The following is a 123,416-nucleotide window of genomic DNA, read 5'->3' as shown; positions in this document are numbered from 1 at the left end:
TGATCCACTGTAGTCAGTGGTCCGATCACAGTTCGGCTCATGATTCGGCTGAGAGGAATGACAGCTTTAGCAACCTTCTTTTGTGAAGTCATAATAAGAAGCACATATGCACACACTATGGCATTACTACAGACTGCGCGATGCGCAGAGAAGACAACAAAGGCAACGTTACTTAGAAACACTTACGCACTTTACTCTTGATGACAGCTCAAGTTCGGTAATCTTCGTATCAATGCTAACGGTGATCGGCAGTAACATCAACAGCGCCCTCTACACTACCGGGACTATGCCCCTTTAATGATACCCGTTTATCTCCCATTCTGTACTTTTGTTGTAGATGCCTACAAGTAGAGATGGGCTATAGAGGGTGACATTTTCAGAACATGCTCATCACACCTTAGTTTGATGACTTTTTGCCTACTGACACCATTTTTGAAAAAAAGAACGAAAAAAATGCAAAATCCGGGGTGCCCCGGCCGAAATCGTAAAAAATCCAAGATGGCCGCCGTTTCAGCTTTAAAAAGACATTTTTAGCCATAACTCGGCTATTTTTTGGTCTATTGTGATGGTTTTGGTGTCTAACCCCATGTTTTAGGGGTCAAGGAAATGTATTATCATGATAATTTTAGTGTAAAACCTAAGCTTCTACATGAAACTAACCTTTTCCCCATATTTAGGGTTAAATTTCCTTCTCCTTTACCCCTACCCCAACCGCCATTTTTTTGCACTTTTTTCTGTATTTTTTTCAAGTCATGTTAACTACCATACTCTAAATAACAAGTTCTAGCAATCTGTTTGTTTTTTTTTTTACTACCGAAAATACAGCAAGAAATATACAAAATAACCTACGGTATACATGTATGTGTCATGCCAATACTGGTATGTGGCTGGTGCATTCAGAATGCATGGTACATTTCTTGTAACTATGGAACCAGTATTGTACTGTATCTACTTTATAGTGTCCTAAGACCTTTAACAATATAAATAGATATAATAATAAATATTCCTTCTCCTTTACCCCTACCCCAACCGCTGTTTTTTGCACTTTTTCCGTATTTTTTTTCAAGTCATATTAACTACCATGCTTTTAATAACAAGTTCTAGCTATCAATGTGGTGTTTTCTTGCAACAATACAGCAAGAAATATACAAATAACTTACATTATACATGGTTTACATAATAATATATGTGTCATGCACTACAGGTCTGAATACCAAATGTTTATCAGCACTACAAAGCAGATACAGTATAAGCACTGGCTTCTGTTACAATGTACCATACATCCTGAATGCACAAGCCACACTATACCGATATGTGCATGACACATATGTAAACCATGTATAATGTAAGTTATTTGTTATTATTTATTATTATGTTTATTTATTTATATTGTTAAAGGTCTTACGACCAAAATGTTAATGGACACTATAAAGCAGATACAGTACAATACTGGTTCCACACTTACCGTGCATTCTGAATGCACCAGCCACATACCAGTTTTGGCATGACACATACATGTATACCGTAAGTTATTTGTATATCATTTCTTGCTGTATTGTTGGTAGAAAAAAAAAAACAGATTGCTAGAAATTGTTATCAAAAGTATGGTAGTTAACATGACTTGAAAAAAATGCGGAAAAAAAGGCAAAAAAATGGCGGTTGGGGTAGGGGTAAAGGAGAAGGAAATTTAACCCTAAATATGGGGAAAAGGTTAGTTTCATGTAGAAGCTTAGGTTTTACACTAAAATTATCATGATAATACATTTCCTTGACCCCTAAAACATGGGGTTAGACACCAAAACCATCACAATAGACCAAAAAATAGCCGAGTTATGGCTAAAAATGTCTTTTTAAAGCTGAAACGGCGGCCATCTTGGATTTTTTACGATTTCGGCCGGGGCACCCCGGATTTTGCATTTTTTTCGTTCTTTTTTTCAAAAATGGTGTCAGTAGGCAAAAAGTCATCAAACTAAGGTGTGATGAGCATGTTCTGAAAATATGACCTAAAATTGACCCTCTATAGCCCACCTCTACTACAAGTCATTCAAACTAAACATTTTTCTCTCCATTCAATTCTTATTTCTGCAGTTCAAATAAAGTGGTGCACAACATCAAGGGCATTGAAGGCAAAGTGACTCAGGTGAGAATCAGAGTAATTTGACCTTTTCTTGTCAATTCATGGATTTAAAGGCTGACAGTTAACAATATCGTGTACATGTATGTGCACCATTTATTGTCAGCTCTTAGTAGGTCACGGGGGTTCATACGGTATGTGGTCAAAGCTCACAGGGAACAATAATTTAGTGTCAATTTTTGACTACCAGTTCCCATACCTGGTGCGAAGTTTGCTCGGCTGAATCCTGAGCATTGTGTGTTCATCTTGATTGTGTACAATTGCACTTGGCTCATAATCCCTATAACAAATTGTGTATGGCTTTATGCATAGCAAACAGTAAGGGCATTGAAGAGAAAGTGACTCGGGCGAGAATCAGGGTGATTTGACCCTTCTTAGTCAGTTTGCTGATTTATTGATCATAGGTAAGGTGTGCTACGTGTATGCGCAGTTATATTTTGTTTGATTGTATGTACACAACACTCAATGTTTTGTATTTATCTATACACTTGCAGTGCTTATCAATGATTTCTTTCTCTTCAATTGTTTCTCAAAGCCATATAGGAGTTTCAGTAAATGTTGATGCTGTACGATTGTCGATCTATGTTCTATGAGATGATGCAGGAAATATTGTCTGCGGTGTGAATGATATCCTGCCTTATGGTTGCTCCCCACACAGATCGCATGTGGACACGATCACAGCCTCTTCCTGACAGACGCTGGTCATGTGTACAGCTGTGGGTGGGGTGCAGATGGCCAAACAGGCAAGTGATATGCCTCATTAATATTCATGATCAACTTTACAATATTGCCTCACCTAATTTGCATATTTTAACTTTTTTTGACATAATGAAAGAGCCCTTGAGTTATCTCCTCCAGAAAGCAGGGGGAATAGTTTTATTCCTGATGTATATCAGTAAGTCAAGGAAATGTGTACATATCACACAAAGTGGAATTTTGCGGATATTTTGTTATACATGTATTTTCTTGTTGCACATATGCAATGTCACAAATGGTAGTAGTCTTCTCCTCCCATTATGGCTGCACTGAAAATGCAAAAATTCATAATCTTGCAAAGGATTGTGTGATTTTTCTCAAAATATCTTTGCTGATGTGTTTTGCTAATATTGCTTCATTCACTCAATCCACAGGTGTATTTGGATTTCATTCCTCTATAAAATTTTTTCTTTCATTGATATTTTATTTGATAATTTTGTACTGAAATAATTTGTGCATGTTTAATGGGACATTTATATGCATAAAAGACAAAAAACGGTTTAACCCTATTTTAACTGGGGGGGGGGGGGGGGGTCAAATTGACCCCCCCTCGACATTTCACGCCATGATTCCGCAATGCGCTAAGATTTTGCTGCTTGTGTTCGTGACTTTTTTCATTGAAGTCTCCCACATATTTTGAGACCAAATTTGCGACGTCCAGGTACACTGTTCTGAAGTTACGCAATGTTTTGCATATGCATGTCAACCCGAAAACAGCTCAAATTCGTGATTTCGTGTGCAAATCCAATGCAAATTGTGTTTTTTTTTTTTGTTAAATTGATATAAATTAGATGATTTCAACTTTTGAACATTGAAATTAATTAATTCTAATGTAGATAAGCTTGAAAAAGTACCTGCAACAAATTTTGGCAAAGAACAATAGAAAACAAAAGGTCGAAAAAACAGTAAAATACATAAGAGATTAACAAAACAATAAAGAACAAAAGAAACTGATTTTGATTGCGCTATTTTTTTGCAAGAAATTTGTTTAATGTGTCTTGAGGAGCTCTGATGCAAAAATTTAGTAATCCTTCATTCTTTTTGATGGAGTTACAGGTGAAAATATGATTTCATGCGTAAATTTGCATAATGAATTTATTAAAAAATATAAAATCAACATTTTTCTATTGTATGACCATGTAATCTTGTAGTTGACATCCGGCTCTATATTCAGGCAAAATTTTGCGGTGATCGCGCGATCGGCGGCCGAGATCTGAAGGGGGGGTCAAATTGACCCCCCAGTAAAAACTTGGTCTCAAATAGCCCAGTTAAAATAGGGTTAAAATATGAAATCCTTGTGGTCCCGATACTCTCTGATATGAAATTTTCGTTGAGGAATAATTATACCCTTGTCCTTGTAGCTCACTACACAAATAATCACAAATAATGTGGAATGTATGAGTGAGATGGGATATCATCTTCTGTTTTTTTTTCCTCTCCAGGTCTAGGCCACTACGGTGACACCAGTATTCCCAAAAGACTAGAAGGAGACATCAAAGACGTCCCCATCACACAAATCTCCACGTTTGCTGATTGCTGCCTGGCTATATCAGGTACAGTCAAATTTTCTTGAAATCTCTTCTCACAGTCTCCTTCCCGAACTGTACAGAATTCCAGAGAGCACCCCCTGCACATCACAATGAAATTAATTACGTTCAGACGGTGATCCTTAATCACGAGGATAAGCTGACTTCAAGGATAAGCTTGTCATTATTAAAGTTTGGAGCGCCAAGTGTCGCATGGTCTCTTTTGTCATGAAATTGTTTTTTTTTGTTAACAAGTGACAATGTTATTTTCGTCAACGAAATGACAATTTTGTTGACGAGAGAACAATTTCGTCTCAAAATGACAATATTGTGTTGCAATTTTGTCATGAAATTGTCATTTCATTAACGAAATTGACGTTCGCACTTGTGAACAAAAAGCAATTTCATCACGAAATTGTTATTTTGTTTTAGACCGTGCGACACTTGGCGTCCCGTACTTAACTACTATCTTATCCTCGAGGTTAAGGATCACCGTCTGAACGTAACTTCTAACTGCTTTCAGGGTCATGGAACAAATCCTACATAGACTCCTACTGTTCACTCTTTAGTCTCAGACGTGTTTAGACCTGCATTTTATTCACAGGTCATAGCATGTCAGTTAAATGTAAACAGATTCTGTTATACCACTGCTCCAGAGAGATTTTTTTTCTCATCAATCCCTCGTCTCAAGCAAAGGTTTTTGCTTCCAGCCACCTACTGAAATGTATCGGATCACAGTCTGATGAATCCGACCTGTGTTGATTGACTATCAGGTCAGTGTCAGACATGTCGGGCGTGTTCTGATGAGGCGAGATCGGCTGATGGAGGAACTAGGCTCAAAGCTTAGTTTGCTGTCGAATGCAACTTGCTGTCACAAGTCAAGTCAGTGTCGGATAAGTGTTGAGTCTGTCCGGTGAGTGTCGAGTTTTGGATATGTGTCAGATTAGTGTTGTATGGCTATCAGGCATGTCCAGCTGGTGTCCTATGTTGTCTGTTGAGTGTCTAATGACTCAGGGCTTGAGTCACCACCAGATCGGATCTTCAGACCGATGAGATACTGACATAATCTTTCGGCCCTGGAGAATTATTCTCATCTGAACACACACCTCTTGTATCGCACTATTGCATGGACTGGTATCTGTGAATGTTAAAGGGACTGTACAGTACTGGTTGAGGTGGGGGTTCATGGTTTTAACATTCCTAAGTGAGATAATGAGAGACCTCTTATGAAATATGAAAGAGCATGTAATTTTAAGAAAGATTCAACGTTTATTTGATGAAAATTGGTTTTCAAATGGCTGAGATATCCAAAAAAGTGATAATAATAAAAGACTACATGCCCCAACTTTATTAGGATCTCTTTGTTTCACCTTGTTTTTGGATATCTCGGCCACTTCAAAACCGATTTTCATCAAATAAACTTTTGATACCCCTTAGAATTGCTTGCCCTGTGACATCTCATAGAGTGGTTTCTGAATATCTCGCAAAATGTTAAAAGCTAAATCCTCACCTCGACCAGAACTGTACACACCCGTTAAAACCACTGTTTATTAATTGGAGCATTGATTAAAAAATGTTCTTTACTTCTTAATCTTATTATCACATTTGATGCATACAGCGTATATATTTCAGCTGTATCACAAAACACCTTACTATACAAAAATTCCTAATAAAGTTGGAAATGATTATGAGGAGATATCACTAATTTTCTCAATAAACCATAACTGTAGATGGTTTGTTCTAGAAACAGTTTTTGTCCCCGCCGAACGAGTTCGAGCAGGGGACTATGAAACGGGCTCCGTACGTGTGTGTGTCCGTGTGTCCGTCCGTCCGTCCGTGTGTCCGTGTGTGCGTCCGTGTGTGATCAAAATCTTCAATTTGCTACTTCTCTGTCATTTATGAGCCAATTTTGATTATGTTTGCTTTATATGATAGCACTACATGGGAGCTTTGAAACTTCTACACAGAATTTCAGTCGTGACCTTTGACCTTGACCTTTGACCTATATTGTACATTTTGCTACAAAATGCTACTCCTTCGCCATTTCTAACCCGATTTCGATTCCGTTTGCTTTATATGATGGCACTAGGTGAGGGCTTCAAAACTTCTACACAGAATTTTGACCTTTGACTTCTTTGACCTTTGACCTTGATTTTTGACCTATATTGTACATTTTGCTACAAAATGCTACTCCTTCGCCATTTCTAACCCGATTTCGATTCCGTTTGCTTTATATGATGGCACTAGGTGAGGGCTTCAAAACTTCTACACAGAATTTTGACCTTTGACTTCTTTGACCTTTTACCTTGATTTTTGACCTATATTGTACATTTTGCTACAAAATGCTACTCCTTCGCCATTTCTAACCTGATTTCGATTCCGTTTGCTTTATGTGATGGCACTAGGTGAGGGCTTCAAAACTTTTACACAGAATTTTGACCTTTGCCTTCTTTGACCTTTGACCTTGATTTTTGACCTATATTGTACATTTTGCTACAAAATGCTACTCCTTCGCCATTTCTAACCCGATTTCGATTCCGTTTGCTTTATGTGATGGCACTAGGTGAGGGCTTCAAAACTTCTACACAGAATTTTGACCTTTGCCTTCTTTGACCTTTGACCTTGATTTTTGACCTATATTGTACATTTTGCTACAAAATGCTACTCCTTCGCCATTTCTAACCCGATTTCGATTCCGTTTGCTTTATGTGATGGCACTAGGTGAGGGCTTCAAAACTTCTACACAGAATTTTGACCTTTGCCTTCTTTGACCTTTGACCTTGATTTTTGACCTGTATTGTACATTGGCTACAAAATGCTACTCCTTCGCCATTTCTAACCCGATTTCGATTCCGTTTGCTTTATGTGATGGCACTAGGTGAGGGCTTCAAAACTTTACACAGAATTTTGACCTTTGACTTCTTTGACCTTTTACCTTGATTTTTGACCTGTATTGTACATTGGCTATGAAATGCTACTCCTTCGCCATTTCTAACCCGATTTCGATTCCGTTTGCTTTATGTGATGGCACTAGGTGAGGGCTTCAAAACTTTTACACAGAATTTTGACCTTTGACTTCTTTGACCTTTGACCTTGATTTTTTACCTATATTGCACATTTTGCTACAAAATGCTACTTCCGGCGGGGACATATATTACGCACCGCGTAATTTCTACTTTTCCTTGTTAATAAAACCAAATGTTCTCATTTTGTATAATTAACAATAGTTAACATTGATTATACTGATTAACACTTTCTTTTTGGTTACCGGTATTTCTATCCCTAACTCACATTTAAGAACTATTTTTAAGGACTAAAGCTGTGGTTTTTTTGGTTTTTTTTATCATGTGCAAATGTTAGCACAGGGCTTTATTGTGTGGATTTTTATGTTTGATGTCTTTCAGACCAGGGTGAACTGTTTGGCTGGGGGAACTCAGAGTACAACCAACTCAAGTGTATCACCGAGGAGACCCAAGTCTATGAGCCCCGGCACATTCCATTCAAGGAAGTGGGGAAGGTCACCAGTGCTTCCACTGGAGGGACCATTTGCGCCCTGACCAACGGTAGGAAATAGTGACCGTTTCATGAAGATGTTAAAAAGTATTTGAAGTTTTTAGAGTTTCAATAATGGCATTTGTGAGGTCAAACTATAAACCAGTGTGAACCTTTCAGCTATATTCAAAATGAAAGAGATTTATATGGTTTATAGCTTTTAAAAAGATGGTAAGTGTTTAAAACTCACTGGTTGCTGCTGTAAATTGAAATAAATCATTTTATAGCTGTCTGTTAAAGTTCAGTTGTAATTCATGCATCAAAATACAGTTGTACCTGCAGTTTTCTGTGGCAATATCGTCGGCTGAGAATGAGAAGGGCGTTAAGTTGCCTCAAACACTGTGGCCCAAATTCACAAAGGTGTTACAATTGAAACCATGGTTTGAACCATTATGCAAATTTCTTTTGCATAGATATGATTGACAGATTGCGTACGCTAGCAGACGTCCAGTAGCAGACGCGAATTGATACATGCATGTCAAAGGTACATACATGTAACTATTTCACGCTTACTTTAGACCATGGTCTAAATTTGTACCATGGTCTAGTTTAAACCACCTTTGTGAATTCAGGCCTATGGGTTTAGTGGCAACTTAATGCCCTTTCACCCGACGATATGCCATGCTGCCAGACTTACAGTTAGTATTTGCATGTCTGTCTGAACTTTCCCCAGATGCTGGTGAGGTGTGGGTGTGGGGATACGGCTTCCTTGGTAGGGGACCAAAGCTGACGGACACGGCCACTCCCGAGTGCATCGACATGAACCTCTTTGGGAAATCCCCTTCCAAGACTGACGTGGCCGTCTCCAGGGTTTGGTGTGGTCTCCACTACTTTGCAGCTGTAACAAGTAAGAATGCTGCCCCTCTGGGAGAAAATACTTTTTTTTTTTTTATTGTTTGTTTGTTTGTTTGATGTCTTCATGTAGCTACATTCCCAGAGGCCCTGAGATGGCAAAACAACATATCTACATGCATCCTCTTTTCCAGTAAATTGAGTTTAAAATTTGGCAGAAAGGTACTGCTCTGTAAGTGTTTTGTTTTATGTTTCCTATAATCATACCCTTAAAGGAACAACAGCATAAAAAGTATATTGAATCCACATTGATTTCACTAGACCAGATTTCACTAGGCAAAACATCGTAACTCTCAGTCAAGTGCACATGGTGCATGTCTCACTGCATCATTCTGCGCATGGTTCTGCACGTGGTTCGCTGAACCCCGCACAGCCATGCAGCCTATTACTGCATAAACATGTATATGGTCATGCAACGTATTGCATGACTGTAGATACATTGTTTTGTAAGTTCATGACCGACGCGTGTTGAAAAGGGGCCACATACTTTGTTTTACCAACAAAATTCTAACATTTCGAATTGGGAGGGGACGTCATATCTCGGTATCAACTGGATGCATTCTGATTTCAAGATTTGGTTAAAAGTTTTATTACACGGAAAAACATTGAAATATGTCACTAAGTCAATTTTCCTCAATTTCAACATAACATTGTTTTGCCATCTCCAGGCCACCAGTGATCACTTCACTGACAGTAGGTAGTGTACATCGCAACAGTGGTGTACGTAATGTATGCTGTTTTTCCTTAGAATTTAAACATTTTAACATAAAATTCATAACATGTTTCTGTAGGGAATGTTATAAAATGAGGTAAATCATGTGAGTTCTCTAGGAGCTCTAATTGAGTTTGAAATCACTCTTTTTGTCTTCCTTGTGTGAACTTGTTTGTTTGGATGATAACAATAACAATAAAAATAATAATGATAATAATGATAATAATAATAATGATAATAATAATGATAATAATGATGTCTTATTTACCCGGGGTAGTCTCTTCAGTGTTGCCACTGCTCTACCAGAGGGCTCTGCTATTATCATTACCCTAGCATTGCCAGGTACCCTAAATATACACCCGGGTCGAGAGGGACATAGTGGGTAAAAACATCTTGTCCAAGGACGTAAGCACTTGGCGGGCGGGATGCGAACTCGGGTCCTCCGATCGGGAGTCGGGAGTCTTATCCACTATGCAACAGTGGCCCCATGATGGAGAAATCCAGATAAGAGAAGGCCAGACAGCTACAGTGTAAACACACGTTTACACACCCATTCTTTCTCCCTCTTTCCTCTGTTTAGACAAAGGGGACCTCTATACCTGGGGCACCAACGGCTCCGGCTGCCTAGGCCTCGGCCAACTTCACAGTCAGTACTTCCCTCTCAAGGTGAGCAGAAAGACTTTTCCCTACTTGGGAGTGGGAAGGTCATTTAAGCTGCTTCTACCATCATCCCTCTTTGCAAACCCCCATAGTTCCTTCAAAGTTTTATCTGTTTCCCGTCTCAAAGATTTTTAGCTCAGATTGCTTCACCATTCGGCGACATATAATGAGAATGCCTCCTGAATTTTTTAATTGCATGAGAGTCTGAAAGATTTCCAGTAAAGGCGACAGGGGGTTTGGCATCACTTATTGAATATGGTGAGGAAAGTACTCTCATTCTGTTTGTTTGTCTTGTCACAATGTGGTGTGAATTAAATATTGTATGATATTCTGCAGTAGAGCTGTAGTCTGACTATCTAGCTATTTAGCATCAAAATGAGCTATATTTCTGTCAAAATGAATAAGGAGTGGGAAAAGATGTCTTCTATTGCAATGGAAGTATGATTAAAATGTACTGTAAAAGATTCTTCAATGTTTTTTTTTTTTTTATTCATATGAATATACGTGTACATGTATATTAAATACTGTCAAAGATTCTTGTACTGATGTCAATTTTGTCCCCTGCAAGACTGTTAGTCCCCACACGCTTTGTACAAGACGCACTAGGTTTCCCAAGGCAGTGCAGTAATTGTTGCCAGATAAAACCTTAAGAATTCCATGCTCATTGATGCCTTCTCCCGTGTTGCCATGGTAACGTGCTACAAGTTTCTCTTCAGGCCATAAAATGACCTTAAAGTGATGGTATGGTTTTGGTTTAGATAGGGGATTCAAATCGAAAGTATTTGTGAGATAATTAGAAACTACTTATGAAATATGATAGAGCATAAAGAGAAATTCAAAGTGTATTTGATGAAAATTGGTTTTGAAATGGCTAAAATCATAGAAGCAAGGTAAAACAAATTGGCCATAATAAAACATAGATCCCACCTTTCATTAGGACCTCTTTGTTTGTGGATGTCTGAGCCATTTCAAAACCAATTAGCCCTTTGAGGACGAGTCCCGAGTATACTCGGGCAGGTGTCTATGGGAATTGCGTGTTGTAGCAAAATCAAACCGTCCTCTACGGGTTAACATGAAATAGAGTTTACATTCTTCTAATAGTTACTCTATTTCTTTAGAGGTTTTTCATTATGCCACAAAACAGTTGGAGACCTGAAGCCCCTCTCAACCCAGGCTATACCATTCCTTTTAACCCTAATATGGCCGGGGGGGGGGGGGGGGGGGAATCCGCCCCCCTCGACGTTTCATGCTATGATTCTGTTACGCGAGAAGGCCTCGTCGCAAGGCTTCTTGACTTTGTTTGTTTCGCACAACTTTTGAGACCAAATTTGCGACGTCCGCGCATACTTTTGCGAAGCCACGCCCGTTTTTGTAACGGAATGTCGCCCCAAAACGGGCACAATTTTGTGATTTTGTGTACATTTCCTATGGAAAACAGTGCTCTGTCATGAAAGTCATAAAAACCTGATTATTTTTACAATTAATCACTTTAATTGATTAGTTTTGTGCTAATTATGGTAGAAAAGTGGTCAGTGACAATTTTCAATGAAAAAACAATGAAAAAACAGAAGTTGAAAAACAGAAATACATAAGAAATTCTGAAAACAATAAACTACATTAAAAGAATTGAAATGAGTTTTGGAAGTTTTTGTGATGTACAATTGTTGAATATGCTAAAGCAAATTTACAGATCAAAACTTAGACTCTCAATGCTTTTAATTAGGCTAAATTATGATCTTGAGGTTAATTTGCATAATTAATTAATTAAAATTAGAAATTGATTGTTTCAAAAAATCTTATGACATAATCTTGGAGATTATGACGCGGGTCTCACGCATGCAAAATTTCATCGCGATCGCACCACCGATGGGGGGGGGGGGGGGGGGGGGGAATCCATCCCCCCCGGTCTAAGCATAGCCAAAAAAGCCCGGCCCCTTTAGGGTTAAAACAAGGTGTAGCATTCGCAACAATTATATTGACAACCCACTGATACCCTCTTCCTGGTTTCCATGGTAACATGCCGTAAGATACTTTGCGAAATTCACAAAGGTGATGTCAGTTTTTCCATTGATGCATTCTTCATTTCCGTGGTGAAGTGCTACATCTCGGTGTCTAGGCGAAACAGTGACTCTAAGTACATATACATGTTTGCCTCCATAATATTATTCACAATCATGTTGATGTTGGTATTCTCCCGATACCTCTTTCTCCATTTCCATGGCGACTCGCCAAAGGTCTCTCTTCCGGGCCAAGTGACCCACGTGGCATGCGGCGTCGACCACACCCTGGCCTTAGTCAAGAAAGACCTGTGATGCTCTAAACCCGGTCACAGCCAGCGACATCACATCGGTACACAATATCAATATCGTTTTAAAGAGCTGTTGAATATGAGACGGTTATAACTTGCCAGAGAGAATTTATTTTGTATCTCGTCATTTAGCGGTACATATATGAATATCTATGTTCGTGAAAACAAGAAAGAAATGGTATCGTGGATACAAATCATATTCTCTTAGCTGCAGATAGTACCAAAGGTCAGTGATGGATGTAAACAAAGGAAGGCAATTGACCTTTCTTTGTTTTAATCCTAGAAGCAAGAGGTTGCAGTTTATTGTATTTTTCTTGTGCTAGCCAGGTGATATGTTTGCTTTTGTCTTCATTATGGAAAACAGAACTTAACCCATTGGAGACTAGTCCGGAGTATACTCGGGCAGGTGTCTATGGGAAACGTGTATTATAGCAAAATCAGCCCGTCTCCAATGCGTTAAACTGAAGAGGTGGATGCGAAATGGCAATCAGTATTGTAACATTGATCCAAAGTTCATCAGGGTGCAAATGATTCAGTCTTATGCTGTCCAAGTATATTCACCCCCATAATATAATATGCATGTATAGTATAAATGATTTCAAGCTAGTGTCATTTGCAATTAAGCAGTCTTCTTCAGAGGGAGTCATTTAAATGGGAAGTTCATCCTTAATATAAAGTTTGTTGAATAGAACCAGAAAAGTGAGAGAAACAGGATAGTGAAAGTTTGACCAAACTCTGACTGAAAATTCTGTAAGTAGCAAAATTTTGAAGATGTGACCAATGGAACAGAAATCAATAACTTTGTGATGTAGCACATGCAGCATGTAAGCTCCCCCTTCCATTTGCCCTGTACATGAAATTCCAAAAATTGTCTGTACGAAAGATGTAATATGTTTTTATGCATGCAGAGGTTGTATTGAATAAATATTTCATATGATTGCAAGAAGGGTGCATGCTATGCACAATTGGATATTTATTTCATTGGAGAATGAAAAATAGATTGGAAGTGAGCTCACATGTGACATCAAAAAATTGTCAATTTGCATTTGATTGTGATTGATTAAAACTTCAAGAAATCATAGCTCTCTTAAGCCAGGCTGACACTTGCACGACTTTTGGCCACGATTTTGTCGTGGCAAGTTGTGACCAAAATTTTGAGCAAGTCAAAATTCTCGTCCCAACATGGCACGCAGGTCACGACAGATCAACGCACACTTCACGCCAGTTTACGACTAGTTTGCGCACTGACACAACTCTAGTCGTGACAATGCGTGCCACAGAATCGTGCAAGTGTCAGCCTGGCTTACGTTTTGATCAGAATTGCTTCAGCTTTCACTGTCCCAGGAGTTTCTCTAATTTTTCTGCATCTATCCACACAAACTAAAAGTCCAGGGGCCTTGTGATTGAAAGTCTTTGGTCTTATCCATTGAGCTTCAATATCTCCTCAATACCGGATGCATTGGTTGTACAGTGCACTCCCGTTACAACAAAGATGGTGACAACAAAGTAAAAATTCATGCTGCACCATTATCCAAATTATGTTTTTTATTGTTTATTTGTTCGGTTGTATAACGAAATTTTGATATAATGAATGGAAACTGCTGGTCCTTGGGACTTCGTTATACGGGAATCCACTGTATTGCTGTCGTTTTCTAGATGTTGGGTTTTGTAACACATAAAGAAATTGGCAGTGATGCCCTGGAATATTTGTATGCTATTTTTTTTTTTTTTAATCCAAATATATATTTGTAAGTAGACGATGTGTGTGAAGAGAATTAATGTATCAGCCAGCAAATGAATGCAGCCAAAAGGTATTATTAGTGACTCCCGTAATAATTAAGTCCTCTGGACCCGCAGTTTACTTTTGTTAAATAGCAAAAATTTGTGTAGCCAAATGAAAGAAAAAGTGCAAAGCTAAACACTGTATACTTGTAGATGGTAGATTTAGGGACCTGAATTTTCACTTCGTTGTAACAAAATGTTGTTTAGGCATGTTTGTTATAACAGGAGCAGTCTGTGTCAATGATATGTGACCGTGCACCTCAAAACGAACATAAAGTCGCACACACTGATTTTGCGTGAGGACTGAAAATAAGTGAAATAGGTCAACCTAGCCGAACTTGACTTTTTCATATTTTCTGAAAGAGCAAGTCTTTTTCTACATTATTTTAAAATTTGGGATCATAAAACGGTCAGGAAAGTGTGTTTTTTAGCAGTTTATCTCGGACAGTTTTTAGTAGAATACTGTGATTAGATGTGTCTTTAGAGTCCAATTTTCATTTCTGAGAAACTTTGTACACACTCTTCACTTTCAACACTGTTCAACTCTAATAACTTTTGAAAGGATGACGCTACTGCTTTGAAAGTTGGCATTGATTATGGACAGAGTGTGTTAATAAGGCATGCTTAATTCCAGTTCACTTTGATAACCCCTTCATTGTCGTTACTCCAGTGGTTTACTTCCTGTTTTTTGGTCACCTTCATCGCACCGGGAGCATGGCTTGGTAAAGATTAAGCGCTTGAATAGACACTGTATATCAGAGCCTCTTTTCTCAGTTCACACTTTTCCTGAGTGTGTGCTTTCTTTCCAATATTTAGATAGGTTAGGAGAATCCATATGAATTGAGTTAAACATCATTGTAAAGCTTAGAGACAGGTCTTTCAGAATCTGCCCTTAACTAAAAATCCATGGCTGGCGACTTTTTGTGTGTTTTGTGGTGCAGGGTCACATATGGTAACAACCTATCATCCCTGAACTATGCTATCATTATAAACTTTCACAAACTTTCATCCAAACCTTATTATAATTGTGGGAGATATGAGAATTCAGTACATGTGTTACAGGCAAATAACATACAAGAAGAACCATTTGCATGTTTACATTATCAAAATAGTTTATTCATGTTTGTATACACAACATTTATTACGTGACAATACAGTATATCCTCCATGTTTTATAACCCTCCTTTCACCATAAAACTGTGTCTTTTTGTAAACTGGTGTAACACCTGTAAAAAACTTATATGCAATGACACATGTGGAAGTGACACAGTAGGTGTAGCAGCTTTTATGTGTTAACACATGGCATGTTCAGTGCAAATTGAGTGCAAACTGAGTTTGGAAAGTGAACGATAAACAAATTATGGCTACATAATGTGGTCATTTGGTTTTCCAAATATAGCATACATAGCATTTTTACCAACTAGCCTTTACTTTGCAAAGTTCCGAGCAAGGGTACATTGAATACAGCTGTACGTGACATGTTGCTGAAATCTAGTCATGAGCTCCCCTCTGCTCTCCATATGAATACAAGTGAAACTGAAAAATGTAAAGGATAAACAGCACCCTCCCTGCTAGGTCAACTATTCAATAGAATGAACGAAACATGAATATATCTCATATATAAGTCCATCCACCTATGCTAACATCTCTACTGTAGAACAATTCTGTTGGTCTCATGCAAAGTGCTGAAAATATTTAATTACGTATCTTTTGTACTAGACTGCAGTGTCAATCACAAAGAAAAAAAAAGGCCAAGTTCTTCTAGAAACAGACTTAGTAGAACTTTTAAGAAATATAAATTTTATGTCTATACACCCACAATATTTTCTTAAATGCGCTAGAGTACTGTGTTATTGTCATAATTATATATACAAATTGCTCAATTATTCCTATATACAGTGTCATCAACCAACGAAGAAGACAAAAATAAAACATCAGAAAGTGGCGCTACATGTACTAAATGGGGCTATTTGCAGCTACATTGCAGTCGCCCATTGTGGAGATAATGGATGAGAGTTGTAGAAAAATAAAATGTATTGAACTGTAACAAAACATGCAGACTAGGCGTGAAAGCAATATACTATTCCCAACACCAGAATATTACAAGACCTTAATGATGTTAATTCAGATACTGACACAATTTTCTCATTAATTTTGCTATAAATGTGATATATGCTTCAATTTTTGAAGCTTCATTTCATATAGATTTTCATATTACTAAGTGCACTTGATTATTCATACACTTTGTATAGAAATCCTGACACATTTGTAAATTTTCAAAAGTGCATGTATCTGTACATATGGACTACTATGCTGACAAGAATAAACCAAATGAAGAAATCTACTACCACAAGAGTTGTTGTACTAGTGCAGATGAAAGGTTGCCACAAATACCAGAGCTGTTTACTTGTAATAATTCAAAATTGATAGAATTCATCAGTCTTTAACCAAGCGGGCATAACCTTCAAAAACTTAGAGAAACACAATCTGTGTCTTGTTTTCCACTCTCCTCTGCTTTCTGTAACTTTCATTATTTAAAGCTGCCTGACTTAACATTTATTCATATTGGCAGTAAACTTATAAATAGAAATACCTACATGTATTTGATAACAACACAGTATTTCAGCAGATGCTAGGCAAGCATTATTGTGTCCTTGTGAAAAAATTTTGCTGCAATATTTTCATCTGTGTGTGAAATTTACAATAATTGGAGCTGAAAATGCAGTATTCTCGTAATTGACAAAGTAAATTGTCGTAAATTTTGGACTCGGAGCTCCAGTACACATAACCATGTTTGCTGTGGAAGGAACTCTAAAGAAGCATGCTAAAACTCATTTCATTCAATGTTGGCCATTCCCAACAGAGACTGTTCATCTAAAAGTTTGTCCACTTTATGGAGAGATGTATTCTTTATGATCGTATGTTACCCAAAGTATTTCTCTTGAAGCACTTCTCTAGTTATTGTCAGAATTGTGCATTATTCTAGAAAAAGATGTACATGCATAGCATACTATAGCAGTATCATGAAATGATATACAATGTACCTCAAAGCTAGATGATGAGATCTCACCGCGCTTGTTCTCTATCTGAAGTTCAGTGTTCGTGGCCAGAGAGAAAATGGGCAGGGAAGATTGTTGAGGGACATACTTATGAATGAAAGCCCTGATTTAAACATTGAATAAGAATATGAGTTGCATGTAGCTTTGCTTCTGAGATATTTGTTCTTTATTGGTCCATTTTAGATTTCTGACTATTCTGCATCCTACTCATAATTTCATATTTTATCATTCATTGATAATCTGGTTCATACCTTAACTCTTGTCTTTAAATTTAGTTGCAATATGATTCTTAAAACTGTGTTGAGCACTGCTCACTTTTATTATCATTGAATAATTGTTATATTCTTAATCATTCTTGAAAAGATGATACTGTACTTATATCTGTTAAACAGGTTTTTGGTTGTTTGTATTTTTTTAAACATCTTCATGCTGCACTTCTATATTTTGACATCACACCCAAGTTTATGACGTGAAGCTGGATAAAAATTAGTGAAGAAAAGGTGGTCGATTTATCGAACTGAATGAATTTTTCTTCTTTTTTTTTTTGGCCATTTGTGTCAATAATTTTGGATGAGCTGCACGTGATGCTTTGCTGTCCAGTGTTTCCGAGTTGTTGCAGCTCTGATACTTTACTTCTCCTGTTTCTAGCCTGTTTTTGAATCATTCAAGTTTTTGGCACAAGGCCTCCTCATATTTACCATTAATTTTATAGTTTGACTATTATTGTATGTCGGTAACATGTCAGAGTACTCCAGCTAAAATGCTTACCCCAATACTGGGCTAAAGTCTTTAGATTTGCTACATGGAGAGTAATGTGTACTGTGAAAACTTAGTATGAGGAGATCTGGTATGACAGACTCTCTTCTACAACTTATAGTACACATGGAACCAAGACATAAATAGCAAAATGCCTCATGTAATGACAAATCCCATGCCTCCTCAACACCCTCATTGTATGTGAAGGGACAAATAATTTTGACCCATAATTACTGTGAGGTGCAAGAATTAAGAAGGTATTTTCAAGTTGTATATTTAAACTGGTGTGTAATTTGAAGTAAGGTGCTGGTCAGAGAGACTAAACTGTGCCGTGGTCTTTTCATCTTCAGGGTAGCCTTGACTAGAGACTATTCAAAACGATGAGTGTTGTCAACATTTGCAATATCAAATGCAACTTAAATTTCTTTTTTCTTTCTTTCTTTTTGAAATAAAATACCGATAATGAAGAAGGAAGCTTGTGAGTATATTGTTTGTTTTGAGTTATCTTGTAGTAACTGCGTGATGACTTTAACATTCACATGTAATTTTATCATCACTGAGAGTTGATTTGAAACCAGTATGAGACTGGTATGACATTAGTGCATAAGAAAAGAATACATATCGGTTACCTTGACATACAGTGCACTAGAAACATGTACAATAAGAATAGAATTACGGGTACATATTAAGTGAAATGCTCACAGCTTGCACGTTTTGCTGTTGTGGTGATGTTGCCATGGTTACAGTATTTATTAGTCGTAATTGTAAGGCGTTCAGCAGAAAGGCGCTGAGGATTCAACAAAGAGGGAGGGAAAAAATTGTTTGTAGTATAGCGTTTCAGTGTTATAAAATGCCGAGAAATTTGAATAGACTGTATGGTGACGGCACAAACCGCTCGTTATCGGGTTGATAATGATTGTACTGAGCAATGTCCTGCGTCTAGCTCGGCAGCGCACCCTGCGACCGTGGTCATATCGGCTTCTAGTGCCCTGGCGGCCGGTGGTAGTGAGTATGTGAGGAATGCTTTACAATAATCTAGTAATCGTTTAGTATTCTTCGGCGGCTTGTCGCTCTTTCTTGATCAGACGTACCCGCGCCCATTCCCGCTTCTTCTCCAGGTCGTAGCCGCTGTAGTTCGACGTGACTTGCTCCTCGCTCTGGCGATCTTCCAGCGACGAGCGGAGGTTGCGCTGGCGGAACGCATCTAAAAACACACAATGAAAACATAGTACAGTGATTGACATTGACACAGGGCCAGCTATTGAACAGGTAGAGACAGTGTATTCTCTTGTGTGTAATAGTTAATTACAACTTATAAATGCGTCATGATAATAATAATGCTCAATGATGAGTCATGATTTCTATGATATTTTTTACTGCTTTTACATCACGATTTATTCCCTGCCAAACTGAATTTTCCTTTAAATACCGGTACTAGAATCGTCCTGGGACCCGAATCTTTTTCTCAGTTTTTACAAGCTTTTGTATGCAAGTCTACACAGAATATACTAAGACTCTTGGGAAAAAAATTTTTGTTAAAAAAGAATCTGTCATCATCTTACCTGCGTTTCGAATCGACACCGCCCTGAAGACGCTCCGCCTGGTCGTCCGGCCACCGTACTGTCCATACCCCGGAGAATCCCCGACCTCGCTGTTGTAGTACACCGATCCTGTCTCGCTGTAGTTGGAGTAACGCTCGCTGCGATCGAACCCGGACACCACACTTTGCCCGTCACTCGAGACGTCTGTGAAAAGATTTGTTTATTTAGAATTAGAATGGTGATAATGATACTAAAGGTAAAGACGACGACGATGACGATAATGATTATGATAGAGTAGTTTCTTATATAACATTCTCCTGTGCAAAATTCAACATTGGCAATGATAGGATTGATGTACCTCTCTCTCTCATCGTAACAGTAGTGGAAGTATTCATATTCAATGCTAAAAAGAAAACATCACGTTTAAAAAACAAACAGAAACAGAAAAAATGTATAAAAAAAAACATAGCACATGAGTACATTTACTACATGTATTCTTCCTAAATGACAACAATAATAGAAATGATGTAGAAGTGACAGATGAAGGAGAAGGAAACGGAGGAGGACAAGGAGAATGGTGAATAAGAAAAGAAAAGAATATGAAAATGAAAATGGCGGGAAAGAGGAGGGGACGAAGAAGACCGATATCTCCGTTGCTATGACTGCAATAAGCCACGCCTCTACTTTGCCCGTACCTGGCTCTGATTGGTCGTCGTCTTCTTCCCAGCTGTAGCTGAATGGTTGTTTCTCCTTCTTCGCCTGTTTCATGGCCTCCATACGCGCGCGCCGTCCGTCCTTCTTGTCTTCCTTCTCGAAGTTGGAGCGCCGCTTGTTGACGCGCGCCCACTTCCGGCTCGTCTGTGACGAAACATCAATGTAAACCGACCGTTAATTTAAACCAATTAAGAGAAGGGAGGGAAATGACCGTAAAAGTTGTTAAATGGTTGAGGACCATCATGTCAGTCGATTTCCGTTATGAAATCACTAGGCCCTATATTTGCTACGAAGAGGATGATCTGTGTATCTTATCTTGATAATACATTATACCATGTATTAGGGCCTACTCGGTAAATAACTACACCTCAATCTTCGTACACCTCGTAAGATTCATCATGCCAAAGAATGTATGAATTGTAAAGACATTCGATTCGTCCTTACCTCCCTCCCCATCATGTTGTCTTCGATTTGGGCAGCAGTGCGGAAAACTTTCAGAAACCGGTTGACGTCACGAAGAACTGTATAAGAAGAAAACAGATGATTGGCTGAGGTTAACTTCTTGCCCCTGGCATGATTATAATAGCTGGAGTTAAAACATGACGAAGCGGAGTCCCATTTTAAAGAAAAAATCAAAGGAAGGAAGCGCATGACTCATCAAGCGAGACGCGCTGCTTTTCTTCATCTCCAGTGGGTTTGTTGTATGGCAGACAATTATGTACATATATTGACCAGTCGTAAACATAAATAATTATTGCCTGGCAGATATGGGTATATTGACCAGTCGAAAACATCGATGATAAAATACATAAAATACTGACTGTGCTGTAGAAAACGAAGACGCTTGCTCTCAGGATGATTGTAAAAAAAAGGAAGAATAGATTTAGAATTAATCTGCAAACTTTCTCTACTTCTCAGACCAATAATATTTAGGCTACAAGAAAATCGTCTGGACATTGATTTGAATAAAGTGGATGGAAATGGAATTGCTGTAGACTACATACTACGATGCCAGCATTTCCTTTAAACTTTCAATCATCGCAGAAGAAGTCGATCTAAGGTAATATGATTGTAGGTGTCTGTCTTCAAGTTGCTTACGTAATTACCTTGTTGCCTCGGTCGTGTAATTATCTGTCATGTCTCATTAATTCATGCGGAAGAACGAATCATTATTACGTGACAAGCTGGGTCATTACAGATAATAGCGAACGGAGGGCTCAATGTGTTTTGCATATAACGGATAACCGTTATCAGGGGCGCACGGAACTGGGTTATGCCATAAGCCTAGTAGTACCTCCTTGGTTATGCCTGACCTATTACCTTCCTATCTCGGAATAATCCTTGAGACTAATAATTGGATGGGGTAATGTACTAGCTGGTCAGTTCTATACTAGTATAGTTCTGGGAATCTTCAGTGTCGGCTATTATACTCATATGCCGAGCTAATCCCAAGATACTTTGCTTGAAAGATTTTAAAATTGCTTGTGTTTCTTGTTTTTAATGATGCTGACTTTTCAATGGTATCCTACTGTTGAAAAAATGAAGACAGTATATACAATGTATAAAATAATTATAATTCATCATTTAATGAGACCCAGCATCTATAATGACAATGTAAAGCCAAATGCCAGGTCCCGTATAGTTATCAAGCTGCGCTTGCCAAAATATTGATTAGTTCGGTAAAACGAATTCGAGATTCAAAGTTGATATACTGCATGGTGTATAGGATCAAACATTTGTAGCTCTACACCTACAGGACAAGTCAGGTCCGTATCTTTGTTTAATAGCTCACGAGATTTACCTCTTGGATTGTCCATTTTGATAGCGGGAAGAACAACTACAGAGATCCAGCAGGGTGTGTTGAAATCCTCGACTTTGTCCTTGACGAAGCTGAGCGATACGATACCAAGTTTCTTTAATCGATGGCTATCGATTTGGCCATCTCCTTTCTTTGCCTCGAGAGCAAGTTGAACTTTGTACTCCACGATGTCAAAGACCTATGATATCACAAATGATAATACAAATGATAAATAAACTATGCACATTTTCTTTTTATTCTTCTCAATAGTGTGCGATCATTCGCGTCTATATATCAATGATAAACGAAAAACTTCTCTCACAATTTTAGTTTGGAGGGTATGATACGGTTGAATTTCAAAATAAGATTTATATGTCTGAGAAGTTCAAAGTGATGTGTAAGGATTGTTATCACATTAATGTAAAATACATTTTTTATTCGAAAAACATTTCTGTAAAATATAAAGAGAGTTTAATCGAAAAAAACCCCGAGTGAACTCCACTGTCTTTAATTTGAGAAATTTCCACTTAAAGCTACTGAATAAAAGAAACCATGTTCAGAAAATATGGGATACTTTTGGTTATTCTTGTTATGCAACAATATGTCATGAATTAAAAGTTAGATTTTGCTCCATCTGCTGATGGACTTACTCCAAATTGTTTAAAGACGGCATGTAACTCATTTTACGATCAAATTATCCTTCAAGTGACCTTCAAAATGGCCTTCAAGTTACCTTCATGGCCTGGTTGCGTGGTAGCCGTCCCATCCTTTCGATCACATCGGCGGAGATGCAGTGGTTTTCGGGTTCGAAGCAACCTTTCACGTAGACCTCGTTCTTGCCTAGTCTTGTCGCCCAGACGTTTCCATCACTGTCAATCTCCAGCTGGACTCCCTTGCCGATGTGCTCGCGTACTTTCTTGGTCTCCTGGTCGCGGAGAGGGTTTGTGAGAGCCCCGAATCCAAGTCTAATTCAGGTGACAAAAGATACATACTCTTACTGAAAGGAGCCACCCAACCTGTTATACCATCCCCGCACTTTCCAGATCACAGAAAACTGATTTCAAGCAAGCGAACTGAGGGCGTCACCCCCACCCCCACACTTTTACAGAATATTTGTTATGTCCAAATCATGTTTGTGTTTCCATTTCTTTCCTTGTCTCTTCACAAAACCTTGTCGAGAAAAAAAAATCCATACTTTCTGGACTCATCAATAAGCAGCTGAATTGCAGCATCTATCATCATTTTCAAACCTAGAGCTTTTCGGGATATTGAAATGAGAGATACAATTTCGACTATTTTTTAACTTGCGAGTTATCATTGTTCAGGAGTTACGTAATAAATTGACCAAAATGCAAGGCCACAGTTAATAAGGCCTGACACTTTTCTCTATCAGGTACAGTGCACTCCCATTATAACGACCACGGTTATAACGAAATTCCAGTTACAACGAAGTAAAAATTCAGGAAGCAACATTATCCGCTCTATGTCTTTTATTGTGTATTTGTTGGGTTATAACGACAATATAATATTGCCTTCATGCACGTTGCCCTGTATGAACTCCCTCTTCAGCGTAGAATATACAAAACAACAACAACAAAGCAATCGAACACATGAAATTTCGTCTTTGATATTGACCGTTTCCATATAAGTGCAATATAGATTACTATATGTGGTGTTTTATTTTATTTCATTTGTTTGTGTGTGTGTTGTTATTGTTTTTTCCTGTTTTTTATTTTTTATTTTTTATTTATTTTTTTTATTTTTTGGTAGTTGCTGGTTTATTTTCAAATCATGTTTTGCTTGAACCAACCTGCCCGGATGTTGGAATGCATAGCCGTCGATGATGAGGGCGGGCGACTTGATCTGATAGTCGGAGAGTCTGCATCTCTTCTCCATGAAGTAGACTTTGCACCAGGCCTCGGATCCGATCTCGTCCATGCCGTACGAGAGTTCACTGATAATCTCCTGTATTTCGAGATAATGGTTCGAGAATATTATTCAAAAAGGGGCGTGGTCATGGGATAGCAGCCCGTGGTCTCTGGTGGAGTTCATACTGGTCTTCCATCATCGTGTGGAATTTCTTGCTTAGTCTCAGTCTTCATTCAAGGCAGAAACGACTTGGAGGTAGACTATTATGAAAACATCATGAAAACACCAAGCACTGCATTTCTCTTTCATCGTTAGAGACTTGAGATGCAGATGTGTTTTTGAATTGTTCTTTAATATTTGAGGAGATGTTTTTCTCTGACCTGAACTTAAGTACAAACTATTAAGCAGTCGGCATTTGGTCGGTGACATTGTGTGTTTATGAATGGACGATGGCAATTTATCTGTCACGTTTACATGAACGTATGAAGACTTCGTCTTCAGTGACGCCATAATGAATCTATACAGAAATATAATCATTGAAGGAATAGACAATTTAGATGCCTGAATATGACTTAGTCATCTATCTAGGGTCTATGAATTCATGATAACATGCTACTTAAAGTGAATGAGTAGGTGAACATGAGGCCAAGAAGGACTCGTCATGACTCGTCATGACTTTGTGGCGGGGGGGGGGGGGGGGGGGGGGAAGGGGATAATGATATTTCATCGCCGAACTTACTGACGTAAAGAAACGTAAATGAAGATTTTACATGCACTAAAATAACGTGAGGGGCATATAATACCATCACAAGACATGGAACTGCCGAGAAGTGATCGTTTATTCTTCTGCCAAATTCTTGGCACAGCTGATAGACAATGACACTGATAATGGCGATATTAGCAACAGAATTCTATTTAATCTTGAGGCCCGCAACATATACACAGCTACAAACGTCTATAATACGTCATCAACAGTTCTTATAAATGGCAAAAGGTCCTGCATTGTTGATAAATTGAATGTTTTATTTACTCAAAGCTCATGAATTCAGTTATCCCTTTTCCTGTGGTGAAGTATTTTTCTTTATCCCCAGAAAAAACAAGGCTAATAGTATTATGTGATCATAATTAATAGTTGACTCTATTACAAGACGAATAGGAAGAGATTCCTTCCAGAAACACTTGAATAACATGATACAGACCAAGAAAATGTAAATGTAAATACAAGAACAAACACAAACACCATATCAACACCATGTATCTTTTGTTGAACCTCGTCGCCAAAATAGACAGCTTTGGGGATTTTAATATTTTTTAAAACCATTTTCCGAACCGCGTTTCTTGCATGCTATGTATGTCAGGAAACTTGTAATCGCGACTCCCTGTGTTTCGTAATGAGCTCATGAAAACACAAGGGTTCCAGAAAAGGACGAAAATTACACTCCGATTATGAATCGACTTCTTGTTAAACTTGCCCTGTTACTGCCGCACATGCTAACCTTATGTATTACCACAGTTAGCGCCGAGCAATATGGAGTCTTGGCAAGACAGAGCACTTTCATTATTTTCCATGGTTTATTCATACTTTCACACAAAGAATTAAAATGGACAAGAAAAAAACACAAACGTGTTCGTTAGTATGTTATACCTCTTGTATCATGTTTTTGCCCTGCACTGCTCGGCGTATGATGCCCACCGACGTATCCTGTGTATTGCCGTTTGACCAGCTAACGTGTTTTCCTTCTGTAGGGCTGGTCTTTTGAAATCTCTAAACGTTTGGGTGATGGAAACGTTATGTTGACTTGAAATTGAAAACCACGAGCTGCAAACTGATTTTTTTTTTCCCCGGCAGTGGTGAACTAAAACTAGCTGCTGCAAGTCTTATATAATCGACAATGCATTTGTTAGCATGTGCTTAGAGCAAGGATTAAAGTTATGTGGTGTATGACGCTCCAATATACACAGTAAAATGCGGAAACAGCGCTAGTTAACTTTGCAAAAGAGAGAAGCAAGCAACGCACTTATATTGCACATTCTATTTACCTACCTATCTATCTACCTATCTATCTTTCATCTACCTACCTACCTACCTATCTATCTATCTATCTATCTATCTATCTATCTATCTATCTATTTAGTATTATGATATTATGATATGCTGTCTATAGTCTATATAGGAAACAAAATGATACAATACTAGCTGTTATACTACTTGATTTTACTTTAGAAGCACACCCTCACTGATGCATCGTAAGATATCAAAATCCTGGAAGATCTGACCAAAATATCTTTTGAATACCCCGTACATAATCAATGGTGCTTGCTTTACCAATTTGACACCGTTAACATACCCTAGGTTATATAACATGCATAGCAAGCAATGAGAATGTATGATTTTGTTATGTAGAAACTCGGGTCATCGTTGTTAAGACCACTACGGCCTTTTCACAAGTATCTTTTTTCGCTTCAAGGTAAGAAGAATTAGTTATACACTTTTATCAAAGACATTTGGTATGTTTCCTCTTTCTAAGTCATTGCCTTCTTTGATATTCATTTATCAATTTGAAGAAATAATGTTGATTTTTTTTCACACCCCCCCCCCCAGTTTTGAAAGTAATCGTCATATGTCTAGAGGCTATTTTTATCAACACTGATGGGTCCCATTTTAGTGATGATTTTGGGTGTGTATAGAACGCAATGATTACAGAAAATAGAACTAACACGGCTAATTAATCTATAAGCAGGGCCTACTAAGGACTAAAATAATTTCCTGACGGTCATTTGCACAAAGTATAGTTGATGTGCCATGATTGTGCGACTGTGTGCATGTCGTGTGTTTCCGTGCACACAATGATGTGTGTGTGTGTGTGTGTGTGTGTGCTTGCCATGAAATCTCGCAGAATTTGTTTTTAAACATACGTGTGCATTAAATTGAAAACAATCATGTATTTACAACCACGGAACACAGCGCGTGTGCCTCAGCTACCTGCACGTGCAAAGGTGCCAGTGCTTTTCAACGAGTTGTCGGCTCGGGAGATTGGGGCGATATAACGCACAAGGAAACAAGCTGAGCGTTCCGTCAATCAACTGCCTATAAAAATCATCCGTGACTAATAACCCCTGACTTGTGTGCTGCTATTAATGAAAGTTACAAATTTGGCAAGACAGGCGGCTAAATCTATACAGAACGCACCAGTTTAGCTAGACAAGTTAAAACATCGTATATATACAGGTAGTGTCGGTATAGTTTTGAAAACATGCAGGTTTTAACATAGGATTTATATGATTAATAACGCATAAAGCAGAAGGAGGGAAAAGTGTACCAAAACCTAATCCCCCTCGGATAAAATGCAAGCATCCCAGAGAACTATACATTTGCCCTGAATATATTATACACCACTTCTCCAAAAATAATATCGGTAAACAGCAGAAGCAGACACATAATTAAGCCATAAAGCCCGATAAAACCCCCAAATAAAATCCCGCACTCAAACCCAGCAGTAAAGCTTTTTCTGGATCTTCGACAGTTTTTTTCTTCTTCTGCATGCTATGTGATTGTTATTTGATTTCACGCTGTGAAGGCACTCCGACCCGGAAGACATAGTTATAATCCTAACTTGACCATAATGACAGATATCGAGGTGATGAACACATGAACACATGCATGGCTTTTTTTAGAAGGTTTGTCGACTTCAATTCATGATTTTCTTCTACATAATAATCTTCGCATATTCTCGATAACGAAAGTCGAGTAACAGGGGTACCTAATGGTTCTGCTTTAGTTGTTCCGGAAATCATAGTTCATAAAGAGCATTGATTTCTACAACAGCAAGTAAAATGACACCTTCATACACATGCATTATTCTCTCTCTCTTACCAAACACACACTCATTCTTATATATATATACACACACACACTCACACATTATATCAGAAAGCGGATGGGAGCATTAATACCAATTGAGCGTGCGTTGAACTAATGTTTGTGATATAATGATGTGATGATGAATAATTCGTTAATATAGCAAGATTAAAAATGCGCAACAATCGGTTAAGTAGCATCATTCATATTCGAAACATAAAAATATCAACGAAAACAAAATGTTGTTCCTATATAACCAGACAATTTTCTGGGGTGTAACAAATATAATGCATGCAAACAAACTTGGTAATGTGTGATATGTACGGGTGGATGGAACACCCTGTTTCTAATTATCATATAACAGGACTGGTCCTCACAAGGATAATATGTCAGAAATATATCAGAAACGTGAGCCAATGCGATGCTTTGAAGGCCAGCATACATTGAAACTTATTCTAGACTACAGTATAATATTTAAGTAATCTAATTTTAGTTTGTGATCACAGTCAGACTGTGCTTTAAAAGAAACGTTTATGTTCGTATAAACTGCTGAAGCGACTAGCAAGCGACTATATCATTAGCGCAACTATAAACCTACGTTAGTCAAATTGTTACATCATTTGAATAGAATCATTAAGACGATACCGTAAACATGCATTATAAAATATTTGATAGATTCCAATTTAGTTGGAAATAAAATTATGCACATAAGAACGCTTGTACCACTTATTTGCTGAGGCAAAATTTTGTCTGCTGGGCTAAACAAAATAAATTTTACAGACCCGGGCAAAATATCTCTATCAGAAAATACTATTTGTGAAATTGTTTAAATGATCAGTGGCCATGATATAATGTATAATTGTGAAGTTTAAGAAAATATATATATAATTATGAAACATTTCATATCAATCTATAATAAGTTGTTTATTTTCACAAGAGGCAAGAAACATCAAAGACACGTCAAATAAATCGTTACATTTTAGCCAATTTTGTCAATTTTTAAAGCAAGCAAAGAAAGTAGACGAGCATTATGTTTGAGAAAACTAAAGGTTTTGTATCTAATATCAATTGGAATCGCATATACATTATTCAGTTGTTTCGCAGTTGCCTGTCAAATTTGGATCATTTTTATTCATGTATTGTAGGTGACATTTATTTTGTACCTGAATGTTTAGATGAATAAAGTTTCATTGTGAAAAAAAGAAACATCAATTTTCATGAAGCGAAATTTGTAGAATCAACGAATGGATTATATGAAAAGTTTTGTCACAAAATGAACTTAAGCACAATTTCTAAGCATCTCAATGAAGTCAGATGGAGCAAATTGAAATCTTTCCAGTAATACCTCACACGAAACAAAACAAGGAATATTCTTGAAGTTATGATTAAAAATATACCACATTTTCTAATCATTTTCCTTGTTTATTTTAACAGCTTTTAAACAATGTTTAATTACAAATATCTCAATTAGGCAGCAAAAATGGAATTAACTCGTTAACTGCGATCAAAATCTCTCCCACCGATAATACAATGATATTTTGGTCATAATTATACACTACATAGCCTGAAGATCTAAAATCTTCCGCTTAAGCTCAAATTCTCTTCGTCATTGTTGCCTGTGGTGGGCACTGCCTTTGAGAGTTTGTACATGCAATTCGATTAGCTCTCAAATAACAAATTTGAAACACACACACACAAAAATGAAGAAATGCTAAGGAGGGATTTGGAACGAGTGTGGGAGTGGAGGGGAGGGGAGGGAAGTGGCCTTTAGGGTTGGAAGGGGTACAGAACAAGACCTTTTTCAGATAGGGGAAGGTAAAAGGAAGCCTCAGTTAGGACGTCTGGTGGCCACAGCGGGATATGTAACGGGTCTTCGGGCTAAGAATCTTACCCGTGGGAATATACTCCACCAACGCACTTGACCCCGTTTCGTTTATATTATCTTTTGAAATTGTTCTCATTATCGTACCGGGGATGGAGGGAAAGGGATGTCGGGGGGGGGGGGGGGGGGGGAGGGGTCTACCTAACGGTAAACAAAGAGAAGGATGATCGTGTTTTTTCAGATTGCTTGATTGTCCATACGATCAGCTATAGAGACACTCAAGACAATATTGCTGGGTTACAGCTGATGCCGCGAATACTTTCCTTTAATTCTCAAACTTCTCGCCCTTGTTCTACAAAGAGAGTAATATTCTAAAACAGATGATAATTACAGTGCGCGAGCTATAAATTCCAAAGTGTCTTCAAACACAATCTAGATTATTTTAGTATCTTTTCGTTTCTTTTTACAAAGCGATTGTGATATTTGGGTACAAGCAACAGTTCAACAAAAAGGTAAAATGACTGAGGATGATCGACTTACATCGTCTATTTGAGGTTTGGCGGTTGGGATCTGCGACCTGTCTGTGCGAGGGCCGTTCACGGGAGTGAGAGGGTTGTAACCCATAGGGCGTGGTAAGACCGGTGGTGGACCAGATCTTCTCTGGTTCTGGGCGTGGCTTGGATGCAGTCCGCCCGAGTACTGGCCATTGACCGGTGCGCCCGGTGACGAGGCCGGGCGATTCTCCTGCTCCTTCTGTTTCTGGAGGACATCGGTCTTCACTCTCAGCTCGCTCAAAATCATCTGAAAGGGAAGAAAAAGAGCATGCAGTAGATGAGGATTTTATTCTCCTTTTAAAGAGCTGAGAGGGATGAATTAATATTTAACTCAGATGAATTTAGTGCTGCCAAGAGAGTTAAGTTTATGACGAGACATAGGCCCTACAGAGGTCATAAACCACCATAAAAACTATTATAGTCAAACCTGTCTACAGCGGCCACCCGAGACGAAAAAAGCGGACATTGTTGACAGGTGGCCACTATAGACAGGGTGTATGACATAAATTTTATGGGAGGGGGATTGAGTTTAGTGGTCTTATACTGCAGATGGCCACTATAGACAGGTGTTCGCTATGGCAGGTTTGACTGTAGTTGCCACTGTTAATCTAAACTATGAATAGGAAGAATTTTCAAAAGGAAATCACTACGTAAAAAGCTATATACAAACAGAAATGGACAGTCATACAAGGAAAGGTGGAGTTGATAAATGAGTGCAAATTTAAGTGTCAAGGGAGAGAGAGAGAGAGAGAGGGGGGGGGGGGGGGATGAAGTTGGGACCGAGAAAATGTAGAGACTCTTCTATTCCATGGCGTGGGCGGGAATGGGTGCGGGTGACAACCCCACCTGCTTACAGGTTATTTCCCCATGGCAACGCAAACGTTCAAAATTTGACTTCGTATAATATTATTCTTCCTCTTTGATGAAGCGGCAAGTCACTTTTCCCTTCTTGTGAAGTTTCATACCTTTCCGCGACGCTTAATCATCACTACTTCATTTCCATTCTATTCTCAATTAACTATTCATAAACGAGAGGAATACGAAATCTCCCACGCTCCCTTACTCATGCCCGCTCTCCATTAGTCACTAACGCCTGAATTAAAAACCAGAAAGGAAAACATAACACAAACAACAAAAGAAAGGGAGGACACCAAGCTTAACTCGGGGTTCCCGAAGTGAATTTATAGATTATGACGTCGTAGTGTGGTTGAGACAACGTAAAAAGTGCAAATCGCTGAATGTAAACGCCTTCAGACTAAGTCGCCTTTGAGTGAATTCTCGCACTAGGCCTTAACGCCTGCCAAGAATAACCCGAAACTTAATTGGGAAAATTGAACTTGGTGGTCATCGTATATGACGCCTGCTAATTGACAAAAGAGTTTCGCTCCAGGCTTAAGGCCGCTTCCGGAGCAAAGCCACACTCTTGACCATGACCGACATCACTTGTAAAAGACCTTCGACGTCATGGCACTTCCAGTATGACGTCAAAGTGACGTCACCACTGGTCAAGAAGTGGGTCAGGTCAAATGATGATGGGAGCTCAGTTAGCAAAGTTGAATCGTGTCAAAGACGCAGCAACTTGCTATCCTATCTTCGAAACGCTCCTTTGGAGAGAATTCGTGGCCAAACGGGTTTGTCCACAATGTCATTTTTGCCCTAGGTACCGGAGAGTATAGAATCACATCGTCAAACATTTTTCTAATGCTTAAAATCAAGGAAAACATATCTTAGATATTTTAATATGTCTCATAAAGGTTTCCTTTAGTTGGGACCGTTAAGTCAAGTCACACTCAGGTGATTCGTCAACTTTCAATGTGGACTTTCATATTATTATATAAAAAAAAAATCATGGGAAATAATGCAAAGAAAAGACATCGGGACATTCTCCTTGCGTCGACTTGCACGACTTCTATTCGACTTATGCAATGTCGATATACGCAATCGAGGTTTATATTGTAGTGTGATAAAAGTATATTCTCAGCTAGAATTGCCGGCGTTGGGTGCGGTTTGAACGATGTTGAATGTCAATCATCAATCTAGTCCGATTGATGTCCGGATGCCGCAAAGCATACCACCAATCAGCATTAAATGCTGATTGGTTTTAAGGAATAAATTTTAAGGAACAAATTTTATTCCTTAAAATTGGCAGAGATTCAAACTGACCATAGTGAACATACATGACTTCCTGCTTCATTTTGAGCTATAGCAAGCGGCTAATTTAATTACTGTAGACACCTTATCCTTCACCTAATCTGGGAGATCATGGATTTGGCATTGTGCCGTGACTGAGGCAGTTTATTCTTAGGAAACACATGGACAGGTACATTCTAGTTAACCACAAGATAACGTGCTAATTTCAAACTCTTGATGCTAGTGTGCGACGAGAAAAGCTCTACCATATCTTGTTTGCTTTACAGACTTCCTTTAATATCTCTCTGCATTCTGATTTAAAACATTGTCGCCCTTGACTTGGTTTACATGTGTCGCTATCAATTCTTATCCTTTCTAGCTGATGTGTTTTCTTTGTTGTTTTAATTGTTGATATGGAAATACCGCATCTCAACCAGAAGTATAGCAGTCACCTCGAGTAATAAAGTCAGCAAGCAAACTGGCGACAACTGTTTCCCGGGTATTATTTAGAGATAATCGCACAACTGTACCCAAAGTCTTATGACTAAAGCTAAACTTCCCATACTACTGGCTGAAGTTAGCGGCTGTCGTCTTATGGTAGCTGCGAAGATAAAACGCGAAGATAAGATCATTTGTGCGGCTATTAGTGTCCGCGCTCGGCGCCATCATCTTTTTAACCAGGCCAGTCTTGGCGTCAAGGTATCCAACGCGACCGCTCGGAGCTAATCGCCCGTTTTTCGTCATTCCACCTGCCCTGGCCGCGTGAAACGCAAACTTCAATCTGTCATCGTGAATTCTGCCGATGACAGCTCCAACTCGGACATCGCGAAAGCCGAGTGCGTTTTGACGTCATAAAGGGGGCTAAGTTTAGACGAGGATATTTTTTCTGCGACGGTAATCTCGCAGCAATTCCCAGCAACCAGCTACTCTTAGCTCCAGGTATTCCAAAATAATATAGACACAAAACAAAGTAACATTCTCTGGGTTCTATCTGTCTCCACCAAGAGATTTGGTCACGGGTGCATGAGAAAGAAAAAACGTCAACATGAGACATACATTCCCTAACCACCAACCCATCAAAAATAACCCCATAACTAGATTACAGATGACGAAAAACAGAGAGACTCCCCTCCCCCCAAAGAACAACAAATACAATTACAAAACAAAACTGAAAAAAAAAACCAAGCACAAAAGCTAAATAAAACCCAAGACATCTTAAAGCTCGGTTGCCCTATGAGCTTGCACGTAAAAGTTGAGAGCTTCTAAGCAAAAAAAAAAACCCAAAACAAAACAAAACAAAACAAAACCAAAAATAAACTATGGACGATAATGTGCATTGCAATTTGAACGAACTGAAATCGAGGCATTTGTCCATTTACCATTGTTTACGCCATTTACGTCATGTTACTATTATTAAGCAGCAGTTATACCACTCGTTTGTCCTTATTTGAAATACATTTGAAGAAAGTCTCTTTGACAAAAACTATTAAACTAACAAACAAACATACAAACCAAAAACAAGACACGATACCAAGTTTAAGACACATTCCCAGCACTCAAAACTCTAGATATCAGATCCCTACCTTATATACGGAGTGGGAGGGCATTCAACAAGAGAAAAGACATTTTAACAAACGAATAGCAAAAGAATGAATGCATGAATAAAAAAAAAAGAGAAGATAGATGACCAGATGAATTGATAAATAACTAAAGTAAATGAATAACTAGGTATGTATGCAACTAAAAGAACAAATGAATGAATAAATGAATGAATTAAAAGTGAATATCAGTTCTGAAGTGTTTTTATCCTCATGGGAACGGCATTTTTCGGAGTGGTTACCGGTACCTGTTAAACCCTGGTGGCTTCCCGCCCAATTTGGCGCGGAAATGAGCCTAATTTCCGTGGATTTATGATATGACCGTAAGCCATGAACCCACCCAATATGATTTTTTCCTTCTCCCTTTCTCTCCCTCTTCTTCTCTTCTCTAGTCTCTCTATCTGCTCCCCCCCCCCCCCCGAAAAAAAAATCCCCCTTCGTTCCAGTATTCCCCCATGCCATCTCTCGCTTGGGTCTCTTCCTCCGCCGGGCATCTTGAGTGCACATGTTGCAACGCAAGAAGGGTAGCTGAGCGCGCCCGCTCTCCCCGGTGTATTCGTCTGATCGGCGTGGAAACAGTTGGTGGGGGTAGATAACGGACGAAAGTGGCGCCCGTAACTCACAATTTGGGGTAACAACTTCTTGTCGCGCTGGGATTGACATCATAACTATTTTGGGTCAGCTATCCAAAACAAAGAGCCCTGATATCAAAGTGTATTCTTTGTAATATTTCAATGGATGCTTTGCGATTGACCCCAAGCCCTGGGCGTGACTCTCGGGGTTTTTTTCTGACCTCCTTTAACTTTAAGACGCTCTCGTACACCTGATGTGAACAATCATGCGTTTACATACTCTTGTTAAGGCCTACTTCTTTGTTTCCTTCTGCGAGGGGAGGGGGGAATAGAATCAAAGGAGTTGGCTATTAAAACTGTCCACCTTCCCTGCCGAGGATTACATCATTATTTTCATGCTTGCTTTAATTTTCTGAATCCAAACTAAATGATAATACCTCAGACGCCATCAAGCACAGAATATGTAGGTAGCTGCATGGTTCTTATAAGACATACATCATTGATTTGTTTTGCTCCGATTTGAAAATAATGACAAGTTTCTTCTTGGGTTCTTCTGCACCCCCCCCCCCCCCCCCACCCACCAGCACCACCTGTCAAGAAAAGTGATGTTGCTGTCAGACACAATCCCAGCGTGATACTGTCGTTTTGTGCCGGTTCAAATCCCGTTCTATCTTAGGCATTTGCAAACTGAGCGTGATATGATTCCCCTCCCGGTGTTCTCTTATCGAGCGGAACACCGAGCTTCCTCACGCCAGGAGTTATGGCTCATCACAAAGTTCATATACCCGCTTGAAGACATCGAAGTTGACCATGATCCTGTAATGCCTTGGGAGATAATTTGAAGTTTACAACTGGATGTAATTTTGGAAGATAGAATAAAGGAGCTTGAAAGGGTGCAAGTTACCCAACATTACGTCTCTCCGTTTTGTTTTGTTTTGCTTTGTTTGTTTTGTTCTTTCATTATACCATTCTTTTAACAGAGACAGAAACCACGAACTGATACCTCAAAAGAAAACAAAAATGAAAAGCAGCAAAATCCAGCATAAACACTCTGAGATGGAGTGACGAGAATAGTCCGGTTGATATGATAAATATTATGAATTTAATATCTTGAAATTCCATTACCTTGCTTCTCTATGATTTTTTTTTAATAATTGTGCACTTCTTCCACGCATAAAGAATATTTGCCAAGACACGACATACATTATCACCACATTCTGTTGGTCTACATACATCTTCTGTAGTTATGAACGTTCTTGATGGTTCCAGGGATACCTCCTTGATGACACTAATCCATTGATTGCAGCTGTTGTGAATCTATAATGCAACAATTCTTCGATGGCGGCTTTTCTTCATGCCAAGGAGCAGAGAATTTGATATTTTGTGTGTGTGTGTGTGTGTGTGTGTGTGTGTGTGTGTGTGTGTGTGTGTGTGTGGATTCCATCCCCTCTCCATCTCACTTTGAAACGCTTTGAGTCAGAGGTACAACGCATCTTACTTCAGACACGTGCACAGGTTAACCAGGGAGGTAGATCTCTCTTCCACCTCCCTGGGTTACCTGCATTATAAGATGAAATGTGCACCATACAATAATCTTGATCTATGTGTGCAATTTCGAATGTATACGTCGTGCAAGCTGTCGGTGGCTAGAAGAGCATTCGTCACTTGAACGGACTATGAATCCAAAAAAAGGTTTCATAGATCACGATAAGTATTCAAATTGATATTCTCGGCAGTTGATAGATAAGAGAACTTCAATTCTACATTTATGCTTACTCCAATTTGCCCTGCAATTTGCACCATTATTTTTCTAAAGTATTTTCAAGATTACAAAAATTAAAGGGAAATTGAACACGCATGACGTTTTCGTATCGACACAATTGGCTTCTTCATTTTTATGAAGTTAGGATCACTTCGAAAAACCGTCTGTATCCCTTTGGTTCAATTTGGGGTGTGACGGGGAGAGGTTACTCAACGCAAGAATTTGCAGTGGGCAGTGAGAGGGAGAAAACATAGGGTAAAGTTTTCATAAAGTTATGTTTGTACCTATTTGATATTTTTGCTTCATGGTCGGTCACTGCAAAACTGGAACCATTATTTTTAGAAGCAATTTCCACACACGGATATTAGATCACCGAGTCACGGGAAACTCTCGGCCATACGCAGCGGTACCTTGCTGCTCGTTTCCTCGTAAACCTGCAGGAACGCTTCAAGAGTTTTTTGAGGAGTCTCAAATCTATTCTGAGTTTTGAGTTACTTTCCGACGAACTTTCTCTTTGGATGAAATAATTTCCCCATTTATGTATCCATGGCCCACGTGTAGGATTGGATACCTGGGAATGCAGGAACCATCATGGAGAAAGATGTGTGTGTGTGTGTGTAATATAGGCCTATATTGAGACCCGCTACGACAAAAGGGTTGCAAAGTCGCTGACAGCCTACTCGAGGAATTTACCCTTGAAAATGCTACTATATTGTCACTATCACTGGAATGATGACAATGGTCGCAACGCCAACAACGGCAATAACACTGCTTCTGTACTACTACAATATTTAACGATATAAGATGAAAAGTAGTCATAAATCAATATTATGTTTATCATGTAATCGTATCAAAATTATTAGCGTTGTGATCAATAGTATTATCATCATCGATTCCAAAGGCACTGTTATCCTATATACAAACAAAGCCTCTATTCTAATTTCAATTACAGCCTTGAATCACGTACAGAACGTTATGCCTGCTTGTAAAAATAATAGTATACAATCGTGCTGATGATGGGTGTTCAGAAACATCTCAAATTACGGGAGCATCCTTCACTTTATGTATCGATCGTGCTTGAGCACTGCATGCTTAGTTTTTAGGATGAGAATCATCACTTCTCTGGGTGAGGATATTTCTGTTTCGATCTAAAGCAACTTGTCACCCGGTAGACGTACTTAATATCAATATTACAATTGGATCATCTATTGTACGACTAAGCAGGGAGTTAAAGAAATGTACAGAATTTTTCAATGAAGACCACATAATGGAGCCATCTAGTCGAATCATGGAATTCAAGGTATCTCGATGCCAGACTCACAGCGCCTAAGAACTCGAAGTTAATGCAAGGGAAAGTTAGTATTGTGTTTCTTACCGAAACATATGCCATGTTGCATAGCATGAACTCGGTCTATAGTCATTGATAGTGTACAGTTATGATTGTCTGTTGGGGATTTGTATGTGAGAACAATAAGATGAGAACAATGATGATGATGATGATGATGATGATGATGACGACGATGATAAACATGGAATCACGCTAAAGACTATTCAAAAGGTCCGACATAATTGAGTGACTTTATAAGAGCACATTAAACTAGACTAAAAGATATTGAGACTGTCTACAAATTCGTCCTTCGCGAGCGAAGACTTGATGATTCCTTGCATGAATAGAAAACAGAAAGCATACCACGTGCTCTGTAAGCCTTCTGGCTATGACTTAGATTAGATTTCCGCTTCTCCCTTTCGCTAAGGAATTGACAACAAGAGTTTCCTGCTCCGCCATCGTCAAATTCTGTCTTGGGGTACATCCAAGGGAATCTTGAAACAATGCTTGAACCGGTCCTAAAAGACTAAGTTTTCCCCGACTTCAAACATGACTCATTCTAGACAGTACATTCACAGGTCCAAAGCCCAACGCCCACGTGCAAGTCGGGGGCTGTTGCTGCACCTGTCGCCGTCACACCAAACACAACGCGTGGGACCACGGCATAAAATGGGTCTTCCGTCGTTATGGAACTTAATTATTACTACACTGTTCATACCTCGCCCACCTACATAATCCCCAGTGCTAGCTTATTTCTTAGAACGCAGAATGCGCACACCATAGTGTTCTCCTCTTGCGGCTCTTTAGCTATTATCAAAAAGAATGCCTCTTTAATAAGTTATTTAAAACTATTTTCATATTTTTGTGCACTTAGATTTAGTAGCATGACTCATTAATGCCATTGTAGATCTGTCTTTTTTTAAATTCAAGGTCATGGGACTTTCTCTGTGAGTCGGTACTCAACGCTGCACAACGTTTTAATTCTGTGAGGACGTGCGGTTTGGGACTGGAGCTTGTGGAGCCCGTGGTGTTAAAGGGCAATGAAATGATTTCAAATCTATGTTTAAGTTATATACTCGGGTCATTTGGCGTGGCCATCACTAATAAAGGCTTGATTATCTGCTAGCAAGTAGTTAATCGTGGATTTTCTTGGGATACCATTTCAGTAATAGACACTCTCCAAATTGTCACGCTGTTCGGTAGCTCTTCATTCGTAAACTTTGACCGAAATAACGTATGATATCATTGTAATGCAACACCAGGTCAATATCGGTAAGATGTGAATGAATGAATAAGTCATCATGTCTTCTGTGTTTGATTTTGTTTGCTTGTTGAATAGCAAAGTCGATCGTTGAAAATAGCTTCTGCACTTTGTCGACAGAATTGAGCTCTTTCAACTGTCTTTGAGAAGTAAGGAAATGAAGTTCAAGATAAGTGAAGATTCCAGTTGTGACTATGAGGTCGAAAACCTGAAAACTTGGGTAAGTCTCAAAAGGTCGAGTCATCATTATACACTCTGAGAATATCATGGTTTGCGTTTAATACTCCATCAACGCTTGCCTTTTATCGTTAAGATCTTAGGCAACATTGTGCCTGAGCAATCCAGATCACGACGTTCTATTGAGGTGATATTACTGGTATCAACTGAGTAGAAATTTTGAGTCTTGACACCTATATAGCTGTCAATTTTTGGTCCAAAAAAGTATTGGAATATAGATACCCCGTGAAAGTGAAAGGTCTCTGAACATTAAATTTCGAGAGCATTCGATAAACACCTCAAATAAAATGCACAATCAAGAAAAAAAAAACGTACACTGATTCCAAATGTCAATATTAGAGGATTCATGACAACAACTTCATGCCAATGACATCGAAGACGATGTTGGAGGTCTTCAGTGTTGAAAGGCCTGCCATGTAGCACAAAGTTAGGAGAACAATATTTTCTGTCTTCAAACACATTTTTGCTTTTAGGGTAAGGTGTGCATCAAAAGTCTTGATAGTTCTGCTGATCAGAAAACGGGATAAACGGAGAATATTACAGAAAGATCCATTGAAAACACGTATTGGGCAGTGTAAAAACAATTCCTGTTTCACATTCTCTTGTATTTCTACGATTATTGCTTCTCTAGAGGTTGTTGCGATATTGCAATTAAGATGTATAGGCTGAGATATGGTCCATAGAAACAACTGCACAGTAAATTGGAAGAAATGTTTGCTGTTTGTAGAGATTAATTTCAAACAGGAATTAAGGAGAATGATAGAAATAAGTCTGTTAAAGAATTATTGATAAAGCTCACCGGAGCAGCAGCTATTAAAAGTATTAAATAACTGTCTGAAAAAAAAGAAACCTTCGATGAAAGATGACAAGGACTGAGACTCACCTGCCGCTTCTTGAGGTCGAAGCGTTCCTTGTCTCTGCGGTCTAGTCTCACCATGGCTGTATAGACGTGGTCCGTCCTCCTCTCAATCTGAGCGAAAAATGACATCGCGTCTTGCTGGTCGCGGAGTACACGGTTCCTCAGGGCCGAGTAGCGCATGCGCGCGGCCCGCCCCCTAGCAACGCGCTGACACGTCACGACCTGAGCCAGGAGTTGGTCCATTCGGGTGTCGAGTTTTTCCGTGTGCCAGTATTTGAGGAAGACCTGGTGAGAGTGATGAAAGCGGGAAACCAGAGGCATGACGATCATGGGAAAAGATTAACACAATCGACAACAACAACTGTTATTCTTAACAACAAGCGATAGCAACATTCGAAGTGCGACTGCCGAGAAATTTCTATGCCACTGCCAAAAAAAAAAAAATAAAAAAAAAAATCTGAGAGGTTGACCCAGATTTTAACTTTTTACGAGATAATTGCAAACCTCTCATGAATTTATGAAACATTAAAGAGCAAACGGCTCTAAGAGAATTTAAAAGTTTATTTGATGAAAATCGGTTTTGGAAAGGCTGAGATGTCACAAAGAAAGGGAAACAAAGTGATTTTGTAGTAAATAGTGTGTCCCACCTTTTATGGGGATCACTTTGCTTTTGGATATCTCATCGATTTTAAAACCGATTTTCATCAAATAAAGCTTAATTTCCTCTTAGAATTGAATGCTCTGTAATATTTCATATAAGTAGTTTCTGACTGTCTCACAAAAAGCTAAAACCTGAATCCCGATCTCAACCAAAACTATACCATCCCGTAAACTACAAGATCAAGGTCTCTATATATACGACAGGGGAGTTCAATGGTCTGTAGCTTTGACGGTTGTCTTTGCACCGCTAAAATATGCTACCAATATTCAATCCCGATTAAAAAAAGCGGGTATTGACATGGATGACAAGTAACGAAATCAGGAAGAATACTCAACATTTATGTTAGAGGAAACTGTGCATTTTACTCTATACCTTTCGCAGTTGTTTTTGCATCGTATGCATTGTATGGTCCGTCATTTATTTCCTCTTGGTTTCCAATGGTTTCGTACAATACGTGTATATTGATTCTCGCGGTACCGCGTCGAGTCAAACTAACGACTCGTTCGAATTTTTCAGAGCCCTCTCTGCTCTGCATGGTACGAAACCATTATTGCATGATTACTAGGACATGAGAGCATTTTGGGGCGAGTAAGTCTCACAGTGTTAGTTATATGAAAGGTACTTTAACCTGAAACACACACTAAGACAAGGAAACTCAGGGAAACGTTTGAGGTACCAAAACTTTTTTATTATCTTTAGGCATATATGTCCATTTCTTTCTTCCTTCTTCTTTTTCCTTTTCTATTTTTTTCCCGTAGCGCTTAGAGACATTTCATGTGATAATGCGCTATGTTGTGAATTGTTATTATCATTATATGTGTATTCTACCTCGATTACTAATAGTTTACCTCAAACAATTTGTTGAATAGTAGAATTCTTTTCAATATTTTTTATTCTACAGAATCTGTCTGACGATTACGAAAATATATATGATTTGTTTTTTGTCTAATTTGCGTATACAGTAGTGTAATATATCTTACTTTTCGTGGGTAAGGGCTGTTACTGTAAACAAGCAATCGGTCAAACAAGTATATAATACGCAAGTATATATACAAGTAAACATAAACAAACAAACAACACTTCCAAGAATCGGTGAGGTAGCGACATTGTTTGTTTGTCGGCGTTTGCGCGATTCAACCGATTATTCACGGCGTGCATGGACAAAACCGGAATCGATTGTCAAGAAGTCACCGATCGGTTATCATCGGTGATTAATCTTGGCCGTGAATCACACTCATTATCCTGTGTACTCGATGAGCGCTGATCATATCATATCACGGCGCAACACACACAAATACACAGGCATGATACACACAAATACACAAGCATGATACACAATAGGCAAACACCTATATAGCAACTTCCTGTCGGAGTCTGCGGTTGCTAGGGGATACAGAGAAGCGAATGGACGCGATGGGGGTGGGGCAAAGAAAGCGGAAGAAGAGAAAAATATCGTGTGGTGACTTTGACGTTGCAATTCGCTTACGCCAAATAAGGATTCTGCACCACCTGCCGGAACTACAAACATCTTGGCCCCCAACAACAATCGCAGCTGAAAGAACAGGAGTGAGATGGACCTCGACGTTACGCCTGCAATATTCAAGGATGTGATGGTGTGTTATTTGGGAGCAAAGAAAGACAAACAAACAAACAAACAAACAAACAAACAAACAAACAAACAAACAAACAATCTGTAAAAAAATGTTACCTTTATTTTGTTCTTCTCGTTACCAAAGTACTTTGTAAATGTTTGTCAAGTTCAAGTTCAAGTTCATATTTATTCGTTTATTCGTGTCCGACCCCTGCTTATTAGCCGTTTTTATATAGGTTGACAAACAGCAGAACAATTATAAAAAAAACCTTTTATTTCTTCTTTTGATTTTTAGTATTAAATGAATTTCGAAAAGATCGTCTGTGTGATTAAATGCTTCATATGTCAACAAATTACAGCAAGCAATGATAATTTCATCTGTGGGAGAGGGTAAAAGCCCTTCAGCTGAATTTTATTTGAAGGTAAATTTTCTTAAAACATACAGAACGAAACTGAACAATATTGTTACAAGCGTAATCAATGATATGATTCATGCCGAAAAATTCATTCTATGTAAAGACTTTAAATTTAGTTTTTATTCATCTGTTGTTCAAAACTGAATTTGTATACGGCGAGGAAAATTGGTATGCAACGCAGAGAGTTGCATTTGCCATGGAGCTACAAACGTGTAGCTCCATGCATTTGCTAAGCTGTTGATATCAATTTGGTCATTGTCATTTTGTCGTTAACAGCTCCTTACGAGAGAAAGTGTGGAAGTGGGAATGTGGTATCAATAAACTTGACTCTCTAGCAATAATAAAGATATTATGCCACAACCAGGCCACATAATACTTACAGTGTCCAAGGTACACTTCTGAATTGGACAGTATTACGTTTCACTTCTCTGGTGTTTTATTTGGATAGTTTTGTGAATTTTGTTTTTCCTTTACATGAGACAGTTATGTAAATTTATCATCAGAGTTGTCATGGTGTGGAAGGATGTCGTGTGTACCAAAAACAAACAAACAAACAACAACAATAACAACAGCAACAACAACAACATCAGGTACAATTACGGCGACAACGAACAACAACAACTCCTTTTCGCTTCATTATCGTACGTGGTATCACGTCAACATTCCGCAGGAAACTGCTATTGCTCAGTGCGGTTGCATCATGGGAAGGGGAAACCATAGCTTAAGGTAGATTCCTGCGTCAATTCTCACATGACCGTGATCATACCGATCATAACAATATCGTCACCGATATAATCGCATGGATTATGGCTTAGACACGATTACCAGACTCGCGTCTCTTTATGCTGCGATGTAGAAGCACGATACACTCATCACAGCCGTTTGAATTGGGTTTAGCTTTCCTTCACAATAATCATTGAATGGAAAATTGATTATCAGTACACTATCTGTATAGGTTCTAACGCCAATATAACATGAATGAATGGATTGTTCGTGAAGCAAACATCTGGATAGTAGACTAGGTTTGCAGATTCCACTTCCAGGCGACTGATTTTCCGTGGTTTCACGGTGTCGGTGGTCGCTGCTTACGGAGGAAATAATTGCTCGTTAACAACTGACGGAAATATTCCTTATGCTATGTTAAGACCCCTTAAACAGTCTTTCCTCATTTTCCCGTAGCTATGCGGAATTGGCGAAGTTCACGGGCGAGTCATGTGATAAAATTGGAATACTCAGTGTCGTAACACTACAAGACTGAATCCTCCGTACAGTGCCTTGTGCGCAACTGTTGTGGTTTGTCGTTCTTTAAAAATCTTGCTCTGTAATCGTGGTAATATTCTCAAACGCACACCCAAAAAGGACAAAAGTTGATCAATGTAGAACCTAACCCCAAGAACGAGCAAAATGAAGAGCATGATAATGCAATTAGTCTGATACATCCTTACTAAATATAAAGAAAGATAAAACTTTGCTTCCTTAGCTTGAGCTGTGGTTAGGTCTTTGAAGCCAATGTTGTTGTTGTTGTTTTTTTCGATCGAATACCATCAACATCAATGATGATTACTGTTATTCTAATCAAATCCAATAGCAGTATTGAACTTGCCCGTACGCGAACTGTATCATATTGTACGATGACAAAAGTTTATGTGATACTGTATAGGTCTATGAGCAGTACTATCAAGTTATTGCCGAATATAGCTCGGGCTGATGACAAACCTGTTTCTCATTACAGATTTATGATTTTCATATACCACGTATGTGTGTCATGGTATGTTAGGCATTTTTCGTCGAAATCGAAACGCATCAGGATTTGTGTTTTCTTGAACAAGTTCTGAAGGGGAAACCATAGATTCCTGCGTCAAATCTCACATGACTGTGATCATACCGATCACAATAATATCGTCACCGATATAATCGCATGGGTTATAGCTTAGACATGATTATCAGACTCGCATCTCTTTATGCTGCGATGTAGAAGTACGATATACTCATCGCAGCCGTTTGAGTTGGGTTTAGCTCTCCTTCAATAATCATTAAGTGGAAAATTGATTATCAGGACACTATCTGCATAAAGGTTCTAATACCAATATAAATGAATGAATGGATTTTTCGTGAAGCAAACATCTGGATAGTAGACTAGGTTTAAAGATTCCACTTCCAGGCGACTGATTTCCCGTGGTTTTACGGTATCGGTGGTCGCTGCTTACGGAGGGAATAATTGCTTGTTAACAACTGACGGAAATATTCCTTATGCTACGTTAAGACCCCTTAAAGAGTCCTTCCTTATTTTCCCGTAGCTACGGAATTGGCGAAGTTCACAGGAGAGTCATGGGATAAAATTGGAATATTTTCGTAACACTACAAGAATGGATCCTCTGTATATTACTTTTTGCGCAACTGTTGTGGTTTGTCGTTCTCAAAAAATCTTGCTCTGTAATCGTGGTAATATTCTCAGACACACACACACACACACACACACACACACACACACATACACACACAAAAGATCTACCGTTGATCAATGAATAAACGGTGAAACCTGGCCCTAAGAACACGTAAATGAACAGCTATAATGCAGTTTTTATAGTCTGTTATGTCTTTATGAAATACAAGGAGAAGGCCGTGCTTCCTTCGCTTGAGCCGTGGCTTGGTCTTCGAAGAGGTGTTTTTTTTTTCCGATCGAATACCATCAGCATCTGATCAAAACCAACAAAAGCATTAAAACTTGCCTGTACACTGTGTCATATACATTAGTACAAGTACATGCAGTGACGGGTTGGTGTGAAAGGTATATGAACAGTAAAGTCAAGTTATTGCCGAATATAGCTCGGGCAGATGACAAACCTGTTTCTCATTATAGATTTATGAATTTCATATACCACGTATGTGTGTCATGTTATGTTAGGCATTTTTTCGTCGAAATCGAAACGCATCAGGATTTGTGTCGTCTTGAACAAGTCAAATTGATATTAATTTCGGGAAATATCAGCCTGACAAGAGGGAGATATGATTAGATGGCCGCCGATACACCCCAAATGTTTACCATAAAGCATTGATTTCCCAGTAGGGGGAGGGGACACTTTGTTCTCCCGCAGCTAAATGCACAAAAATTAGTCCGGTTCCATACGCACCCCAACGGAAACGTGAACCGGCACTCTCGACCTCGTGTGAACACCCTGGACGCGAGGTTGACAAATCGATCGTGACAGTGTGTACAGAAAAGGGGCATTCCCCGAAAGCCAGGCCTATATCTATTATTTCGTTTATTTATTTATTTTTTTGGTGTTTATCGTTGTTTTGTTTGTTTGTTTGTTTATTTGTTTGTATGTTTCTGGAAGTTTCATGTTTGGTTCTACCCCTTTAGAATGCTTGGCCCTTTGTTGTTAGGTTATCTGGGGGGTGTTTCATAAAGCTGTTCGTAAAGTTACGAACGACTTACGAGCGACTGGTGATCAGTTCTTGTGCTGAATTATGAAAATTCTGATAGGTATAGCACATCAGAACTGATTACCAGTCGTTCGTAAGTTGTTCGTAACTTTACGAACAGCTTTATGAAACAGGGCCCAGATATAACCTATTTGTACATTAATTATGTCTGAATTTAAAACTAACCCATAACATCAAAAGTGCTTTCCTTTTTAGTTCACTTTAGCCTGTCCTTTTATAAAGAAAGAGATGGCAAAGGAAAAAAACAAAGATCCCCAAAAATCGTTCATGGCACGATCGACATGGAGTTCTTTCCAGAAGGCATTTTCGTTAATACTGGTTAACAGATTTTGTGCTACTGGGTGATAAAAAGTGTAATGTCGAAAAGATCTACAGCTTTTATTTCTGATTTTCTTTTTCTTGAACTTTAATCCATAAGGAGATGCCATAAAGCAAAATATTGAATCCGCGAGGATTTTGTTAAAGAAGGATTCGAATTAAATTTCTTCTTTTCTAATAAACTATGTAGTGACGTATACTGAATATGTTATCTTTAAATGCGCCTGTATTATCTAACTTTTATTAGTAGATGAATGTATGTACTACATAGCACAAGAGCTATAAACCTGTGATTATCTCCTCGGATATGAAAGAATGACATCGAATTTGGATTTGCAAATTAATGCATTGACTGTTAGTTAGTTTGTTTCTTTGTTTTGTCACTACGCGATGCCTTGCAAAAGTCAGCTCAAAATTGCACACAGGTTAATGCCAACGCAAACTGTTAAGTTAAGATGCGCATGAAAAAACGATATTACAAGAGTGACCATGATGTATACATCACCGAATAAACTACAACAACACAAAACAAAAACACCCCCCCCCCCCAAAAAAAAAAAGAAAAAGAAAAAAAAAAGGCTCTTGACATTTTTCATGTTGGGTGCATAAATACCGATTTTCTAGATTACATAATCACAATTGCCATATATGTTAGTTTTGGTGCTCTGGTTATAATTATTATATCAGATATCATTAAAATGGCTCAAGGGATGCGTTTATGGACGCATGCGTCATCAATTTCTAACTTTATAGCTTGTTGTTACCGGATGGCCCCTGCACTAGCTGCCCGCTGAGCCGGCTCACTCCCGCGCAGCATAGACTGCGTTCCCTTGTAATTGTGATCACGCGGTGGTCTTTTATTTCGGGAAACATAAAAATCTGACTTCCTGACTAAAACATCCGTCTATGTTTTCAAAGCTTTTTTTCCCCCTTTTTTTTTCGGCGATCCCTATGTTATCAGCTGAATTCATCTAAAGCGCATGATTTTGTGTGCTTTTCTTTTCTTTCTTTGTTTCCACTGACGTGCGGTATAACTCATGCAAACTGCACCTGTTCCCTGTGTGCCAGATGGGACAGTCTGTTACATCTCAACTGTCTGGGATCAAAAGAAGGTAGGCAACGCGTACCCCGCAAATACTAATCTTTTTAGGAATCCTCCATTTTTCCATAATGCCATTTTAAGATAATATTTATCAGAAAAGTAAGATGATAGTTACGGTGATGATTATGATGATGACAGTGATGATCATAATGATAATTATAAAAGCAATAATAATGATAATAATTATAAAATAATGATAAATTTACTATTGTACGTCGATAAAGATATTGATGATTGTTGTCATTATCATTTAATTGTTATAGTATCCTAGATCATCATAACCGTTATAATCGTATCAGCAGCAAAGGCCTTGTGCAGACAATTCACCATTTTTAACCCGTTGAGGACGAGTCCCGAGTATACTCGGGCAGGTGTCTATGGGAAATGCGTGTTGTAGCAAAATGAAACCGTCCTCAACGGGTTAAGGGCAAATTCTTCATTTTTTTTTTTCAACAGGATGTCGTGATAATATCATACTTTATGAAGCATTCGTAAAAGTACAAATTTCAACCACGTTTTAGTTTCCATAACACTTCTTTCATTTACTTGGCAAAATACATACTTGCTCTCCATAATCAGGTGTAACATCTGTGACTCTAATCCCCTGGGTTTGTCCTTTTCTCGCCAGCTGTTAGAGGATACTAACTTACACCCTCTATTCTGTCCCCCAAAATTCCATGTACCTATAGTTGTTATCCTATACCTATCTGCACATGCAGTCCAATGTGCTGTATAGTTTGATGAGGCTGCACTACTGAACTGTTAAAAAGGGTGAAAGTATTTTTAGGGACCCCTTTCCAGAGCATTCGATCTTGATAAGAGTGACGAACGGTGACTCCTTGTCAAACCTTAATGTTCCGTGTTGGTGCACTATCACAACCAAGACACTTGGCAGACATCCAATGTTCTTTCTTTCCCTCTCTTTTCCTAATTTCCCCCTCTTCCTTTCTGCATTTTCTACCAATGATTAAAATAGTTTCACTCGTGATTTTAGCTTTAAGAAAGAATGCAATAAATCGTAGACGACAGTCGGACATGCAAGGATTCTTTTGTATAGGTTGATAGTAGTACACTGCAAAAAGTCCGGTGTTAAATAGTGAACGCCGAGCTGGTGTTAAATTTTCGGTGCTCATTTATGGTGTTAAATTAACACCTCCGGGTGTCATTTCCAAATATAAAACTGTTTTTTGAAGAGTTTCTTAGTAACTGCACTTCTTGTTGATTTTTAATCTAAACAAGACGATCAAGAATTTTACATTAAAATACTAGATTTTTGAAAAAATGTGAAAATAATTTACACCACAGTAACACCAGCTGGTGTGGTCTCTTATTGAAGCTTGACGGGTGTTAAACCATTGATATTAACACCAACAAATATCAAATCAACACCATGTGGTGTCATTTTTGAATTAACACCAGTACAGTGTCAAAATAACACCAGGTACAGTGTCAAATTAACACCACGAAGTGTCAGGTGAACACTTTTCAGCACCATCACAGTGCATTTTCTACACCTGTGGGTGTGGTCCTCTATTGAAGTTTGATCGGTGTTAGATTTAACACCCATGATATTAAATCTAACACCGATGTTTTTACAGTGTAGAGTTGTGCCGACTGGAAAATATTCCCAAGTCTTCAAGAGTCGCTCACAATTTGACACTCGCAACAAGCTCGCCAGTGCTCGTGACTGCAACTCGGCTAAATATTATGTGGGAGCTTAGAAATGCACTGTTTCCCCTTGGGAGCAGTGATTTTCAAAAATGCTTGAGTTATCACATTTGATGCATATGTGTAATAGGTCAGTTGTATCACAAAACATTCTACCATATAATAATTTCACAATAAAGCCTGAAATACAAGGATATATCACTATTTTTCTAAATAAACAGAAACAGAAGACAGTTTATTCTTGAAACAATGTTATTATAACTATTGTACATTTTGAACATTTAACATTACGTATAAATCATTAATAATACGGATTGACATTTCTACATTGGTTGCTTCTATCCCTGACTCACATTTTAGGACTAAATAAGCACTAAAGCTGTCTTTTTTTCATCTCCAAAATGGTTAATTATGCCTTTGAATAAGTTGTTCCAGGTTCCAATGTTTGTCGACAACGATATTCAACCAGTTAAACATGTTAAAAGCAACGTGCGGAAGAAATTCAATTCTTTTACCACAGGTGAAGCTGAATGACTGTTATCCCCCATTAGTACCGGAACCGCCGGAAACCGCCCGTCCTTTTTTTTAATGGTATTATGTGGGTTTTTTTTTTCATATAGAATATAATTGTAATTTGAAAGAGGTCAAAGGTCAACAAAAGTGTGGCAGAACTATTTCTGTGACACATAATTTTCTTGGAAAAGTAATTATAATGGATCTCACATAGGCTTTCAAATGAATATATCTTATAATAGACAAAAATAAACATGCAGTGAGCTACCTTACATCATTTAGAAAATTGTCGAAATGAGAGCAATATTGCCGTACCTTCAAGGGAACCATAGGCCATCATGTACAGGATCTTTAGTTCTAAGGGGTTATATAATACTCAAGCTCATAGTTTACTTTGTGAGACTGTATTACACTGCATTCTACAATTCCCTTTTAATGAAAAAAAAAATCGAGACATATTTCACTTCTGTCTACTTCCTTCATCCTCTCCTCACTCCATGTCTTTAGTCGATTTCCTTCAAACTTTTCGACTCGTCAGTCCCGAAGATGCTGACACCCGGCCAAGCATCAAAGTCTGAGAGGTAAAAAGCTTGCAGCAGCTGCAGCTGCAGCACTGGCTGGAATAATCTCGTTCCCTTTCACACCCAGAGAGCAATACAATCAATGACGTCATAAATAGTCAGAGGCCCCAACTGCCCCCCTCCCACCCCCGCAAAAGCTTACACACAGTCATACCTGTGCCACAGGAAAATATGAACGAAGTCAAAATACTATTATTATTGTTATTATTGTTGTTGTTATTATTATTATTATTATTATTATTATTATTATTATTATAATTATTATTGTTATTACTATTATTATCATCATTATTACTATTATTATTATTATCATTATTATTATTATTGTTACTATTATTTTCACTTTAGGGATAAATGGACAACGAGAAACTGCTGATGTGTGCTTTTGAATGGCAGTGATACAAAATGTTCGAAACAGCGCACCTCTAACACAATACAGGTTCGTCGAGTTAACTGTTCACACACGTATCATGATCGTCAAGGCTAATAGGTTACACGTGATGGAAACATAAAATGTAGCTAGATATTTCATAGTCAAGCCAATTTAGCATAACTAAATTTCATAACGATAGAATTATCCTATCTATCACAAATGTGATGTCATTTCTTGGCCTAATGGCGAGTATTGGTCGGATAAATCAATTTCTGAGTTAGGGTTATTGGAAAATAGAAGTATGAATTGGATGACACGTCTTTTTATAGGTTGGAATCATTCCATTGATCATAATTATTTTCGCTATTTTGGGGGATGAGGATGATACAATATCCTTGGTACACCATTGCTGTGAAGGGAACATTGTTTCGGACAGAGGCGAAATACTAATATAATTCGAATAAAAATAAATTTGAGAAACATGACCTAAATGACGTCATGGCCACGGAATCAGACAACTCTGCATAAAAAGTGATCACTGCAGTTGTAGATAGATCATCAACATTCAGCAGTGGCGGATCCAGTAGGGGGCGCACCCCTCCCCCTTTATATGTTATTAAAACAACAGAAATAAAAAGAAAAAAATGGGGCGGGGTGCGTGCGCCCCCCCCCCCTTTACCCCTTTAATTTGTCAAAGGCGCCCCTCTTTACGGGATTCCTGGATCCGCCCCTGTTCAGAATTGTGATGACATCTCTCCGATTTAGGCTGAAATTAGGCTGAAAGTATTGTATTTATCAAGATATCATTGTCAGTTGCTATGATCATTGCATATTGTAGGCCCTAATGCTCATTGCCATTTCTTTCCCAAATCATTCCAGTCATCACCAGGTTTTAATATCTACATAAAAATAAAATCATATTTGTCATATGAATAGCTGCAATTCAGTTTGAGAATGTACTTGAAAGTACTTGATTATCATGGCGCCCGACTTTCTACCCACAATGCAACAGTCACTACCTTCACAGTCATGCTCACTGAACAGGCTAGTTACCTGGTTGGTTTGAAGTGAGGGCAAAACACGCACACACATAAATACACACACGTTATCACGGACCAGTACGACTTACCTTTGTCTTTCCGATGTGGTAGTCTGTTAGTCCAGCCTTTTCCAACACTTGCTTGCAGAGTTTAGGGTTGCCTGGTACCTCTGATGTCAGGGGGAATGCGATGAATTTGTATCTTTGTTGAATAAAGAAGAAGAACAAAAAATACAAGGTTATTTAAGACAATTTAATCAATAACCAGTCGACAGCTATCACTCTGACTCTAAATCAAGTTATCCATAATTTCGTGTATACTTTTATCTCTTTTTGTTTTGTTCTGTTTGTGCGTGTATTTTTATTTACTTATGTATATCTATATTGCAGCTCATATTCTTGCATCGAAGCTCTGAATACACCAGTGAGCTTTGTCTTTGGTTAGGTCTTATCTGTTTAATGGCTCTCAAGTTTAGATGAAGTATGTATAAATCTACCATTACATCGAATCAAAACTACCAGGCAAGTTGCTACCATCGAGTCTTTATGTGAAAACCTTACTGTTTGGTTACAGTTTTTACTACAGCAGCCATGTACCGCTCCTAATCATGTTATCAAAACATACAGTCTGAGAGCTCTACGTTCACATCCTATTGAAGTATTTGCAATCCAGGTAGTTTGGTCGTTTTTGCTTTCATACAATTACTACATGACATAATGGAAAACTCTCTCGGTGCTTAATGAAACACAAGCCAGGCCTGGATACAAATATTTGAAACAACTGCGGCTCGAACTTAAAATACATCGCATCTTACACTCCGTAAATATACGATTGTGAGTTTGAATAGTGAGGTCGCAAAGACACCCGTCCGAGATACAAACTCACCGATAGAGGAAATCCGGAAACTGCAACCGAGTCGGATATCCGCTCCGTCTGATCCGAATGGTCTCCAGCACCCCGGTGTATCTGAGTTGGCGGAGAACGAGCTCGTGGTCGAAGAGGTTGTGGCGGCTGATGGCGTTGGGTTTGATGCAGCGGATGAACTGGGCATCGGCCGAAAGGAGTTTCTCCATCAAATTCGTCAGGGAACTCTGAAGGCCAGGACGAAATAAAAAAGAAAATGTTTATCGTCCCATGAAGGCGTAAATAGTCAAATCTGACTGAAAAACGCCAAAAAAACCCAACAACAACAACAACAACAACAACAATGTCCCATGAAAAGAAGGCCCAAACGGGATCTAAGAGACGAAACATGAAAAACGTTGCAATTTCATAATTTCATAATTTCATGAGATTAGGCATCATGCGGTGAACTTGGTCACATTTCGCATTTATGAGCCTTTGGATTTCTTCTGCAGAAAAACAAACAAAACAAAATATCACAAGGCAAAACGAAGCAAACAAAACAAAACATACACCGAAAATAAGCTTCATAATTTACCTACCTGCCCTGAAAAGTGCTCCTGCTGTTAGGATATTCCAAAGGAAAGAATTTGCTCAAAGAATTAAGCTAGCAAATTGTTGGCGTCTTTATAAGTGAAATGTTTGCTCATGAAACTTGAAACAAACTACCTGTTCACATGACCAGAAACTAACATCGCGCATGCGTATTTACACTGTTTACCATTTGTCTTCCAAGAGTCTGACGTTTCATCCTATTGAACCGCCGAAGTGCGATGTAGGACAATTTAAAGGAAGTGTGCCACCACAACAACCAAGGCCAGATAAGTGCGGGAAGCGAACTGATCCCTAGGAAAGATTAATTGAAGTGTTTATTATCCTATTTTCTCGTTATAATGTGGTGGAATATTTGCTACCAAATTTTGGCACTCCCACCGTTTTACAAAGGATGTAAGAGAAATGCCGATACCAACGCGCTGATTCGCGATATGCAGTCACACTAAGACGCACTAAAATTCGTCCTTGTTAAGTGCTCCTTTTATAATTGTCATCTTTTGACCAACCTTATCCTGCAAACACTTTCAGCAACAAAGTTGTTTAAATTCTGAATATCATTGGTCATATCAAAAACATGAAATCTGTACTGCTGTTGCCTCACACCCCCATAAAATGTTTGTGTTATTAATAGCTCTAAAATCTTTCTGCGATGTACGACTAACACTATGGGTGGAAAAAAAAGAGAGAGAACTTTCACGAGGAATGTAGTAACGCTTTGTAATCTGACAAGCAAGGGGCGGCACAAGGCCTTAATGAGAACTTCAATGTCAAAACCAACTGGGAAGAGACCCGGAAGTAATCTTAGGTGGGTGATGGCGGCCTTGGTAATGTGATTTCCTCGTGCGGTTCCCTTGCAGAAATGTCATCGACCTCGTAATGCGGTTGGATAGACAGACGGATGCCAGGTGTGAAAAAAGGCCTCGCATTTTATTGGCATGGCATATCTTCAGCCATTATAATCACATCATTTCTTACGCTCCCCCGATGGATCGGTTGTAAACCGCATTTCAGGGAAGACATCGAGATTGATGGTTGATTAGGGTAAATAAAATAATGATAATGATGATAGAAGTAAAAATAAAAAACAAACTGGCGCCCCTTTCATCGAGGGATTTCCTGCTTTTGTACACACCTATAAATGTAGTTACTCTCTCGCTTAACTCTTTATGTGCCATGGTGTTAATCCCCTGTGTACCACATTAACTATCATGAGACAGCAACATAGTCGTGCTTTTGGAAAGCATTTTGTTTTTCAAATCAATGTATCTTTTATATTTTTTCTGTAACGATTGACATGCAGTGGCGTATCTAGGGAAAACGGCGCCCGGGGCAAGCGCGAAAATTGCGATCCTAATTTCTAAAAAAGTGTTCAACCCAACCCCATCCCTGTAGGGACTTTAAACCAAGTGCACATGATATGCTTTTTCAAGCACTTAAAAGGGGTCTTTTGAGAGTGATTTAAATGTAATGAATTTTGATAAATTTTGGCGAGCGAGCGCAGCGAGCGAGCCGAAAATTTTTGTATTTCAGCTTACAAAACATGGAATTCTTATCATTTTTTGCTTATCAAATCTTACAATTCTAATCATGATATAGTGACGGCCTGATAGATAACGATTTATACGTACAAACTGAGGACTTTAAAAAATACTCTAAATTAGTACGCGCGAGTGAGCCGAATTTGTATATTTCCACGTCATCATCACGTTTTGTTCTTATCACTTTTTTATATATAAATTTTGGCGAGCGAGCGCAGCGAGCGAGCCGAAAATTTTTGTATTTCATCTTACAAAACATGGAACTCTTGTCATTTTTTGCTTATCAAATCTTACAATTCTAATCAAGATATAGTGACGACCTTATAGATAACGATTTATACCAACAAACTGAGGATTTGAAAAAATACTCTGTTTTATAGTACGAGCGAGTGAGCCGAAATTTGTATATTTCCGCGTCATGATTACGTTTTGTTCTTATCTTTTTTGAGCCCCCTGTATGTTCGAAACCATTGGCGTCCTCTTGATCCAATCGTTTCAGAACGAATGAAATTGCAGCCGCTGCTCGGAGTAACATTTTCCTGCTAAATATGAAATGATATGTGTGAACACAATAGACATTGTCATTGTGTCCGCGTCCTCGTCCCTTTTTTCTTTCTTTTTTTTTTGATAAATTTTGGCGAGCGAGCGCAGCGAGCGAGCCGAAAATTTTTGTATTTCATCTTACAAAACATGGAACTCTTGTCATTTTTTGCTTATTAAATCTTACAATTCTAATCAAGATATGGTGACGGCCGTATAGATAACGATTTATACCAACAAACTGAGGACTTGAAAAAATACTCTAAATCGTACGAGCGAGTGAGCCGAAATTTGTATATTTCCGCGTCATCATTACGTATTGTTCTTATCTTGTTTGATTTGTTGTTGTTTTTTGCGCCCCTCCCGTTGGCGCCTTCTTTTGATCCAATTGGCGATCGCTTCAGAACTAAAGATATTGCATTCGCTGCTCCGTGAAACATTTTGGCTGCTAAATATAAAATGACATGTGTGATCACAATAGACATTGTCATTTTGTCCGCGTCATCATCACGTTTTGTTCTTACCTTCTTTTTTATATAAATGTTGGCTATCGAGCCGAAAATTTTGTATTTCAGCTTACAGAACAGGGAATTCTTGTGTGAACACAATAAACATGGTCATTTTGTCCGCGTCATCATGTTTTGTTTTTATCTTGTTTGATTTGGTTTTCTGCCCCCCCCCCCTTCCGGGCGAGTTTTCTTCTTCTTCTTCTTCTTCTTTTCTTTTTTCTTTTTTCTCTTCTTTTTCTTCGTTTTTTCTTTTTTTTTCTTCTTCTTCTTTCTTTTTTTTTCGTTTTTTTGCGCCCCCTAGGAGTGGCGCCCGGGGCACGTGCCCTCCTTGCCCCCCCCTAGATACGCCACTGTTGACATGTAATGAGCAAAAATTGTAGAGAAAATACCAGACTTTGCTTTGATGTAAATTGTTTGACAAATCTGTGATTGTTTTTCAAATCTGTGATTGTTTTTCTTTTAAATGACCAGAAGCTACATTACTGTTAGTAGAGGCATGACATTTGCACACAAAACATTAACATAATCTTATGATTTATTCTCAAACCCAGTAGGGAATACTACTTGATAGTCAATCACCACATAAATTGCAAGCTACGTTTGGCAGGAATGGAATAGCCTGAAATGCTTTCATTGTACCTTAATAGTATTTGGCGATTTATCGATCGGTTTGGGCTGGTTTGTGTGTTTGAGCAGAATATGCAAACTTGGCACTCCGTCGACTGGGTCGGGCATGCGAATGTGGCATATAAAGAGTTAAGACTCAAAACTAAAAGATAAAGTCTTATTTTTTATCCAGGTGACTTTGATATAATTTACGAATTTGGACTGAAAGGTGAATCAGTTTAACTTAAAGGCAAAACCTAGCAATGTTTCCAATTCAAAAATTCTTAGTTGCAAGGTTATATAAAACAGTATTCGATGCTGTGTACCTATAAGTATAATGTACTTATATTATCTGAAGCTATTTCAAATAGAAATCAGGATTTGATATTATCGCTGAATGGTATTAAGAAATAGAAAATGCAATTTTTTTTTCAAATGATAGAATTTATTGATTTCTCGAAGCAACATAATTTTACAGAGGATAAATGAATTACAAAGTTATTACTTCAACACAAAAACATTTCTTTGATACAAACAATTTAAAAACATATCTGTGTTTTTTATGCTTTTTTTTCAAATATTTAAATAACTTCTTACTAAAAAACATACTATAAAGGGTCGTACATGCGAGAATGCGAAAATAGGATAAAATAACTTTTGGCAGTCCGAAAGCCCGCCCAGGCCCGCCCGACATGGCGACGACGAGTGCACATTGAATAACTTCCACAGGACCATTGCAATTGACTACACACAGCCCCGCCGCCGTACACAAGTGTAACACTTGAGCACAGCGACAGGGCCGCGCACAGCCACATTGCAATGTGTATATACAGCTAATAAAAGGAAATTCGTAAATACTAATAGGCCCCATGGACAGAAAATCTAGAAATTAGCAAACCACATTCACCCGCCGTCCCCACGCTCAGGCAGGCCCCCAGCGGACTTCCAGCAAGCCATTGGAACGCCAAGGATGCACCCTGCCCGAAAGTATGTACAGTGTATACATTACATTACACACGCCACACCCAGGTAGGCTCCTAGAAAGCCACCGGGTTGCCACGAACATACCTGCCCGAAAGCATGCATAAATTAACTTACATCATAACAACGTTAAAAGAAACTCGCGGGTACATAGACCTTTAAACTATTTTCATGCATACCTCCCCAGCAAAGGTTGCTCCAGGCAACCCGTAAACACGTCAATATCCACCTGACGTTGCAACAATTAAATGTATGCAAGGTGGATTCCAAGTATGGAATTATTTTCTACAAACAAAATCGAATGTTACCAGTTTCCGAGAGAAAATACCTCCATATATTTGACTACGAACCAAATGAAAATGTTGCATCAGCCCCATCCTTGAATCATCAAGAAACATGAAATACACTATATTAACGAAACAACATCAGACAGTTCAAATAAGTTGAACATGTCTCAAAAATGCAATTTTGTCTTTTATACCGCCTTTGTAGCTAACACACGCATTGTTTGAAAACTAGTAAACTCTCAGAATAAGAGAAAAGTATACATGTAATATAGTTGCAACGGAAACCATGTCAGAACAGATCGAAAAGCAATCGAAAAGCTCGGACAAAGAGTTTGGATGGCTGACAGGTTGAATAAAAATGAATGAGAAGACGTGAAACACACGAGGGCGCTCTACTCACCATAAACTGTGAGCCAACAGTGGCGGTCTGATTGCGAGATTTCCCAGCCTTGGCCCGCGCTGCTTTCTCCTCCTTTAGCCTTTGGAAATAATGGAAAAATCATTCATTTATCTATTGATTTAACGCTCACTTTGAATACAGAAAAAATCTGATCCTAATGATTTTTAAAGCAACATCTCTTGGTCACCTCTCCCATCTCAGCTTTTGGAAAATGTTGGATTTTCTTTTCTATCAATCCCCACAAGATATGACAAGTTGCAAAAAGTTTGATATAGTTTCAGTTTGGCGAAAATGTATTGTTAATGTGATATTGTCTTTCTAATGGTCGGCATAGAAAATGACGAGACCATGGACACTAATGGCAGCATCAGAAATAACACTATAATCAAAATGAGTAAATACAAGCAAATAGAAAGAAGAAATAGAAGGAAAAGATGATGGTGGTGATGATAATACTAATGAAAAGGAAAAAGAAACTAGTTTAATGACTGAACGGATGATGATGTTTAGATGATGGTCACGATAGTAATGATAAAGATGGTGATATTGTGATGAAGATGATGATAATAATGATGGTGATGATGAAGATGACGATTATGTTATAATGATGACGATAAAAAATAACAAGCAAAGGAGCAGAATGAGAATGAGGAGGAAAAGTAAAAGAGCTTCAGGTCCCGGAGGAGAAGGAGGAGAAGGTTACTAGAGGAGGAGAGGGTGGAAGTGAAGGAGGAAGGAGTGGAGGAAGAGGAGGGGAAGGAGGTGGAGGAGAAGGAGGAGGAGGAGGAGGAGGAGGGGAAGGAGGAGAAGAAGGAGGAGGAGAAGGAGGAGAAGCAGATGGAGGGAGGAGGAGGAGGAGGAGGAGGAGGAAAAAGAGGAGGGGGAGAAGGAGGAGGAGGAGGAGGGGTAGGTGGAGGGACACTTACTGCTTCTTTAGTTTCCTTGCTGCCTCCCTGGACAGACTGACGCCTGGATTGACAACGATCGTCGGGGGCGGTTTACACATCAGGATGTCTTTCTGATTGCGGAAGAGGGTCGTTCCACCTCTGGGGATATGAAACAAAATTCATGTCGGGAATGCCTCCCCACTGACTGATAGGTATAACAGTGTGTATAATAGACGGGAAACCAGGTAAAGTTGTAAATAATACTTTGAAAGCATAATGATAATAATAATAATAATAATAATAATAATAATAATAATAATAATAATAATAATAATAATAATAATAATAATAACAATAATAACAAAAATAATTATACTACTACTACTACTACTACTACTACTAATAATAATAATAATAACAAATTCTTATATAGCTCATTTCAGACTTAAAAAGAATTTCAATGCACTTACAAACATATTATACCATAATACAAAATATAGCAACGAAAATTACAATTTACCAAACACAATAGGCCTATATTACTCTACAATAGCTATTTCTTGTAAGTACATAAAGGGTCAGAGTTGCCAGTACATCTGAGAAACTACACTAATGATGTCAAATTTAACAAGCATGAACGATAACTCCTAATAGTTTTACTATTAGGGTGAAATTAAGACAGAGGATGCTCTCCGTCACAATACGAGATTGTACTGGGTAGAACTGAAGTGAAAATGGTTTTCAAGTGTACATTCATAACACTTCAAGAGAATTTGGTTGTTAAATGCACACAGTATGTTATCCAAAAAGCAGCACTTTATAAATTTTTCTTAGATCTAAGTCAAGGTTTTCTATTGCTTTTTTTTGTTCGTTTTACGTCTTCAACAAAGGACAACTAAAAGTTGACATCGTTTTATGGTAATAGTCAGTTCAATCATGAGGATATTAGCTCGGTATTGAACTTCGCAAGGGTGGATTGTCAAAGCACTTGCTGTCTTTGTATGTAGCAAGAGTGCAATCTCTTAATCTGTCAAATCGTAGACACCATATTGGATTTGTTTTATGTATCATCACGAAGTGTAATTTATTTGAACCTGAATGTTGATACGTGAAAAAAAAAAAACAATCTTTGTGAAAAAAAAACACAGTGTAATCTGGAAGCCAAGAAACACAATGAACTCGAATCAAATCAGAGTTACAAGCAGAGACAAGTCTTTTGCAGTGACTCGTTTTCCATCACATTTATAGTTTAGACCTACTTCTGTTCCGTCTGTTTGCTGAAGAGAAACTGCACGAGTCCGTTCTGCGAGTTGGCCATGCACTCAGAGAGCACGCTGCTGAACGTGTCGCGGTTCTTCTCCAGAAAGCCCGTCGAGTCGTACCAGATCTAGCAACATGAATGTCGTGGAATGAGGGCGCCATATTTTATGTAAGTCATATCAAATCCAATCATTGCATATTATATGATAATTCTCTCCTCTTCACTCTCCTTCTCTGCTCTTCTCTTTATCCATATCATATCTATATTTTATATATACCATACCTATAATATCATTATCATATCATATCAACATATCATATCATATCATATCATATCATATCATATCATATCATATCATATCATATCATACCATATCATATCATATTATATCATATCATATCATATCATATCATATCATATCATATCATATCATATCATATTATATCATATCATATCATACCATATCATATCATATCATATCATATCATATCATATCATATCATATCATATCATATCATATCATATCATATCATATCATATCATATCATGTTGAGGGTTCAATCAAGAGACAGAGAAAGGGAGGAGGTTGGACGGGCGTCGAAGGCAGTGGAAAACTCACATCGGATGCGAAGTGTCTGATCCCAAAGATCGTCGTGTTTCCTTTGTTCTTCTTCTGCATGAGGAAGTTGGCGTTCTTGGCGTGATTGGACGAACATTTGGTCACAAAAGTGACGTCACTGGCTTTGGGGAATCTAGACTCTTCGTCCAGGATCGAGAGAAGACCAAGAGGTTTCTGATATGCAAATATTAACAGGGGGAGAAAAAAGATGCAGAAAGGATGATTCAAACAAGAATGAATACCAAACCCAAAGAATGTGATTGTAATTATTATAACGGCCTTTTGAGTATCAAGTTTATCGTTTATTTCTTGAGGCTTGGGTTTATAATTGCTAATCCCTTCACATTCATAAACATTGTACTACCTGTATAAAGAGGTAGAAGTCGAACAACCTCCATCAGTGAAATGAACAACGACACAGGTCTTGATAACATAAGTGAACTGACTGAGAGGACAGCTGCCATCTATGTAGTCAAATCTGCACAGAGTCTGCACCCTATACCCCCCCCCCCCAAAAAAAAAGAGACTTCCTATGATAGCAACTCTTACTGTAGTAGCAAAATGTCATGGTAATGGCGGGGGTAATGACAAGAATCCAGCTTCCTGATTGGCTGTTGCTACGAGAGGTTTCTATTCTAGCCAGAGCTGCTATCCCATTATCGTATTAGAACTTGGACATCAGACATTGCCAGAGGTGCTACCATGTTCATGGAACTCGCCGATGGCACAGCCTAAAGCCAATGCGTGCTCTCGAATTAGTAGGACGTTTATATTAATGAACAATGCTTATTGACAATTATTTTGATGACAGGTAGGAGTTGCAATTCCTCTAATGACTGGTCCTTTCTTAATGTTGTTTTAACACAAATGAGAGGCCTGCTTAAAACGACATTTCACTTTCAGACCTATGAGGTATGCTGATATAACGACTTCTTGCTTAAAATATCCCTAGACTGGGTATTTATAAACAACAACACGAGTCTGATCTTTCAAATTAGTCCATACCGCCAGAAAAAGATCCAGCACTGGCTTGTTGTCCTGGTAGGAGACCGAGTGCTTGGGAATGCCTTCCCCGGCGTACTCGGCCAGCTCCCAAGCGAAGATCCGCTGGTTGAAGTAGTACTGGAGCTGCTCGTTCGTCAAATTAATACACATTTGTTCGAAGCTGTTGGTCTCAAAGTTCTCGAAGCCGTAGATATCCAAGATCCCGATCTCATACCCCTTGGTTCCACTGAAAGGGGTTAAAAACACCCAAGCAAACCAACAAATAAGTTTCTTTTTTTCTTTTAAAGCACGTCATGTCATGTGCCAAGCTGCTAAATATTTGTCTTTCTTTGATGTATGCCTTCCTCTCTACATAGAAAAGAGTTTATAGTGGAGGTTTTCTGTAATTGGTACTAGTTCAGCAAGATCAACATTTCAGTTACCTCAGCACCATTCTTTTAGAATTAACTGATTGGTATACAGTTGTTGGAAACCGGCAACTTGTTGTCAAATGTAATATTTTGGGTTGCTAAAGTTCATTAAGTTATTGTAAGACGCAATCCTTTGTTCCATTTCTCCGTCTTTTATTGCTCAAGAGTCTGTCTTTTCTATCGTCTTAAGGTTCAAAGATCTTATGTTAATCTGATGAGATCTTACATTTCTCTTTTACTCATGATAATCGTTGAATTAGTTTATCAATGATTATCGTGAGTAAAAGAGAAATGTAAGAGCTTAAGCTCAACCGAAACACATGAAAGAGGGTGGTCTTGACTTTTAGTAAAAACAGTCATAAAGTGCATTCACTGCAGTACTGAAAAGGCAGCTACCGCGGCATCTTCACTTACGGACTTTCGGCGTCGGGTGCGAGGAGGACGTTGATCTGCTGGACGATCCAGTTGAAGAGCTTGTTGTAGAGAGCCTTGGCGAGAGCATCGCGCCCGTCGTTGGCCTGGTCGACGGTCTTCAGCGTCACGATCTGCTCGCCTGTCAAACGAAGAAATCATATTGTCAGCATTGTCTATATAATTGTTCGACAAGTGGTTAGTGATCTTTTTCAAAAGTGATGTTTTATTAAACGATTTCCCAAAAGAAAGGTCAAGCAGATCGTTATCAAGCTTAATCTCCATTGATACCGTGATGGAATGAAATCAATACCCGTCCGTAACAATGGCATGTCGCAAAAATAAAAGATGAAATTACAAATATACAAACAAATAAGCAAACAAACAAACAAACAAACAAATGAACAATCAAACAAATGACTGCATGATAAGAAAATGATAACGAAATGAATAACGATATAAAGACACAACAGGAAGACGAAATTGTCAAGTTTGTTCAAAATGACCAAAATATGTCGATATGTACAAAGAAAACAGTGCTATAAAATACTTTCGCCACCTATATCTGTAAGGAAATCGGTAGAAAATTTCAATCACAATTTAGATTGTAATTGTACTCTGAATCAAAGGCTTCGTGGTTTTAAAAAAACCCATCAAGAATCATTAGGGTTAATGAATTACTTTGTATCATGGACATCTGTAACATAAACATCTGTCCACTGTGTTCGAGCTCCTGTAAACAATTTCTCATTTGCTTGGGATTGCGATGCTACACAAAGGTTATTTCTCGTGAAATTATGTGACAGAACAAGATTTAAATTACTAAAAGTGTACATTTAGTTCTAAAGGAAATATGAAATATACCGTCTGTTTGTATGCATGTAAAATAATTATTTCATATTTTCTGCCAGAAACAACAAAACGAACAATGTTCAGTTATCATGTCTTACCTCTGGCTTCTACCACATTCGAGATGAGAGCAGTAGCGAGGTTTGCCGCATCGATTCCCAGGAGTGTCGAGACTTTAGGGAGGGGAAAATGGAAAAGTTTATATTAAGCGTCATAAATTCGTCCTCTCTTTGTTTCACTGGGCTATTAGCTTTATGCTTTCTTCAATAAAAGTTGTAAAACAGAGAGCCAATGGTGGTTTAAAGGTGTAAATCGGCTTAGCCATTTATCATGGAATATTCTTTCTTTTTTGTTGACTGTTCTCAATGATAATACTTATACACAGAGTATACAGAGAGCGATCGTAATGAAACAAATTAAGACAAGGGATCGCACTTTTGCCTTTTTTGTTTTGTAATTTTGCGTGGAATTGAATAGCATTACAAGGTACGCAGAATAGAATCCTGGCGCACACTTCTTGTCGCTTTTTTTTCTCATAGGTTTTGTGGATTAGGCCAAAGCTATCTCTAATCAATGCCAATGATGGAGTACTAAAAATCGGTCGTCATTTCAATTTATGGTTTTTTAATTCTTCATCCTTAGTCTAAAACTACGTGGTGACGTGAATTGTTTAACCGTTCCTAGGAAAGTAATCTTTGATGGATCAAGTGAGCAGGGAAAATTAATACCAACTATTTATCCTCTATACGAATCGTCTCACGCCACTTTCCATAAGATTGGGCAGAGAGCGCCACCTACCGACTTTCAACACATATTCGTCAACGATGTAGGAGCCACCCGTCTCTTCGTCCAATGCGAACACGATGTCTGCGATCTGGATGACGGCCGACAGCAGACGGTAGGTCATCATAATGTCCTGGCAAAGTAACCATGGTAACGAAGTTAATGATATAGATAGAAAGAACCCTACCATGTGGGATACCCAACATACTATTATTTTATTTGATTCCTGCAAAATCAAGTCACATTGGTGAGGAAATGATATCCATGAGCAAAGCCCAGGCTGTTTTAAATCTCTGGGATATTTGCCAAGTCAGATTTTGAAAAGCTATTAAGATTGATTGGTTTCCGAAAGAGCCCAAGGTCCCCAATCTCAACTTCGGTCGTATTCTTTGATGCAATAATCCAATGACAATTTGCTGCTCTTGAAAATCGATCCCACGTATATCATCGTTTGCAGACGCAGAGCAGCTGTCGCCCAGCAGCCTTACTTCCCGAACCCCTCCCCCTCCTCAACGCCCTCCCCTTCCCCCTATTCGAAATCCTTGCCAACCGCCATCCATCGCCCCTTTCCCAAAACTTTTAGGAGCCAAAGTGGGCTTCTGGTCGAAAAAGGTTGAGAAGCGTTAGCATTTTATTCTATCTTGTTTCTTTCACCGTATGGTGGCGCCATGCATGTAGCTTTCGGCGTCACGACCTACCTCTTGTGTGAAGCCGACGAGTTCCATGATTTCCTGGAGGTCGTCGAACGCCCGCTGGCAGTGCATAAATTCCTCTTCGCTCGTATAGATGTTTCTCGCTCCAGAACTGTTCAGAGTCCTGCCAAAAATGAACACCAAAGCCGAACAAAGATTAAGAAATTGTTACATTTGTTCAACACACAAAAGAAACGACTGCATGGTTTTCGCTTCTCGGGGATCCGCACCTGGTAAACTGGGAAGTGACCGGAAGTGACCCCCCCCCCCCCACACACACACACACATATTTTTGAAAACGTTCAGCCGGCTCTAAAAACAACACCCCAAAATGTAGGGGTGCATGTGAAACAGGCATCACATCATCGGCAGAACTTTCTTAAGGATTTCTTAATACTGGCCACCCCACTTGACATTTGAAGAATCTGAATTACAATATAGCTCTGAATCAAAATTTTGGAACATTCAACCTGCTCTGGACAATCCCATCAGCAAGTACCTATACCACAGCCCAGCGATGACTCCAAGAAGAATGCTATATAATGTATTAAACTGAATTCTAGGACAAGCTGAGAACGTCTTATTTCCTTAACAACCAGTATGCTTGTTATAGGCCTACGTCGCCCAACTTAGCAATAACCAGTGACGCAAATTGGATCAGATTCACAAACGGTTCCATACAGGCGTAGACATTGCTATTCGAACTTACTTTCATCGCGTAACTGAAATATAGTGTAAAAGGTTCAGCAACATAGATCCAATGGCCCGAATTCACGAAGGTGGTACAATTGAAACCATAGTTTAAACCATGGATAATTTGTATGGAGCGCCAAGTGTCGCATGGCCGTTTGTGTACGAAATGATCATTTCGTCGACGAAATGACTGATTTCGTAAGGAAATATGCCATGCGACACTTGGCACTCCATACAAATTGTCCATGGTTTAATCCATGGTTTCAATTGTACCACCTTCGTGAATTCGGACCAATAAGCTGCAATTCTAAAATGCACATCCATCCGCAACCATGGATACCACTCCTCCATCTTTGATTCTGACTTCCTGTTTTCCACCCACCTGTGTTTCTCCGGTGGAGTGAGAAGAAGACCCACAAGCTGCTGCTCCGTCAGTCCGGCGAACAAGTAGTAGAAGACGTGGAAGTTCCTCTCTCCGGCTCCCTGGGATACCACTCGAGACTTCTCCAGTAGGTACGTGTCTATTCGGGCTGGTTTATGAAGCAAGCGGTAATAAAGAAGTGTCATGTTAACCTGCGTTTTTCGTTAGTGAATCCATTGATGACGAGATTATAGACTTGATGGGAATTGTCTACATATCGTTGGAAGATAGTAACCTATGTTACTCCATCTTCGTACCTTTTTCCTCGTAAGACATCATTGTTTTATATCATGATTGTGAATAGGTATTATTACAGTTGTTTTTAATCAATGCACCTGCTCATAGGGCGCACACGCACATACACAAAGAAGCGACACAATCATACAAAATAAAAAATCAACTAGGACAGTTGTAAGAAGCGAAGAAAAAAGCGAGAAGAAAAAGAAGAAGACGAAAAGAGGAAGAAGAAGAAGAAGAAAAAGGAGAAGGAGAAAAAGAGAGTTACACTAATCCTTGATGACGTCAGTGCTTGACTGCCTATACTTACCCCCTGCCACTTGTCCATCCTCGGTGAATTGCAGCTCGAGAAATTTTCCAAACCGACTTGAGTTATCGTTCATGACTGTCTGCGCGTTTCCAAAAGCCTCAAGTAGAGGGTTCACCTGCACAAATGAAGTCACATTAACGATTTCTATTCCATACATGATTTCAACATTTTCTCTGAAATACAGCTTGAAATTGTTAAACCCCATATAACCTCTTCTTTTCCCCCATATCCAAACTATTATGGAAGACCGGCTTGGAGCACCTGAACCTCAAAGCCAGAATATAGCTAAGCATTCAATTGTCATGCTGTATAGAACCTACATGAAAATTGGAAGAAATTGCGAAGAAATTCCACTCCATCTCTAACACCTTCCTAGTGTCAGTTGCAGTTAGCATGGCTCTCTGACAGCACGAAAGTTTTTTTTTTCGAGGCTTGCCCGACATAACCACAACGACAACATGTTTGTAGTAGAAATAAGGGAATGGATTACACAACTCCGTTCATGATAAGTAATTCTGTCTATTTTAAAAACGTCTGTTAGCTTTACAGCTTTAATACAGTCACTACACTAATTTGTGTATTTAGCGATTTGACTGACGTTCTGTCCTAGCAAATTATCTCAACATCAGCTGTTTGCTCACCTCTTCCAATAGCCATGGTCCCCTTAATTGCTTAATCGATTGCTATGCGAATTATACTGTCGTTCATGTTTTATTTGCTTACATCTAGATATGAAAGCCCATAATGTGTGACACTCGGGACATTGTTTGTAAGTCGCAGGCTTTATGTTTTTCATGGACTAAGGCAGCAAAATCACATGCCGTTTCGTAAACATATTCATATCTTCTTATAATTCTTAAAAGTATTATTCTATGTTAGGTGAAGTTCGCATGAAATGTTGCCAACAGGCGTACGCATTCTTTTTGATTGTTGGTTTAAAAAAAAAATGTCGACTGCCTCTGCTACAAACGATGACACTAGACTATCGATCGAGATGGCCGCCAATAACTAAATGAACCTGCGAGGATAGAAGCGTGTGAAGACATTACATTGACATAACAATTCAAACCGTAAGAAACGGACATGTTTTGACCAGTTTTCTTTTTTTTTTTAGAAAAATTATTTCCCTATCGTTCTAAATGTCCGTCTCTTTGCACATTCATTGCTTTCATACAGCAGATTTATGTAGATCGATGGTAGTTGTGAATAAACAAAAAATCTCGGCTAGTCCCAACAACACATCCCACACTGCTTGTATCTCGACAGCTGAATAAACACGCGGAAGTGTCGACGAAGGGATAAGTAAAAAGCTTTGAATCCACATTGATGTCGATTATAAATACCGTTATCATTATTGCAGAAAACACATTCACCTTCAGATTTTACTTAAATTGGAAGCAAATACACTAGATTCTATGATTCGTAGCCTCACATCTATCTTGACATAGACGACTAGGTGTAGGCTTTTGGAAAAAAGAAATGACATGGTTTTATTTTTGTATTTTGTCATCACGTCAAGTGTCATCAAGTGTTTGCTAGGCTAAACGAAGAATTTCAGTATTTGGATAGAATATGATTCGTGTCAGGTGTAATTATCAGCGTTCATTTTATCACACCTCCCTTTAAGGCAGCTGCAGGTATTTATATATCAGAATGAAGTTAACTAACTGAAAAAGAAAGGCTACACAATTGACTGATGTAAGGATTCGATTCTGTTGTAAGGATTCGAGAAGGACACTGTCTTAAACGGCTGACATCACTTCACGTTTGCTTGTTAACCATTTTTTTTTGTGCCGGTGTGTACAAGTGTGTGTGTGTGTGTGTGTGTGTGTGTGTGTGTGTGTGCGTGCGTATGAGTATGCTTATAAGCGTACTTGTGTGTACGTACGTGTGTACATAATGACAAATAGTGTGTGTTTGTCTGCACAAGCTAGTCACAGGACTACTTGATTGAAGATGAACGATTCTACAAAAGCCGAGGAAGGGCGAAAAATACCCAAGGAAACTGAGCAGGATTGAAAATTGCCTGCCAAAATTTGACTGATCATTTTATACGCCTGTTTGCTATCCAAGGCTCTTATTGTTTGAGTGTTCTCTTTTGTTGGTGTTCATGACATACAATTTCGTACTTCGTTCAGCCCTGATGCTGCTGCTGTATTTTGAGGTTTGTTTAACGTGTATGGGAACAGAGGTCGGTCGCTTCCACACACCCACTCAGCCAGATGGGAGTTTTCGGAAAACACAATTCGTCATTCTGTCGGTTTGCTTGCCTAAAGTGGCGCCAAGTAAGTCAATGATGCAGTTGAACAATTACGTCACTGTATCGCTGGCTTCACGAACCCATTTAACCAATTCCTTACAGGAACCCGATGTACAAGGTTCGCGTCCGGTCAGCTCATAAACTCACAAACACTCCAGTAAAACACGGGGTGAAACAAACGTTATGTTTTGACACGTTATTGTCGTGCGCCTTCGGAAACGAACTTGGCCCTTCATACGCAAAGCTCCGCGACAAACATTTCCCAGCGAGGCGCATATCAAACACTTCACTTAGCTACCGAGCTTATGCTGAACAAATAGACATTTGGGACACTCGGCAGGGCAGTCAGTATATTTTCGTTTTTACACAACTACTGCGACGAGTGCTTTTGGTAGCTCGAGGAAGTCAACCTTTTCCAGTATGAGTAGATATCAGTTTCCTATTATCGTCATCTTGTGTGTGGCTATCTTCACCCTCCTGAGTTACTCAGACTTGAGCACATCAAAAAGTTTCCTTGGTAAATCGCTATTTAGTACCCCTTTCGTCAGCAGAGATGAGAATGACCTTAAGAAGTCCACTACAATTTCTCAACGCGTGGCAGAGCAGAGCATAACCCGAGGAATTCCGCTTGATAATAACGAGAGCGCACACAGCGCGGGAACGGACAACACTCCTTCAAGAGCCGCCGATATTAAGCAGTGCTACGTATACCATCCTTCTTTCAAGCGACCGCTGCCGGAAGCGTTCTGGGTTGTGAGGCAATGTAAGCGGAGGATCCCTCGTGCTATGGTGGTTGGCTACAAGAAATGCGGCACGGGGACACTCAGCCGGTTCCTCGACCTTCACCCAGCGGTATCCATATCTCACGAACTGAAATTTCCCGCCAATGATGTCGATAATGCTTCCATCAGCGAATGGGTGAGTCAGATGCCTCTCTCTAGTCAGTTTCAACTCCCCATGACGGAGAATCCGCAGTTCCTGATTGGCTACCGAAGGATCTTCCTCGCCCTGAAACCTGTACTACCCAAAGACGCCAAATTCCTCGTCATTCTTCGAGACCCTGTACAAAGAGCAGTCTCGGACTACCTACACGACCTCACACATTCAGGGGCACCAACCAATACCAGTGAGCCGTTTGAACGCACGTTCAAGGGCGACATATTCCGGGATACCTTTGAAAGGACAGTCTTCAACCCAGACACCCACGAACTTGAAAGTGAAAAGCGTATAATTAAGCAAAGTAAATACATTGAGAGTATACGGTCTGTGCTCAGTGTATATCAGCGTAAACAGTTTCATTTCATAGACGGGAACGCCTTTGCAGAGGATCCATTTCCCATTATGCAAGACATTGAGCGCTTCTTGGGTTTGCCGACGTTTTACGCGCGCTCACATTTCATCCGGGACGCTGAACGCGGTTTCTTCTGCGCCAACGTCAAGGAAAGGCCAGATTTCCGATGCATGCAACCAGGAAAAGGACGCCCTCATCCAAGCGTCTCTGAGGACGCCCTGAAGGAATTATATGACTTCTATAGACCATACAATCGCGCCTTAGCCGAGGAAATTGGGCTCCATTTTCCTTGGCTGAAAAGCTAGCAGCACAATTGTGGAATAATGATTCAGTATAATATTTATCCGATTGATTATGTACTACGAGTCTGTTCGACATTTGATGCAAGGTCCAAGACCTATTGCAAGGTGTATTTTGAAGGCATGGGATGTTGCTCGCTAGCATTATAGGCTCTACTGAGAAGAAACCTTCAGTTCATCCTTGATTCAGTTTGAGGAATGATAGAATTGACACTGGACAGAAATACATACCTGGAGGATTTTCTCTTGCAGGTTTGCCTTCTGGCTGTTGCAATGACTAATGATATGCCCGATGACGTATTTCGCAGTTTCCGTCTTCCCCGCCCCGCTCTCTCCGCTGATCACGCAGCACTGTCTGATACCCGTTCGACGCATAGAGCTGTACGCCTTGTCGGCCACAGCGAAAACATGGGGCGGGAGCGACTGGCGGTACTTCAGATCTGCATACGATGACGATATCTGTGTAATGATGAATATTCATGTCAGTAGAATATACATAGATGCAGAGATAAGAAGTGACTTCTTACAAACGTTAGTTGTGAGTTACGACCTTTATTCTATAAAGCTGCTGTGTTGACAAGCACAACATTGATTGATCGATAAGATACATATCCAAATTTATGCCATTCTTCCGTCGAGGTGTTTTTCATTGCAACTGATTGACAAATTGCTCTACATCGACGTAACTATGCATGGAACTTGATCAGTGTTGTTGCTTTGTTTTTTATAATACACTGATCTATTCAGTGGTTATTCACGTCGATGGAGGGCAATTTGTCAATCAGTTGCAATGAAGATACATATCGTTTATACGTTTCTTCCTCATGTATGCATATGTCTCCCTTAGTTAACTGTACTCAATGTATGTGTGTAAGCGGTTCTGTTTACTCCTTTAAAGCCTCGGAGCAATTTTATGCAATAATCTATTTGTTATTGTTGTTGATTTTCTTGTTGTTTTTAGATGAACTCATAAGAAATGAAAAGTATATAAACCAGTTTAACATGAATTGACATTATTTCAAACGCGTCACCAAGTTAGTCACATAAATTGTTTCAGTTCTGTTCCATTTCGATGAAATCAAATCTTTAGGATCTATGAAAAATAATAGACTACATGTCAAGGAGACTACACACTTACTGATTTCTTCTGATTTTTGCGTTTAATACTCCTAGCACTAAACTTATGTAATCATGAATATTGCTTTCAGTCTTCAGTTTTTGTGATAAATAATAATTGTAATCTACATCTTAAATTCATTGTGAGTGCAACAGTGCGTTGATACATCCGATGTATAATTCACAAATAGACTCAGTACTTGATATTTATTTTACATAATGTATAACTATATATAGTATATCATGTAAATATGTATAATATATGCGTGCATGTGTGTCTGTGAGTTTATTATTGCAATACAATATTGTTACACACTTGCACATGTATATATCGTGAAGCCTTAATTTAATCTTTATGGTACGACGCATAATGTGCTATAGAATACAATGTATAGGCCCTACATGAGTCATTACCTATATAAAGTAATTACTTTACTATCATACATTTTAATCTTCTAACATGTTTGTATGACCTGCATGGAAAGAAAAAGCGTTGAATATTCTGGTAACCCCTTTAAGTTGTCAGGAATTCGTAGTTCCACAATTATACAGAAAAAAAAACCGAATAAAATAATATTGTAAAGGTTTGCAGAAGGCGGCGGAATGTTCGGATGGCTTATCTTTAACAAGAAAACAAAAGGAATGAAATAGTTCTTAGAAAGTAAGAAACTACAAATAGTTTGTTTGTTTGTTTTCGATATTGAAGGACAACAATGAACCCCCTTTTTAAAGAGATAATCCGAACGTCTTTGCGGCACTCTATTGCCACTGTGTTGATACTTGTTATGTAAATAAAAGGAGAGCATAAAACATTTTGTACGACACTTTCACGGCATCCGGGAATTCTTTGTGTGGAGGTGAATGCACTATCAAGATTTTACGAATGGCTGAGTAGAATCGAGCCATTGCGGTTTGCACACAATGCACGTTTCTACACAACTCACATTTCCCTCTTGTGCACTCGCGCCCCTCGTTGTGCAGTACTTAAAGGTGTTGTGTACAATTAGGAGAAGTGATTTAAACATGTTGCAGTTATTACATTTGATGCATATAATGTGTAGGTCAGTTGTATCGCAAAATATTTTACCATATAAGATTTTCGCACTGTTGGAAAAGGTTGTGATATTCGACAAACTTCGTTTGATTGCTGCTTGCTAACTGAGAACAGCTTTACTCACATCATGATATTCCCAAACCCTTTTCGCAATTTAATACTGATATTACTCAGTGATATGCTAATGAGACGCTACCTCATCTTCGATTTTGCTCTGATAACATAATTGTTATCATAAGTTGTCTTAGGTTATTGATCCTTCTTACAACTACAACGACCATTCCTCGACCAACATGACCAATCCGTGCAAATTCTCGAGGTACAGATAATTCAAGATTTTTGTTACATCGTTACGGATTGGTGTAACATATACTCCAAACACCTTAATTTAATTGTTTGAAGTTTCCGAAACGAAGTGAATAAACATAAAAAGAGAATAAATCGTCTTACCTCGAATGTGTACAATGGAAGAGGCTTGTATGGGTTGACGGCAACTAATATGTCACCAATGTACGTCTGAAATAGATGATATAGACAGGAAAATGTTCGATGACAATATACTAGAATAACAAATATATAACATTGACGGCTATGTTCCCATTACAACATACAGCCACTACAATAAAGAATCACCCTACTCAGAAGAATGGTGAACGATAAAAATACATGAAGTCAAACACAAAAGTGAAGTAAAAGACATGAATAACAAACACTGTTCTGAAAAAAAAAAGTTTAAATAGATTTCATTGTGACAAGAAACATTAAGCACTTTCAGTTTTTGGTTTGTGATATCAATTAGTGGAGAGAAGTAGATCAGAACACAATGAATCTGGACACCAAACCACCTCCTTACATAATCATTTATGTTTATATCACCATAGATCGTCATCACCAATATATGAATAACTTACGTTTCTTTTATTGCTCTTCCTACACATTTTCTAGTAGAAATGACCTTAAAGGACAAGTTCACCTTCATAAACATAAGGATTGAGAGAATGAAGCAATATTAGTAGAACACATCATTGAAAGTTTGAGGAAAATCGGACAATCCGTTCAAAAGCTATGAATTTTTGAAGTTTTTGTTCAGTAACCGCTGGATGAGAAGACTACTGCAGTGTGTGAAAAACTTAGATGTCACATGCGTACAACAATATAAGGAAAATATAAAGAGAATTTCACAAAATTTCATCTTATGAAAAAAGTACACATTCCCCCGACTCGTTACCGACAAATGTTATGGGTAATATTATTCCCCCTGCCTTTAGAAAGAGGCAAGTCAAGTGCTCTTTTATTATGCGAAAAAAGTGGAAATATGTTGAATTTTCTTTATATTTTCTTTATACTGTTGTACGCATATGACTCACAAGCTGTAGTAGTCTCCTCATCCAGCGGTTCCAAAACAGAAATTTTAAAAATTCATAACTTTTGCATCGATTGTCCAATTTTCCTCAAACTTTCACTGATGTGTTCTACTAATATTGTTGCATTCTCTCAATCCTTATGTTTATGAAGGTGAACTTGTCCTTTAACGATATGAGCTTCAGGTGTCGCAGTTGAACTGAAGATTAAAGTCTAGCATCTCCACCAACCTCAAACCCCACCCCTTCTTGTGTGTGTTAGGGGTCAGAAAAGATCGCTACCTTTAAGTATCTCTCAAGTAAATTCATTGATGACAAAACCATGCAGTAACCCTATACAAATTGATGGTAATATACATAAATGAACTAAAAAAAGAAAGACAGACAAAGATTTAATTAATGTACTGTTCTGTGCAGCCTTCTGTCAGAGTAACATCATTACTCATGTATGCTATACATTTCTCCGTATCAGTGATTTGTAATATTTCTGAATAAACGTGGTAAATGACGACTGGTGGTGGGAAATGAAGATTATTGCTTACGTAAATCTTGTCAGTTTCATGGCGCCTTCCGATGGCTTCCAGCATAGTCTCTTCGTCCAGTGTGTCGAGAGCGGCAAGGTCATCCACTCCGTCAAAGTTGTAGCCGCGAGACATGGTGGCTGCGTTCAAACTCCTGGCTCGAAAAGTCTTAATGACAGATCACAACGTTTGGTCCAGTTTGACACGTAAATCCCACAGCGACTCTCGGAAGATGAAAATTAGTATTTTTAGTCGCTTCAATGTCTACGATGATATTTCTTATCCAGGAAATCAAATAATGTTATGAAGTCTTTTTCCGTTGTGCAAAGAAGATCTCGTAGACTTGGCGCGTCGCTGTAGAGCCGTTTTATCGACGCAGCATTCCGTTATTGCTTGCGTCAATAATGATTCGGGAAGATGTTCACGAAAGTTGATCTAATCACTTATTCTCCGACAGACACTCCCTGTAGATATGAAACAAGCACAAAATGAAGAATAGATCAATAAGTGAGAAATGTGCCTAAATAGCCTAATAAACGCAGTTTATTAATTCGGGTTCAATTGTGAATTTTGAATGACACTTAAAATCTTAAAAATGGGAAATAATCCCTATCAGAATAGTACTGAGTGTACACGAGACTGATGATCATGCGTGTATGTATTCCTTTGTGCATATAAGTTGCAGATACGAAAACGTTGGCATTGCATTGTTAGTTCATTGTGCTGCGTAACATCAAGAAGGTTCAAGAGATGGAGTCACAACAGTCGTATTCCCTTTGATCTATGTTCTATGGCACCACTCAAAAGTATTTGAAGTTTGTGCCAAAGTGAAGATGTCCTTATATAGCAGGACAGTTATCATGATTATGATGCATGCGTTATTGCATAATGACTGGTCACTCTCTAATGAACGTATGTCTTCATGATGATAATTAGCTTTCGCCGATCCTTCTGACAAAAGATGAGAGACCTGTATAATTATATCACTGGTACAGACAAGGGAATGTGCGAGTAAAAATTGAGCAAAGATCGATAAAATCAAAATCAAAATCACCCGCGTTTACATGTCCTTTCACTAATCTGACACATCAATTTATACAGAAATAAGACCTATACATGAGGACTCCATATCAGTTTCATTTGTCGGAAGTGATGGGAAAAAAGATATAAAATTGACTTTCTGGTGAGGGTGCAGTTTCAAATACTATCATAAAACACAGCTAAGATTTACATTTTTGTAACTATTTCAAAACGAGATTGACTTTAACTATGCTTTATCATAAAATGATATTCAATTTTCTTTAACATGTTTAATAAACAAACAGGTAAAATAAAATCGACATTATGTCTGCTTCCAAATGAATCTTCAGAATGCTCAGGAAGACGGCGGTATAGAACCCCAACCATCAAAGGCAAAAGTGCACCTGTGAAATTATTTTGTGCATCCACAGGAAATTGACAGCTTTTTGAATAACGATATAGCCAATTGGAACTCCATAGGCCTATCCTGAGCCTCTTTGGTACGAGTGCACACAAGATTAATGACTATTCAGTATGCATTTGTGTATAAGTGACACTTCAAAAACATTTAAAATATGATTAAAAACACGCTGGTATTGCAACGATGGTTGTCCTGCGCAACATTAAATAATGTAATGTAAATGGTGCAATTTTTCATTCTTTGTGCATGCGTCGTGCTGTCGAGAAATTGAGCAAAGATGGGGACACATGATAAAGGAAATACTCAAAGTCGGTTCTGATCGGATAAACTGACATGATCTGCCAAGTGGCGTTGGTTATTTTATTAAAGACCCGATGTATTGGTGACTCCGAGACAACAGAAAGGGCAAAAACAGTGGATGTACTATCTGAGAACTCAAATTTATTGATGGTATTGCTGAAAACAGACGTCATGACAAACATCTTGACAAATTTCGGATTTCAGTATCCGAATGCAAGGCCAGTAAAGGTTTCGAACTATTAAGGCTAATCCATTATATCCAATAACTCGACAAGACAATAATTTTGATGCAAGTTACAAAGTAAACCGGCAATTCACAGTAAGTATGGATTAACATGAATACTGCTGCGGACTTGGACTCAGAGATTAGGCCCGAAATGTCGTCCCATGCTCTGGTCCTGAAGCGTGGTCTCGTTTTCACAGCGACAAAAATATGCATAAACCTCGCCCGACGTAACAATTTTTATGGAATTTATCGTCATGTTCAACCAAAGGGTGAGCTTATATTGTGCAGAACAGGGGGGGGGGGGGCGTTTCATCAACGAGTTCGTCGGAGGTTTTCACCGACAAATTTGCTATCAGCCAATCAGACGCAAGGATTTCTGTAGCTTTTAACAGTTGTCAGTGTAAATCACCGACGTAAAGTTTCATGAAACGGTCCCCAGGTGACCAGAATTGTCTATCAACATGATCAATGAACAATTTGGAAAGCATTAAGTTCATTATTCTGCATGTAATGCAATAACAATCTTTCTCTATTGATACCACCAAGTATACCACCTCTGCTGTCAGGTAGTTGTGCTGGCAAGCACCATTTATAAGGATTATACCTGAATGAATTATATCACATTATATCACAGATGCTTATCTCACAGATGCTTATCTCAGTGCATTTTCAACCAGCATAATGACCAGCTGGTACAAATGACCGTTTTCTGCTCATGCGCAAAGCGGAAGTCCAAACTAACTTATTATCACTTCATTTCCATACTTACAAGGCGAACATCTGCACCAAAGATCTATATCATAATGATTATGCCAATGCAAAAGTTGACCGGACAAACAAACTGAAGCATACGCCATCCATCCATCACTATTAACTAAGGTCGCTGACGCCACTGTCAGGATGGATTGTCCGGTTTGCTTAGCAAACAATATTTTTTGTTTAGACCGCGTAAATATCAATAAAGCGTGTCCCGCATATATGGCAAATAGAAAATTTAAATGTAGGGCACGTCATAATTGATCACAGCGTGGTTAACTCTTCTAATAAAGAAAGGTAAATCTGTTAAAGGGCCCCTGAAATCCAAATGCATATTGATTTGTGTTGATTTATGATACCCTCAACATCACTTTTGCGGTGAAACGAATGTCTAGAAACATTCCATATATTTTTAACGATTTTTTCTTCTATTTTTCTTCAGATTACTTGGGAACGCCCACAAAAAATCCTTCCAAACCAATATTCCTCAGATGACCTCATCTGTCAATCACTGCTAAAGTAATGAAATGTTTAACAAAAGACATTGGAATGCACCTTCCTCTCGACTCAGCATAACTTGCATGTTCCCTCGCCATGTCTTTTGTTAGTCACATTAATATCACAGAAACATGCAAGTTAGAGGGTATCATAAATCAACACAAATCAACATGCATTTGGATTTCAGGGGCCCTTTAAATGCAATTCTCTCTCTATACAATGATGTATGGGTGTGTCTATGAGTGTAGTAGGGGTGCCAAGGTAACAGTGACGACAAAACTAGGTCTTCTTGTCCTCACCAGATTTGGTAGTCACGTGAGTGAGTTTTCTACTTGCGCCCTCTATCTTTGAATTTAGCGCATGTATCACCTCAAGTTCAGCGTTGTGCAGTTTTCGCGCATAATGTAACTTTCGTGAGAGCAATGATATAAAATTATGCCCGATGAAATGTCTTTTTTAGCCAGGACTGGCGTCGTGGTATGTCCGAATTTAGCCGATTTCATCGTCTGCCTTTGCAGGGCACGAAATTGCGTCAATGGCTCACTGTGTACGCTGTTATTTTCGCGTACAGATATTTTTCGCAAATGACGAGGCCATGGACATTTTTTTTTGCGACATGTTGTTTTCGCGAATTGACGCCGACGTTTACGTTACTGCACTATTAACAGGGCGCATGGAGACATTTTCGCGTGTTGTTAAATTCGGGATCCAACTGTGATTCGCGAAATTCGCGAAATTTAAACCCTCGCGAAAATAACAGCGCGATAGTCGACTGTCTACATTTCCAAAAGCCAATCCATACTTGGCAGTAACATCCCTGGGAACAATACTTCATTTTTTACATGAAAGAAATATCATGGACCACACATTTTAACATTTTACTCAAATCGAACTGTGTCGGCTTAAGGGTATCTTACAACAGTGTCTCTCATCGCATCAGCCAATATTTTACCACAATAGTTTATGCTAAAGATTACATCGAAAAAAAAAGAAGATTAAATCGAAAATAGACAATTATTGTTGCTGTTGACGCACAGTCTCACCTCCCCCCCCCCCCCCCCCCTTGTCTCACATCGTGCTGCTCTCATTCTGATAGTGGACAAAAAGATGAACCTTTGGGTATCGAAGGATGCATTGCGACAAAGCAATCAGTAAATTGTTCTGAAGCATGGGGGGGGGGGGGGGAGGGGGTGATTAATGCTGCAAATTTCCAGCACAGAAGGTGAAGAAACTAAGGAGCTTTGGTCGCATCGTATAGGCGTCCTCTGCCTTTACAAAACATTTTATTAAAGAAAAATAATAACTATATTCACATGACGAAAAAAAGTATTAGTGGCTATTAATTTGGTTAATTTTCCGTTCTATAGTTATATCTGATACCTGGATTCTAGCGTAGGCCCTGTAGGCCCTGTATAATGAGTTTGCTCTGAAAGTGAGCTGCTAAAAAAGCCGTTCTTGTACACACACATCACACATTATACGCAAACGCAAACACACACACACACACACACACACACGCGCGCGCGCGCACAAACATTCACACACAGAGACACACAAGCAACAATCACTATCATTCAGTTCTCATATTATGGTACTACTACTAGTGTATGAGTTGGTGGATACGGATTTTTCATTCTTTGGTACCACAGACAACTATGGTGCGTAAAACGGAACACACATGGATGAGTGGTTGGGGGAGGGAGGCAAGTAGTATCCTCTGCCGGTCATTTTAAATTAACTGCACTGATCATAAATTCCACGAAGACATTTCGACTGATTACATTGCCAACGACTGATAAATCTTTATTTGCGCAATGGGTCGTACAAGATTGTAGACGCGATTGTCAATAACGAATCGAGAGATCTAGCGATACGTACGACAGGGGGAAATTCCCAGTGCTTTTTTTTTTCTCTACTTGGACTTTAGAATTGTCTACAAACCGATAATCGCACTCATAATCTAACATCACGATTGTCTATACCCTTATTCAAACTTATGGCTTTTGCTGGTGTGCTTCTTATTTATCCCAAGTTCGTGCTCACAATTTTATAGGGTGCAATGGGAGCGTATTCATGCGGCTAGGGCGATACCTTGGAAAAACGTTTATTTCTTTCTCACGCCTCAAAATAGAACAAAGCAAAACACAAACAAGAGAAAAGAAAACACAGCAAGAATGATAAAAAAACAACAAAAACTTGTTATTCAACTCGCAAAGGAGGACTTTAGGAATCTTTGCGTGTGCGGGACCATGCTTATAATGAATTAAATCTTCTAACAGAGTCAAAATATATACATTTATTACAGAACATAATTTTCTCTCAAGATCTGCGCGCTTCCTTTTCAAACTATTATATAATCATAACCTGTGTGCATATTATTCCTATTGCAACTTGAGTATGTAAATAGGCGACATAGACACATTATGAACGTTTATTAGTGTTTGTAGCCGTTATCAGCATTATCACCATCACTATAATTAGTATCTTTGTTGTCATTGTTATATATCGTTAAAATGTTATCATTAGTAACATTATCATTATTGCTGATATTTTCTTAACACTACTACTTATACTACACTGTATACTACTACTGCTACTGCTGCTACTATTGCTACAACAACAACAACAACAACTACTACTACTACGACTACTACTACTACTACTTCGACTATACTTCTACTACTGGTACTACTACTACTACTACTATAGCACTATACTGCTGTTACTACTACTACTTCTACTACTACTACTACTACTGCTACTACTACTACTACTACTACTACTACCATGGAGGCACAAACCAAAATTTAGTATACTACTACTACTACTACTACTTATATTGTCTGGAACAATATTGTGAAAATGTTAAAGTTTTCCGAGCACTTATTTATAATTTATCAATTTTTGATTACTCATGTTCTAACAGCATTGTTCGTGCAGTAACCTTTCCTCCCGTTCTCTCTCTCTCTCTCTCTCTCTCTCTCTCTCTCTCTCTGTCTCTCTATCTCTCTCTCTCTCTGACTCCCCACAGGCAGCTAATTCGTGAACATGAATGGCTAAATCAGCTTTCCAATTAATTAATTTACAATTTCTCGAGGGGCTGGGTGTTGCTGCTAAAGATTATGGACTTTTGTATGTCATCTCGGGATAAGAACTCCGAACGTCACATGAGTTTAACAGTATCGTGTTTTATGACCTTTCCTTAGTGACAGAGCACCCCCCCCCTCTCTCTCTCTCTTTATCCCTCTCTTTCTGTCTCTATCTCCCAATGACATCACAGTTAGCACTTTGGTCTATGAATCCGATTCAATTTTATACTCCATGAGATATGCGCAAACATATCGTTTTTCTTGGTAAAGCTGATGAATCAAAAGGCAACTACAATCCATTGTTTGAAAATGGTTTCCTGACATACTTTAATATCATGATAATATGCACACATAAAACACAGGCGCAACGGCATAGGGCTCTAAATCAACTTTTTCTTTTTGGGCCTCTAAAATCTTTCGATATCAAATTTGGGTGGCCCGAAAAAGTAGTGGCCCGAAATAATTGAAAATATAAAGCAATCCTTTGGGATTTAAGCTACCCGACCAAAAGAAAGATCTGCTGGCCCGACATCAACTTTTAGTGGCCCGCTGATGGCCACCGGGCCACCGGTAATACCGAGCCCTAATTGTAATTATACAGATGTCTATTTTTGGTGTACGTACCACAAGTGCTTATCTACCCACTCATGTTGGCTTCACGTCGCACTGCACAGCGAAAGAGGTGTATCCAAATGACTTTGTAGGGCTGACCTATTTGAGTAAATATTTGTTTTCGACAAAGAATTTTTATCACAAGGATATGTCGTCAGTTTTAACCCGAACCGGATCTGGTTTAGCAACTGCAGTTTAGAATCCTTTGCCTCATTTCACTCTCTGAAAATATTTTGGTGAATAGTAATAGAGCGTAATCGTCAAGAATTATATTCTCACCCTGTTAACTTCCTCTCCCAACTTGAATAAGATGACACATCCCTACTATAAAGAACACAGTGTACCACAGTGTGTTCACAGTGTGTTCACATAGTCGACTATGTGAAGATGATTTCACACTGTGGGTGTGGTTTTCACAGATTGTTCACATAGTAATGCTTTATTTCACACAGTAAATTGATGAATCACATTGTGTTCACACTGTTAAAACGCTCGAATTTAACAGTGTCAAGAGATTTCACACTGTGTTCACACTGTGACTCTCACACTGTGGCTCTCACACTGTGGGACACACTGTGGGACACTGTATTCTTTCCAGCAGGGGTCGTGATTGACATTCAGTGGATCCCTTGCCTCATTTCACTCTCTGATACATTTTGGTGCTCACAAATAGAGTGTACGTAAAAAATGGTCAAGAATAAATTTCCATCCTGTCAACTCCCCCTATGTACCCCTTGCATGAAATGAAACCTCGTGCTCGACAAAGTGTGATGTTTATCCTATCTCTCTTTTTTCCTGAAATTGCATACTTTTGAATGCCATGATATTGGTCGACGTTACCCCTTAACTAAGATAAGAGGAGCTAATGGCGACATCTCCGATAGCACTAACTCACACACAGATTATGTAACACGTGTAAATGTATTATACATGTATGTCATATCTATCTCGCGCTCGCTCTCTCTCTCCCTCTTTGTACATATATATATAGTTGAGACAATGTAGATAACAGAAGATGTCGCATGAAACCGGCAGAGTTGTGAAGCTCTGCCGGTTTCATGCGACATCTTCTGTTATCTACATTGTCTCAACTATAATTTCACTTAAGATGACAGAGGCGTGCGGTAGGAATATCAGCATCAGCACACTATATATATATATATATATATATATATATATATATATATATATATATGTGTGTGTGTGTGTGTGTGTGTGTGTGTGTGTATAGAATGATATGGCAGCATTATGGTATAAGAATCTATAATAATAATAATAATAATAATAAGGTCTTATTTACCCAGGGTAGCCTCTTCAGTGTTGCCACTGCTCTACCAGAGGGCCCTGCTATTATTATCACCCTAGCGTTGCCAGGTACCCATTTATACACCTGGGTCGAGTGGGACATTGTGGGTAAAAACATCTTGTCCAAGGACGTAAGCACTGGGCGGGATTCGAACTCGCGGTCCTCCGTTCAGGAGTCGGGAGTCTTATCCACTATGCCACAGTGCCCCCACATATTTATATATTTTTCTGGATATACAGTGTATGATGTTATTTTGATGATGAGATGAGGTTAGATTGGATATTTGTATTGAATTGAATAATTGATTTGTGTATATAAAGGAAATGATTTAGAAGATTGGTAATATATGAAATTGCATTATATATTATATGACACATCAGGTTATTCATATAATAACTATTCTGTTGGTAGATCCTGAGGAAGGCCTGATGACTGGCCGAAAGCTTGACAAATAAAAGGGAGACTCAAGATCGAGAGCAACGTCCGCCTCAGTCTAATTTCTTTCAGTATATAATATGTATCTATACATATATATATATATATATATATATTGTATATATATATATATATATATATATATACATACATATACACAAAAAACAAGTAAACAATCAAAATACTACATATTGAAAGTGGCAGCAAATATTCATATGGACAAAAAAAAAAATACATGTGGCGCCATGGTCGTGTAACGCCCATGTATAGGCCCTAAATAGGCCTACTGCATAGTAATGTGGGGAGTCTTTAACCCTCTGTACGACACATTAATTACCTCTCCATAGGTTTGTATGTGAAATTTGTGCACATTTTGACTCACTGGCACAGGAAGAGTTAAAGGTCCTGTTTACCTTTAAAAGCTGTGATTTAAAAAAATTTCAAGATATCACTTTTGGTACATATTATGTGTAGGTCAGCTGTATCACAAAATATCCTATCATAAAAAAATTGCAATAAAGCCTAAAATATGAAGATACATCACTATTTTTCTCATTTAACTGTAACTGTAGATAGTTTAGTCTGGAAACATTTTTAACGTAGATGTTGTTCGCATTTTGTATATTTGACAATATTTTAACATCGATTAAATTCAAATTTTTACATTGGTTGTTTCTACCCCTAACTCACATTTTAGAACTATTTCGAAGCACTAATGCTGGGTTTTTGTTTCATCTGAAAATGGTAAATTATGAGTTTATGAAAACAAAAAGACACCAAAAACTTCTAGGGTTGATGGTGGAATTTACAAATTAGCGTTCCTATCAGGAGTATGATATGATATGAACATCTTGCCAGGGTCACAAACATAATTATATAAATATCATAACTCATATGCATGTATTGCAGGACAGTGACGTACAGTAGGAAAAAAAAAGAGCCATATACACACAGAAAATACTTCGGTGTAATTAGCTTAATTGAGTCGAGATGCGAGCGAGTACGTCATTGAACATATTAATGATGGACGTAGTCTATTATTTGATACGAGCATAACCGGAAATGAATGAATTGATGTTGTGGAATGTGTGCATAACAATCGTCTTTGAAACATTATTGTGGAGAAATATTTGGACGTATGCCAGTGTCAACATATTATTGTCATTGCAACACAATTGATATGTACATGTATATGTATATGCGGCAAGGATTTGTGTGTGTGTGTGTGCTAGGTCAAATGATATCATGTTTATTTGAGTATCTAAATATGCGCAAACACGGTTTCATTATCAATTGCACACATTATACACTCACGCGTTTGTATACATGAATATAATGTTTCATGGTTCTGTACATACACTTGTGCATACAAATTTCGTGTGTGAGGAGTTACTTCGAATACATTTTCTCTGACTGAGCAAAACAAAAATCAAATCACTTTCAAGAACACTTGATTTCATGCAGAATGCTCAATTGAGAAGGTGCTTTCACAGAGTACAAGGAAAGGTTACATTTTACTTCAAAGCAGAATAGCAGAATATGAGATTCACCCCCCCCCCCGCCCCACACACACACATACAAATTGAATCATAGAACTTAACCAATGAGCTATTTTCGTTATGTGAATATTTTCTTTCAAATCACAGTACATGTACAGCATATGAAACGTGAAAACTTAATTGCCTAATATAGGCCTTGATAAGAGAAATGGCAGACGATCAATGATCTTTGAATTTGCAACTATATGATATTCATGCTATGATAATCACTTGAATACCTTTTCGGGGAAAAAGGGAATGAAAAAAAAAAGTTTCGTGTGATTTCTGTCTAAGAGTATCGGTATTGTGGAGGTACAATCGAAAGCTTCTCACTCTTTTGCTGTTTTAACCCATTCCATTCGGGAACCTGGTAGCCTTTTTAGTATGAAAATGGTTAAATCATTCTAGTATTATTCATGTGATCAGTGCCAAAATCTATTTCCTCTGTGCATGCTATCTAAGGGCTCATTGTGTTCTACATAGTTTGAAAGTATTTATATAATCATGATTGTAATGTATTTTAGCATTCGGGTTACTCTCTAAAAAAATCGAGTGAAAATATTCACTCTTGAAGGAGTGAATACAAAAAAAAGGAGTGAATTTAGAGTGAAATTGGAGTGAATTCTGAGTGAAAATGCTCATTTTCACTCATTTTGGAGTGACCTCATGGATCACTCGAAGATTTAGGAGTGATCCCTGAGGTCACTCCAAAACGAGTGAAAATGATCACTCAAAATTCACTCCAATTTCACTCTAAATTCACTCTTTTTTGTATTTATTCCTTTAAGAGTGAATATTTTCACTCGATTTTTTTTAGAGAGTACGATTTTGCAAGTTTTTACCAAACAAACCATTCTAATAATAATAGTAATACTATAATATTACTAACAAGAGATTACTGCATTGTGATTTGCTTAGCGTTGATCAAAATTAATTTTCCTTCTATTAGAAGGAAAATTAATTTTGATCAACGCTAAGCAAATGCTAACTTATCAATGCTTAGGGATTTCATCATTCTTGTAATTTAGTAAAATGTTGTACCTGCATGATGTAAGAAGTTATGCAGACCATAATAGTACCATAAATTATAATTGCAGTATATCATAATGAACGAAAGGATTACAAAAACACACACACACCACACACACAAACTTACACACACACGTACACAAACCCAAAGAGCAATATACTCACACAAACACATCAACACACATGCACACAGTCACACACGCACACACATAAACATGCAGAAAACAGAACGAGGCCTAAGTTTATGACAAATAATGGATACGCCTATTGCTATCCGCCACGGGAGTAGTACCCGGCAGCACTAGACGAAGTAAGACTTTAGAGTGTGACGGGGGAACAATGAGAAGTTACACAGGCGGAGGTCACGGTAAATACGTGTTAGCTGAAACCCTTGGTACAGACCTCACCCACTATAGGATTTGTATTATGTACGTCACCAGCAGCTACTCCCATGATATACCTTTGACTAGAAAACCAGCTAATGTCCAGCTTTCTGCGACCGATTTCTCCCTGTATGACTTATATCTGGCTAAAATCTTAACGTTAGGTCTTACTCAATCTTCACCTGCTTTCAGCAACGAGGAAATACAATAATAATCTTGCCACCAGAACATATTGTGAAGTGAAAATTTGTGATACTCACTCCTATTTCCGCTGTTATGTCGTTGCTCTTAATTTCAGCATTAGATTGATTATGGAAAAAGAAAAACAAAAGATACAAGATGACTACAACATAATATAGGTTTTCCCGGCCAATTTCGCACTTTTGTCAGTCCATTTGATAAAAGGTTCATTCAATTTAGCGAAAATCCTCGTCACTGCACATTCTGTCATTCAAAATTGCAAGTTGGTCGTTCAATTTAGCATTTCGATCAATGAAATTTGCACATGTGCCATTCGAATTCGTAAAACGAGCATTCAAATTGGCACGTGCTCTTCAGTCATTCAAATTCGCCAACACTGGCCGGAAGGGGTATTTCAGTCATTCAATTTCGCGTATGGGCAGTCAAATTCCTAACTGCCTAACATGTTCATTCAAATTAACGTCATGTTATTTCTCTTTTGAAAAGGTGATAACATTTAAACGCGTATTTCTATGTGACTTTTTGTTTCATCCACGCACTGTTAAGCAGTAAAAGTATCATATTTTTTACCATACATAACTCGGGTTTGTTGTTCTGTAACGCCCCTTTTCTTTCATACATGTCATTTTAGGCCTACATGTACCAATACTAACTTCATCTTCTTACAGTCATGACAGCACAAATTAGATACAGACGTATTTCTCAAGAAGACAGAAAAAGAATTATAGAAACATTTGATGATCATAACCTTGACTTCCTAGAACTGGCCGACACACTCGGAATAAAGCACTCAACGGCCAGATAAGTTGTGGCCACATGATGCACTAAATCTTCGGACTGGAAGAATCACTAAGCACATTGAAGAAAAAAAAAAACCTGTTGCCAAAATCTTTCAAATAAGTACGAAAATATGAAATGTAATGACACTTGCAAAACAGTAACTGTGTTGACAAAAAAAAATAAAGAAAGAACCAAAGCATAAACATGTGTGCTAAATTGACTGCAAAAGATGTTAAATTGGATGCCCAAAAATGAATTTGAATGAACGAGTGCGGCATGTCCGTGATCACGTGACTATATCATTCTAAATTGAATGAACGAATAACGAAATGGTGCTAGTTTTACGAATTTCAATTGAAAAAGTGTTAATTAGAATGACGCTAAAGGTAATTTGAATGCTCCAAAATGAATTTGAATGAAGAGATCATAAAATTGAACTACCGAACATGTCATCTACGCTAAATTTTGCTAAATTGAATGCAGCAATTAGGAATTGGACTGACACAAGTGCGAAATTGGCCGGGAAAACCTATAATATGGCTTTACCGCCATCGTAAATTGCTCAAAACTCGAAGCTAGACTGGTATGTGTGTGTGTGTGTGTGTGTGTGTGTGTGTTTGTCTATCTGTCTGGCTCTCTCCCTCTCTGTACCTTCACTCACTATCTTTTATACACGTATCCCCCTCTCCCCTTCTCTCTCTCGATCTCCACGTCTCTCTCTTTTGCCCTTTTCTTTTCCTTTTCCTATAATATCTATCGCACATTATAGCATACGTCATACTTCAAAACGTGTAAGAGTTTGAATTAATCATTTCATTTTATTAGCTGATTTCCCATTGCTCAATTGCCCTCCACTGCCCAATCAGAAATATACACGGTATGTATATCGTATTATTATTATTATTGTTATTACTATTATTATTATTATCATTATTATTATTATTGCTACTACTACTACTACTACTACTACTTGTACATTTTTGTACTACTGCTACTATTTCACTGATGTAGGCCTATATGACTGACCAGGTGATCATATCAATGGAAACACCTTTTATGGACTACAAAAACTTCTGTTTTCCTTGGACTGTTTACATTAGGCTGACTTCAATAACCGTGTACCTATTTTTGTCCAACACCAAGAAATGATAAAAGGACCAAATCGTGCCTTGTTCCGCCCACTGTATAAAATATTTCGGGGATACTGGTTGTTTCCCATTAAAGGCCTTGAACCACGTGGTGTTGCAAATGTTATACTTTATATCGTGTGTATCGCGGGGATAACGTTTGAAACCTTGTCGAGAGCGGGCAGGGCATATTTTGTAAGCTTGTTTTCCTGCTAAATATCGTTTACGAATCGCAAAGAACTTTGTGTTGTCGGTTCTAAGCGTATATCAGTGTAATGATATTATACAAAATAGAAATGTTCAATTACTGTATAGCGTACATCGCGAAATCTTCTATAGTTGCAAGTTTACTCAGGTCCATTTTAAACCACTCCATAGCTGCATTCCGTGACTTTATGGCATTGAAGAAATGTTTATATATATATATATATATATATATATATATATATATATATATAATTCACATTTCTTTGTTTTTAACATAGGGTCTTACAGGGCAACTAGATTTGTGGACATATAAATGGTGAACAAACTCAAGTTCACAAATAGTCAAGAAATGTATTCCATTACGCATATAGTGCACACAATGGAAATAAAAATAGAAATCATGAATATTGTATATGAATATTGTCAATATGAATTCCTGCCATCAAGTCCCTCGAGACCACCAAAGTGACATGCGGTGTAAGAGTACATCGTTAGTGGTAACGTTGTAATTGTGAACACAATCTTTATTGCACTATGTGTCAGGCAATATTGGTTATAAAGCTGGAGGCAAAATCATAATGAACTACACGTTATTTTATCTTTCTCATTTTACTCTGGGTCATCTGACATTTTCCAAATGATTATGTGAGAGAAGGAGAAAATACACTAAGTAGACGGTTGGGGGGGGGGAGGGGGAGGGGGGGGGGGGGGAGAGAAACCCACACAAGCAAACACTTCATTATTGATGGAAATGCTGACATTATTGTGGAAATTGTAATTACGTCGTCAGCAAGGCGTGCAAGAATAGCTGTGATGAAATGATGTGCAAGTCTGTGCTTAACTGCCAACATCATTATAATCTGTGAACTTTTAGCTGAATCATTATGTACATGTCATACATCAAACACGAGGTGATGTATTGGACCTTATTTGTGTCGTGCGAGTTTAATATAGGCTTTAACACGATATTAGCTTTAAATACAAACTTAAAGGTGCAGTTTACCATTGGAGCAATGATTTAAAAAAGTTCGAGTTATCACATTTGATGCATATGTGTAGGTCAGTTGTATCACAAAACATTCTATCATCAAAAAATCGCAATAAATCCTAAAATGCAAGGAGATATCGCTATTTTTTTTTATAAACCAAAACTATAAACAGTTTATTCGAGAAAAAAATATCATAACTATTGCTCACATGTTGTATATTTAACAGTAGTTAACACTAATTATACTGATAAACATTGTTTTTTACATTAGTTGTTTCTATCCCTAACTCACATTTCAGAACTATTTTGAAGCACTAAAGTTGGGTTTTTGTTTTATCCGCAGAGGATGGGTTAATAGGTGTGTGTGTGTGTGTGTGTGTGTGTGTGTATGTGTGTGTGTGTGTGAGGTGCAGCTATGAAGACTCCTCTCTTACAAAACAAGAACAAGAACGAGAACAAGAACAAGAACAAGAACAACAAGAACAAGAACAACAACAACAATAATAATAATAATAACACTAACAACAATAACAACAATAACAACAACAGTAGCAACAACAGCTGCAGCAGCAACAACAAAAAATAGTTTTCCTACTTGTGGTTCAATGCGCTTCAATAAGTTACCCCTGCCTGTTCAGACAATGTGTTCATTACTCCATTACATTATACTCACCTCATGATCTTAGTTTGCAAGCATGTCGATTGGAATGTCTTTGTTTTTTTTTTCTCTGTCACTAATATATTTCGTTGATTTACATAATATACTAGTCGGTACACGTTGTTGCATACGCGAGTTTACACTCTCTGTGAATGTAAGTTGTAAAATGCATTTCGAGAAACTTTGCTTCTTGTTTTGTTGTTGTTGTTCTTAACGTCTATGTATGTACACTGTAAACAGAGTTTCCTTGCAAAGGGTCCGCTGGATATTGGCAGAATGTCTTCGTTAAAAGACGCTGTGAATTATGATAAAATTTTCTCTCTTTTTCTATATAATGTCAGATGCCTTTAGCCAACGGATTGGGTGTGTTGTGATCAACCTGTGATACTTTTTTTTTGTTGATAGCTATCAAGTACTGCTGTATTGCCGTAATGTTGCTCAAGCATGAAAGCAGTGCACTATTATTATAATTATGTTATGACCCAAGGCTGAGTTGAAAAATCAGTTGATTTCATGCCAGTCGCAATGAGGTATTGTATCAATTCCCATTGTGTCGTATTTGTACATTCTTGTATTGCATACAGGGGGTTGAAAATGTATGTGTGTGGTTGTGTTCCTATTTGATTACTTTCGATGTACTCTTTATGCTCTAATTAATGTATGCATAATGTGTGTAATAGTGTATAATCTATTGAAGACTGTTTGTGTATGTGCTAAATGGGAAATAGAATATCATCAATGTATGTTATTGGAAACAATTGAAATAATAATGATGATGATGGTGGTGGTGGTGATAATGATGATGATAATAATGATAACAATAACAATAGTAATACAATTCCCAAATCGATAATGGTAATAATGATAATGTCTTATCTATCTAGGAAAGCCTTTTTAGGGTTCAAATTTGCTTTCCCTCTTTTTTTTTTCTTTTTTTTTTTCAGCGGGGCTGCAATGATTATTACAAGTACTCATTTTTAGCCCTGGGAGGACATCGAGCCCGTCGTATTACCAACGGTTACATGTATGACCATTGTGCTTATATTTGTCTTTCAACGAAGGAATGACGAAGCAAAAATCAGCCCTCTATACTGAATCCAGTTTTCTAGTCACATGACTATTGGTGACATTCATGACTATTGGTGACATTCTGGTATGTGTATTTCCAACGGTATCAAAAAGAAAACAGCAGCAACAACAACAACACGCTTACAATAATTTGTCCATGAGTCCGCTTGGGCGCGACTTAGAACGTAAAAACCAATATAAGTACGCGCATGAACGCAATATTCTGGTACATGATTATGACAAAACAAACAAACAAACAAACAAACAAACAAACAAACAAACAAATAAACAAACAAGCACGTATACAATACATATATATATATATATATATATATATATATATATATTATATATATAACGTACGTATACTTTTTTTTTCAATAACCATAATAATGTACCAGAATTGTCCAAACTGAAAACAGAATGAAATACATATAATTTGGTCTAACATCAATTATCAAGTACAAAAAAACAACAACAACAAGTAACATGAAATGCCTATTTGCCGGTTGCCTTCTGGATTAAGCAGGAGACACAAGGCAGAGATAAAAAAGAACTTTCTACCAAAATCGTGTCACAGTACCATAAAAATATGTCACACAATAATTATAATTACATTAACCATAATACAAAAACACTATTGCGATATTAACCAAAACAAAAAATAATATACAATATCTTACTCAAACGAAGTAGAAAGAGATATAATTTTGATTCTAAAACTTGCATTTCTATCTTATTTATGCAATTTTCTGTCATCATTCTGTTTTCCTCGTCCCTCTCCCTCTTACCATAACTCTCCATCACTCTCTTCTTTCTTCCTCCACACTTGTATTTATACCCCTCAGATTCTTAAACTCAGCCCCTTAGTTCTCTCCTTATTCTCCACAACCTCTAACTTCCTTAATTTATAAATTTATATATATATATATATATATATATATATATATATATGTATATATATATATATATACATATAATATTTATAATAGGGAAAGTCTTCCTTATGCCCCCACCACTTATTTTACTATGATCTACACCACCCTATCCCTGTTGGCTTATACGCACGGATTTACGCACATTGCAGCTGGTGGGGTAAACGTTGGGGAACATACAGGGAGACTAGCCGAATATAGGCCTACTTAGATAAATACAGTGTACATCGTACACGGATGTGTATAACGTTAAGATCGTCAGCATTAGAATACAAACATAAGATCTGCCTATCTTGCCATTTTTTTCACTCATTGCACTGGTACAATTGCAGTTTGAATACCACAGCACCATTAAGAACCATGGCACCAAGAATCATAGTGCCATGGCACCAATTGAACCATAGTACGATACGACATGGCGCCAAGAACCACTGCGGTGCAGATACCGGCCGTAGTCACGGAAGTGGAGTACTATAGTCGGGAGTACCGGTGACACTTTAATCGCAAGATGATTCAAGAATAGATGAATAAATGAATGAATGACTGAAAATCAAAAGGGAAAACCAGGAAAATAATATTCGTGTGCTAGTGCTTACTACCTAGGAGGTAAATGAGTGCAAGAGAAGAAGTAGAAGTAGCATCAGAAAGAGTAGGAGTAGAAACCTAACATGAAGGGGAAAAAAGCTGATCGACTTTACCTGTCCAGTTACCCTCTGTTCCGATTCCGGGTCCACACAGTCCGGTGATGGAAGAGATTTACGCCGCTCACCAAATAAATGCAGTAAAACGCATTATTTCCTGGAAAACACACCAGAATGTAACACCCGATGGTGACGGTACGTTTTCCTGCCGGGAGTTAATGGTTGCCAAGGAACTCTGGACACGTATAAAAATGGTTACATTTTGACAATCTGTTATGCGTCTCAGGTGCTAGATAACAAGTAACTCTGTGCACGGGACTACAGCTGATACCAACAGTTTTAAATAAACACTCCAGTGAGCTCACACTTTACAAAGCTGTACAACAGTAGTGCGCTGACTCACGCACACACAGACAGACACGGATGTAAGGTCTGTAAAATCCACCTTTACGGTTTACCCATCCAAGCATAATCTTTTCTATGACGTGCGTTCGGGTGCTACTTTTTTTCTTTTCCTTTAAGAGGGCTGGGTCCAAAGTGCTCATCTATTGCGAGAGATGCAGATCTTTTGATTGTCTTGTAGACTTAAATTATAGCAGACGAGAGAGGGAGAGGGGGGGGGGAGGGGGGAGGGGGGGGTGAGGAGAACAGAGAGAGAAAGGAAACACAGTGATTCAGAGTATAAAGAGAGTATCAAAAGGGTTTACTACCTGAGCGTTGCACTGAATTTCTTAATGAGGTCATTCCTTTTTGTATCCCTGCCTCGTGTCGTCACAAGTACCCGACATCAAAACTTTGAATATTATTTATTGCATATTCTGTAAGATAATACTTACACTCAGTATGCCTGCAAAGAACATGCTTTATCAATCATGCCCAGGGAATTTCACAACAGAAGTGATAATTCTTTCAGCAAAAAGTTGCCACCTCTAAATTTCACGGCATGTCAATATTAACATAGATATTAACGATATAAAACGGAACTGGTAAAAGTTATGTTTAGTCCGGAAGAATTTTACCAAATAAAGTGCAACTTTTAGAGAGAAGTAGGATCTCAGGAAATGTGTTACTGGTTTAAAGATGAATATCAGATTTAACAATCATAAGGCTTTAAAAAACGCTTGTAACCGAAACAACAATCGGTAATGGGCAACATGATGCTCTAAATGAAAAGTATGTCGTCTTTTTCCTTATGCTAATCCCCCCCAAAAAGGGAAAGATGAAAATCATTAGATTTAATACCAAAAACAATGGGAATGATTTTATCACGTTTTGATTAAAAGTTTCCAAATATTTCACACAAGGTAGATGAATTTCAATTCTGAAAATGAAAAAAGCTTTCTCTTGTGGAAGAGGGCAATTATATCCCCCCTCCCGACCCTGGCCTGCACCGCTCGATTGCTGTGCCACTCACTTGCTTGTTTCCCCCGATGCTAACATAATTGTATATTCCCTCCCCAGTAAAGAAATGATACAAAAATAAATGAATAAATAAAAGCAAAGGAAGAGTTTGTTCACAAAAACCGATAAGTCCATATTTGCCAAATGGAGATATTTGCGATTAAAGGTCAAAAAAAAAATAAGGAGAGTAATAAGAACAATTTTGCTTCTTTTGACCATAACTTCAAAAATGTAGCTTTATATTTAGTGACCAGTATATCATTCAGAAGGTATTATTTTGTTTTTTACGACAAAGACCGTACTTCAAAATCTTCAAAAATGGACTTATCGGTTTTTGCAAACAAACTCTTCAAATGATACAAAAATAAATAAATAAATAAAAGCAAATAATGATAATGATGATAGTACATTAATAGTAATAGTAATGATGATAATAATGATGATGATGATAATGATAATGATGATAACAATGATGATGATAATAATAATAATATTGATAATAATAATGATAATAATAATGATAATAATAATAATAATAATAATAATAACAATATTAATAATAATAATAATATTTCATGCGTTTTTCCATACTCACAATATGTCGTTATGCTTACACATAAATATGGTAACCTGACTCTTGCAAGGCAAAAACCTAGCCATTAGAAATGAACTTAATATCTTTTTTGACGTCCACATTTCCATCAAACTACATTGAAAAGTGTACTTTTCATGAAGATTTAGTGAAAATCTCCTTATATTTTATTTATCATTATTATTATTATGGGTCAGAGTGAAGGAGGTAGCCATGTCTTCGTTTGTCTATAGCGCTAACTGTTATTTCTTTTTTGCTGTACGTATGTGTGTGTGTGGTGTGTGTGTGTGTGTGTGTGTGTGTGTGTGTGATATTTTCTGTTCCGAATCAGATGTTGGCAGCGATGAACAAGATGAACATTATCACTGTTATTTTACGTTTTCTGTGTCGTCCTGAGACTGTCTCACTCGTTGTCTATTATTTTTTTTTATTGCGCCCTCTGCCGGCCTGCCGCGTTTTCAAAATTGAAGAGCCTTTGCGTTCACACGCACACACAACCACACACGCACACACACACACACACACACACACACACTTTTCTTATATTTCTTTATTCGGATTTCGTTCAATTTCATATCCCAAAATTCACGTTCACAGAAACAAAAACAAAACATTATGCAAAGACAAACTGCATTATACACAAACATTGTACAAAATGATGTCAATCTTACATTATACAATACAAAGACAAAATGCAGTATACACAAACATTGTGCAAACTAATGTCAGTCTTACAGTGTGACTCTTTTTTTAATCAAAGAAACGAAATCCTTTTTTTTTCTTTTTTTAACACACACTCAGTATTCTCGCCAAATGCCCGCCAAAGGAGGACATGATAGTTTGCTCAAGGCAACTGGGCATATTCCATTACTTGTTTCTCGAAAGAAAAAAAAAATCGAGGCCATTTGCGAGAACACACACGCACACGCACACAAACACAAACACACACACACACACACAAACAAACACAACATTCGTAATTTTTTATTACGTTTATTAATTACTATTCATTATATCAATCTTGATTTGTTTATTCATACTTTAACAAAAGGAATGTGAGTCAATGTATTCGCAACTGCATAAGTGTTCGTCCTTTCTCTCAAACCTGTGGTTTCCTACAAAAACGCCCAATAAAAATAGCAGATTGAATTTTAGAGTAGTAATTCATGCATTTACTTATCTAGATAATAATTTATACATGATATTCTTGTGCACTACTCGACCAAGGAACGGTATAATCCTATTAAAACAATTCTATGGTAAATTAATGATTGACACGCTTCTCACTCTGATGACGCCGAATGTGATTGTCGACTGTATCAAACCATTTTGATTACTTCATGTCCTATCAAAACTGAACAAAACATTATCTGCTCACATAACTTGTGCATCCTCCACGTCTCTATCGGAGGTATTAGGGAGCTTTAGATTTTAGACGCGCGGACGTTCAAAAGGGGGAAAAAAAAAACATGGTCTGAGCCTGCGCAGTAACTTGACGTGCGCTACTGCGCAGGCTCAGACCATGTTTTTTTCCCTTTGAACGTCCGCGCGTCTAAAATCTAAAGCTCCCTAGTATGATAATGACGCTACTGCCGAAGTTATCGTTCATCATTTTGCTGGGTTTTTTTTTTTGGTACGAATATTATTTACAGACTTATTCTAAGACCCGTACATTGTTTTTGAGAGCTGCTGTAATTCTAATGTACATTTCATCTCCAAGCACTGACCCAGTCAACGACTGGGCGCATGGAGGACTTCATCTTTGCAAAATGAATGAATGAATTAACAAATAAACGAATAAGCAATGGAAAATAAATAATAATCATAATACATTGCATTCATCTTAATTGTAAAGTTGTTACTCGTATTTAACTATAGCTATTTTGTTGATGAAATTTCGATATTCTTTAACACTACCTGATTTCACAGATAATTACAATCATGTACTGAAGTCAAGCAGCTGGTACACGTGATGTGTCTTTGTTGTTGTTGTTGTTGCTGCTGTTTGTCTGCATTTCATTACATAGTCCGGTATCTTTTATTCCCCTTAATCTATACGATTATTTAACTTTGGCATAGAAACTGTAACTGTATTTATGTGGCCCTTCAAAAAAAGAAGAAGAAGAATATAATCTAATAAAAAAACGAAAAACATTAAAAAGAGATGAAACACTTAACTCAAGTCTTTCTCAATTTAACTTCCTGGAAGAGATATCCTAAGAAATTATTCTCGCAGGCTGGAAGAGTAGGTGTTTTGGTGTCATAACCTCGAGTCGAACTCGGCCCGAAGCTCCCGCACCAATTCTTTCTTCTCGTCTTCTGGGAGAAAACTAGCTCGGGCTGCATTCATTGTCTGGTACAGAAAATGAAGAAATAAAAAAGACACTTGCAACTAAAAAGGAACCATCTATCAAGAACTATTTCAGATCAGTAAGTATTAAAAAGGGCCTATTAGTATTGACGAATTTCCTTTCATCAGCTGTACATTGCAATCGTCCTGTGGAACTTATTCACTGTGCACTTGTCGTCGCCATGTCGGGCGGGCCTGGGCGGGCTTTCGGACTGCCAAGAGTTATTTTGTCCTATTTTCGAAATGGAGTTGAATAATTATGATAATGAATAATACTCTTTTCTGTACTACGGAGGGGGGCTGTCATAATCAGCTGCTTTTGGAGGTCTCTGCCAAACCATTTTTTGGTTGGGTATATACAGTCATGTTTGCATTAGTGGGTATCCTCGTATGTACGACCCTTTATATTATCTTTGCTAGTCAGGAGTTATTTGAATATTTGATGAAAAAAACATGAAAAACACAGATAAGTGTTTAGATTATTTGTACCAAAGAAATGGCTTTGTGTTGAAGTAATAATTATGTATTTCATCCATCCTCTGTACAATTATGTTGCTTCGAGAAATCAATAAATTCTATCATTTGAAAAAAAAAAGTATTAAAAAGGAGGGAAATTATTGTTGATAATGTCAATGAGGTCATCATGGGGTCACGTATTCAGATTCATATGGTAGGATCGAGTGACATGACGTAATTATTTCCGATGCTTATCTTTCTTTCTTTTTGAAGGGTCTGTCCCAGACGAGGCCGATACTTCCGAAAAACTGGAGAGCCCTTTTAGAAGTTATTAATTATCCAGATTTTGGAGCAACCACCGCTAGATGGGGAGACAACTACAGTTCGGGCTCCTGTTTCAGAAAACATATTTTCAGTAACAACTACCACATTTCTATATGAAAACATTGCTCTCAGCCAATCAGATGCAAGGATTTCAGTAGCTTATAAAAACTATCGTAACTAAAACTTGTTATTGATAACAAGTCTTATGAAACGGGGCCCGGGACGCCACGTATGAAAGCGTTAGAGAAAATGAAGAGATCAATGACACTAAATTTCATCTTTTTGTTTGTTTTGGGTTTTTTTTTAAAGTACATATTCCTCGACTTGGTTTTGACATTATACATGATTAAGGGAAATATCAATTCCCCCATACTTTCTGAAAGAGGCAAGTCAAGTCCTCTTAAGTGCTAGAAAATCGAAAATATGTTGACTTTCCTGCCTAGTTTCATTTTTTTTCCATGCATGACGTCACAGACTGGCAGCATCAAAACTTTGAGATATTCTCAATTTTCTAAAAAATTGTTATATATTATATTCCTCAAGCTTTCACTGATGTATTCTACTAATGTTGCTGCCTTCCCTCAATGTACATAACTTGGGTTTCATTCTCCTTTTGCGGGATTTGCAGGACATGCGACAAACAAGACAGGTGGGCTGGCTAGTGTGTGCGCCCTCTTTTGACTTCTAACATAAAGTGATACTCGGGTTCAGAGATTTCAGTATTCTACAATGTCTCCATTATTAATCATTGATCTAGCTGGCAGGAATGTTAAACTCAGTTCTATAGGGGGAGGAGTCCTCTGGGGGAGTTGTCCTGATACGGTTAAACTCACCATGTCCGCTAACTGGCGATCTGTCATGCCGAAGTGGTCTCGGGCAATCTGGTATTCGCACGTCATCGTGTTGCAGAAAATGGTGGGATCGTCCGTGTTCAGGCCCATGTTTAGACCGTCTTTAAAAAATCTGCGGTGGTAAGAGGCGTGAAATTGTCATCACCTCTAGACTTTACGAATACAATTGCAAGAAGATTACGCAGCACTCATGTTATGGCTATCACAAGAAGAAGAAAAGAAAAAGAAAAAAAAAAGAAGAAGAAGAAGAAGAAGAAGAAGAAGAAGAAGAAGAAAAGAAGAAGAGGAAGAAGAAAAAGATTTAATTTAACAGTAATTTGTAGGGAACCGGTAAAAACAAGTAATATAACACGCAACACTCAAGATACAAAGACTTACTTCATCGTGCAGTGATCTTCTAGACTCCCTGACCAGGCCCCTGTTTGAATACTCGATGTCGGGCAAAGCTCCAGGTGAATGAACTTTTCACGAACCATCTAGAGTTACATCAAAACGAAATCAATGTTACACTCATTCATTGCTTTTGTGGTCCAAATTGACATCCCCCGGCCGCCCCCTCATTGTTTGATTGTGACGTGCACAGACATTACAGTATCACTTCGGTCATACCATTCAGAATATATCATTATACCGACTGTGAGAGCTATCACTAAAAACGGAAGGTGCCTGAAGAATATGAGACATTATAATCCCGAAGATTCGACAATTCAGTTTATACATCAAAAGATTAGAATATGACATATTGTATACAAGTGACATGTGTGAAATGGTTTTGCCCCTTTACAGCAGAGAACTCTGAAATTTCCTGATAGGTAAGCAAGCCAAATCCTTTATTATTTCTACTATTAATTAATTCATTATTCTTTTTGTTTCAATCGTACGAAGTTACCCATCACCTCATAGACGTCGCGATTTTCGGTTATCCGATAACCGTGTCCTATCCGTTCGGCTCCAAGTTCTTCGATGGCGAAACGCACGTTGTCAGCTGGTCCTAGCTCTCCGGCATGAACTGTACGGTGGATGCCGAGTTCCCGTGCTATCTGACGTCAAACAGACATAGAGAATGTCACTAGATAGGCAATAAGGACGTATGAAACATTCCTATGCAATGTATTACCAGCAAATTTCCACTTACAGTACTTTTTGCTACATCATGTTTAACAGTGATTACCTTTTATCAGCACTTCAAAACTTTGTTCACAAACTATGGATACTCGCTGCTAATTGCCTTTTGAAGGTCGGACATAATCAACAGTACAGATCCGCTGCATCTACATGCGTTTAACACTAAAAAAGGAGAGCTAAACTCTTTTATTTTTTAATCCAATCAGAACCTACTAATGTATGTAGTACATTTCAATTTTGCATGCCCATAATGTCCATAATATACTGTCCCAATATGTGAAGAGTTTTATCGCAAAACGAGCTAAATCTATTCTTTTTAAGTTGAGATATTTGTGATTAAAGCTGCTAAAAACAAAGAAAATAAAAAGAAAATACATGATATCTTTAATCGTAGAACTTCTAGAATATTCCTTGTTATGTTACAAGTAAGGTATTATTGCTCTATCTGATGATGGACTTACTTTGAAATGTTTAATAATGTTGCTTTGCTTATTTTGCAATAAAACTCTTCATAAATTAATAATTCATAGTCTTTAAAATCGTGAAATAACCAATGTTATTTCGTCATTCCGAGTAATCTTCTTTTATGATGTTTGAATGTGTGTTTTGCTCCTGACAATAAAGGCCTATAACTTTGGAAATGTTTTCATATTCAAATTGCATAATTATGCACAGAGTAAAATCAAACAACTATAATTGAATAACAGAAAAGGATAGTTATGGAATTAAAAGTTTTGACACATTTTCCCACACCAGTAAAATCAGTCGCCACCATAGTGTGCACCAGCTGCTTCGATGGTGTCCTCACCTCGCTGTATTTTTGAATGGTTTACAGAAATGAAAAGAAGGAAAAATCACTTTTTGGGGGGTGTCGATAGCTTAGCAGCTATACAGCGCCACCAATGTTTAAACAGCAACATTGCTAGATCATTAGAGCAGTATTACTCTGCACGGCTTTGACGTGAAGGATGTTATTTTGATGACTTGATTTCTTGTTTTCGAAAGGACTTAAGTGATTGAGGAGCTGCTGCATTCTGAGCAGTGATTTGTATAACCGTGTTGCTGCTGCCAACATCACTGTTAAAAACATGACAATTTGTAGGATTTCTACTTTCCGTGAATCTTCTTCTATCTCTCTGTCGTCTGTTTGCATTCTCTCTGAAATGATAAGGTCGGTTCAAACATGAAGTAGTACTTAACTTGGAGACACTCTTTTGCAAAATTACGCCCTTTTACAAGATGTGATTCACTCCGCCTTATAAGAATCAACAAGATGCCACGCTTATTGAAACAGTTGTTTATTCGTTTGTTTGCGCTTTGTTGTTGTTTTTTTGTTTGTTACTGAAACGACATTTGCTCCAGCGACAATTGCTCCAGTCTTCAAGGATTTAATGTTAGGGTTGTGATATCATTTTAAGTTTAGTTTGATGGGACGATTATGATCAGGGTTAGGATTATATTTGTGGGTAGAATTTATGTTTGGCTTAAAGGTGTGCATAAATTATATTTCATGGGAGCAATTGTCGCAAATTGGAACAAATTTTGATGTCAAGGAACGGTTTTTGTTACCCTGTAGGCGTCGTCATGTTCTCTGGCCCACGGTGCATTCTCGTCCCCTGCTAGATCGATTCCCACCACTGTTGTTTATTCGTTTGTTTGCGCTTTGTTGTTGTTTTTTTTGTTTGTTACTGAAACGACATTTGCTCCAGCGACAATTGCTCCAGTCTTCAAGGATTTAATGTTAGGGTTGTGATATCATTTTAAGTTTAGTTTGATGGGACGATTATGATCAGGGTTAGGATTACATTTGTGGGTAGAATTTATGTTTGGCTTAAAGGTGTGCATAAATTATATTTCATGGGAGCAATTGTCGCAAATTGGAACAAATTTTGATGTCAAGGAACGGTTTTTGTTACCCTGTAGGCGTCGTCATGTTCTCTGGCCCACGGTGCATTCTCGTCCCCTGCTAGATCGATTCCCACCACTGTGTCATTGAAGAATTCTTTACTCAGCTCTATTACCTCCTGAGAGTATTCTGTGCGAAGAACATATTGGTTTCGAAGGAACATTAGTCTTGTTAAGTTCATGTCAAGTATATGATTATTAAAATGTTTATCATCTTATTTTGAGAACTATTTTACAGCATTATCAATTTTTTGATATCATCAAAACACGTTTTCCAAACTATTGACGATTTTTTGCAAAAAGAAGTGAAAGATGCATAAACAAGAATGTAAAAAAAACAACAAACAAACGCACGCTGTCTTTTTTGTTCTTGTCTGAGGAAGTATGCGTCTCTATAATTAACAAGTTATTTTGCCGCTCATTGCTGGCAAACATTTATCAAAAAAGCACCAGTAATTCGGGTTGATATCAATTCTTTTCCCTAAACGTGTATATTCATATGGGTTACTTTACATTTGTATCGAGACATAGTATCCATTTCTCTCCCTTTATATCAACATTTCTGTTACATTACCAGAGCAAAACACAAATCTCTGGTACAAAAGCTTTTACCTTCTCTTGCTTTTTTGGTTTGAATTTCCCCATTCAAGTTCCCTTTTAGTAAAATGCGACGTTTTAATTGCAAAACCTATTTTAGACAGGGGGATACTGATCAATTTGTAATGCTTTAGTCATTAGCTTACCTGGAAAAGCCCTGATCATGCACAAGATTGTGCGACCTTTCACCCCGTAGTCCCGGCACCCCCTGCGAATCCCATCATTCACCGCGACGACGACGTCCCGCGGCGATACTGTGACGTCATCACCGGAGGACCTGCTGGGGGAGGCGAGAAAGTGCGGACAGTAGCGAGCCTCGAAGTACCTCACGCCCTCACGCGCCTGATCCTCGCAAAGCTCGTAGGCTACTTGGCTGATGACATCTTGGTCTCCTCTGAAATAATAATGACAATGATAAAAACAACAACACCGTAGATTTCTTTTTACGTGATATTAAGAGCAATACAGAAATCTGCACACTGAGCCGTACGCTAGTCTGCAAACATAGTCCCTCACGACCATTAAGACGTGTTGTGCACGCAATTGTTCTCAATTATTATCAACACTATGCAAGCCATATTAATTACCTGTCCATAGATGTGTGATTAAATTTGTGCACATTGTACTCGTTGGTACAGAAGGGGTTAACAGAAGTATCCATAGGGCTACATGGATAATACAAGGTCCACAGAAAGCCCAATCTCCGGTGTCCATAACTTCTGCATTGTAGTACTGAGGGAAAAATGGCGTCATCCTACAAGTCATTCGGCAGTTATGGTATGTTGCCACAATACCTGCAATTTTCTACCTGCTGTGAAAGAATGCATGTCTGGAACAACTCGCCAAGCTGTTAGCATGGTTAGAGCGATGTCAGACGTTCATGTCACACAAGAGTTCCGCTTGAAAATTACAGCCCCTCAGCGGGCATATATAAGCTAACCTTTCTCCTCACAGCGGTCTCTTAAATAGAACGACCGACCGAAATAGGCCATTCAGTATAGCCTGCCCAACTGGTGTCAATGTGCATGCGGCCCGGTACAGAAGAGTGAGCAACGGACTGCATGGCAAAGAGGCTTCGTATTTTGTACTACTCTTGGCTGCTTAATTCAATTTATTTCATTTATTCTTCCACAGAACATAACATGATACACGAAAATTACAAAATGAACTCTGACATTCAACCTACTCGCTATGAAAAACGGGCCGGGAGAGATAGAATATATCTGGTAAGTTGTAAGTAAAAAAAAAAAAGGAAATGCCTTATCTATTATACACTTTGACTATTGTAGGTGAAACCGCATTCACTTTTTGTGACAACATTTTACCTGCATGTTTAGTATCTTTCTGCACAGACAGCTAACAAATATACGTCAACCTACCGAATAATGGGTAAGATCAGGTCAAAATTTGACAGGAAAGTGGCGAAGTCTCGTCGTTTCTGATTGCGAAATGTTTCCACAAACTCTGGCAACGTCCTTCCAGGCAGTGGTATTCCTTTTTTCCTGTGATTACGAAAACAAGCACGGAAGGAATAAAAAAAGTTAACCAATACAAGGCAATGATGGGTCTCACAAAATGATACTGTTTACTCTGTATTTCAAATCAACCAAAAATGGTAACACAGATGTTCAAACAACAAGAATGTAAAACAAATCAAAACGTCAAATTTGGTTTAAGAAAACAAGAAAATCAACGTGCAGTCCACCCTTTGCCAGTCACTTTGTCAGTATCTTTTGGGTCTCCATAAATCTAAATACCAAACAACGGTACAATGCTACAGTGGTTCTGCAGTGGTGCTACAGTGCCAAAAGAGGGCTTACAGCGCAAAAGAAAACAACATCAAAAATCCGCTGTGAGTTTTCTCTTCTCACCTTATCTGCTGCCTCTAAAAGAGTTGTTTCATGACAAGCGGCGCCACGGAGGGGGCAACAATATCATTGCAAAATTTCTGAAATAATCCCCATGTCTAACATCGTCGTTGTTATTGCGTCCGTGCAGGGGTTGCTGTAGATCTTCTGGGCCAAGATTTGCAACAATGATAATCCTAGAAGATGTTAGTGATAAAGATTGAGGACGAACAAACCTTGCTATTCTCCACAGTGTCTCATGTCTGACGGCACCATCTATGTGAATGTGAAGCTGGACCTGTGGAATACAGAAAGCAAACGAACAGACAAACAAACTGATTAATTAGCATAAAGGTATCATAGTAGATAACCACTGTACTGTGACTCATCTTTTATCATAATGTGAAAGAAGTATTACATTGCGTATAAAAATAAATGTATAACCGAGGAACCGGGTCAATGGTTCTGGACCTGTGAACTAGAAATGCTGAATTCTATTTCTACCAAAGATGAATCTCCTTTACGAGATGATTCATCTCAAAATTATCCACCCCCCCCCCCCGTACAAATTTTCTGTCAGGTTATGCAGGGATGATCCATTGTTTACATGACCGGCGCAGCCGTGGGGCCGTGGGGGCTCGGGCCCCCACACTTTTTGTGCACCATACAAAGGAATACATAAGGTGTCATCACTTTGGGCCCCCACGCTTTTTTCAACCCGGAAGTACGTAAGTGGCACTAAAAAAAGAAATAGATCGAGATCTTGAAGTATGGCGGCGGTAAGGTTATATGTTTTGTCTGAAGACCTTTTTTTTATAACACCCGGAAATGGGAGGGGAGAGAATGAGCCGAGGACCTTTGTTTGTTTGTTTGTTTTTTTGCTTGTCAGCTGAAGAAACCCGGAAGTGGACGGGGAGAGATGAGCTGAGGACCTTTTTTTTTTTTTTTTTTTTTTTTTTTTTTTTGCTTGTTAGCTCATGAAACCCGGAAAACACTGAAAACACTGCGCCGGCCCTGGTTTATAAGAGCACCACTCGAAAGAACAGCCTGAACACTTTTAACGCTTTTTACATCATATGCACCTTTTACCGAATATGACCCTTCTATATCTTCATTAGATCAGATGAGGGAGATGGGGATTGTACAGCGCGAAGCATAATCTCCTTTTTCAAACATAATAGCTATACCTCCTTAGGCTCGTTGAATTGAATCTCTTGGCGTGTGATTCACAAAAATCTGTGTTCCTCATCAGAAACTTATCGGTCTGCTTTTCTCGTTTGTTTGCAATAGACGCAACCGTTTATGCAATCAATCCTGAAAAGCGAGGAATCTTTTAGGGCATATCCCTTGACGGAGAGGAAATATAGGGTAATGGATATGTCATGTCTTACATGATAAATCCATCATCATGATAATATGATATGAAACACATGCCATTCGTGTGAGTTGTGTTTTCCTTCTCATTCTTTTCACTAAAACTAAGGAGCTCCTTGATAAAACCATCATGCTAAAACCCTATATATCACGCTCACCAGCACATTATTCAATTTAAACCAAACTAAATGTCAGGTGGTTTATTCGAATTGACTTTTCACTGCTTTTATTTCGAATGACCTTTCGAATGACCATTTAACTGTCAATTTCTTCTTGTCCCGTAAGCTTTTTTTTTATAGAAATGAGCTATTTATCAATCTAACATTTCCATTCTCTTATATAAGATTACCGTTCCAAAAGTATTTTGTGTCTAAATCTTGAATAAGTTTTTTTTTTTTTTTGGTCGGGGAATTCTCATGAGAATTACCAAAGAGATTTGGATTTTAGCTAGTGTTGAGAGAGAGAGAAATAGACAAAAGTTTGATCAATCACGGAGAAGCTGGCTTACTACTACGCTAAATCAATTGCCACCGTTGAAAAGAACTGCATGCTGTAGGATTATAGCTTTAATGCTGGCTAAGAGCATCAGGTAATCATCAAAATTCAAGACATTATCACAAATGTTGATAGCATGATTCATTGTTCCAATAAACAGAGAGAAAAAAAATGTTTGCTTCTTTTTGACATTAAAAACTGACAATACTGAAACGGAGTGTTGATAATCATTGCAAAACGCGCGACTACAGTTTCCCCACGCCAGGCCCGCATCAGACGTAACGGCCGCGGTGGCGTTTCAGGGCCCCCTACGTGATCCGTGCGTTGCATGGATCCAACGAGAAAGCAATGTGAGAAATGCTATGCTGTGGTCTCAAGCGTGATGAGCATATCATTCTGCATATTGGCTATGCAGCTATTTTCGTCCAATCGGTAGTGCATTGATAGAGCGAGAGAGTCGCATTGCATTGCTTACATGCATCAAAGAAGTAAGACGTCTTCCTGCACTTGGACGTGTGTCTATATAGGTGAAATGCATGCAAGGACTAACTGTTCACGTTACGTGAGGCGAGTGCATGTTGCGTGGAAAGTAACACCTCGCTCAACACCCCCAGGCTTCTCGCACATCACGTTGCCTAGCAACCATCCAGTACCTATCCTTTCCGTTTCACACGGATAGGCATTTCAGCATCAGAGATCAAAACAATCTCTTGTAAGATACATAATTCTCTCTCCCTCTCTCCCTCTCCCTCTCTATCTGTGCCTTTGTTTGTCTTGTCGTTGATTTTGTCAAACAATGTATAAGTTAAGATAAAAAAGCGTATGAAAAGAGCTTGGTGTCCCGCTCAAAAAACACAAAATAAAAGTCTAATTCTACCCCTTTATCTCTCCCCCTCTCTGTCTGTATATGATTATGTTTATATATATATTCATATCATTTGATACATCATGATACAAGCTAATAAACATTATGAATATCAAATCTCAAAATATTATATAAATAATATCATTTAAAGTGTTCGTGATCAACATCGTTGAGTTTTGGTTTCTGCTATTTCCTCTCTTGAAGGCATACACTTGAGAATATTTTTTTCTTATTTTTTCATTTATCTTTAAAAGTATTTTTACTATACCAGACAAATATTTCTCCCCCCCCCCCGATCTCTTTCACACAATTGTACTGTCATGAGGTAAGTAGGCAAGAAGAAGGGAGTGCATAAAAAATGTACAACTTTTGAATGCAGTCAGTGAAATCATTGTTTACTCTAAAAATATGCTTGACTGGAACATATCATTGGGGGACATGATTTCCTTTCAGCATGTCAGCTTTTGTTGCTGCTGCATGAAGAACATGATTATGGCAGATGTATAACTGGCATTGCAATGAAACTTTTTATAGCAGTCCATGCTGGGTCTCTGTCTTCTTTGACAAATAGAGTACTCTTCTTTGATGCCTAGTTTCATTTTCAGCAGCCCATTGAATAAATCATCCTTAATTGCAGACAAATCTTCTCAAGAGCGAAAACATATTTCAATTCCTCTCATCAGGTGTGTATACATATTAATTCTATTTCATTTCTTGTGGGGGGGGGGGGGGGTAGTGAGATTAAACTTTACTGCATGTGGCTCTCAATGATTCAATGACTTTGTCGTACCGAGGATGTATTCTCTCTCAATTTAACGAGACCTCTCATATAACTGGAAATAAAATTTGATATTTGGAGGCGTAGCCTGAACTGCGGAACGCGGAAGTATATAAAACCTGAATCATAATTAACGCATCCTCTGTACGGATTGCGAAATTACTGTCTAATTGCCTGACCCAGGAGATTTCTACGTCATCCACTCACTCTATCGTGATATGGCCCTGAGCCAATTTTTCTCTTTTTCTTTCTCCTCAATACCTAATGCTTTACAAATAAAAAGATTCCGCTCACACACAAAAAAACTCCAATTCAGTTTTCTCTCAATTACTCACCGTACAGACATTGGTGATGTTTGTCGGTCAACGAAACCACGTCATGCTCTGCGCTGTCCATAATAGTTTATGCGCGTGGTATCATATACACAATGTTGTGATGTTTAGTATACTAGTACTCTGTAGAACGCTTGGGCAGAAATGTTTCACATCACATTGTGCATTTATTGTAGCATAAGACATGACGTGCATTGATTAACACTGTAAATAGTGAATGATCCTCATGGGTGCAATATTACAATACCATTATGTGCGTGAAATTGAGATAATTATGTACCCCATGTTAGTTGAATATTAGTTGAATGTAAAGATTATAAGGGTATAAAGTAAGAGAGTAAGACTCCACAGATATAAATTGTTGCTTTAACATACACATGTACAAGACTCGGTTGACAATTAAAGCAGTACTATACTTGACCTTAGTACTGTCCGCGAGTGCCACAATAATTATGCCTGACCCTGATGATAATATATGTAGGCATCCAGTGCGGTTTGACACAGTATAAGCAAATTCTGCATACCGTTTAGTTCGCATCGCTTACCAAGACGTAAGTAGCGCATTAGATAAAGTAGTATTTGCTCTTAGGATAGACCGTATTGACCCGAAACTGACAAAGGGAAATAAGCCGAACAATAAAAGGTTGCATGCAGTCTTTAAAGGGTGTGTACAGTTCTGGTTGAGGTGAGGATTTAGCTTTAAACGTTTTGCGAGATATTCAGAAACCACTCTATATGAGATGTCAAAGAGCATGCAATTCTACGGGGTATCAAAAGTTTACTTTGATGAAAATCGGTTTGCAAATGGCTGAGATATCAAAAAACAAGGTGAAACAAAGAGATCCTAATAAAAGGCGTGGCCTGTCGCCTTTTATTATTATCCCTTTTTTGGATATCTCAGCCATTTGAAAACCAATTTTCATCAAATAAACGTTGAATCCTTCTTAATATTACATGCTCTTTCATATTTCATAAGACGTTTAACTCTCGTTATCTCTCTTAGGAATGTTCAAAACATGAATGCCCACCTCAACCAGTACTGTACACTCCCTTTAAAATTTGATTACCTGTGTGAAGTCTAATCCCTATGCCTTCAGTACTGGAAGAAGAAAGAGTTGCCTATATCGTACGCTACCCTTGCAGCTACATAAGCAAAATAAGAGGTAGTTTCCCTTCCGTTTTAGAGTGACGAAGTGCCCAGCGGGATAACGTAATTAGACACGTTCTTACAGTGCATTGCAGTGCATAAGATGCATTCATTATGTGTACTGGTTTGGATATGCATGTGAGCTACATATTATATATATATGCACAGCAATTTACTGTATACATTATGGTTGAACGCGTTGATTATATGCGCTGATTTTATGTTACTCTAAACATTGAGGAATACATTTCATTATATAATATTATAGGAAATACAAAAACAAGTTTCCCCCTTGTCTTTTTTATTCCCCTGTATTTGTGTGTTTCTTTACTGTAAGCACACGTGTACTATACACCTGTATAGATAAAAACGCATGAGTACATTGTCCCTCCGTTACGTAATCGGCATTCCAAGCATACAAAAGCAGTGGCAGTAAAGGTCCGTTGATATGATGAGTTCATGAATAATGACTATACTGACATTGTAATCACGGCAAGATATGCCATACACCTATTTCGGATACCTAATTTTGGCACCATTAATAAGCGCAAAGCAAAGAACGGGTATTTCAGACAAACGTTTAGGCCTATAGCGTAGATTATCCGCACAAGTATGAATGATAAGTCTGCTGATTTCAGGCCCAAAATACATTCATAATCCCTACAATTTCGCGACGAACATAGATATATAATCTTTAAGAAGGCAGAATATTACATCAGAAATAGATGAGTTGATTTTAAAAGCTATTCAAGCTAGTCATGCACAGGCGAGGATGTGCGTTGCATTGCGTAATACAGTTATCTGGCATTGATAAGTATAGTGTATTGCATTACCTTCGGAAATATATCCTTCGTACACGGCGCTTTTGCTGCGTTGCGTTCACCCATAGAAGTACTCATGGGTCGTAGGAAATAATGTCTGTTCACGTTGAGTGGGGTGAAAGAGGAGCGTTGATTCACACGAACGAAGCCACGAGCACTTAATGCAATCAGTGACGATAATTTCCCGTTTATACCTCGCGCCATTTCACTCGCCTTCGAGTACTGTGGGAACCTACACAGCCATACATGGCTTTCATGTCGGAATTGATTATCGGGTAGTGCGCTCCAGTGAAAAGGTCGTTCCCATTTTTTGCCAGCCCCTTGACGGGTGTCTGTGAATGCAGAACACGTGAATAACGTCGATCACGCACTAAACATACTAGTACACTGCACCGGAGCATTTGCGTCCCTCTATACGGCTGGGAAAGAATAGGTTATCAAGGGGCCAGTATGCTGACAATCATAATCACTCAAATATACTGTACTCTCACTTTCGTCCCTAGTGGTACATTGTACTTCGTAAGTCGACTATCTCCTCGCTTCACCCCTAACTCTCCATCCCGCTTTCTTTCTTTCTTTCTTTCTTTCTTTCTTTCTTTCTTTCTTTCTTTTTATTCTCTCTCCTCTCTCTTCCCTCTTAGTAAGTCTCCCTATACGACGTGATACAATGTTGAACTTTCATCATTGCTAGGCTTCTAATAGCCTGTGTGCAAGTGTATATATATATATATATATATATATATGAAGAGTTTGTTTGCAAAAACCGATAAGTCCATATTTGCCAAATGGAGATATTTGCGATTAAAGGTCAAGAAAAATAAAGAGAATAATAAGAAAATGTTGGCTTCTTTTGACCATAACTTCAAAATAATACCTTTATACGTTGGGACCAAAATATCATTTAAAAGGTATTTATGACAGAGACCGTACTTCAAAATCTTCAAAAATGGACTTATCGGTTTTTGCGAACAAACTCTTCATATAATTTGTTTCGTGATCTTGTGGGGTTCGAACCCGCAACCTCACGTCTTTGAGACGTCGCCTTTAACCACTCGGCCATACGTCTAATGGTATATACGTCTAATGGTATTATTATCGCGTGTTGGAACAAGAGCATGAAGACGATGAAGACAAACAAGTTGACATAATGCATTAGAATCCAACTTCATTTATTTGTAAACCAAATTTTCGACCCTTGCACGGATCTTCCTCAGGGTAACAGTGATATTTGTATTTGAAGCTCAGCACAGAAAAATAATAATGATAACAAAGAAACGCGCCTGTTATTGTTATTATTTTTCTGTGCTGAGCTTCAAATACAAATATCACTGTTACCCTCAGGAAGATCCGTGCAAGGGTCGAAAATTTGGTTTACAAATAAATGAAGTTGGAATCTAATGCATTATGTCAACGTGTTTATATATATATATATATATATATATATATACTCAATATATACTATACACATACATTGTACATACTATAACTATAGTTCATTAAATTTGTGTACGATACATACATATTACAATATAATCATTTGTGTAAGACTCACGCAACTATACACACGCTATATGATAATTATGGACCTCAAAGCATTTCTGTGTTTTCTTATCTATTTATGTTTAATTTTAATCATGTTTGTGTGTACATGCATGAATGTGGGTATTCATGCCAATATATATATATATGTGTATATATATATATATATATATATATATATATATTATACAATGCTTTATATGCATGTATACAAAAAGTGTGCAGAAATCGCAAACAAACGAAAGCAATTTTCTTCAGGACGGCAGGAAATACGTCATGATATGGTGGCAATTCCAGACTTAACCCGTTCCATACAGGAACCTGGTGGCCTGTGTATTAAGTCTATAGGAATTTCAGAATTCAGTATACGGAACGGGTTAATGTATGAGCATTGAGCTGGATTGCAGTAAACCTCACCACATCCAGAATGTCAGGAGTGTAGTTTTCATCATTACTATCATCTAAACTCAAAGTTGTGTGAAAAAAGGATTAAGAACACGAGAGACAGAAATACTCTGACGATAATGAACTCTACTGTGATATAGGCCTATAAAGTATTTGAGATATGCTCATAAGAAAATAAAGCGACTCGAGAAATAATGTCAACATCCAAACTATCTCATGGCAGATAAAACGTCGGAGAACGTACCTACCGCCTCCCCCCCCCCCCAAAAAAAAAATGCGATGTGCAAAGTAAAAGATAAACTTGTGAGAGATGAAATGTCAGATGTCAAGAGGAAAAAAATAGTCAGTGGAAATATCGTCGGAGCCAAACATGGCAAAGGTTTTAATCGAAATGGTCAATATACACGTACCGAGGATAGGTAGGTGGACGGGCTCTGACATCAATTGACATGTTAACTTTTTGGTCTTATTCACTAATAGCAGAGTTACCTCTGACACTTTGACTTCCGGTACTGTATCCTCCAACCTCTACCGTGTTGGCCTCTACATTGTTTTTTTTTTTTTCTTTCTGCGACATTTCTACTGTCGGCATTTTTTGCCCCGCGTATTTCACATTTTCTGGCGTGAGAATATTTTAATTTTACCATTATCATCATATCTAACCATCTCACGACCATCATCTGAAGTAAAGTATTAACATCGCAAACGGGCAGTGACAGAATTCATATTGTAACCTTATTTTTGTCTCCTTGTCATAATTTGTTGCTATTATCTGATCCATCGACATACGATCGTCGCGTCAAAATAATTACGTCAATTTGGTGGGGGGATAAGATCGAAACCATGCCAACGAAATTACCGCGGTCCCCGATGCGTGACTGAGAGAATGTCCGTTCCCATGGCAACCGCATCCTTAAGTTCGTCCGTGCGTTTCCATTAGGGAGACCAATCAATTTCTGAACTTGATCAAATTGATATAATACCAGCCAAACGACTGGTAGGGATATGTTTTCCGTTCGCCAGTGCAGCAGTCAGTCATTGTTTTGCAGTCCATTTGTTAGCTGTACAGGATTTAACCCTTTTGGATATTGGTGTATCTCATCTCCGTTTTGGAGGGATTTGGATGCAACTCTTAAAAAAAAAAGATGGACAAATATGTGGTAAGTCTCCTCTGTGTGTTTCTTGCCACCGGCGACTTTATATCTCGACTAAGTGACCATTAGGTACGTTTGTCAAACCATGTGTGCAGTGTAGCCATGATGATGTCAGGCATTCGTCATTGTTTTGAGAAAATTACATGACTGTTGAAGTGTTGGAATATTGCAAAGATGCGATGGGAATTGGGGAAAAGAAAATATCAACTGAAATGATTATATTTCTACTTTAAATTGGAGGGTGCAAAGGATGTACGTACTGTCCTTCCTTACAATGTATGGAATTGCTTGGTAAGCACTGTATGAGTTATCAATTTCCAACTGAAGAAGTTGTTAACTGTCAGTGTTAGATCTGATGTGAACAACCAGGTTTTCGACTATACACCCATATACTATGTTGTCTTTCCTGTGTGTGTGTTGGAGGGGGGGGGGGGGGAGGATTTGCCCAATAAACATTGAATTGCGTTGTAGCATTCCTCCCCATATCCTGCATTTCTGTACACTTTGAATATTTTGCAAACTAAGAAACTATTCAATAATCGTGCGATGTATAAATGATGCTATGCATTCAACGTCTGTGAACCCCCCCCCCTAAAAAAAAATTGTTTCTGTTTGAAATGGAAAAAAATGAATGAATGAATGGATGAATGAATGAATGGATGGATGAATGAATGAATGAATGAAGAATTAATAGTATACGTCTATCTTTGTGGGTCTGTTTCATTGGGGCAAAGGGGAGAGAGGTGTTTTGGTCTAGAGTGTACGCAAATTTATATACATGTTTACTATCATTTTTGACAGGGTTCAAAAATATACCATTGCACTATCCAAGTAGGAAGACACACGTTGCATTGCTAATACTGTACATTGTCACCAATCAGAGAAATACAGCTTTCTGGTTAGCATCATCATATAGTTCCGATTAAAATAATCGTTGTGAAATGTCATGGTCATCAAAATATACAAGAATCAATAAGCAGCATAATATACATGAAAGCAAGAAATTATCAAGCAGAGGGGTAAAGGTTGAGGTGTGAGGTTTTTTTTCCAATTTTTGTCTCCCTTTAGAAACGATATGTGTAATATCGAAACTACAATTCAATTAAGATCGAAACTACAATATCGAATCTATAATTTGACAAACATGTCGGAAAAACAACAACCACTGGACTCGAACCTGTCCCCTACTGTTTTCGGGCAGCGACACTACCGCCAGGCTATTCCTGGTTGCCGGCAGTGACACGATTTCATTTGTAGAGGGATACAAAATTGAAGAAAACTCACACCTCAATCATAATGTTTATAAATTTGATAAGGCATTCAAAATTCTTAGAGATATACATGGTATTTTAGAACGGATTGCACCTTTAAATCATTAAAATGATATTTCTGAATTTTGTGTCAGCACAAGAACGATATGACATTTGAACATAATGTATGAACTTCCTAGATGGTGTATAGTCCGTTTTCAAACAATGCTCTCCGTTTTTATGTATGGAAAAAAAAAAAAACCCAAAGAAAACTAGCATTGACGTTCACAGTCATTCCCTAAATACCCACCAAACCAGACAAAATAAAAGAAGTCAAAACAAAAACACTATGGATTCTTTTGTTAACGCGTTATTTTCATTTCTATTCCCTGTATATTTCCAGATCATTGATTCGCTAAAAGAAGGTCCACAAGGAGCTGCTTTCTTGGTCAGACATCGTGTCAACAACACGACATATGTCTTAAAGAAGATCGAGTGTAATGATGACCCGGAAGCACACAAGGCTCTCCGAGAGGTCAAGCGGCTGGCAAAGCTCAGACATCGTCACGTGAGCGTACCTCACGATGTTTTCCTCCACTGGGGTGCAAAGGAGGCCGCCATCTACCTTTGTGTCGTCTCGAAATTCTTCGTGACTGGTGACCTGGACACCTTCATCAATGAGAAGTCAAGGAAAAGTTCTCCCATCAAGGAAATCGATCTTCGCCGCTGGTACGGACAAATTCTTCACGCGCTTGTTTACCTGTACGACAACGGAATCGCCCACACCAATCTAAAGCCAAGCAATATTTACCTGACTCCAGAAATGGACGTGTGTATCGGCGATATCGGGATTCGAGCGATAGTCGAGGATCTTTATCGATTTCGATCGAGGACGAGGTCGGTTGTCTGGACTCTCTACTGGATGCCCCCGGAAGTGTTTGATGGTCCGCACGGAACGACGACCGACGTCTGGGCTCTAGGATGCTTCCTTTACGAAGTTGCTGTCATGAGGCACCAGAGCATTTTGAAATCACGTGACCTAATGCTCAGTATGCGATTGGGCGAAAAGGAGGACTTTCTACAATCATTGGACCAACTCAAATGTGACAACGCAGACATCATAAGCGCGTGCGTTCGCCAGCTCCTGTGCCCTGACCAAGCCCACAGGCCAACCATTCGAGACGCTATCAAACTGCCGTATCCCCAGCTATGTCTGGACCTTGTCACTACAAAAGCTTCACGATGAACCTTGTCCATGCAAAGACTGGTAAAGTTAAAGAATAATACACATACATACAAAAATGAATATTTTCTATTTCATGTTTTCATTTATATTTCCACATTTCAAGTGAACAACATGGATCGTGTTAGTCGAGCAAAACATTTTCTGACCACCCCACAACAATAACACTAAAACAAAAGTGAAAAAACCCACATAAATAATCAAGTGACCCAAACGATACACTTGAAAGAAAGGGTGCCAACAGTGAACAAAATCGGACAAAACGATGTAATGACGTCATCCTCTCATTTCATTTAATTTTCATTTCATTTTCATTTCATGAAATGAAATGAATGAAATGAAACAAAATCGGACAAAACGATGTAATGACGTCATCCTCTCAAATGTTTTCCTTTATTGAATTTCATATTTGAAGAAACATATACTTGCGGAGTAGATAATAATACTAAGTACACATTAGAGTGCATGTGACAGCTAAAGAGTTGTGATGACTTGGTAACTACTAATATTTAAGTAGGACAAATATTATAGTTGTTTACATAATGAAACGTAATTATTGGATGATTTATTAACATAGTACTTTTGTGTGTTTTCAAATTTCTATGAATACAGGAGAGTTGTAAGACGATGAAATCGCAAGTTCATCTGATTTAGATAACAAGTCATGTGATTATGACCACTTACTGTTTCGTATAAAAATATGAAAACGTTACCATTCATAGTTTTTTTTTGTTGGAATTTTGACGATTCTTTCACCGTCCTTTTAGAATCACGTCGCCCTTCATTTGACTGTTTAGTTAGAATGTTAGTGCTAAAATAGGTCAAGACGATCATGTAACGACAAGAATATCCTGTCGAATGTTAGCGCTAGAATAGATCAAAACGATCATGTAACGACGACACGATAATATAATTCCAACTTTAAAAGCTTTTGATAATAAGTATCTATGATATTCTGTCTTTTATCAAATGTATTTGCATCCGTCTGTCATGTCTTTTCGATACCCGTCGGCTTTACTACACTTCCTCGTAATGTAATGATTTATTCATTATGAGCCAGAGCATGCAATGCAATCTTTAAGCAACAGGTAATGATGACATCATAGGAATATTCATTTGGCACAGACTCAGAAATGATTGTGAGAACGAAAACTCTGCAGCCAATCTAGAAAGCATAGTTGATTATAATGATGCCAATATACTCAGTATGTTTTACATTTCTTAGAGATTCGCATGAATACGCAGTGAAAGGTAATCAATTCGACAAGTTGAAGGGTCCGTCTTATTGTTATCGGGTGCATATCACGAGTCCGACGCCCCCAGGTTCGACACCCACGAGTCGTACAGTCCACGAGACATCCAGCCCTTGAATCATACGGTCGATGAGTCGAACACAGTGCCCATAAGCTCGACAATATAGGCAATACGGCCCATGAGTCCGACACTAGGCAAAACAGGCCCATAAATCCGACACCAGGCAAACAAGACCCACGTGTCCCACACTCATTACATCACGAGGCTTAATGTACACTGTGTCCATTTTTTTTCCTGATTTAGTCTTGTGGGCCTTTTATGTCAAGTTTAAAACCATTGGGTCCTGTTTGTCTACTGTCGAACTCGTGGGCCTTTTTTTTCTTAGTGTCGGGCGTGTGAGCTTCTTTCTCTCCTATACGCTGTGGGACCCATGACCTTTATTTGTCTAGTGTCGAGCGCATGGACTATATGACTCACGGGACCTTTTTTCAATGTCGAACTCGTGGGTCGCATGACTCGTGGATGTGTGGCATCGAGGGATTACCCCTTGAAATCATCCTGTACCACATTGTTTGGTGATTGAGCAAGAAAACATCGAACAAAATGATGCAGTTCAAATTTGTATTGTCAAAGAGCCTGAACGAATGCTATTTCTGGGACATTTTATTTATATAAATCATAAATGGCTGTTTAGGGCTTATTTTTGTGCAATGTTGCAATATACACACAATGTAAATCTTGCACCTGTTTCTTTTGTGACTTTTTGTGTAGGCCCTAATAACCAATGTGTGTTCTCTCTATCATAGTGTGTACACTGTGATAGCGTGTGCGAGTGAAGTATGTGTGTGTGTGTGTGTGTGTGTGTGTGAGTGTGTTTACATTATAGTTCATATGGATTCAATTAGATGGCAGATGATATTGTGAAGGTCTTCCTCTCAAGCCCCCCTCTCTATCTTCTCGATTTCATCATTAAGCTTTGTTTATCTCCTTATTCAGCATACAGCAAGTAAATGGTATCATAAAGACACTGAGCGAAATATTGCACTGAACAATGACGGAGATGAATGTTTTGATTTGATTTGATTTGATTTGATTTGTTTTACTTCTGCATTCAATCAAATACAATTTAAATACAAATTTCAAAAAGTACAAAGACAAAGAATAGCAAGTGCAGTGAAATAAATCGATAACAGTATACAAATAGATACACAGAGGTGATTGCATTGAGCAGTGTGTATATACACAAAAAACATTTTAATATGAATGTTAAAACGAATACCCAAAATATATATATTTTTTCTTTACCTGAGCAATATTCTCCTTGCTAAACTAGAAATCGGCATGTTTCAGGTTCCTATGCATCTTATGCTTAAAAAAAGAAAAAGAAAATGCAAAGCTACTGAATAAAGATACGCCATTCTCTTTTTTAAGTTGCGGTCATCATCAATGAAAGAGAAAGTAAAATCTTTTCAATGATACTGCACTCGTTACACAACAAGGAATATTTTTGAAGATATCACTTATACAATCACAGTTATCTAAAAAGTAAATTCAAACAAATTTTTTGTAGTATTTGAAAAGTTATCAAAAGTTGCATTCCAGTCTGAATGTCTTTCCCCATAACAATCGTTTTAGCCGTCTTATTCTTTGAGTCTAAATAAACACTCCAAAACAATGTGCTCTTGATAGTCCCCCATCACAATAATCTTAAAATAATATTTCCCTTTTTATTCTGTCTTTCCCTCCCCAAATAAAATAAAAAGATTGTTTTCTTTTAATATTTCTTGTATGAGGAACTATCATAAGAAACAAAACATAATTCAACTTTGAAATCACCTACACTTTCAAGTAGTTGATTTTTCCGAATATTGTCAATCTCGTTGCTTCTACGCATCAATTAATCTTTTAATTCTGTTTAGTTACTTTATGATTCAAATCGTCTTTTCTCTTAAATTTCTTGAAAAACAAACACCTAACAACTGGTACCAATTAATTACCAAGTAGATGCAAACACAGCAACAACACTGTTCTCTTTTCCCAGCCATATATGAAGAGTTTGTTTGCAAAAACCGATAAGTCCATATTTGCCAAATGGAGATATTTGCGATTAAAGGTCAAGAAAAATAAAGAGAATAATAAGAAAACTTTTGCTACTCTTGACCATAACTTCAAAAATATACCTTTATACGTAGTGACCAATATATCATTTAAAAGGTATTATTTTGTTCTTTATGACAGAGACCGTACTTCAAAATCTTCAAAAATGGACTTATCGGTTTTTGCGACCAAACTCTTCATATTTTTCTACATTATTTTAGTTTTTTAATCCACTCAATCTCTCAAAATCAGTTAAAACGTTCTTCGCTCTATTAACAGACTCCATATTCTTCCCAATTATAAAAATATCATCTTCATGCATATTATAACACTTGTTTTTATTTCTCTACCCCGAAATTCTATTCCCTCTCTAAAAAGACAATCCTTCCTTACATGATTATTATGCTAAAGATCCAATGACTATTATAAATGAATACGACGACAACGGATCACCTTGCCTTCACCTCCACTCTAACCTCAAAATACTCCTCGTTCATCAAACCAATTGTTCTTAAAAAAGCGTAATCAACGAACATAATTCTTAACTAAATCAAAGTAATTCTGATGATAAAAAAACCGAACTATATTTAAATTGTACAATCGAATGCTTTTTCAAAATCCACCACATTCAAAAAGCCTGCCGACTATGGTGCAAAGATTGAAAAAAAAAAAAATAATCTATTAATCGCAATGCTTCACCAATTATGAAACCCTCTCAAGTAGGCTATAATCATAATGAATAATATTATTCCATAACACCTCCTTTACCCTTATATCAGTAACTATTACGTTTGATGATATTTGGTAATTTGACTTTCCAAAAATCTGACCAACAACGTAAAATAAAATTCAAGATCATTATGTCAATAGTAAAACAATCATTTATCTGTTGACTTATTCCATTTCATTTTCTTTATTGTTTGATAATGTTCTTTCAATGAAATTTGCCCTTCACAAAATTCTTTTTTCTTCAGTTAATTTAGGCAATTCACTAGAAAATATATCTCCATTATCATTTATAATTTCCCCATCTTTATATAGATTTCGAAAGTATTTTCCCGATAATCTTTTGAATCTCTGTACCATCACAAATTAACCAGTATCTCATTTTTCTTATTCGACCTCAATAATATTATTCATAATAGTATAGATTTTCCCCTTTTTCAGATCATTCTATTCTTGAACGCACCTTTAAACCTCGTCGCAAATAATTAATACACTATAATTTCTTCTCCATTTCATTTCTTTTTTATTATTATTAATAATTTTCATCCTGAATACAGTACCGGTAATGAAAATAAAACTATCAATCATAATTGTGTATAATGCACAAAAATAATACATACACTAGATCTGCTGCCCTCAACGATGCATCATACTCCGGAGATACCTCGGAAGATCCGTGAAGTCCTCGAGCATTCTGTACCCTGGTGACGGTAAGTAATTGCGAATTCCTGCCCCCATCATGTCCCATTTTAGTTTAAAGTTGACGTATGCATGTACAAATGAAGTATAAGCTGCAAATAAGGCAAAATTCCAAGCGAATTGTTAAACTGAACTGCTCATTCGCTTTATTTTGAGTGGCTGCAATTTACTAGCTTAGTCCCACATGCTTATATGCCTGTTAGTGTAAGCTCTGTGATTGGATGGGTGGCGGTCGCGGTGATGTACACTGACTGTGTTTTTTAATTGACTAACACTAGACTAAGTTAGAGTCTAGAGTCTTACATACCTTGGATGTTATACCTGTCATACCTCGCCTATTCATACTCGTGAATTCAGCCCCACCGTGCGTGTGGCGTTCTTCGGTAGGTAAGCATGGCGGTGGGGCTTCCTTCCACAGTAAAATACTCGTGAATGCGGCCCCACCAAACGGCGTTTACGCGAAATTGATACAGCGGTGGGGCCGATTTCCACAGCATAGCATCTTTCGTCCTCCCTTTCTTCTCGGAAGGACTCCCTAATGTCCCTCGGCCAATTTAACCATAAATACACAACCCTACCTAACCCTAAACCCTAACCCCTAACCCTAACCCTAGGACCTACCCTTGCTTGCTAACGCACGGGTGCACGTGCACTGCGGTGGGGCCTATTTCACGATTTTGCCATATTATTATCATTTGTTCAGTGTAAGAATTGTTCCTGTTGTCATAATTAGAATCTCTATTACCGGTACACTATACTATCATTATTGGTATTGTTATTATGACTATTATTAAATTAATATTATTAGCCTTGATTCTATTAGGCCAAGTAAAAAAAGAAACCAGTTTCTCGTCCTCGCGCGCATCGATTTTGGCCGCCGCATCGATTTTTTTACTATTTACTATTTTCAAAATGGCGCTGAAAATACCGAGAAATTCATAATTCTCGTCCCAGCCCGCACCCCGCCCGCATCGATTTTCAGTTGCCGCATCGACTTTTTTGATATTTACTATTTTTTCGGCCGCTGAAAAAAAATCGACAATTCACCTACCAATCGTGATGTCTCATTTCTAATTACGCCTTGCGTCCTCTACTTAGCTGTAGTACAGCTGTAGCTTCTGTAGTGCGTATGTAATAACGCATGCATGCATTTCACACTGCGAGCTCGGCAAGAAGGAATGACCCACAAAGCAGTCGAACTGTATATAGTTGGCCTTGGTAGATGGGCGCGGGCGCGGCGGGCGGGCCTGGGCTAGCTGTGATGTACAGCGCACTCGGTATGTCATGAACGCGATAGCGGCAACATTTTTGCGATCAATCGCTGATATTCCACGCATATTTCGAGCATTGTTCGTATTTTTCCCCGTTTCTCATATTTCAAGCGGATGAATTATACTGTACAAATGCTTGTGAGGATTGTATCGAGTTTGTATACATTTTCATGTCATTGTGACTATGTGCATGTGTGTGCAGTGTCGTAAGGTACGGTGCCGCCGGGTTCAGTGGCCGTCGTGCCGCACCGTGGCCGTATTGGCAAAGTGTGCGTGTCTGTTGCTGTCTGCACGCACGCATGAACACATTCGAATGTGTAGAAGCCCGTACACTCTGCTCTGTAACGTTGCATCTGACGGCGATGTATTGTTCTATTTTGAAGAGAAAATGAATGCGCTTTTCCAGCAAATGTAGAATTATCAAATGGATGTATCTCCAAAATAAATAACTTTTCCACGGATTCTGGTTTGTCTCGTATTTCTGCGGGATTCTTTTCTTTACGATGTAAATTCACAGACACGGCCGTGAGTCGTATCATCTGTAGCCCGACCAGACGCTGTTAAAGGACAAGTTCACCTTCATAAACATAAGGATTGAGAAAATGCAACAATATTAGTAGAACACATCAGTGAAAGTTTGAGGAAAATTGGACAATCGATGCAAAAGTTATGAATTTTTTAAATTTTTGTGTTGGAACCGCTGGATGAGGAGACTACTACAGCTTGTGAGTCATATGCGTACAACAGTATAAAGAAAATATAAAAGAAAATTCAACATATTTTCACTTTCTTTGCATAATAAAAGAGCAATTGACTTGCCTCTTTCTAAAGGCAGGGGGAATAATATTACCCATAACATTTATCGGTAACGAGTCAGGGGAATGTGTACTTTTTTCAAAAGACGGAATTTTGTGAAATTCTCTTTATATTTTCCTTATATTGTTGTACGCATGTGACATCTAAGTTATTCATACACTGCAGTAGTCTTCTCATCCAGCGGGTACTGCACAAAAACTTCAAAAATTCATAACTTTTGAACGGATTGTCTGATTTTCCTCAAACTTTCAATGATGTGTTTTACTAATATTGCCACATTCTCTCAATCCTTATGTTTATGAAGGTGAACTTGTCCTTTAAATTACGCTGTGCGACGTACCTACGTACAGCGACTGGGCTGTGTATAGTTATATCATCTGTAGTGTGGTATACAATCAATCATCATCCAAATGATGAGTGATTATCAAATGTCTTTTTAGAACATGAAGAAACATCTTTAAATGTTTAATGCTATAATGCCATATCAGTATCATTTTGACATCCATCTGCAATTGTACAAGCCAGTTTCCAGTTGAATGTGCTACAATTGTACTGTGAAGAAATGCTGATACATACCAGCTGTGTGGATACAAAAAGTCACAAACACCAATGATGAATAAAGCAGTGTTTTGAATATCATGGAATTCATTTCAGTCGTACATTGTTGAAAGACATGTTTTATACCTGTACACAATACATCAGAATTGCAAGTACACTGCGAATCAGAAATGCCATTACAACACTAAATACCAGTATTAAGATGGTCATTTTCCCTTGACATAATATTATGTAGTGGAAAGAAAAAGCAAATGTATTTCTGCATACATGAAGTTTCATTTCAAGTATGGTACATAATCTATTTGTTTGAAAATGCACAGAGTGCAGGCAAGACATACACTTGGGACTTGGTCTCTCATAACACAGCTACCAGAGTGATATTTCATTTCATGAATTGGATATAGAAATAGTAAAGCC

General features: G+C 38.2%; 5 protein-coding genes across 5 annotated transcripts; 3 read left to right on the top strand and 2 right to left on the bottom strand.

Moving 5' to 3' along the window:
* Positions 1-2,088: 2,088 nt before the first annotated feature.
* On the top strand, positions 2,089-12,838 carry LOC139745561 (RCC1-like G exchanging factor-like protein; the record flags this gene model as incomplete). The annotated part of the gene is made up of 7 exons (XM_071655955.1): positions 2,089-2,140; positions 2,793-2,877; positions 4,333-4,443; positions 7,821-7,979; positions 8,642-8,815; positions 10,113-10,198; positions 12,427-12,838. Coding segments are annotated over 7 exons (745 nt in total), but the record flags the coding sequence as incomplete, so codon positions are not given.
* A 6,218-nt stretch (positions 12,839-19,056) lies between these two features.
* Positions 19,057-75,052, bottom strand: LOC139745557 (myosin-IIIb-like). Its single transcript, XM_071655950.1, has 26 exons — positions 74,531-75,052; positions 73,078-73,143; positions 70,689-70,916; positions 66,608-66,722; positions 66,022-66,169; positions 64,953-65,070; positions 64,270-64,387; positions 63,573-63,644; positions 62,626-62,764; positions 61,802-62,027; positions 60,797-60,970; positions 60,176-60,303; positions 58,956-59,075; positions 58,030-58,108; positions 52,596-52,801; positions 51,800-51,911; positions 40,025-40,285; positions 30,241-30,501; positions 25,665-25,784; positions 23,961-24,115; positions 22,884-23,115; positions 22,154-22,349; positions 20,797-20,873; positions 20,334-20,496; positions 19,660-19,842; positions 19,057-19,301 (listed from the first exon to the last, which is right to left on the bottom strand). Exons 1-26 carry the CDS (start codon positions 74,642-74,644, stop codon positions 19,144-19,146), a joined length of 3,969 nt encoding a protein of 1,322 aa, XP_071512051.1. The 5' UTR covers positions 74,645-75,052; the 3' UTR covers positions 19,057-19,143.
* Positions 69,288-72,631, top strand: LOC139745555 (heparan sulfate glucosamine 3-O-sulfotransferase 5-like). Its single transcript, XM_071655948.1, has one exon. It carries the CDS (start codon positions 69,288-69,290, stop codon positions 70,461-70,463), a length of 1,176 nt encoding a protein of 391 aa, XP_071512049.1. The 3' UTR covers positions 70,464-72,631.
* A 21,928-nt stretch (positions 75,053-96,980) lies between the features above and the next one.
* Positions 96,981-110,092, bottom strand: LOC139745560 (adenosine deaminase-like). The gene is made up of 9 exons (XM_071655954.1): positions 110,000-110,092; positions 104,412-104,473; positions 103,708-103,830; positions 102,475-102,722; positions 101,743-101,861; positions 99,598-99,741; positions 99,080-99,177; positions 98,684-98,813; positions 96,981-97,073 (listed from the first exon to the last, which is right to left on the bottom strand). Exons 1-9 carry the CDS (start codon positions 110,063-110,065, stop codon positions 96,981-96,983), a joined length of 1,083 nt encoding a protein of 360 aa, XP_071512055.1. The 5' UTR covers positions 110,066-110,092.
* A 2,984-nt stretch (positions 110,093-113,076) lies between these two features.
* LOC139745559 (serine/threonine kinase-like domain-containing protein STKLD1) lies at positions 113,077-115,581 on the top strand. Its single transcript, XM_071655953.1, has 2 exons — positions 113,077-113,091; positions 114,739-115,581. Exons 1-2 carry the CDS (start codon positions 113,077-113,079, stop codon positions 115,579-115,581), a joined length of 858 nt encoding a protein of 285 aa, XP_071512054.1.
* The last annotated feature ends 7,835 nt before the right edge of the window (positions 115,582-123,416 follow it).

The sequence above is a fragment of the Diadema antillarum genome, unplaced genomic scaffold, assembly GCF_040938485.1.
Source record: "Diadema antillarum isolate AM-2024a unplaced genomic scaffold, OU_Dant_1.0 seq00001275_RagTag, whole genome shotgun sequence".
In the NCBI taxonomy this organism is placed as follows: Eukaryota; Metazoa; Echinodermata; class Echinoidea; order Diadematoida; family Diadematidae; genus Diadema; species Diadema antillarum.
This window is presented reverse-complemented; position numbering and strand designations above follow the sequence as displayed.

Bases quoted from the DNA above. Each gene is read 5' to 3' on its own strand.
- LOC139745557 (XM_071655950.1), bottom strand. From the start codon at position 74,644: ATGTCTCGCGGCTACAACTTTGACGGAGTGGATGACCTTGCCGCTCTC. The intron at 51,912-52,595 runs GTGAGTTTGTAT...TATTCAACAAAG, and splicing joins TTTCCGGATTTCCTCTATCG to ATACAAATTCATCGCATTCC. The intron at 40,286-51,799 runs GTAAGTCGTACT...CACTCTCACCAG, and splicing joins ACCACATCGGAAAGACAAAG to GTCTTCCTCAAATACTGGCA.
- LOC139745560 (XM_071655954.1), bottom strand. From the start codon at position 110,065: ATGAGTACTTCTATGGGTGAACGCAACGCAGCAAAAGCGCCGTGTACG. The intron at 101,862-102,474 runs GTAAGCTAATGA...TTCTTCGCACAG, and splicing joins CATGATCAGGGCTTTTCCAG to AATACTCTCAGGAGGTAATA. The intron at 99,178-99,597 runs GTGATGGGTAAC...ATGTAACTCTAG, and splicing joins AAAATCGCGACGTCTATGAG to ATGGTTCGTGAAAAGTTCAT.
- LOC139745555 (XM_071655948.1), top strand. From the start codon at position 69,288: ATGAGTAGATATCAGTTTCCTATTATCGTCATCTTGTGTGTGGCTATC.